Source organism: Solanum dulcamara, chromosome 12 (genome assembly GCF_947179165.1).
Source record: "Solanum dulcamara chromosome 12, daSolDulc1.2, whole genome shotgun sequence".
In the NCBI taxonomy this organism is placed as follows: Eukaryota; Viridiplantae; Streptophyta; class Magnoliopsida; order Solanales; family Solanaceae; genus Solanum; species Solanum dulcamara.
In genome coordinates, this window is record NC_077248.1 from 18,678,258 (window position 1) to 18,822,436 (window position 144,179).

Below are 144,179 nucleotides of genomic sequence, written 5' to 3' on the forward strand. Positions count from 1 at the left end.
CATATCTAGGGCTCAATTTCCCTTTCTTACCAAATCGAACCACACCTTTCATGGGTGAAACCTTCAGATACACCCAATCATCCACATTAAACTCAAGATCCCTTCTTCTAGTGTCAGAATAGGACTTTTGACGACTTTGAGCCGTCTTCAACCTTTCTCTAATGATCTTCACCTTCTCTAAAGCATCAAGTATCAAATCGAGGCCCAATAAGGTCATCTCACCTACTTCGAACCAACCAATCGGTGATCTACATCGTCTCCCATACAAAGCCTCAAACGGTGCCATCTCAATACTTGAGTGGTAACTATTATTATAGGCAAACTCAATGAAAGGTAGATGATCATCCCAATTCCCTTTAAACTCCAACACACAAGCCCTTAACATATCCTCTAGTGTTTGAATCGTCCTTTCGGCTTGCCCATCCGTTTGAGGATGGAATGTTGTGCTCAACTTTACCTTAGTACCAAGGCCTTTTTGAAATGATCTCCAGAAGTGAGAAGTGAATTGGGTACCACGATCCGAAATAATGGATAATGGCACACCATGCAACCTCACCAACTCCCGAATATACAACTTGGCATAGTCTTCGGCACTATAGAAAGTTTTAACCGGTAAGAAGTGAGCTGACTTAGTCATTCTATCAATAATTACCCAAATCGAGTCATGACGTTTCCGGGTATGAGGCAAACCCACTACAAAATCCATATTCACATTTTCCCATTTCCAAGTTGGGATTTCAATGTCTTGGGCTAGGCCACCCGGTCTTTGATGTTCGGCCTTCACTTGTTGACAATTTGTACATTCGGACACAAACCTTGCTATGTCCTTCTTCATGTCACCCCACCAATACAACTCCTTTAAGTCTCGGTACATTTTTGTTGAACCGGAATGAATGGAGTATCCAGAATTATGAGCCTCCATCAAGATCAAACTCCTTAGGCCATCAACATCTGGAACACATATCCGACCTTGGTAGTATAGAACCCCATCTCCCCCTTGGGAAAAGACTTCTATCTTCTTTTCCTTTACCAACTTCTTTAACTCGATAAACTTTGGGTCAAGATCTTGCTTTGATTTAACATCCACCACCAAAGAGGATTCAAAACTATTTTGAACAACCATACCCCCATCATTAGTACTACCCAACTTCACCCCTAATCTAGCCAATCGGTGAACATCTTTCACCAACTCCCTCTTCCTTTCATCCACATGGGCCACACTCCCTCTTCCTTTCATCCACATCTAAGCGAAATTCAAAAATCTTACTTGAAACTCTTGAACCCCAACTCTTCTCCTTCTCTCCAATTCTTGCTCTTAAAAGATTCCAAGTGTTAATGAGAGAAAAGTCACGTTGGGTACTGATAAGGGGCTAATTTTAGTCCCAAAATATATTGGATTTTATTTAGGAATGGTGGAAAAAGACTAGAATTTACACACTTAAAAACTTGTCTCAGGCTACTACATGCACTTCTATGGACTAAAATAAGTGGCTCGTAGAACTTAGGTACCAAATTCAGAGCTCACTGTTTCAAGGCTTGGTGGGACTAAGACCAAGCTACTATGGGATGTAGACTTATTGATGGGTCGTAGAGACCAACTGTAGAAGTTGACTGGGATTTGGGCTTGGGTTTATGGACCCCTTTCCACGGCTCGTAGGATGTTTGATGGGTCGTGGGCCTGGGTGTTAAGACATAAGTGCACATTTCAGTAGCTATTGGAATGCGTCACAGAAGTTATGAGTTGACCCTACGGTTCATAACTCCTCCTATGGGTCATAACCTTGGCTAGCTCATACGACTGACCCTTAGGATTTAGAATTTGGCTAAGTGTTGGGGTGACCTACGAATGGCCACCTACCACTTGTAGGTACTCCTACATATTGTAGGTGCCACTCGTTTTCACTGGACAATCTACTCTTCTCAATTTCTCTTGGCTTCTGAGGATTTTTCTAAGTTAAAATAGCACGAGGTGTTATAGTGCCTCTCACGGAGATTTAGGTTGCGACAATTTTAATTACATGTCCAATCACGTGATTAAAGTGTCAACAATAAGGAATTGATGTCACATGATGTAGGTGATGTATGTTGCGACATGATAATGAATGGTTAGAATTTGTTTTGGAAGTGTACTGAAATGACAAAATAGGAATAAAACGTTAAGTGAAGGTTGAAAATTCAAAGGAATGAAGTAGGGTTTCTCATGATGAGCATGTATTTTCATTTGAATAAGGAATTAAAAGGTCTAGGAAAATATAATACAACAAAAAAATGTGTGAGAATCATGAATAATCCAACCTTACCAATTAAAAAAGGCTCATTATTTGAGCCTATTGTGAAAAGAAAAAAGCGTAGGGAAGAGAGAAGGGCAGGAGAAAGCACATTATGGCAAAAATATCGTGAAAAACTCACTTAGGCAGGTAAATGGGCCTCTCAATCATAAGCCCATCACAAGAAGACCAACTTGGTTTGGCCTGATTTTGGGCTTGTGTCAAGAGAGAAACACAAAAGTTTCCTAACTATAAATAAGAGAGCCTACTCGAAACCCTAACATTTGTCGCAGGGTAAACCATCGCCTCTCAAGTTCCATGGCTAATTCTACCATAGAGGACAACGATAGACAATAAATCTCAGCCCACCAGAACGTCTTCTCTTCTGTTGATATAATAGAGATAGAAACAAACAGAAGATATGGAGTTGGAACGTAAGATTTTCAACTTGAAAGAGGATTGAACCAAGAAGGAAAGAAACAAGCTTACTAATTGAGGTTTGTTATTTATGATAATCTGGAGGATTTACAATTCATTTCTGCTAGATCTAACTGTAAAATATTCACTCAACTTTGTTATTTAGAGTTACTATACCCTTAATATAAAATGGTGCATATATAGCCCGTCGTCTAACAAATGGTACTTATTTACCATGTTCGTTAACAAACCTATTTTACTAAATTAAAAATAATAATCCTTAAATTAGATTTTTAATTCCATAAATATCAAGTGACTTTACTATATTACCTCACCAATTTTTATACCCTTCCAGACCTAACCCAAATGACAAAAAACAATCCCTCTGCTACTCGGTCATAAAGTAGGTTTGAGTTGGGTCTAAATATATGAGAGGCTAAGTGTTTTTAGTTAAGTCACGTCTGGGCTGAGTCTGGAGGGGTAAACAAAATGTTTCAGGTAATTTTTTAAGCCACGTGATATTCTTAGAAATAAAAAATTAATTTTAGAATTTATTGTAATGTTGTCTGTTAACAAAAATTAAAATAACCCCACACCTCATCTTCATAACACCTAGAAACCCTCATCTCTATAACCACACACCGACCATCCCACACACACCTATCATATTATTTATCTAGATTATATTCAAATGCTTTTAGGATAATATTTTTACTTACATACCAAACACAAGAAAATAAATAAGAAACTCACTTATTTTCTAGATTTGTTTTTCATGAAACACATTTTCCTTCTTTAACGAACACACCCTACATTGTAATTCGTGTGTCATTTTTGGTTTTACCAATGTAATGACACATATATTTATATTTTAAAATAAAAATTAATTTTTAAAAAATATTACGTTAATGTGTGACAAACTTATATGTATATAAAAATTACTAAAATTATAATATTGTTTTAATTTATTTGTCTTAGTTACATATATTGCAAGTACCAAAATCAAAATGTATCAATAAATTAAATATCAAAACTTTTGGTGACATTAGTATTTCACATTATTCTTTTACATGTTACTTTCTTCGTTTTTAAATACTTTTCGTCCTTACTAAAAATGTTTGTCATTTTGAAAGTCTAAAACAAACTTAATTTTTTTTTGTGTGTGCATTAGGTTGTGCAATTTGACTAAGGTGCATATTTATGGATTCAGGGGATGTCTCTAGGGGATGTCTCTGTTTCAAGAAGGTTGTGTCCACATGGAATGACCTTTATTTGTGGATCTTCAATTGGGGAGTTCTGTTGAGGGTGAAAAACACAACAAAGAGCTGATTCTTCTATGTGATGACGAGGATTCTGAAGAGAACAATAAGGTTGATGGGAAGAATATTCTTGAAGATGTTAGATGTGAAAAATAAAGAGTGTTTTGGGAATCAGTTACGACGTGTTCAAGATTCTCACAGGAGAAGATGGAGACGGTTATGCCAATGGGATATGAGAAATCCTTCTAAAATTAGCTGGTCTTCTAAACCTTATAGAAGGGCAAACTTCTCGGAATAGGCAAAGCCTTCTATGGAAGCACCGAAAAAGGTTGAAACAGAGAAGGGGATACTTTTGGCTGGAACTCCATTCCAGAATAACATAATAGAATTTTACAACACACTCAGCATAGTTAGTCCAAAGTTTGCTGCAGATTCGGAGCAGAAATAGACTTCTCTTAGCAGTTCCATTGATAAGAATGCCCGAGCATTGAAAGAGCTTAAGGATATTATTTAACCACTTGTCCATACGTGTAGTGAAGATATAAAGAAGATAAACCGTCTGTGTATAAAAAATACAGTACTACACTTGGAAGCCCATAGATTTGCGGAAGGAGTTGAATAAAAGAATTCCACAGAATCTAGGCTCCTTTGACGAAGAAAATATGGTGTCTCTGATCTCTGTTCATCCATCATTAGTGGAAAATAGGAGTTAGAAAGTCATCCTATAAAGATGATGTCGGTTAGATCCAGATATAGGAGTAAAAATGAAATTTGTCGTTCAACTGATTAGACTCTGCGATGGGCCGAAGGAGAGGGTTATGATATTTAGCCAATTGCTTGATTCTCTAAACCTGATCAAAGATCAACTCAATTCTCTTTTCAGCTGGACTTTCGGCCGAGAGATTCTCTATAGTAATGGGAAACTTGACGTAAAACAGCGACAGATATCAATAGATAGTCTTAATGACCCAAAGATTTATGTAAAAGTGCTTCTTGCATCATTAAAAGTCTGTTTAGAAGGAATAAGTCTAATAGGTGTCTCAAGAGTGGTTTTTCTTGATGCTCACTGATGGCTTGTCTTTTATTGAGGGATTCTAAAGAACGTCAAGCAAAACCACTATCGAGGCCCCTGTAAGATTTATCCCTTCTGAACAAGCCTTCATCGATGCAAGAAGCACTTTGACATCACTTTTAGGGTCATTAAGAGAATTTATTGATATCTGTCGCTGCTTTATATCAAGTTTCCCATCCATATAGAGAATAGCTCTACCTAAAGTCCAAGCAAAGAGAGAATTGAGTTGTTTTGAATCAAGTAACTGGCTAAATATTATAACCCTCTCCTTCTTCCCACCACAGAGTCTGATCAGTTCAACAACAAATTTCATTTTTACTCCTATATCTGGATCCAACCGACATTTTCTTTCTTTGGGATGACTTTCTAACTCAGAGATCTCCTTCCTATTTGCCACTAATGAAGGATGAGCAGAGATCAGAGACCAGATTTTTTTCATAAAAGGAGCCTGGATTCTCTGGAATTCTTTTAAGCAACTCCTTCTGCAAGTCTGTGGGTTTCAAGTGTATTATAGTATTCCGTATACCTAGAAGGCTTACCTTCTTTACATTTTCACTACATTTATGGACAAGTGGTGAAATAATATCGCTAATCTCTTCCAATGCTCGGGCATTCTTGTCAATGGGACTGCTAAGAGAAGCCCATTTCTTCTTTGAATCTACAGCAAACTTAAGACTAACTACACAGAGAGTATTGTACAACTATTTGATGTTATTTTAGACTAGAGTACCAAATAAAAGTATGTGTTTCTTTATTTTAACCTTTTTTAAAGCTTTCCACACAAGGTTGTGCTCATTTCGAGCAGTGTACCCTTCTTCAACGGCCAGAAGACCAGGAAATTTTAAAATTATTTCTCTAGTTTCTTTGGCATAACCGTCTCCATCTTCTCCTGTGAGAAGCTTGAACAAGTCATAGCCGATTCCCAAAACACTCTTACTTTTTTCCTGGATTTCAGCTTCACCTAGTGTAGAAGGTGTGGATTTGTTTTCATGTCACATGATAAACAGTGAAAGACACCAATAGTACCTTCATCTTCCTTAAAAGAGAAGTCTTTCTTGTTGAAGTTGTGGGAGGGAATGTCCACCGCCCATTTCTGGAACTCGGCTTCCCAATTAAGAAGCAAATTTGATGGACCTATAACTACAGGCCAGCAATATGGAAACAACTTCAAAAATGACTGAAGAAATACTATGATGAGTCAGGATTTTCCGGTGCCAGGTGGGTGTGAGGTAATGCATACTCCCTTACTGTTACATAGGGGCTCTCTCAGCCTCTCAAGAGTTATATCTCCAGCAATGTTGTTCTACATGAACTCAAATCCTCCATGATAATGAGGATACATTGTCGTTGTGGCACTTTGGGGAACTAAATCCCACATGGTTCCTTTTCCATAACAATGAGAATCCTCGACTGTAGAAGAATCAGAAACTCTGAAGCTGTAAACATCCAAGAGTGATGGCGATTCTCCAAAATATTTTCTTTCATACCTCCCTTGAGTTCTCTGAGCCTGCAAATGACAGAAGTTCAATAATATTTGATAAAAGACGAGATCTATTAAAGTAATAACAACATATCTTGTGAATTGAGTTCCAAATTAAAAAGAAAAGTGCTTGATAGGACAAAACTTGTATACTTACAAAAGGAGGCAAGATGTACTTGCTCTCCAAATGGACATATGAAAAACTGAACAAATGAGTTCAATTTGTTCATCTAGAACAACATTGTATTCCCTTTCTGATAGTCACTTGTTTGTCCACTTTGTATCGACGAAATAGATGGTTTTATAAATCCAACATTTGATTCTTCGATACACATGTCCATTTCAACAAAAAGAAGGATAATTTGATTTCCCATTCTTGTTTCTCTGGGGGAAGAAGCTCCACGTCTTCAAAACTGAATATTAAAGGAAGTGTTTCTTTGACAGGAACCTGTTCCCTATTGTCAAGAGGAGTGAATTTACTATTATCATCAACATTTTTTATAAAATCAGCAATAAACTTGAGAAATTCAGTCTCTTCAAGAATCTTCCTCCGAGTCGCAGTCCTCTTCAGACGAGGATTTAGACTCCTCGTCCTCACTAGGAAGAATAGGGCTAATACAATTTCCATTCTTCTTTTGGACATGGAAAGTGAACATGGTTGAAGAAGATATGCTCGACCTTTGTTGTGCCTTTTACCCTCAACAACAAGCTTGGTCGGTTTTAAAGGTGTGAATGAAAAATAAAAAGTTGTGACCTTTACGAAAAGTATGCCTGTTTTAAAGGGTTATAATTTTTCTGAAAGGTTGCGCCTTTTCCAAATGTTTGTGACCTTTCTGAAAGATTGTGACTTTTGCGAAGGGTTGTGACTTTTTCAAAAAGTTGTGACTTTTTTGAAGAGTACGACTTTTCTGAAAGGTTGTGAGTTTTGCGAAGTGTTGTGACTTTTCGAAAGGGTTGTGACCTTGTTGAAAAGGCACAATAAGCACCTAGTCACACTGGCCTTTGTTGTGTATAAAAAGAGGATTCTTCTCGTATTATTAAACATCAAATTTTCTCCTTCTTCTACATACATTTCTTACAAAGAAAGTAGAGCTTTTATGTGATTTCGTTGCTGACTTTTGAGTTATGTGAAATTATTGAAGTTTGAGGTGCCACTAGTTCTTTAATAGGTATATTCATTTTATCCTGCGAGTAAATAATCAACTACCTCCGATACAGTGAGGGATTAAATTTCTTAAGAACACATAACGAATTCTGTGTCTCGGATATTTATTTATTATATTTAATTTTTTTATTATTATGCTTGTTGAACACAGTACCCGTAAAGCTTAAGGAATTTAATTATTATTTTCTTTGTTAATCTATTTTCTGAATTTGGAGACTAAAGACATTCTGATTTTTCTACTCTGATTTAATATTCAATTCGAAGAATATAAAAACTTTATCAAATAGTAAAGTTATTTCAAAAAAGAAGAAGTAAAAGAAAAGTTCAATACTTGATTCGAAAAATATAAAAACTTCATCGAATGTTAAATTTGTATTAGAAAGGAAAGAATATTTGATTTGAAGAATATAAAAACTTCATTAAATAAATTCAGTCATTTGTATTCGATTTGAAGAATATAACAACTTCACCGATTTACTAAAGATTGATTTTGTTCTCTAATACGAAAAGGAAAAATGACTTCTGATACAAAGCAACAAAATATTTCTATTGTGAACGGTGTTTTCATAGCTACAACAAACATTGCTTCGTCAAGTCAAACAACAGTTGCTACAGTAATGGCTATTGCCGAAAAATAGAGAAAGTTCACCGATATTGACTTCAAACAGTGGCAACAGAAGATGTTCTTCTATATGACTACCCTCAGTCTACAATGTTTTATCAATGAAGTTTTTCCCGTGTTAGGGGAAGGAACTCTTGAAAATGAAAAGTTTATTATGACTAAGGCATTAAAACACTACGATTTTCTTTGCTAGAACTAGATACTCAATTAATTGGAAGATGGCTTATATAACTTTAGTATTTGTAAAACATATAGAGAACTATGGTATGCTCTTGACAAAAATTACAAAATTGAAGATGCAGGCTTAAAGAAGTTTGTGGCTGTAAAATTTTCGGACTTTAAGATGGTTGACCGCAAGATTGTCATATATCAAGTCCAAGAACTACAAGTCATTATTTATGATCTTCTAGAAAAAGGTATGATCAAATTCAATAGTTTTATTGTTAATATTGTTGAATGGTTATTGAATTTAAATTATTCATTATAGCTATGATCATAAATGATATATTCTAAGTAGCAACATTTATCGAGAAACTTCCTCCTTTATGGAAAGACATCAAAAATTATTTAAAGCACAATTGAAAGGAGATGACTCTTGATGATTTGATTCTTTGTCTAAGGATTGAGGAAGATAACGAGGCTGCTGAGAAGATGGCTAAAGTAAACTGGAAGACCCCAGAAGTTGGAAGGCCAAACAAAGAAATATTATTGTAGAAAAAGTTGCATAAATTTGCTGGTTCAAACTTGTTTGAGCTGTAGGAAGGCAGTTGTAGAAGGTCCAGTACTTAGTAAAATCTTGAAGTATTAGATGAGTCACCTTAACGATCAATAGAAAGATTGATGAGCCATATGACACGCTTGTAAGAAGGGCTCTCACAAATGAAAAATTTACTAAGTATGGACTCATCCTACAAGGGGTTTTACAGACCATAGTAGTTCCTACCATCCTTAGGAATGACCTATAGGTGAGGTTCAGAAAATGAGTATTTTAGGTTTTGAAAAAGTGAGAAGCACGAGATGTTCCTATGACTCATAAAACTATTGACGGACCATAGGCTCCATTGGTAAGATGGCTCCTAAGATTTTGAAATTTGGCTAAGTGTTGGGGTAGTTGATAACTTGGATCTACGACTCCTAAGGTGTTAGATGACCCATAGAAATTGTTCGTAGGTCTCCTTGTGCAATTCCAGTAGCTCAACTATTGAAGCATTAATCCTACGTCCCCTTCCCTATGACCCATCTCCTAACCTACGACCCATAGGGTCCCCTCATAGGTCAGTCCAATAGATTTTAATGAAGGGTGTTTTAGACTTTTCCTATCTCTCCTACACCTATACTATGTCATTTTTAGGTATCCTACAAACCTTATAAGTATCTAAATCCTTCAAATTCTCATTATTCTCTATCATTCTCTCAAATTCACCTAAAGAGTTTCAGGTTTTCTATCAAGTCTTCTTCTCCAAGAAAGAGTTAGGTTTTCAACATCAAGTCAAGTCTCTATTTTTAGAGCTTTTTTTTTGGCTTTGAATATTAAGATATGTTGGGAATTCATCCATGAATCTTTTCCATCATTGGAGTCCCAAAGTTTTCTCTCTTGCCCATCAATTTCAATTCTACAAATTCTAGGGGTTTTGATGAAATTACATTGGATCGATTTAATTATGTTTCTAATTAATTTTAATAGTCTATTCATGCATGATTTGAGTTAAATTGCATGTTTTTAATAAGTTTTGCAAGGACGCATACATCATGCTATAAATTTCAAGCATTAAATTATAAATTTATGTATGATTTATGAAAGATATGTACTATAATTAAAGCATGTTTCCAAGTACCAAATCATTAATTGTGAAAGATTTTCTCACAATATGCAAGATATGATGGTTTAAATGCTTAGAAAGGTAAGTATCCACAAGTTCAGGTAATGAATCATGATTTTCAAAGAGTTATTCTTATGATGTATTTTCATGATGTCGTATCGGCTGATTTACCTTTCTAATGACTATGTTTTATGTATTTCGTTGGGATTAACTCAACACCAAGTGAACTTTGTGGTGGTCATCTACAAGATACCCTAGTAGCAACCCTTAGTTCCAAAACTATGAGCCACTATAAGTTTTCCTTTACGGCTTAGCTAGTGGATCCATATATAACTCATGCTTTATTTATGATACGGAGTCTACCTTTCTTAAGAAGCCTCTCTCTCTCTTTGGTGAGGGAGTTACATTGGACTCCATGTTGTAGCTCACATGTATTACATGTCGGTTAAGGTTAATATACCACATATGTATATGATATATCTATAAGATTATGATGAATTGACCACATGATTATGATTTTCAGATATTTTCAAGTTTTACTTTTAGTTTCAAGATATTGGTCATGCATCACATATTAATATTGACTATGTTCGATTATCATTGTTAGGCATTCATCTCACATAGTTAGTGCATTCCATGTACTAATGCATACTCTTTACCTATATTGTATCATAATGTAGGGTCCGACGATCATCACACACATCCTGCTTGTGGCTAAAGATTGAGTTGCTACTTTTTATTGTTGGTGAATCGTCATGATTTGAGGAAGTGATATTTATGCTTTATTTATATTCCCTATTACTTTCATTCTTATGTTGGTGCTCTAGAAACTTGTCTTAAGCCCCATCCATAGTAGTAGAGGCATGTTAGATTGTCATGGAGTTTATGTTTTCCAGGTCTTTCAGAGATATTTAGCTTGCTCTTCTTTTATGTTTAAATTTCCTATTTGAGACTTCTATTCCGCATTATGTTTTAGCTTTTTCTTCTTATTTACTTTATGTATGCTCACGTATGATATGCTAAGAGGATTGATTAGGGTCTTTCGGGATTCAAATTTTCGCATCATGCCTATGGCCTATCTTGGGTCATGACAAACTTGGTATCAAATCATAAGGTTTTAAGGTGTCCTAGGGAGTCTAATATACCACATCAAGTAGAGTTTTTTATGGGGGTGAAGCGCGCCACATCTATGAATTGGAGCCTATGAGGCATTTAGCAAACTTAAATTCTTTCATCATTGTTATGCCTTATGATAGAGTTGAACTCTAAGGTTTTTTCCCTCTAATGCTTTCTCTTTGTGATTACAGAATTATGCCTCCAAGAAGAGCTCCCGTGAGAAAGAATGTTAAAGCGGAGCAACAAGATCCAAATGACCCTTTGAATGAGCAAGTCTCCCATGTATAGTTTTGGACCGCATTTCAAGAGCTTGCACAAGTCTTAGTCACTCAACATAACAGGGAGGTTATGGATCCTGTGAAACCAAATATGGGTACGGAGCTACAAGAGTTTGTGACTTCACTCAAATGAACCCTCTCTAGTTTTATGTCTCTAAGATGGATAAGGATCCACATGAATTTATCAAGTGTATTAGAAAAATTATTGATATTATGGGCATTAGTCCAGTGGAGAAGGAGGACTTGGCAGTTTATCAACTTAAGGGAGTCTCACAAGTTTGGTTTGATCAATGGAAAAGTGAGAGGGCTAGTGATATGGGTCCCGTGGAGTGAAAAAAGTTCAAGAGTTTGGTTTGATTAATGGAAAAGTGAGAGGGGTAGTGATATAGGTCCCGTAGAGTTGAGAAAAGTTAAGGTGAAAGAATTCATCAACTTGAGGCAAGGTAATATGAGTGTAAGGGGGTATTCCTTAAAGTTCACTAAATTGTCAAAATATGCTCATTCCATGGTTGCCGATTCAAGAAGTTTAATGAGCAAGTTTTTTCTAGTGTGTCAGATTTAGTGATCAGAAATGTACAACTTCTATGCTAATCAAGGAGATTCACATCTCAAGGCTCATGATGCATATCGAGAAAATCGAGGAGGAGTACTTGGAGGAAAGGTCTAAAAGGGAGTCTAAGAGGGCTTAGACCAATGGTGGAGAATTTCTCATGGAAAGTCGGGTAATGGTGGCCATTCTCAATTTTGCTCAAATATCTCTAGCTAAAATTCCTCTAACAGTCTGACTCCAAACTTCAACAAAGATAGGGTGTCTAACCCTAATCCTCCAGTAAGAACCCGAGTGGTTAACCTTTTCCCCTATGTAAAAAGTGTGGAAAAAAACATCTAGGAGAATGTCTAGTAGGTTCGGGTGCTTGCTTTGGTTATGTTAATATGGATCAAAAAGTGAAGGATTTCCCTGCGAGTACTACTAGAGATGGAGATGGTCGACCCCAGACTCAGGCTCAGTCTACTACAGGCCGACCTGCTAAACATGGTACTACTTTAGGGGATGGTCAGCACCAAAATAGATTTTATGCCTTATAGACTCATCAGGAGTTAGCAGATTTGCCTGATGTTGTAAATGGTATGTTGACTGTATTTAAGTTGGATGTTTATGCATTGCTAGATTCGGGTGTTAGGCTATCATTTGTTACTTCTTATCTTGCTATAAATTTTTTGGTCAATCCCAAGATTTTGTTAGAGCCTTTTTCGATCTGTACCCTTATTGGTGATTCAGTTGTGGAGACTCTATAGAAATTTTCTAGTCTCAGTTTTTCATAAAACACTTTAGTTGATCTTGTAGAACTTGATATTACCCAATTTTAATGTTATCCTTGGTATAGGTTGGCTTCATGCATGTTATACTTCCATATGGTATAGAATCCGTGTGGATAAGTTTCAGTTTCCTAATGAGCCAATGTTAGAATGGAAAGGTAGTAATTTTCTATTTAAGGATCAATTCATCTCGTGACTTAAAGCTCAAAAAATGATCTCCTAGGATTTCATTTATCATCTATTTTGGGTTAGGGATACAAATGCCGAAGCTCCTACTCTTGAGTTAGTTTTAGTTTTTTAATGAATTTTCAGAAGTATTTTTTGATGATCTCCCGCGTATCCCTTTTGAAAAGGAGATAGACTTCGGTATTGACCTTTTCTCAGATACCCAACCTATATCTATTCTTCCTTACCATATGGTCCCGACAGAACTTAAGGAGTTAAAGGATTTGATAGATAATGGTTTTATTAGAACGAGTATCTATCTGAGGGGTGCTCCGATTATATTTGTTAGAAAGAAGGATGGTTCTTTTTCTATGTATATTGAGTACCGATAATTGACAAGGTCATCATTAACAATAAGTATCTCATTCCAAAGATTGATGACTTGTTCTATCAATTTCAATGAGCAAGCTACGTCTCAAAGATTGATATTCGCTCGGGTTATCACCAACTTTGAATAAGGGAATGTGACATTCCAAGGATGGCTTTTAGAATTCGGTATGGTTACTTTGAAGTTTTAGTTATGTACTTTGGAATAACGAATGCTCCTACAACTTTTATGGATTTGATGAATAGGTTATTTAAGAAATATTTGGATATCTTCATTATTTTGTTCACTGATGATATTTTGATCTAATCTCGGATTAAGGATGTGCATGTTGATCATTTGAGGATTGCCTTGCAAATTCTCTAGGATTGTCAACTATTTGCTAAGTTTAGCAAGTGTGAGTTTTAGTTGAGGTCAGTTGCTTTCCATGACCATATTATCTCCAGTGAAGTTATTATGGTGGATCCCAAGAAAATCAAAGTGGTGAAGAATTGGACTTGACATTTATTTCCTTCCGTCATTAAAACTTTCTTGGTCTTAACCGGTTATTATAGACATTTGTGGAATAACTCTCTTCTACTGCATCGTCCTTTACCACTTTGACTCAAAAGAAGATGAAATTCCAATAGTCTGAGGCATGTGAGAAAAGTTTCCAAGAGTTGAAAGATCGACCTGCTTCCACTCTGGTGATGACTTTGCCAGAAGGATCTGATGGGTTTGTTATATATTTTGATGCTTCAAGGGTGGGTCTTTGTTGTGTTTTGATGCAAAATGGTAAAATGATAGACTATGACTTAGGTAACTTAAGGTGCATGAAAAGAACTATCCGACTCATGATTTGTAGTTAGTTGTGGCTGTGTTTGCTTTACATATTTAGAGACACTATTTTTGTGGTGTTCATGTTGATGTATTCACAGACCATAGGGTTTGTAATATATGTTCCACCAAAAGGACTTGAACCTTCAACAAAGAAGATGACTTGAGTTATTGAAGAATTATGATATAAGTATATTGTACCATCCAGATAAGGCAAATATGGTTGCCGATGCTCTTACTAGATTGTCCATGAATAGTTTTGCCCATATTGAATATAAAAAGAAAGAGTTAGTTCATGCTGTTCATAGACTAGCTAGTTTGGTGTTCTCTTGGTTGATTTTGAGTATAGGGGTGTAGTTGTGCGAAATGGTTTCGAATCATCTCTTATGTTGGATGTTTAGGAAAAAGAAGATAATGATCTTACTTTAGTTGAGTCAAAGAAAGCGGTTGTTGAAAAATCCATTGACGCTTTCCCCCAAGGGGGATATGTACAGCTTAGATATCAAGGTCGACTATGTGTCCCCGATATTGATGGATTGAGGGAAATAATATTGCCCGAAGCTCATAGTTTGCGATATTCTATTCATCCAGATTACACAAAGATGCATCGAGATTTGAGAAGCGTATTAGTGGAATGACATGAAAAAGGATATTGTGAAGTTTGTGTCCAAATGTCATAGTTGTCCATAAGTGAAGGTTTAGCATCAAAAATTGGGAGGTTTAACTCAAGAAATTGAAATTCCTACTTGGAAGTGGGAAGACTTGAATATGGATTATATTACGGTTTTACCTGATACTCGTAGGCAATATGATTCAATTTGAGTGATTGTTGATCGAATGACTAAGTAAGTGCATTTTCTTCCCATTAAGACTTCTTATTCAGTCAAGGATTATGCTAGACTTTATATTCATGAGTTAGTTAAGGTTCATGGTGTTCCATTATCTATCATTTCAAACCGAGGTACTTAACTACATCTCAGTTTTGGAGGTCATTCCAAAAGGGTCTTGATACTCAAGTGAAGCTTAGTACAGTTTTTCACCAGCAAATCGATGGTCAAGTTGAGCATTCTATTCATACATTGGAGGTTATTTTGAGATCTTTGTCATTGATTTTAAGGGTAATTGCGATGATCACTTACCATTGATAGAGTTTGCCTATATTAATAATTAACATTCTCGCATCCAGATGACATCATTTGAGGCTTTATATGGTAAAAGATGTAGCTATCCTATTGGTTGGTTTGGAGTTGGTGAATTTGACTTGAAAGAACCTAAGTTAGTACATGATACTATCAAAAAGGTTAGACTCATTGGAGAAAAATTGAAGACTGCCCATAGTAAACAAAAGTCCAATTTCGATGTGAGGAGAAGGGAACTTGAATTTGAGGTCAATGATTGGGTTTGCTTGAAAATCTCACCCATTAAGGGTGTGATGCATTTTGGCAAGAAGGGGAAGCTTAGTCCCCGATATGTAGGCCCATATTAAATTTTGAGACGGATTAGCAAGGCTGCATATGAGTTGGATTTACCTTCGGAGTCAGAGACGGTATATCCGGTATTTCATATTTCATTATTAAAGAAGTGTATGGGTGATCCTAGATCTATTTTGCCTTTGGACAGCGTGACGTAAATGAGAGCTTATCCTATGAGGAGATGTCAGTTGAAATTCTAGATCAACAAGTTAGAAGGTTGAGGAAAAAAGAAGTTGTATCCGATGTATTGTAGAGGAACCAAGAGGTTGAGGGTGCTACATGGGAGGTTGAGGAAAATATGATGACATGATATCTTCATCTATTTCCTTCCATTCGTAGTTGAGGTATTAAGTTCCTTCATGATTCACTCCTTCGAATTCATGTGTTTTAGTCATTCTTATGTTTTCCTTTACATGCGTGTTCACGTAAATGAGTTTTCAAAGTCATGTTTTAGCTTGGGATCCATGTTTTAGTGTATTTTGATGTGTTTTCATTCATGTTAGTTTTTATGTCACTTTCCTTACATTTTTCATGCTGACTTGAATCTTTTTGAGGATGAATGTTCCCAAGGGGGAGATATTGTAAGACCCAAAAGTTGGAAGATCAAACAAAGAAAAATTATTGCAGAAAATGTTATAGAAATGTATTGGTACAGGCTTCTATGAGGTGACCTACGGACTGTAGGAAGTCCTATGAGCCGTAGGAAGACAATCGTAAAAGGCCAGTACATAGGAAAATCTTGAAGTCTAAAACAAGTCACCTTGATGGTCCATAGAAAGGTTGATGAGCCGTAGGATAGGCTCATAGGAAGGGTTCAGAAAAATGGAAAATTTACCAAGTATGGACTTAGCCTATGAGAGTTATCTAGGAGTACCTATGATCCGTAGGAAGGTCCCGCGGGTGAGGTTCAGAAACTCAGTATTTCAATTTTTGGAAAAATTTGTAGGACGAGAAGGTCTTACGACCCGTACAACCATTGATAGACCATAAGATACATTCGTAGGATAGCTCCTAAGATTTTGAAATTTGGCTAAGTAGTGGGGTGGTTAACAGCTTGGGTCTATGACTCGCAAGTCTTAGATTCGTAGGATATCTCCTGAGATTTTGAAATTTGGCTAAGTAGTGGGGTGGTTAACGGCTTGCGTCTATGACTCGCAAGTCTTAGGTAACCCATAGAACCTATTTATAGGTTCCCTTGTGGAATTCTAGTAGTCAAAATTTAGAGCCCTTATCCTACAACCCCTTCCGTAAGACCCGTCTCCTGACCTTCGATCCATAGTTCCCCACACGTAGGTCAGTACGAAAATGTTTAATGAAGGGTGTTTTAGATTTTTTTCTATCTCTTCTACACCTATTCTATGTTATTTTGGGGTATCTTACAAACCTTCTAATTACTTAAATCCTTTAAATTCTCATTATTCTATCCTATTCTCGTAAATTCACCTAAAGAATTCAAAATTTTCTCTCAAGTCTTCTTCTACAAGAAAGAGTTAGGGTTTCATGATCAAGTTAAGTCTCCATTGCTTAGAGATTTCTCTTCGGATTTGAATATCAAGGTATGTTGGGAATTTATCTATAGATTCTTTTCATCCATGGAGTCTCAATTTTTTTGTCTTTCCTATCAATTTCAATTCTACAAATTCTAGGGTTTTTGATCAAATTACATTGGGTAAATTCAATTATGGTTCTACTTAATCCCAATAGTCTATTCATGCATGATTTGAGTTAAATTTCATGTTTTCAATAACTTTTGCAAGGACCCATGTATCATACCATGAATTTCAAACTTTAAATTATGAATTTATGATCGAGTATTTATGTATGATTTATAAAAGTTATATACTATGATTAAAGTACTTTTCAAGTATAAAACTATGAATTGTGAAAGGTTTTCTCAGAATATGCATGATATGATGATTTAGATGCTTAGAAAGGTAAGTATCTACAAGTTCAAGTTAGGAATCATGGTTTTCAAGGAGTTATTCTTATGATGTATTTCCATGAAATTGGATTTGTTGATTTACCTTTTCTAATGAATATGTTTTATGTATTCTGTTGGGATTAACTAAGCACCAATCAAACTTTATGGTGGGGATCCACAAGGGAACCCTAGTAGCAACCCTTAGTTTCAGTTTATGATACAAAGTCTACCTTGGCAAATAGTCTTTTTCTTCTCGATGTGGGAGTTACATTAGATTCAATGTTATAAATCATATGGTCTAATATATCGATAAATATTAATATCCCACATATGTATATGATATGTCTTTATGCTTATGATGATGTTTTACGATGCATTAATCATATGATTATGATTTTCAAATGCAAGTTTTACTCATGTTTTCAAGATATTCGTCATGCATCAAATGTTTATATTGACTATGTTTGGTTATCATTGTTCATGCATACTTCTCACATACTTAGTGCATTCTATGTACTAACACATACTTTTTTCATATATTGCATCATAATGTAGGATCTAACGATCATCACACATATGCCGCTAGTGTCTAGAGATTGAATTACTACTTCTTATTGTTGGTGAGTTGTCATGCTTCAAGGACGTGATATTTATGTTTTCTTTATATTTCCTATGAATTTGATTCTTATGTTGGTGATCTAGGAACTTGTACTAAGCACCATCCATAGTAGTAGAGGCATGTTAGACTGTCATAGAGTCTAAGTTGTCCCAATCTTTTGGAGATGTTTGGTTTGCTCTTCTCTTATGTTTAGATTTCCTATTAGAGTCTTCAATTATGCATTATATTTTAGCTTTTGATTCTTATTTACCTTATGTATGCTCATGTATGATATGGTAAAAGTCTTGATTAGGGTCTTTCAGGATTTTAATTTGCGTGTCACACATAGTGCTTAGTTTGGATTGTGACAGAAACTCAACAATTATAGGAGAAAATATTATTGAGACAGGTCCAACTAATTCAAAAAAGAGGAAGAAACCTTCTGAACCAAATAGATATCCTAGTAAAAAGAAGTTCAACGGAAACTGCCACAACTGTGGAAAAGCTGGACATAAGATTATGGAATGTCATGCTCCCAAGAAGGAAAAGAAGAAAGGTCAAGCCAACATGGTTGGCACAAATGAGGAAGTTGAAACCTTATATACTATGTTGACTGAATGCAACCTAGTAGGAAATCCTAGGAGTGGTGGCTTGATTTTGGATACACCTCACATGTTTGTGTTGTTAAAGAAGCCTTTGCATCATATGCTCCTGCTGCATCGGATGAGACTATTTACATGGGAAATTCTTCACTGTAAAAATTAAAGGATATGGAAAAGTATTTCTAAAGATGACCTTTGGCAAGCTGGTGACTCTAAAAAACTTTTTCCATGTTCCTTAAATGAGGAAGAACTTGATTTTTACTAGTTTCGTAATCAAGAATAGATTCAAGTGTGTTCTTATTTTTGATAAGTTGTAGTAAGTAAGAATGAGAGGTTTATAGAAAAAGTCTACCTCACTGAGGGCCTTTTAAAACTGAATGTAATTGTTATTCAAAATAATAAAGTTCAATCTTCGTCTTGCTTACTTGAGTAAAACAATTTATGGCATTTATGTTTTGGACATGTCAATTATAAAATCTTGCGCAAAATGAGCAATTTGAATTTATCGCCTTATTTTGAAAACAAAAGTCAAAATGTCAAATATGTGTTGAATCTAATCTTGTTTAAAATCCTTATAAGTCAGTTGAAAGGAATTCAAATCCCTTAGACATAATTCACATAGATATTTGTGACATGAAGTCAGTGCCATCTTGCAATGAAAAGAAATATTTCATAACTTTTGTTGACAATAGAACTCGATATTGTTATGTTTATTTACTTACTAGTAACGATGAGGCAATTTAAGCATTCAAATAATACAAAAGTGAAGTTGAAACACAATTTAACAAAAAGACCAAAATGATAAGAAGTGATAGGGGAGGCGAATATGAATCTCGTTTTGAAGAAATATGGTTGAAATACAACATTATTCATCAAATAATAGCCCCTTACTCGCCACAATCACATGGAATTGTGGAAAAGAAAAATATAACACTTAAGGAGATGAAGAATGCTTTTTAATAGTTCTTTCTTACCCAGAACTTGTGGGGGGAAGCTATCCATATGGCTAGTCGAATACTCAATCAAGTTTCCCATAGTAAAACACAATCTATTCCATATAAAAAATGGAAAGGAAGAAAGCCTATCCTTGAATACTTAAAAGTGTAGGGGTGTTTGACTAAGGTACAAGTTCCTAAACCTAAAAGAGTAAAAATAGGACTAAAAATAATTGATTCTGAGTTCATAGGATACGCTACAAATAGTAAAGCATATCGATTTTTGGTTCATAAATCAGAAAATCCTTACATTCATATTAATAAGGTAATTGAGTTAGATAATGTTGAATTATTTGAAACCATACACCCGTATTAAAGAGAATGTGAATCGTCTAATGAAGGAAATAATTGATCTCGAGAAGAAATAAAGGAAAATGATGATAACAAGGAAAATCCAAGACCCAGCAAATGTTAAAGAACCTCGACTTTCTTTGAATCAGAATTTCTAACATTCCTTTAGAAAGTGAGCCTAGAACTTTCAAATAATCCATGACTTCTACCAATGTAGGAGGGTAAAGCGTACGCAGACCTGACTCCTACCAATGTAGGATGGCTGTTTTCGAAAGACCCTCGGCTCAATAGAAAATGAGAGATGATGGAACTATTTATAAATATAAAATAAGACTTGTCGTCAAAGGATTTTATACAACGTAAGGGTCTTGATTACTTTGATACGTACTCATCGATAACTAGAATTACATCAATTTGAGTTCTAAGTGCATTACCTGCCTTGTACAGTCTAGTGATCCGTCAAATAGATGTCAAAGAAGCTTTCTTAAATGGAGATTTGGAAGAAGAAATCTATATGGAACAACTGGAAGGGTTCATAGTTCTTAGAAATGAAAGAAAGGTGTGTCGACTTGTTAAGTCTTTGTATGGACTAAAACAAGCATCCAAATAATGGCATGTAAAGTTTGATCATACAATGTTTTCAAATGGTTTCGAAATTAATAAGTGTGAAAAATGTGTTTACATTAAGAACTCCAAATAAGGTTGTCATTGTTTGTTTATATGTGGATGATATGCTAATAATAAGTAACTACATTGATAACATAAATGCTAATAAGTGTATGCTAGCTAGTAAGTTTGATATCAAAGATCTAGGATTTGTTGATTTGATATTGGGTGTTTAGATTCACAAAATTCCTTAAGGTCTAGTATTGTCTCAATCTAATTATATCTGAATGATGCTTGGAAAATTCAAGTATTTAAACATTAAAAGTGCAAAAACACCAATTGATGTGAACCTTGATCTTACTAAGAATAAAGACGAAAGTGTCATTGAAGCTCACCAAAACATCCTGAGAGTTATGCTAAAAAACTAAGGACTTTTGGCGAGATGAAGAGGAATAGAGACTCGCTGAGTTGCCTTGGTGAGCCGAGATCCTCGCCAAATAATTTAGAAATTTTATGCAGATAGAAGGACAAATTGGCCAGTTAAAGAAGGGAAGAGTGACTCACCAATTGGTTCGGTGAGCCAAGTTGTTCTTGCTAAACACTTCAGAGAAAATTTATCAAAATTAAGGGAGTTTAGGCAACCAGGGACAGAAGATCAATGACTCCACGATCAAGACGGCGAGCTCGATCAATCTCTCCCACTAGACCCCATTTTTTATTTTAAAGGTTATTTTGGTCCTTTCCCAAACTTAATCCAAGCCATTTTGGGACTAAATTAAACCCTTTGACAGTACTCAATAAATTTATTCTCTTATTAACACCTAAAACCTTTTGAGAACAAGAATTTAAAAGAAGAGGAGAAGTTAAGGTTCAAGGATTTCAAAACTAATCTTCAATTTGCACTTAACAAATATTCGCTCTAGGTATGTAAGGCTATTATAACGTTGGACTAAGTTCATCCTCATGCCCTACATCTCTATATAGTCAAGTTGAGTTTCAAGTTTGAGAATTCAATCCCAACAATGTGAATTCTCGAGTTATTTATATCAATTCCATTAAGTTCTTACACATATATTAAATTGCACATTGATGATCTTCATGACTTGAGTTTTTGTGATTATGGATTCATGTCTTCATTCACATAAACCCTAATTGAGTGGGTATTTAATATTTTATCCATTGTTTTGAGTATAGCATAATTATGTTTATCATATGATTGAGAAAGAGTTGAGCACAAGTTAAGTCAAGTTTGATAAGTCTCTTAACCACTATTTTAAGCATGAGTATTTTAGGTATAGATGATTTGACTTTTAATTTATTTTAATATTTATTTTGAGGTTGATTTGAGAAGTAAACTTCACTTTTAATGCATTGTTTGAGTTGGTTTTGATCTAAGTCCAAGAGAGACTAAATGAGTAATTGAGTAAATACACAAGCTTGACTTATGAGCATAATAAACTTTATCTTGAGAGTAGTATTGAGCACCTATTTGGGTAAGAGTATGGAATAACTCAAACCCCATAAACTACATAGCCAGTATAGAATAGGATTGTATTGTCATTCGGGCTACTCCTCATTGTCCTAAAAGAGGACTTTTATTGGATCTAGAGATGATTTTGTGTCTCTTATCCTGGCAAGGTATTGAACGGCTATGGCAACGACCACAGTTCATTGTATTATCACGTAGCTCATAACTGATGGTTATCGGTTAGAGAAACTCCCGAAGAAGTAAAATATTTTATTTTCATAGATTGAGTTGTATTTATTATTTCCTGTATTTTTTTAAAGCATTATCTTTTATTACAATGAATGCTTATTTGAGTTGAACTATTTTTAGAGTTGAGTATCCTAAGTAAGTTTCCTTTTTCCATTTTACATACTCTATATTCTATGTACTGACGTCATTTGAGCTGCATAGTCTTATGATGCAGACATGGGTGTAGATATCCTCAACAGGTACATCATTGAAGATCTAGCTTTCTACCCAGCTTTGGTGAGACCTTTTTGCATTTATATGTGCTCTTGAATCTTTACTTTTTAGTTATTAATTTTTAGTTTGAGGTAACCGTGGGTCTATCTCAGTACCTGTTTCAGAGTCTATATTCTAGAGGCTTCATAGACCTGTCATAGTTTATTTCCTTGAGTATATTTTTAAACCATTGAGTTAACTCTCATACATTATTATATATTTGAGTTTCAAGATTTATACTAAAGAGTAATAATTTCCCTGTTCATTGTACTCATCTGAGTATCTTCATGAGTTAAAAATCTTCTACTGAGTGAGTTAGCCAAGCTAAGTGGTTCGTTTGGTACAAACAATGGTTTTTGAGTGTCTCCCACATTCAGGGTGTAGGCTCAGGGTGTGACAAACTTGGTATATGAGCACAGAGTTCAAAAGTCCTAGGGTGTCATGAAGGTCTAGTAGATTCAATCTTATTGGTGTGAGGCAATGTACATCTATAATAGGGAGGCTATAGGACTTTAGGAATTATTTCACTTCCTTCTTATTCCATCTCATTCTATAAAGTTTAACTCTATGAAATCTCCTTCTAATTTATGTGTTTCACGATTTTCAAATCATGTCTTCAAAAAGAACTTTGAGCTAGAGGAACATTGCTAAGGATGAGATTCCCTAATCATCCAGTATGTAGACCCAAAATAGAGATCCATTTGCAGAGAATGAGAATGAGGTTGAGAATGGACTAAGGAAGTTCCACAAACTACTCAACCCATGATGATTCTTGAGGCTGAATTTAGGGGAGCTATCTCTATGCTAACCCAGTTGATGGCTACACAAATTAAATATCAGGATACCTCAATCTTGAGCTCCAGTTCCTAAGGTCGTCTACTACAAATAGGATTCATGAATTCTTGAGAATGAACCCACCAGTTTTCACTGAATCCAACATTGAGGAAGACCCTCAAAATTTCATTGCTAACATATGGCAGATACTTAATGCAATATCTACGACAGAGATGGAGGGAGTTGAAATTATCTCCTACCAGCTGGAAGATGTTTCCAGTGTTTGGTACAACTAGTGGGAAGAAATCAAGGGTAAGGACACTGAGCCTCCAATCTGCGATGAGTTCAATAATGTATTCTTAGATCATTTTTTTCTGCAAGAGCTGAGTAAGGCAAAGGTAGAAGAGTTTGTGAACTTGAAGCATGAGGGAATGACTGTCAAATAATATAGCCTCAAGTTCATTCAGCTATCCATGTAAGCTCCTAAAATGGTTCCCAATGTAAGAGACAAAATGAGGAAGTTTTTTACAAAATTAGGCAGACATATGAAGGAGTGCCAGGCAGCATTATTAATATTATATATGGACACCTCCAGACTCTTGGTGTATGCCCAGAAAGTTGAGCAGAATTAGAAGAAGGATAGGGAGGAGCACCAAAGAAAGGGGCCAAATTCACTATAATGAGAGTAACCATCAAAATAGTGGTAATAGTAATTGTTCATTCTTCCAGAAGAGGTCTTCTGGTTATGCACCATCTACAATAAGTGTACCTACATCTAACAATAGGAATGACCATATGTCTTAAGGTAACCAATATTTTAGAACCCAAGGGCCTCATTCCTAAGAAATTTTATTAAGAGTTTATCACATTAGCCGCCTTGTGTTAAATGTGGAAGACTCCACCTGGGAGAGTGTTGAGATCACACTAATGGTTCTTATAAGTATGGCTGGATGAGTCATTTAATAAGAGATTTTCCATTAGATAGGTAGAGTAATAGGGGGAAAGAGCCCAATCTTCTTCGGTAGCACAGTCTAACAGAGATAATTAGAGAGGGGCTACTTCAGGAACAGGCAGAGGTCTAAATTGTCTGTATGCTATGGCTAATCAACATGATCAAGAGAACTCTCTAGATATTGTTACTAGTATTCTTCGAGTTTTTTCTCGTGATGTTTATATGTTACTTGACCCAGGTGTTACTTTGTATTTTGTGGCCCCTTATGTAGCTGTTAAGTTTGGAAATCTTCCTGAATAGCTCTTGGAACCATTCAGTGTATCTACTCCTGTTAGTGAGTACATTCTAGCTAAGAGAGTCTAGCGTGATTGTATAGTCCCTTTCTATCATAAAGATACTTCTGCAGACTTAGTTGAGTTAGACATGGTTGACTTTGATGTCATTCTTGGCATGGATTGGATTTATGGTTGTTATGCCTCAATTGATTATAGAACATGCATTGTTAAGTTCTAGTTTCTGAATAAGCCAGTTATAGAGTGGAAGGGTAGTCTAGCTTTGCCTAAGGGTCAATTCATTTCATACCTTAAGGACAAAAAGTTAGTCTCCAAGGGGTGTATCTACCACATTGTCAGAGTTATAGATGATAGTGTGGAGAAACCATCCCTTCAGTCAGTCCCAGTAGTGAATGAGTTTCTTGAAGTTTTTCATGATGATTTGCCTGGAGTCCCTCCTGATAGGGAAATAGACTTTGGGATAGATGTTCTTCATGATACGTAGCCAATTATTATTCTAACATATAGAATGGCTCCCAGAGTTAAAAGAGTAGTTGAAAGATCTCTTAGATAAAAGGTTCATTAGGACGAGTGTCGCACCTTAAGGTGCTCCTATCCTATTCGTTTAAAACAAAGATAGATCTTTAAGAATGTGTATTGACTATCATCATGTGAAAAAGGTCACCATAAAGAATAAGTGTCCCCTTCCAAGAATCGATGATCTCTTCGACCGACTTTGGGGTGCCACTTATTTCTCTAAGATAGACCTCAGATCAGGCTATCATTAGTTGTAAATAAGGGAATGTGATATCCCAAACACAACCTTCAAAATTGGGTATGGTCACTATGATTTTCTAATTATGTCCTTCAGTTTGACTAGCGCTCTTAGAGCATTTATGGACCTCATGCATAAAGTGTTTAAGCAGTATTTGGACATGTTTTTATCATGTTTATCAATGACATTTTGATTTATTCAAGTAATGAGTAAGAGCATGCCAACCATCTGAGAATTGTTCTCCAAACTCTCAAGAAAAAAAAGTTATAAATTTTTCTAAGTGTTGAGTTTTGGATTGCATCTGTGGCATTCTTAGGCCATATTATTTTAGGAGATGGTATTCGAGTTGACTCATAGAAGATTGAAGTTGTTAAGAACCGGACCATACATACATCCCCGACTGACATAAGAAATATTTTGGGTTTGACTGGCTATTATAGAAGATTTTAGAAGGATTCTCATCCATATCATCACCATTGACCAATTGAATTAGAAGAAGACTAAGTTTCAATGGTTCGATGCTTGTGAGAAGAGTTTTCAAGAGGAGCAAACAAGGTTGACTACTATTCAAATTTTATCCCTACCCGAGGGAACAGATGGCTTCGTCATTTATTGTGATGCATCTAAAGTTGGTTTGGGTTGTGTTTTGATGCAGAAAGGAAAAATCATAGCTTATGCTTCCAGACAACTTAAGATTCACAAGAGGAATTATCCGACTCATGAACTAGAGTTGCCAACAGTGATATTTGCTCTCAGATTTGGCGTCATTACCTTTATGGAGTGCATGTATATTTGTTCTTCCACACCCCGAAAGGGTACCCTAGATATTGCCGGCACTTATAAATCATTACTGGCTACTAAGTGAACCGCTTGGCCAGATCACATATTCGTTCATTCATTCCATCAGTGAAAGACTTAAAATAAAAAGACAATTATTTGGACAATTCCAATCAAACAATCAAGCTTATGGAAGAAAGACTATGGGCCATCAAATAAAATACCAATCTATGTCATGAAAATAGTCTGACAAGAAAAATTCAAGGAAATAAAAATACTAAATCAATTAATCTTTATCTAATCTATGAAACCTCTATCAACTGTCTAAGTGGTGTCAATGATAGGTTCATGACTACCTTAAATCATAATGAAAAGACTAAACTCAATGCAAGAATAAGATAAGCGGTATCCTCCGAATGTAAGGGAGGACTCACCAATAAGCTGATTGTGAATAGATCCTCAATGGTGCGCCTGCTGATTATCTCTAGAACCTGTCGTTACATCATGAAATGATGTAGGCCCAAATGGGCGTTAGTACGCGAACTGTATGAGTATGTAATATGGCAAAATAAAATATGCATAAGGTAGAATAACATCAGCTAAAGTAACTAAATCACATGTAAGGAACTCAATCAGGATATCATAAGTCTAAAGCAAGAGTAAGGTTTAAACAGAGACCGATCAAATCCAATCCAATACAATACAATCATTAGAGTACTATCAAGACACCAATCTAGATCAACTCTGAAAATACTCATGTCAACTCAGAGGACTCAACTCGATAGATATGCAAATTAGAATTTAGCAATGCCTTTCAAATCGACTCAATCATCTAAAATCTCAATCAAACCAATCACATCCTGCAAAATCCACTCAATTTGGGAGTTTCTCTAACCGATAATCATCACCTATGATCCATTAATCCACAACAAAGTAGTGTTGTTGCCTCACTCATCCAATACTTTCCCAGGGAAAGGGACGAATCACTATCATTGGATCCACAATCTATTAAAGTTCATTGTTTTGGGACTTAAGAGATTTAACCCTCCATCCTACGCTAGCTACGTAGTTTATGGGATTCGAGTAGGGACTATACTCTTACCCAATTCGGTGCTCAATACTCCTCTCAAGACTCAATATGCTTATATCTATCACGTAAGATATTCAAATAATCTCATCTTACCCAATTTGGTGTTGATTCATTCTATCAAATCAATCCTTTCAACCAATCAATTTTCCAATTATTCAGACTTTCTTTTTGATGCTGCGATCACATAAAAACATAAACTTCAAATCATTTAGTTAAAAGAAGTTTTAGACAATCATTTATGACAACATCCAAGACTATCAATTCGTCAACACTATCAATACTAGCATCATGCTCATATTCCAATCACATTCATGCATTCACAGTTCAAGGCTCTAGATTAAAATTAATCATGATGCTCTTTCAAATCAATTTAATCAAATCCACTCATTTAAATTAAATACTCAACTCTTTTAAATCCCTTTAAAACTATGCAATCTCGACTCAAAATAATGCATAGAGAAATCAGTATCACAACACAATTATAATCTTAAAGACTCCTTTAAATTTAACTTAGGCTCGGCTCATGCTCAAATCATCAAGTTATTTCAGTAAAATATATATATTCAAAATAATGAATAACTTTCAAAGACTCCTTAGACTCAACTCATGTGAAAACTCAAACTCTTATAAAATATTGCTCAAAATTAAATATAATACTCAATTAGGATTCATGTGAATGAACACATGAAAATGCATCCAAATCAAATACTCAACCCATGAACAACATCAATACGTATTTAAATAAGTACAAGGAACTCAAGAGACAATAGATAACTCAAAATTTTAATTCAAGGAACTCAAAAACTCCAACACAACTTAACTCGAATTAATAAAGATGAAGGGGCATGTGGACAAACTCAGTCCAATGTTGTGTTAGCCTTGTATACCTATAACTCAAAGAAAAAATAAAAATTTTGAAGATGGGAGTAAGCGCTTGAACCCTTGATTCTTTCTCTTCTCCAATCCTTGCCCTTAAATAATCTGTGTTAAATGAGGGTATATTTGTATAGGATACTGATAAAGGACTCAAAATAGTCCCAAAACATTGAGATTTTGATCAGGAAAGGATGAAAAAAGACCAAACTATCCCTCATAAAAATTTGATCATAAGACGATACGAATCACTCTTATGACCCAATTCATCATGTCAACCCTTGGAAAAAGCTGAAAAAATAATACTCTAATCTTTGTTTACGACCAATGTTTACGACCCGTACACATTTCTATAGTTTGTAACTTGTTCCTACAGATCGTAACTCTAGGTCGTAATATTTCCTACATGTCATAGTATTTCTGATTTGGTAGTCTTTAGTAAAATGGTCATAACCTTTTACTCCGAACTCCAAATGAGAAAAACATGGAATCGTTGGAAAGAGTACACGTTGATGTTTCATTTGATAGGTAATAGACCACCTAAATCTTAATATTCCAAAACATATGGTCATTTAAAGTCAACCCTTATAAGATCTTATATAAAAACTTAATCGGTAAAGGATCTTTCAACTCGACTTAGTACTAGAGGTTCCTTATGACCATAATTCACCTATAATACACTTAAAATACTTAGGAATTGATTCTAACTTGTATATAGAATTATAATTCATTAAGTTGAATTCTATACGCATATGAAGAATGGTTCGAGTCTTGGCAAAACAATTTGGGGTGTTACATGTTCACAGATTAAAAGATCTTGCAAAATGTGTTTAGTTAGAAAGTGTTGAACCTGAGGCAGAGGACATGGCTAGAGTTACTCAAAGATTATGATATAAGTATTCTCTATCATCCAGGTAAATCTAATGTTGTTGTTGATGCTCTTAGAAAGTTATCCATAGGGAGGACCTCTCATGTTGAGGAGGGGAAGAAAGAGTTAGCCAAAGAAGTACATAGACTTGCACATTTGGGAGTTCGTCTTGTGAATTTCAATGAAGGAGGTATTGTTGTTTGGAATAGAGACGAATCTTTGTTAGTTATTGAAGTAACAATAAAAGTCATATCAAGATCCCATTCTCCTCCAATTGAAAGATGATATTCATAAGCAGAAAGTGATGGCTTTCGCCAAAAGGGTAGAAGAGTGTTGACATATCAAGACAGGTTATGTGTTCCAAGTGTCAATGGTCTTCACGATAGGATAATCGCAGAGGCCCATAGATCAAGATTCTCCATCCATCGAGGTTATACAAAGATGTATCATGACTTGAAAAAAGTATATTAGTGGAATGGTATGAAGAAAAATATAGTAGAGTTTGTATCCAAGTGCACAAATTCCAACAAGTCAAAGTTGAGCATCAAAGACTTTGTGGTGTAGCTCAGAATATAGAGCTCCAAGAATGGAAATGGGAGATGATTAATATGGATTTCATTACTGGATTACCCCCAGTATGTTTCTATTTGGGTGATTGTGGATAGAATGTCCAAATCAGCTCACTTCTTGCCCATTACGACTATAGATTTAATAGAGGATTATGCAAGGTTGTGTATTCGAGAGATAGTCAAGTTGCATGGATTTCCCTTTTCCATAATCTTAGATAGAGGTACCTAATGCATACCACAGTTTTGAATGTCTTTTTAGAAAGGATTGGGTTTAAAGGTGAATCTTAGTACCGTGTTTCATCTGCAGACAGATGGTCAGGAAGAGCACAATATTCATACCCTTGATGATATGTGGAGATCCTGCAATATTGAATTCAAAGGTAATTGGGATGATCATTTGCCACTTATCGAGTTTGCTTACATAATACCTTCCATTCGAGCATCCAAATAGATACATATGAGGCTCTTTATGGGAGAAGGTGTAGATCACTGATTGGTATATTTGAGGTTGGTGAGGTTGAGTTGATAGGGCCAAATTTGGTTCACCAAGCTATGAAGAAAGTAAAAATCATTCAAGAGAGGTGAAAACTGCATAAAGTCATCAGAAATCCTACACATATGTTAGTAGAAGAGACTTCGATTTCAAGGTAAATGATAGAGTGTATCTAAAACCAATTCATTAAGAAAGACCAAAGAGGTCGCTTCAATCAAAGTTTTATGGTAAAACCAATTCATTAAGAAAGATACATGGGAAACCGAGCAGTATATAAAATCTAAATACTTGCATCTATTCGTCCCTCCGAGTGTCGAGTTGAATGTAATATTCATATTTCTATCTTTGAGTTAGTACCTTCTTGAGTTTGAGAAATTTAGCGAGTTCTTATTATGTTAATGTTTTAAACTTTCTGCATTGTATTCGTGACTTGAGTAAATTCTTAGCTTGGTCATTATTCAAGGACGAATGATCCCAAGGGGGAGATATTATAACACCCCGCATTATTCTAGCCTAGATTAAAATTCACAAATTGAGTTGAAATGGAACCCACTCCACTGGAGCTCACCAAAATAATTGGGACTCGCCAAATAGTACTAGGTGATACGCCAAGTCTCCCTGAAGTTTGCCAAAACTCCTTTAGAGTTATGCTCAAAAACCAAGTACTTTTGGCGAGATGAAAGAGGAATGGCGACTCATCCAGCTGTCTTGGCGAGATGAGATCCTCACTAAACAATTCATAGATTATCTGCAGGGAGACGTACAAATTAGCAACTTAGAGAATGGAAGGGTAACTCACCAACAAGGTCGACGAGCCAAGTCATTCTTGCCAAAAATTTTAGAGAAAATTCATTAGAAACTCAAGGATTTTATGTGAGAAGGGCTAGGAGATTGGCAACTTGCCGATCAGGACAACGAGCTCAACCGATCTCGCTCACTGAAACCCATCTTTGGTTTTAAAGGTTATTTTGGTCATTTCCTAAATGTAACCCAAGCCATTTTGGGACTAAATTAAACACCTTGAAAGTACCCAATGAAGTTTTTCTCTCATTAACACATAAAACTTTTGAGAACAGAATTAAAGAGAAGAGGATAAGCTAGGGTTCAAGAATTTCAACCTTAATCTTCCATTTTCGCTTAACAAATCTTTGTTCTAGGTTTCACGATCCAAGCCTAGGGCCTAGACATGAAACAACGAATTAGACACCCATAGGTACCTCACCCAAGCCTATTAGAATTCATTTAGCTTTTCATAGGCAATGACATTCATTAGAAGTTAAATAAAAGGGAAAGGGACAAAGGGAGAACATTATAGAATAAGAGCCAACAACAATCTTAGATCATTATACATTTACGTTCAAACATACCTCTACTAATAGACACTGCGGGGGCTAAGACATGTCCCTAGATCACCCTCAAAATAAGTGTCAAAAGTACCTAAAAAAGGTAACCAAAAGTCTATACATATCATAAGCTAGAAAAGGTGGGGATATTGTTCCCGAAACATAGGAACTGAACAATAGTAGCCTTCAACGAATCCAACTAGGCACGTGGAAGTGAGTGTGGGGGAACATCGATCCATACATGGTGATATCATGTAGGTAAAAGAGTATGGATTAGTACTTTGAATATACTAAGTATGTTGGGATGAAATTCAATGAAAACGGTAAGGCATTATAAGATAAGATACATAAGTAGATGCATGCATGAGAAATCAACATAAATAACTTTAAAAAGTTTATTTTGTGGGAAGATGAACATAACCGGTATTTAAGACCATGTGAGATATTAAATGAAATCAAACATAACCCCCAACGTTGGCACTGGGAGGCTAATTGCCGGGTAGAGCTCCGACAAACTTTACATTCATTCTTTAACATTAACTTTAAGGACTTTTGTGGATCCACTAGACTAAGCCTACAAATGCTCCTATGTTGGCACATAGTTAATGAGACAAAGGGTTACTACTAATATTTCCTTACAGAATCCCACCTCAATGTCCAATTCGGTGGTAAGTCAAATCCCACAAAATGGTTTAATAATATAAGAGCATAATCATTTACATAGATTTAAATTATCAAAGCATCATTAGGCAAAATAGCTAATTAAAACCCTTATTAATTCAAATATGTGATAATTGTCCTTATCACGTAAAGAATACTTCATTTGACTTAGCACCGAAGACTCAAAATTGGCCTATCAAGGAACACCTCTGCATTGCTGACATGGGCGATGGTTTTTGTCCGAATTTAGTTTTTAATTAAGGGCACTTTAGACTTTTCCCTAATTGTTAGTTAATGAACCTAGATATTGTTAGGACCTAATTCATCTCTATAAATTAACCTAAACCTCTAATTCTATTCATTCTTCTACAATTTCCCTACTCAAATATTTCTTCCTCTACAAAAGACTCTCAAGGACTCCATTGAAGACTTCAAATAAATTTACTCAAGCTCTCTATCAAAACTCACAAGTTCTTCCAAATTATTTGGTTTTCTCACTTAATATATGTGGATATTGATTCATGGATTCCTTCATCCATAAATCCCAATCAATTTTCTCAAGTTTTCTATTAAATTAAAGTATAGTATTTTATGGGGTTTATGATCTCTAGTTCAATTGCATGAAATATGATTCAAATTATGATTATGAGTCTATTTTGATATAAATTGATGGTTATTGCATTGAATTGAATAGTTTTTCCATGAATTCTCCTATATTGATCTCTAGGGTGATGTAAATTATAGGTATTTTCAGTTATACTTCCTAATGATATCATCTTTATGAATTATGAATGGGCTGTAGAAAGTATATGATCATGCATGTTTTTAAGTCAATTTCATGGTTTTAAAATCAATTGATCATGCATTCATGTCTTATCCTAATTTCAATTATAAGCTATGATCATGAATTTCCAAGTATGAATTATGTCTATGTATGTATGATTTATAATGTGAAAGGACAATGCCCGCATTTCACTTTTGTTATGAAAATGAGCTACTCTATGATTTCAAACCTATCATGACTATGATATATGTAATTATGATTTTTATGATATGTATGTATTTCATAGAATTTGACTTAGCACCGAATGTGAAATTGAGTTTGGGGATTGAAATATGGGGTCCTTATATAAAGTCTTGTCACGCCCCGGGAGGGTACCCTAGACGTAACCAGCACTCAGAAACCATTTCTGGCTTCCAAGCAAACCACATAGCATGATCACACATTCGTTCATTCATTCATTCAGCGGAAAGTTTAAAAAAAATAAAGAATAATTTAGCGGGCAACTCAAATCCCCCATCCAACTCAAAGAATAAAGGCCATGGTCTAACAGATCAACTAAAATATTTGTCATTAAAAATAGTATGACAAGAATAACTCAAGATAGAAGTACTCAATCGACTCATCACTATCTAGTCTATGAAGCCTTTATCACCACTATCTAATTGGTGCCAATGACATGTTCATGGCTACCTCAAATAAAATAAAAAGGGCTAACTCGATGTAAGATTACACAAACGGTGTCCTCCGAATGTAGGGGAGGACTCACCAATACGCTGAGTGCAAATAGATCCCCAATGATGCTCCTATTGACGATCTCATAAACCTGTCTCTGCATTATAAAACGATGCAGGTCAAATGGCATTAGTACGTGGAATGTACTAGTATGTAAAATGGCAGAATGAAACATACCTCAAGGAAGAGTAACGCTGGTTCAAATATCTCAACTCAGGAAGATAAGAGGGACTCAAATAAAGCATCGTAAATCTAAAGTAAGGATACAGTTTAGACAGAGACCAATCATATACCATACAATCCAATCCAATTATATATAATACAGTTCAATCAAATTATTTACAATTTGATCCCTTTCAATCATGTACAATCCGATTTTATACACTCAACTCAACAATCAACTCAATAATCAAATCCAATCTAGTCATATACTATTCTATTCAATCCAATCACAATCCATCTACTCCAATCCGACCGTATACAATCTACTCAACATTCAACTCAACAATCAGCTCAAAGGACTCAACTCAGTAAATATGCTAATTAAATTATGCAATGTTTTACAATTCAACTCAAAGGACTCAACTCAATAAATGTGTAACAACTCAGTCAAGCGTCCTAAGTCTAACAAGAAATAGCTTAGACAGGACTAACTCATAAGCATATAGCAACTGACTTAGAGTACTATCAAGACCTAAATGGGAGTTTCTCTTAACCGACAACCATCACTTATGAGCTAGTGAAGGTACAACAAAATGACGTTGTTGCCGCGTTCGTTCATACCTTGCCAGGGTATGAATGAATCAAACACTCATGGATCCAATTCAACCAAGTCCTATAATATTAGGAAAAAACTCTCGGGGAAGCATCCGACTTTAACGGTTCAATGCCCCCTACATTTGGCAACAAAGGTATTGGGTTCGAGTATGGACTGTACTCTTGCCCAATTTGGTGCTCGATATTCCTCCCATGACTCCATGCTCATAAAACTCCCCCAATCATCTCAAACAAGCCCTCATGGCTAGTTTCATGTGGAACATTGCCACCTCATCAACTCTCTTCTCATTTCTACTCAATTAACTCATAATGACAAGTTTCATTGGACCTTCTTTCAAATCGACCCATCTCAAATCATCAAAGTCTTCTCTTTAAAAATTTATACAATCTCAACTCAATGAATGCAGAAAATATTATGTACATTAAAATATAATTTCAACTCCTCAACTCAAACTTAAAATAGACAATTTAATGTAAAAATATTCAAATCATTTAAAGGCTCCTCATACTCAACTCATACCTAAACTCCTTTCTAAATCAAAGATGAAACTAATAATTCTTTAGACTCAAAATAGTGTATAAATAGGTTATGCAAAAAGGTTTACAAATACTTTATTTAAAGCTCCTCCTCAAAAGATAATTTATTTTTAAAATATTCATAAGACTACAATTAACTCAAATTATGCACATCATATACCACAAAATCATATTAGAATCCAATCCACTTCATCACACCATATCCTCATCAACATAACCTCTTCATTTACATCATCGTTAAATATCATCATTCACGTCGTCATCAAACATCATCATCATATATCATCATTCACATCATCATCAAACATTATCATCACATCATCATCAAATATCATCATCACATCAATCGTCAAACATCCACTCCAAAATCCTTATTTTAGTCTTATGTTCATTTTATAGAAGAAAAAGGGCATTCTTAACTATCCAATTCATTCTTTTCATTCCAATCAATACATATATACACACAACTATCCATCTCAACCTCAAGACATTTATAACAAGAAATATCATCTTGGGTTCATGTGAATGAAACATGAACCTATACTCTCAACAAAACTCAACTCAAGAGAATCGTCAATACCTATAAATCTATTACAAAGATACATTTGTAGTCAATAATATGAAAATTAACTACTTAGAAACTCAAGTCATTAAAATCATCAATCAACCATTTGTATCTAAAAACACTCTATGGTTTAGGGAAAAACTTTCAAGAAAACCTTTCTAGAAGGTTCAACTCTTTCACAACTCCTAACCAACACATCTATGGGCATATGGAAGAACTCAATCCATATTTTAGGTTAGCCTTACATACCTTAGTGAATACTTGAACAAAACCTTGTGGTTGGGTCTTCAATGGAAAACTCAAACCTTGAAGCTCTTGGAACTCTTCTTGTTGGAGAAGGATTTGGAGAGGAAGAAGAAGAGAGGGAGAGAAAAGAGGTTTCTAGGGCTTTTAGAGAGAGAGTGGGGGCTGAAGAAATGATCCCAAAATAGTCTAGGGTGATACATATATAATTTGGGTCAATTCCCAAATTGCCCCTTCTCAAAATTTCTGAACATAGGCTAAAATGAGCCTGGCGCGATAGTGGCACATCGCACCCTTATAGCGCTAAGGCCAAATTTTCTGGGTTCTGGAAATTTGGCCTGAAAAACCCTGCACAACTTTTAGTGGCGTGTCACGCCAAGGACCAAACTACTGAGGCATGTTTCTAGCGCGATAGTTGTGCGTCGCTCCCTTACAGCACCAAGGTTATTTCCCCAACAGTTGCAACCCAGGCCAAGAATGAACTTTTTGCCATGGTAGTTCATCTTAGTATCGTCATATCTTTTGACTCCGAACTCCAAAATTTACGTTCTTGGTGGCGTTGGAAAGAAGACTCAAAAGACCTTTAATTTGGTAGGTCGTGGGACACCCAGAAGATATGGTCGTTTGAAGTTGACCCTTAAACTAACTCATCCAAAAACTTAATTGATTGGAGTTCTTTAGACTCGACTTGATGTTAGAGATCCCTTATGACCCCTAAACACATCTAAAACACTTCAAATACTTAGGAATTAATCCTAACTCATGTGTAAAATCACAAGTCCTCCGGTCTAAGTCTACACTCACGTGAAGAAATATTTGATTCTTTGCGAAAACATTTCCGGGGTGTCACGAGTCTCTTGTCCCATAACTATGTGCCAGCGTAGGTTGCCCTTTTTGGACTAGCTAGTGGATCCACATATAGCGTATTTATGACCCGCCTAGCAGGGTAGAGTCTAACTTGGCAAGTACATTCTCCTTTCCTCAGAAGTAGGGGTAACATTGGGATTCCATGTTATAGCTCACATGGTCTTATTGTCGGTTATGGTTCTTATCCCACATATGTATGGTCCCATATGTATTTTCATGATCTCAATTATTATTTTCAATTGTTTTGGTCTTTATGATTTTGTCATAACTTTACTTATCTCATCTTATCATGTGTTTTACTCGACCATTGCATCCCATGATTTACGTTGCATGTCATGCCCTCATACTTAGTACATTACATTATACTAATGCATACTTTTTGCCTACATTGTCTCATAATGTAGGGGTTGAGATTAAAGATCATATTCATCCGTGTGGCTAGTTAAGCTTTCCTATCCAGTGGTATTTGTGGTGAGTCCTCATTTATTGGGGACTAGTCATCAATTTGGTTATTGTTTTCAAAGACTTTTGATATGTTTTATATTGAGGGTGAGCTAGGGACATGTCTTAGCCCCTACCCATTCTCATGAGTAGAGGCATCTAATTGGATAAATGTTTTGAGTCTATGTTGTTATGTGACATTCTTCATTTTCTACTCATGTTTTAGACTTTCATATGATGTTTTCTCTTTTATTTTACCTTATATGTTCTTATGATATATAAAAGAAGCTTGGATGGGGACCTTCAGGATTTCAATCGTCGTGTTATGACTAGGCCTTAGGTCGGGTCATGACACTTATCCACAGTTATAGAGAGCTTCACAACGATGAACAAGATCCTATTTGACGTAGTATCTTAGACTTTGAGAACCATTCAAAACCTCGAGCTTTGATACCAATATTATCACCACCCAATCCTAGGTCCTAGACATGACATGACAAATGAGACCAGAGGTACCTCACCCAAGCCTGTTAGTATTCATTTAGCTTATCATACGCAATGACATTCAATACAAGTGTAAATGGGAAAGGGACTAAGGAAGAACATTATAGAATCAGAGCCAACAATAATCTTAGATCATTACACATTTACATCCAATCATACTTCTACTAATAGACTTGGTGGGAGCTAAGACATAAGTGTCAAAAGTACCAAAAACAAAAGTAACCAAAAGTCTATACATATGATAAGCTAGAAAAGGTGGGGATATTATTCTCAAAACATGGGAACTCACAACAATAGTAGCCTTCAATGAATCCAACTAACCATGTGGAGGTGAGTGTGGAGCAATGCCAGTCTCTAAATAGTGATATCATATAGGCAAAAGAGTATACGTTAGTATTTTGAATTTATGAAGTATGTAGGCATGCAATTCAAAGAAAACATTAAGGCATTATAATATAAGATATATAAGTAGATGCATGCATGCAAAATTAACATAAATAACTTTAAAACATTCTTATTGTGGAAAGATGACCATAACCGACATTAAGACCATGTGAGATTTTACATGGAATCCAACATAACCCCCTATATTGGCATGAGGAGACTACTTGTCAGGTAGAACTCCGTCAAACTTTACATTCATTCTTTAACTTTATCTTTAAGGGCTTTTGTGGATCCACTAGCCTAAGCCTATGAGGGCTCCTACATTGGCACATAGTTAATGAGAAAAGGGGTTGCTACTAGGATTTTCCTACCAAATCTCACCTCAATGCACCATTTGGTGCTAAGTCAAATCCCACAGAATAGTTTAATAACATAATAGCATAATCATTTACATAGCTTTAAATCATCACAACATCATTAGGTAGAATAGCTCATTAAAACACTTATTGATTCAAATATGTGAGAATTGTCCTTATCACATAAAGAATCCTTCATTTCATCACTTTTTCATATCATAATACTCCCTTGATCATAGACATTTGCTTTCATAAACATTTATTTTGGATTCCAAACCTTTAATTAAAACTTTATTAAAACATAATGAAACTAGGTAGGTTATCTCTAAATCATTAACATTAAACCAGGATACATGAGAGTAATGGAATGCATCAATTAAAAAATACTTGAAATAACCAACCAATTCACTTTAAAATACTTTCATTCCTTTACATAAGGACCCTTTGACAAATCAATAGTTCTATATATTTAAAAGACAATATAGGGTAAGATAGGTAGATAAACTTTAAATACTCAGTAATCTATACATTTAAAATCATAATGTGAAAGCCCATAAAATTCATCATTTGAAATTGAACAATTGAGTTTAATAAATTAATTGGGCTCTATGGGTGGAAGAATCCATAAATGAAACCCACATACCTTGCAAATAAGGCTGTAATGCAGCTTTGAGAATGGAGGTTGGAAGAACCTTGAAGTGAAACCCTAGACATGGCTTGAAACCCTTGGGAGAACTTGAGAGGAAAGATTTTTGTTTTTGAGTCTAAGTGTGAGAATGAGGGGTTGGGATAGTTTAGGGTCCTTATATAGGGCCAATTCAGTCCACTGACCACACTTCGATTTTAAAATGCAAAAAAAGACTATAATGCCCTTTTAAAAACTAGACTAACCCTAAGAGTCAACCCTATGGGTCGTAGAACTTTCGATGAGTCATTTGGTGTAGGCTATGAGGAAACCCTGATGGGGGAGCCTCTGAAGGTTTCTTACGAGTCCTATTTATGACTCATAAGAGTCATCAAATGGACTCATCATACAGGTCTGAAACCCTGCCCACTCTGAGTCTCTGAGGTTCCCTGATGAGTCATTTCTATGACTCATTGTCTCTTCTATGATTCATAACATGGAATTGTAGACTCACTCCTTCTCTTAACTAATTTGACATCCTCGACCTCAGCCTTATGAGTCACTCCTACGACTCTTAGGATCTTCTACAAATCATAAACTCATATCTTAAACTTGCCCCTTACTAGGTATAATTTCTTTCCCTCAGTACCCTCTCTATGAGTCATTTCTATCACTCGTAAAAGTACCTACGACTCATAGGTGGACTCATAGACTTAGGCAGATCAGTTTTTTAGAGATTTATCCTTTGTTTTGACTCTTAAACTTACGAGTCTTAGATATGTATGTAAGGCTATCATAACATTGGAGTAAGTTTGCCCTCATGCCCGACATCTCTATATAGTCTAGTTAAGTTTCAAGTTTGACATTTCAATCCCGATAATGCGTATTATCGAGTTAATTATATCAATTCCATTAAGTTTTTACAAATATATTAAATTAAACATTGATGATCTTCATGACTTGAGTATTTGTGATTATGGATTCATGTTTGCATTCACATGGACCCTAATTGAGTTAGTATTTAATATTTTATGCAATTGTTTGAGTAAAGCATGATTATTTTTATCTATTGACTGATAAGAGTTGAGGACAAGTTAAGTCAAGTTTGAGAAGTCTCTTAACCACTATTTTGAGCACGTGCATTTTGAGTATAGATGAGTTGAGTTTTAATTCATTTTAAACATTCATTTTGAGGTTGAATTGAGAAGTAAACTTCATCCTTAGTGTATTATTTGAGTTGGGTTTAAGCTAAGTCTAAGAGAGACTAACTGAGTAATTTAGTAAATACGCTCTCTTGAGTTATGAGCATGATAAATTATATTTTAGGAGTAGTATGTGTGCACCAATTTAGGTAAGAGTATAGAACAACTCGAACCCATAAACTATGTAGCCAGCGTAGGATAGGATCGTACCATCATTCTGGCGACTCCTTATTGTCCCAAAAGAGGACTTCTATTGGATCCAAAGATGAGTTTGTGTCTCTTACATTGGTAAGTTATTGGACGGTTGTGGCAACGAGAGCAGTTCGTTATATCAACACGTAGTTCATAAGTGATGATTATCATTTAGAGAAACTCCCCTAGAAGTAAAGCATTTTATGTTCATATACTGAGTTGTATTTATTATTTTCTATATTTTTTTAAATCATTGTCTTTTATTATAATTCATGCTTATTTGAGTTGAGCTATTTTCAGAGTTAAATTCTTGAATTGAGTATCCTCATAAGTTTCCTTTTTTTAATTTTACATACTTGTACATTCCATGTACTGACATCATTCGACCTGCATTGCTTTATGATGCACACACAAATGATAGAGATCCTCAACAGGCACATCATTGAAGATCTATGTTTCTACCCATCTTTGATGACACCTCTTTGCATTTAGAGGTGCTCTTGAATCATTACTTTTTAATTATTAATTTTTAGTTTGAGGTAGCTGTAGGCTTGTCCAGGTACCTATTTCAGAGTCAGCATTCTAGAGGCTTCATAGACTAGTCAAATATTGATCAGTTTATTTCCTTGAGTATATTATGAAAATATTGAGTTAAGTTTCATGCATTATTATATATTTGAGTTTCATTATTTATGCTAAAGAGTAATAAGTTGCATGTTTCATTGTGCTCATCTGAGTATCTTTATGAGTTAAAAATCTTCCCATGAGTGAATTAGACAGGACACGCAATTCGCTTTGGACTAGTAATGGTTTTTGAGTGCCATCCACACCCAAGGTATAGGCTTGGGGAGTGACAGATATAGATATGCAAATTGGATTACTTAGTCAACTGAAAATAAGTCCACAAGTGGATATGTTTTCAACATTGGTGGAGTAGAAATATGTTGGAAATCATACAAACAAACATGTATAGCTCTCTCTACATCATAGTGTGAGGTCATAGCCTTAGACAAGGCCGGTGCAGAATTTGAATAGCTCCAAAATTTAATAGAAGATATCCATTTTGGTCTAAACCAATGGCTACTATATACATACATTATGATAATCAAGCTGCAATAGAAAGAGTTGGTAGTATTATGTATAATGATAAGTCCCATCACATACGACGAAGACATAATACCATTAGAAAATTAATCTCAAGAGGAATTATCATAATTGACTATATCAAGTCAAAGGATAATGTGCTGGATCCACTACAAAAGGCCTAAATAGAGAAGGAGTTGAAAGATCATCAACAGGAATGGGACTATGAGTGAGGACAAATCATTATGGTGGTAACTCTACCTAGAAGACTAGAGATTCGAAGATCTATGTTAAAAGATATCAAACAAAGTCAGTGATGACGGTTCAACATTGCAAAAATATTTTATATATTTTTTTGGTCCATTCTCATGATGAGACAATGTTCAATAACAAGGATAAGGCATTATGAAATTTTAATGATTTCTAAGAATGATGCAGGGTATATCAATTGATTTGTCTACGAGATAACACATTTAGAAAATACTTATGTAAGTGTGAAGTGTAAGCCACTTCAAGGAGAATCTGGTAAGGCCAATTCTTTACGCACTTATGAACCGAGAAGTGTTCATGGCAAAAACGAACAAACAATGATAACAAAAAATAATTAAATGGTTAATTTTATGACTTATGTTGACTAGGTATACACCAAAGTCAATGGTTCAAAGATATAAAATCTACCGATTGACCGAGTATATTTGATATAGGCTCACTATGAAAAGTTGAAAGGAAAACTTACTTATCCAGATACAATTAATCCTTATTTATGAATCACACAATATTTTTCATGCATATGTTTAAACAATAGCCATTCTTCATTCATGTGGGGGATGTTGGGTTTTAAATGTGCCAATGGAAAATAAAGGGTGGTGACCATTACGAAAAATTGTCTTTTCTAAACGATTGTGACCGTTCTGAAAGATTGTACTTTTTTCAAAGGGTTGTGACCTTTCTAAAAGGTTTTGACTTTTCCAATAACATATGATGTTTTGAAGAGTTGCGACTTTTCTAAAAGGTTGTGACTTTTGCAAAGGGTTGTGACTTTTCTAAAGAGTTGTGAACTTTCCGATAAGGCACAGTAAGCACATGCTCACATTACCTTTATTGTCTATAAATAGAGAATTTTTCTCTAGTTTTTAAACATCTTATTTTCTCCTTCATCTGCATATATTTCTTACGAACAAAGTAGAGTCTTTCTGTTATTTCATTGCTAAATTATGAGTTCGCTGAAGTTATTGAAGTTTGAGATGTCGTTGCTTCCTTAACAGGTATATCAATTTTATCATGGGAGCAAACAATCTACAACCTTGGGTACAGTGAGGGGATTAAATTCCTTAGGGACATACAGTGAATTATGTAGTATCGAATATTTTCTTATTATATTCAATTTTTTGGTTTATTTTTGTTGGTCTTATATGCTTGTAGAACACAGTACCCATTAAGATTAAGCAGTTTATTTTTTATTTTCTATGTTCATCCATTTTCTAAATTTAGAGACTAAAACTCTTCTATTTTTCAACTCTAGTTTAATATTTCATTTGAAGAATATAAAAACTTCATGGAATAGTACATCTATTTTAGAAAAAAAGAAGAAGAAGAAAAAGTTTAATATTCAATTCGATGAATATAAAAACTTCATCAAATATTAAATTTATTCCAGAAATGGAAAAATTATTTGGTTTGAAGAACATAAAAACTTCATCAAATAATTTTAGTAATTTGTATTCAGTTTGAAGAATATAAAAATATCACAGGTTTATTAAAGATTGTTAATGTTCTTTAACAAGAAAAAACTGACTATTGATACAGAACAATAAAATATTTCTGCAATGAACAAAATTGCCACAGATGTAACAAATGCCTGTTCGTCAAGTTGAACACCAATTGCTACACCAATGGCTACTACAAAAAAATTAGAAAAATTCATCGGTATTGACTTTAAACGGTGGCAGCAGAAGATGTTCTTCTGTCTTACTACCCTCAGTCTACAATGTTTTATCAATGAATATGTTCTTGTGTTAATGGAACAACTCCTTGGAATGAAAAATTTATTGTAACTGGGGCATGCAAACACTCTGATTTTCCTTGCAAGAACGAAAAAATCAAAGGATTAAAAGATGGCTTAAATAACATTTTCAGTGTTCGTAAAACCTCTAGAGAACTACGGTATGCTATTGAGAGAAAATACAAAACAAAAGATGCAGGCTTAAAGAAGTTTGTGGCTGCAAAAAATTTAAACTTTAAGATGGTTGACAGCAAGATTGTCATGTCTCAAGTCCAAGAACTACAACTTATTATTCATCATCTCTGGGCAGAAGATATGATCATAAATGAGACATTTTAAGTAACATTATTTATCGCGAAATAGCCTCCGTTATGGAAAGACTTCAAAAATTATTTGAATCACAAGTTAAAGGAGATGAGTCTTGAAGATTTGATTGTCCTTCTAAGGATCAAAGATGACAATAAGGCTGCCGAGAAGAAGGCTAAAGGAAGCTCAACAATTATGGGAGAAAATATTATTGAGGACGATCCAACTAATTCAAAAAAAGAGGAAGAAACCTTCTAGACTGAAGAACTATCCTAGTAAAAAGAAGTTCAAGGAGACTTCCACAACTGTGGAAAAGTTGGACATGAGGCTGTGGAATGTCGTACTCCCAAGAAGAAAAATAAGAAAGGTCATGCCCACATGGTTGACATAAATGAGGAAGTTAAAAACGTGTGTGCTATGTTAACTGAATGCAACCTCGTAGAAATTTTCAAGAAGTGGTGGCTTGATTCTAGAGTCACCTCACATGTTTGTGCTATTAGAGAAGCCTTTGCAATATATGCTCGTTCTGCATCGGATGAGACTATTTACCTGGAAAATTCTGCAATAGCAAAAATTGAAGGATATGAAAAAGTATTTCTAAAGATGACCTCTAGCAAGATGGTGACTCTAAATAACATTTTCCATGTTCCTGAAATGAAAAAGAACTTGATTTCTCCTGATCTTCTAATTAAGAACATATTCAATTGTGTTCTTATTTCGGATAAAATTGTAGTTAGTAAAAATGAGATGTATGTAGTAAAAGGCTACCTCACTGAGGGCCTTTTCAAACTGAATGTAATGGTTGTTCAGAATAATAAATTTCAAGCTTTTTCTTACTTGAGTCAAATAATTTATGGCATTCACATTTAGGACATTTCAATTATAAAACCTTGCGTAAAATAAGCAATTTGAATTTATTATCTAAGTTTGAAAACGTACTGTCAAAGTGACAAATATATGTTGAATCTAAGTATGTTAAACATCAAAATATGTCAATTGAAACGAACACTAATCCCTTAGACTTAATTCACATAGATATTTATAACTTGAAGACAATGACATCTCGTAGTGCAAAGAAGTATTTCATAAATTTTATGGACAATAGTACTCAATACTGTCATGTTTATTTACTTAGTAGTAAAAATGAGGCAATTGAAGCATTCAAACAATAAAAAAGTGAAGTTGAAACACAATTTAACAAAAGATCAAAAAGATAAGGAGTGATAGGTGAATATGAATCTCCTTTTGAAGAAATGTTTTTGAAATAGGACATTATTCATCAAACAAAAACCCCTTACTCGCCACAATCAAATAAAATTGCGAAAAGAAAAAATAGAACACTTAAGGATATGATGAATGCCCTGTTGATAAGTTTTGTTCTACCCCAAAACTTGGGGGGGGCGCTATCCTTACGGCTATTCTAATACTCAATCAAGTATCCATAGTAAATCACAATCTATTTCATATGAAAACTGGAAAGGAAGAAATCCTAACCTTGAATACTTCAAAGTGTGGGGTGTTTGGCTAAGGTGGAAATTCATATACCTAAAAGGGTAAAAAATGGATAAAAATGATTGATTGTGTGTTCATAGGATATGCTACGAATAGTAAAGCATATCAATTTTTGATTCATAAATCTAAAAATCCCAACATTCATACTAATATGGTAATTGAATCACATAATGATGAACTCTTCGAAACCATATATCCGCATAAAAGAGAATGTAAATCGTCTAATGAAGGAAATATACTATCTCGGGAAGAAACAAAGGAAAATGATCATAACAAGGAAAATCCAAGACGCATCAAATATCAAACGACCCCGACTTTCTTTGGACCAGAGTTTCTAATATTTTTATTAGAAAATGGGCCTCGAGTCGTGACTTCTTCAGAAGCACAATATTGGAAAGAGGTCGTCAATAGTGAGAATGAATCCATAATGAATAATCATTCATGGGAATTAGTTGATCTTCCTCTTGGAAATAAACCCTTAGGTTCCAAATAGATTTTCAAAAGGAAAATGAAAGATGATGGTGCTATTGATAAATATAAAGCAAGTCTTGCCATTAAAGAATTTAGACAACATGAGGGTCTTGATTAATTTGATACGTACTCACCGATAACTAGACTTACATTAATTTGAGTGCTAACAGCATTAGTTACTATGTACGGTCTAGAGATCTATCAAATGCTATTAGCACTCAAATTGATGTAATTCTAGCTACCGGTGAGTAATGTACAATAGTAATCAAGACCGTCACGTTGTCTAAATCCTTTTACGACAGGCCTTACTTTATATTTATCAATAGTGCCATCATCTTTCATTTTCCTTTTGAAAATCTATTTGGAACCTAAGGGTTTATTTTTAGGAGGAAGATCAACCAATTTCCACGTATGATAATTCATTATGGATTAAATCTCACTATTGACGGCCTCTTTCTAATATTGTGCTTCCGAAGAAGTCACGACTTCTTTGAAAATTCGAGGCCCATTTTCTAATAAAAATATTAGAAACTCTGGTCCAAAGAAAGTCGAGGTCCTTTGATATTTGATGCGTCTTGGATTTTCCTTGTTATGATCATTTTCCTTTGTTTCTTCCCGAGATACTTTATTTCTTCATTAGACAATTTACATTCTCTTTTATACGGATATATGGTTTTGAAGAGTTCAGCATTATGTTATTCAATTACCGTATTAATTGAATGTTGGGATTTTGTGATAAATGATCCAGAAATTGATATGCTTTACTATTCATAGAAAATCCTCTGAACACACAATCAAATATTTTTTATCCTATTTTTACCCTTTTAGGTATAGGAACTTGCACCTTAGCCAAACACCCCCATACTTTCAAGTGTTCAAGGTTAAGCTTTCTTTCTTTCCTTTTTTCATATAGAATAGATTGTGTTTTACTATAGGAAGTTGTCACGACCTGGACTCGGGCCTAGCCGTAACACAGCAATCGGGAACTCAAAGGATCCCGATCACAACCCGATTCCTTAGGTCATGATAGAGCCTACTATGACCCACCAATAAGCAAGCCAAACCATATCCCAAAACTGTAAGTTATGGGATGTTAGGGTAGAATACCAACAATTCAATCTAAAATGATAAAGTAGTAGGAGGAGAATACATGAACGGGCAGAAGCAACTAAATATGCACAACCAAAAAGGAACCCTCCCATAAACTAGAAGTCACATATACAGAGATGCTAATAAAAGAGTACAAGTCCCAAAAGTGGACCATGGAAAAAGAGTTGTCTCAAAAGGCAAAAGATGGGCAAAATATATGTACAGAAGGAGATGGGTAAATCCAGAACACAGTGTGCTCACCCTCGCCTTTGATCATGACCGCAGCTAGCTCGAATCAACACCGGTAGCTAGTACTCAAACTTGCATCATGAAAACAGATGCAGAGTGTAGTATGAGTACCAAAACAACAGGTACCTAATAGGCATCATACGCCGACTAAGCAAGATAAGCAAAAGTAAACTGAAAAGTGAGTAAAAGATCACAACCAAAGATAGAGCAAGAAGTAAATATAGGTATGTACACAAGCGTATTAGCAAAAATAAGAGTAACCACCTGCATGGATTACCATAAGCTTGACAGATGCAGGAATAGCTGAAAGAAAATGAACGGAAATAAAAGGACATTAATAATTTCACCATTTCCCAAACTTGAACCGAATTATTTCCAAACTCTAACACCTCAACCCATAGTTAAGAGTAGATGAAGACTTAAATCGAATATTCATCAAGGAATCATGAATTTAACCATGTACAAGCTGGACCACAGACTGTAACCGGGTAACTATACCTAATGAGTCGACATTAGTAAGTTAGACCACAGACTTTAACTAGGTAATTGTAGCCAAAGATCGAGCACAGGTAAGCTGTACCGCGAAGTTTAACAGGGTATCAATAGCTAGGAAGCCTAAACACAGGTAAGATGGACCACGGACTTTGATCGGGTATCTCTAGCTTAAGAAGATGAACACAAGTAAGTTAGATGATGGACTTTGATCGGGTATCAATAGTTAAGGAATCAGACCAAATTAGAATCAGCGACAAAATATGCATCACAAAGAGTACCCCTTAATCGAGTGTCATCAATGCACCGCTCCAGCCCGAACCAAATATAACCCGAATCACCGAGAAAACCTCCAAAATCAAGAACCGAGCAATATAGGACCGATAAGAGAAAACGGCATTATAGAGGTAAGGTCACAAGTAGAGTTACCGCCTAGCTAAGGCTTGGTCTATCAAACTCCAGTTTGCTATATTAGTCTACAAGGAGATAACTGTCCGTAACAACGTCGGAGAAGTTCTAAGGCCCAATGACACCAAACTAGTGCAAGTCTAGGGCAATCACTAGTCTAAGCCTTGACTAAGGCCCATGCTTCCAAACATAACCATAGGCATAATATTCATCACAGGATAGTAACAACCAATAACCACAGGAATTATGCATAAAAACAGTCCAACAATTTCTCGAAAATAGCACCTACAGCATGGGATCTAGGAATTTAGCATGCTCGACACCCAAACCCTTCCAAACTCATACAATTCAATATACAAATGCCTAACAATGCTCAGTATAATGAGGGGACAACTATAGCGTACCTTTAAGTAGACCACGCGCTCTCATACTCACGAAGCCGGAGTTTCTCCCTTTTGAACGGCCTCTGAATGTTGTCGCGCTATCAATAATAGAATCATAATGTTAATACGATTGTTATGACACTAAAATTATCAAATTCAGAGATGGACCAATTTTGGAGTCTAAAATGGGAAATGTGGGAACTGCATCCGAAATTCTAGAATTGACCCCAAAAATAGGCTCTAAACATCACCCCAAGCTCACAAATTAATTTGATAAACAGTATGGGGTTGGGAAACTATACAAAATGAGCATGCAACAAAAATTCTCATAATTCTGGCTAAGAAGATGAAAATGGCACAAACTTTACAAAGTTATTTCTCACAAAGTACACCCCCACGACCCAAACCAAACTTACCACGATGTCACTTACGAAATACCCCATAATCTAGCCTCAAGAATCACTAAAAATAGAGTTAAATTGGCCAAGTTACAATTCTCCAAAGTTCAACAAAACATCACTCTAAAAATAACTAAGTCAATAGCTAATTATGTAAATTTACCTTACACTAAGCTTCTTTTCGAGATTCTAAGCTCACCACCAGATTCCCCCATGAAGTTCTCTTTAATTTGGTCCTTTGAATCACCTAAATTGAGCTTGAAATAAAGGAAATATCGAGGTTGGAAATTGGTAGTTATGGTTGAGTTCATTTTCCTGGTCTTAATTAAAAGACCAAGTAGTTGCTTTTCGTGATTGTAGGGACACATGTCATGATCGCGATTAGCTCCCAAACAGATTATCGTGAGCGCGAGGGTAAGGTCTCATAATTGCGAAGGCTAACTAGGTCAAACCCTAGTCAACTCTTCATCGCGATCGAGATGGCTCCTTCGCGAACATGATGAGCAAAGCCACCTGCACCAGATATCAGCTAAAAAGCTGAGATTTCTCAAGTTCAAATATTATGACAAGGTGCTCAAAATTCGTTTGGAATCTCATGTGCGTAAATAAGATATGCTACTCCATCAAATTTGATATTTCAGAATCAATGGCACAGTCAAAATTTCCATACATAGTCGTTAGGATTGAAACTAAGTCTCACACCCATGAGCCAAATTCCAAAATAGGCCTCGAGATTAGACTAGAAGCCTCGGAAAGCAAACGAAGGGTCATTCCAAACCAAACTCTATATTTCAGAGCTAACCACTCTGTCAGAATTTTAATATGAGCGCATTTTCCAAGAATGTTTACCAAAGTCAACTATAGGTCAAATTTCAAAGGAAAAAATGTCAAATAGTCTTAAACTCATATTGATTGCCTCGGTATTTGTACCAGCCATGCTACTAGCCTAATTTGGTCATACCAAAGCTGATAGAACTGTCAGAATTCCATTCTGAGGTCATTTTCTTAAAGTTATGAACGAAGTCAACTTATTAAGTTATAAAGGCTCCAAAATAGGAAAATGGACCTAAAACCCAAACAAATGACTAGGAGATCGAACTGTTAGTGATAGCAACTCAAATAACTTGTGGTCGCTACAGGAATGCTCTAAATAATGGAATGAATGCTTAAATTCAAAAATGATTTGGAGGGTCATTACAACATCCACAACTAATAGAACTTTCATCCCTGAAAGTAAGAGTTAAGCAGTACTTGAAGGTTTAAATAAGCCAGGGATCTATGCTCGGTCTCCCAAGTAAGCAATACCTGAAGGTTCAAATAAGCCGGGGATTTATGCCCGTATCTCATGCTCGGTCTCCCAAGTAACCTCCTTGACTAGACGATGCCTCCAATGGATCTTAACCACATGAATGGCTCTAGAATATAACTGTTTGACAACTCTGGCCAAAATAGCAATTGCTTCTCAATATAGCTCGAATGATCATCCAATTCAAATTTGTCATGCTAAATCATATGGGACTCATTTGAAAAATACTGGTACAACATCAAAATATGAAAAACTGGATGAATAGCTAAAGAGGACGGGGGCAAAGTAAACTCATATGCAACCTCGCCAACTATCCTCAATATCTCAAAACAATATACCTGGGGCTAAGCTTGACCCGCCTCCCAAATGTCATCATGCCCTTCATGGGAGATACACGGAGGAATACTCTATCTGTAACAGTTCTCAAAATGCTAACAACTGCCTTAAGAATGTCTTGGGAATAGGCAAGCTTATTTAATGCATTATCCTTAATCTTTTTAGCAAATTCGAGTTTGAAATATTGATCAAAGGTTCAAAACCTTCAAAAAAATAATCTCGGTGGATTTTTAGAACCCATATATCAAAAGATAGATTTTTCAAAGAAACTGCGCAAAATAGTGAAGTTCGCGCCAAGTCCGCATTGCAGACCTGGCGATGGTTTTTGGTCGAATTTAGTTTCTTTAAGTAAGGGCACTCTATACTTTTCCCTAATTATTAGTTAATTAACCTAGATGTTTTTTGGACCTAATTTAGCTCTATAAATTAACTTAAACCTCTAATTCTATTCATTCTTCTAAAATTCACCTACTCAAACATTTCTCTCTCTACAAAAGACTTTTAAGGACTCCATTGAAGGCTTCAAGTAAATTCACTCAATCTCTCCATCAAAACTCTCAAGTTCTTCCAAATTATTTGGTTTTCTCACTTAAGGTATGTGGGTATTAATTCATGGATTCTTTCATCCATAAAGACCAATCAATTTCTCAAGTTTTCTATCAAATTAAAGTATGGTATTTTATGGGTCTTATGATCTCTATTCCAATTTCATGAATTATAATTTAAATTATGATTATGAGTCTATTTTGATATAAATCGATGGTTATTGCATTGAATTGAAGAGTTTTTTCATTAATTCTCCTATATTGATCTCTAGGGTTCAAGATATTAGTTATGGATATTTTAAATTATACTTCCCAATGTTATTATCTTTATGAATTATGTATGGGATGAAAGAAAGTTTATGATCATTCATGTTTTCAAGTCAATTAGATGATTTTCAAGTCAATTGGTTATAAAATTGAGTTCTACTCTAAGTTCAAGGTATGCATTTCATGGAAGTTATGAAAAAATATGACTTAGGACCCTATGTGGTGATCTAAGGCCTAATGACTTGAATTTTGCAAGTATGATTTATAATGTGGAAGGACAATACCCGCATTACTCTTATGTTATGAAATAAACTACTCTATGAGTTACAAACCTATGATCATGTCTATGATATGTTAACTATGATTACTATGCTATGTATATATTTTGTGGGATTTAACTTCGCACCGAGTGGACTTGAGGTGCGGGCCCTACCAAAAGCCTTAGTAGCAGCCTCATGTCCCATAAACTATGTGCCACCATAGGTTGCCTTCATAGCCTAGCTAGTGGATCCACATATAGCATATGTATGACCCGCCTAGCGGGGTAGAGTCTACCTTGGAAAATAAATTCCCCTTTTTCTTCGTTGTATGGGGAGACAACGGGATTCCATATTACAGATTGCATGGTCTTATTATTGGTTATGGTTAATATCCCACATATGTATGATCTCTTATGTATTCCATGATTTAAATTATTCTTTTTAAAAAAATGATTTAGTCAATTTGATTTTCTCATGACTTTACTTATCTCATCTTATCATGTGTTTCACTTGACCGTTACATCCCATGATTTACGTTGCATGTCATGCCCTCATACTTAGTACATTCCAACGTACTAATGCATACTTTTTTGCCTACATTATCTCATAATGTAGGGGTTGAGGTTGAAGATCATACTCATCTACGTGGCTCCGGCGGTGTGTGTGGTGAGTCCTTATTTATTGGGGTCTAGTCATCGAGTTGGTTATTATTTTTAAAGACTTTTGTTATATTTTGTATTGAGCGTGATCTAGGGACATGTCTTAGACACCGCCCATGCTTATGAGTAGAGGCATATAGTTAGATAAATGTTTTGAGTCTATGTTGCCATGTGACATTCTTCAATTTCTATTCATGGTTTAGACTCTCTTATGATGTTTCCACTTTTACTTTACCTTATGTATGCTTATGATATGTACAAGAGGTTGGTTGGAGACCTTTGAGGTTTTGATCTCTGTGTTACAACTAGGCCCTAATTCGAGTTGTGACACTATCACCAACGGCAAACCTCAATGGTCGATGTCTATGATACGCAAGCTCCGGTGTCTACTATGAGCCATCCTAAGCCTATCCTTAACCACCCTAACATGATCTAAGGCCTCTTGTATCAATTTTGTACCGCGCAGCCTAGGATCCATAGACTCAAACCAACCAACTGGAGAGTGACAATGCCTACCATATAAGGCTTCAAACAGGGCCATTTGAATCTAAGAAAGCCAGACCGACATCACCTCCCAAAACTCCACCTCGTAGTGCACCTAACTTCTCATTCTGAAACTGATGGATGTGAATCCAGTCCAACAAAGATGAATGAGCTCCCACATAAGCTAACGCAAATCGAGAATCTAAAATATCAAGTCGAATCATCTGGTTAGCTAAGGACTAGATGTCCAAATCTAATAGTCGCTACAAACTAGAAAGAAAGGCTAGACTAGACATACTCATCATCGTCCGACTCAAGGCATCTGCTACTACATTCTCCTTGCCTGGATGGTAGAGAATAGAGAGGAAATAGTCCTTCAAGAGCTTAATCCAGCGGCGCTACCTTGAATTAAGATCCCTCTGGCTCATATTGTACTAAAGGCTAATGTGATTAGTGTAAATCTCAGATCGAACTCTATACAGGTAGTGCCTCTAGATCTTAATCGCAAAAACTATCGGTGCCAAATCAAAGACATGAGTGGGGTAGTTGCACTCATGCAGCTTAAGCTTTCTCAATGAATAAGCAATAACTCCGCCCTGCTGCATCACTATACAACCCAAACCAACGCTATATATGTCACTATAGATGGTTAATCTCTCTCCCTCAACTGGAAGAGTCAATATAGAAGAGATAGTAAGCAACTCCTTGAGCCTCAAAAAGCTCCTCTAACACTTCTCTGAATAAACAAATGGGACATCTTTTAAAGTTAACCGAGTCATAGGTACCGTTATAGTAGAAAACCCCTCAACAACGCACCTGTAGTACCCTGCCAATCCAATAAAGCTAGGAATCTCAGTCACAAAAGTGGGTCTGGCCCAATCGCGAATAGCCTCAATCTTCACCAGATCTACCATAATACTATCCTTAGACACCACATGCCTCAATAATGCTATGGACTCAATGCAAACCTCGCACTTTGAGAACTTGGTGTAAATCCACTGATCTCTCAAAGTATGGAGCACTACTCTCAAATATTGCTCATGCTCCTCCCCGCTCCATGAGTATACTAAAATGTCATCGATGAAGACTATGATAAATGAGTCTAAGTACAGCCTAAACACTTGGGTCATCAGATCTATGAATGCGGCAGGGGCGTTATTCAACCAAAACGATATCACCAGGAACTCATAGTGACTATAATGAGTCCTAAATGCAGTCTCAAGGACGTTTGCTACCCTAATCCTCAACTAGTGGTAGCCGGATCTCAAATCAATCTTATAAAATACCATGGAACCCTGAAGTTGGTCGAATAGGTCATCAATCCTAGGCATGGGGTAACAGTTCTTTATCATCACCTTGTTCAATTGCCTATTATCGATGCACATCCGCATAGTACCATCCTTCTTCTTAACTAACAGGACTGGGGCACCCAAGGCGATACACTAGGCCGAATGAATCCCTTATCCAAGAGATTCTGAAGCTGAACACTGAGCTTCTTGAGCTTTGTGGGGTCCATACGATATAGTGGGCTAGAAATAGGATGATACTCAGCTCTACATTAATAGCAAAGTTAATATGGTGGTCAGGAAGGAGGCCATGTAGATCGGTAGGAAACACATCTACAAACTCTCGGATTATAAGTACTGAATCAACTGTAGGGCCCTCCGTACTCACATCTCTAACATAAGCCAAGTATGCCAAACACCTACTAGCCACTACTCTCTAAGCCTAAACAAAATGATCACCTCAACCAGCGTGCGACTGCAAGACCCCTGCCATACCACTAATGGAATACCAGGCATGGCTAAGGTAACGGTCTTGGCATAGCAATCTAAGACCGCACATAAAGGGGATAACCAATCCATGTCTAGAATAAAATCAAAATCCACCATATCAAGCAAAATGAGATCAACTTTAGTGTTACTACTAAAGATCTCAAGACCTAATCCACTACTAAAAAATCACCTACCGGGGTCATAACACGCAATGGCTCAACTAATGGCTCTGGCTCATACTCAGTCGAGGGACACAATAAATAGATATATAATAATATGTAGAGCTTGGATCAAATAAAGTGGATGCATGCTGATGGCATGAGAAAACTGTACCTGTGATCACATCATCCAAGCCCTGAGGCTCTGCTCTAGTTGAAGTTTTATAGAAGTGGGACTGGGCTCCTCTACCTTGTTTATCAACTTTGCCTCCTAACCTTCCTCCACGAGGAACTCCTCGTACACCCTGATGACCACCCCTGTGGTCCTATCTTTGGCCTTCACCTCTAACTAGAGGTACTGGTGCTGGCGTGGCTCTACCTGCCTATAGATATGGTAAGGCTAGCCTACGCTGAGGGGAATCGCGGGACCAATGATGTAGCTCCCTACACTTATAGCATCGCTGGGACTATTGGCTAAAAGCTGGAGATCGGCCCCCTTAGCCTAAAGAACCCATTTGGGAACCACCTCGCCCTTGACTCGGAATGGCACAAGAGCCAACCTAATAGTGCTAATCACCCTCTGAAGTCTGAACAGAGGCCTGAAAGGGGTGGCTGGAATGACCCGACTAATATCTCTAGCGAGATCTATCATAAGACTCTGGGGTCTAAAGCGGCGCCCATCATGGCTATCCTTTTATCTAGCATTATTGTCGTTGCACCTTAGACCTTGCGATGGAGCTGCTCAAGCGTACGGGCATGTGCTACAACCTCTAGAAATGAGTAGCTCACTGAGACTAAAGATTGAGTCTTAATCCACAACTGGAGCCTCAATCCTCTGATGAAGCATCAAACTCTCTCCTCCTCTGTGGGTAAGATCATCGTGGCAAAAAGAGAATTTTTACCTTTTTGAGAGCAACAATTAACTGACATAAACCATGTGATCTATAATATGGAATCTCAATGTTTACCTGTATATCAGAGGAAAGGGGGAGAATACCTGCCAAGGTAGACTCCTATATGTCTAAGGGATCCACTAAGCTACATGAAGGATCAAGACTCTACTATGGGTGACCCTTAAAGGAATCGAGCCTCTACTATGGGTGATCCTTTATCCTATGGTGTCACATAGTTATGGGACGATGGGATCTTACTACAGGTACCATGCCTCGACTACAAGAGAGAGTCTTTATCCATGGTCCGCTCACTGCTAAGTAAACTCTCAATGGAATAGTTTTAGTTGTAAACTAATCAGTCAACATCATGTGAGAAGGGCAATATCTATTACCCATCTACTCTTTATAAAAGCATGGTCATATAATAGATCCTTAATCATTAACTTGGTGGAGGATTCATTAACTTGGTGAGATATCCTCCACCATCATTCATACTTAACTCAAATTTCATCATAAAAACTCAATTCATACTTTTATATAAATTGCTTGAAAGCCTTGTCAACTCATACTCATAATATATAGCTTATCATTGGAAATCATAACATAATTCATCAGACTTATATGGAATCATGTTAAAATCATGTAATTAAATGGAGGTCATGCTTAATCATATAGGACAATATAAATTGAATCATAATCGAGAGGACCCATTAAGTAATTTATGAACCCTAAATAGCTTTATAGAGAAATTACTTGTAACTCATCAAAACTCATGTAATTTAATAGTAATTAATAATTAATTGAGTAACTAAATAATAATTAAATCTTAATTCATGCAATTGAAAAAGACCCATAACGAGATCATGAACCCTAGATAGCATGTAAGAAAATTTTTTGGAAAATCATTGAAATCATGCAATATTTGACAACTCATGCATATTTGAGTAGATTATCATGTAATAAAACATAATTCATGAAATTTGAAGAAATAACATGGAACCCATAAAATCTCATACTTAAATTAAATAGAAAAACTTTAAGAATTGATTGGACATCATGGATGAAAGGATCCATGAATCAATACCCACATACCTTGATGAATTTTAGCATTGAACTTGAAGAAAAAGGGGACTTGATCTTGAAGAAACCCTAGTAAATTTCTTGATGATGAAGAAAACCTTTGAGAGGAGCCATTGGGAGAGAAGACTTATGATTTTTGAGGGTTAATAAGAGAATGAGAGATTAGGAATACTTAAGGTAGTCAATAGTTGAGAACCTAATCCCAAAAACATACACATACATTAAGGAACTTATAGGGAAAATACCAATCAACCCCTAATCGGAAGACCCTACGAATCACTCTTTACGAGTCATCAAAAGGTTTATGGGTCGTAAACCCAATTCGTCCTAGTAACCCCTGAAAATGCTGGAAAAAAGAGCCTCTGATCTTCATTTATGACTCATATTTATGAATCGTAATTATTTCTATGATTCGTAGCTTTTTCCTACGAGTTGTAACTCAAGATCCTAAAATTTTTGATCTGACAGTCTATAGTAAAATAGTCATAACATTTTATTCCTAACTCTAAAAGAGGTAACTTGGTGGCGTTAGAAAGAGGACGCAAAAAAAAATAATTTAATAGGTGATAGGCTTCCTAACTCTTTATATTCTAGGAGATATGATCATTTTAATTTGACTTAAATAAATTTTTTTGTCGAAACTCAATCGGTAAGGAAGCTTTCAACTCGACTTTGTGCTAGAGGATTCTTGTGACCTTAAAATATCTCCAAATATATTCCCACACTGAATAATTGACCTTAAAACTTATGTAAAATTAAGAATCACCCTTTACAACCCTATGGATGGCTTTTACAACTCGTCATTTAATCTACGGTTCATCAATATGAGTCGTCAAAGTAGTGCACCAAAATCTTAGGCTACTGGAATGAAACTTGGTCCCTATGAATTATGTCTACGAGTCGTCAACACTTACATGAGTCATACAAATGACTCATCAAACTTTCCCACACTTAGCCAAAGTTCATAATTCAGGACTCCCTTCTACGACTCCAAATGATGACTCGTCAACCATTCTACGACTCGTCCTGTTGAGTCATTCCAAAAGTACTGAGGCTCATTATTTTACAAAAATCAGACATTTATTCTATGACTCACTCCTATGAATTATAACATTTTTTGTGAGTCGTAACCTGACTCATAAACTCCCCTCCAGACTTGACGAATTTTCCAACCTCAAATCTGATTCCTACGAGCCACTCCTACGACCCATAGAATTCCATAAAACTCATAGGCCAAGTCATAAACTCTAGAACAGTCCTTTTTTCTTGTAATCTTCTTTCGTTTCTACTTGTCTACTTTCAGTATCTTACCAATTGAGTATTCGACTAGCCGTAAGGATAGATTCTCCCCCTAAGTTCGGGGGTAAACCAGAACTTATCAACAAGGCATTCATCATCTCCTTAAGTGTTCTATTGTTTCTTTCTACAATTTCATTTTATTGTGGCGAGTAAGGGGCTGTTGTTTGATGAATAATGTCATATTTCAAACATATTTCTTCAAAAGGAGATTCATATTTGACTCCCCTATCACTTCTTATTATTTTGATCTTTTTATTAAGTTGTGTTTCAACTTTACCTTTGTATTGTTTGAATGCTTTAATTGCCTCATCCTTACTACTAAGTAATTATATATAACAGTATCGAGTACTATCGTCATAACTACGAGATGGTATTGACTTCATGTCATAAATATCTGTGTGAATTAAGTCTAAGGGATTTGAATTCCTTCCAACTAACTTATTAGGAAGTTTAACATACTTAGATTCAACACATACTTGATATTGTGATTGTTTGTTTTCAAACTTAAGCAATAAATTCAAATTGTTTAGTTTGAGAAAGGTTTTATAATTGACATGTCCTAAACGTGAATGCCATAAATTATTTGACTCAAGTAAGTAAGAAGATCCTTGAACTTTATTATTCTGAACAACTATTTCATTTAGTTTGAAAAGGCCCTCAGTGAGGTAGTCTTTTCCTACATACATCTCATTCTTACTAACTATAAATTTATCAGAAAAAAGAACACACTTGAATCAGTTCTTGAATCAGTTCTTGATTTTGTGCCAACCATGTTGGCTTGACCTTTCTTCTTTTTCTTCTTGGGAGTGAGATATTCCACAACCTTATGTCTAGATTTTCCACAATTGTGACAATTTTCCTTAAACTTATTTTTACTAGGATAGTTCTTCATCCCAGAAGGTTTCTTCCTCTTTTTTGAAGTAGTCAGATCAGCCTCAATAATATTTTCTCCCAAAGTTTTTGAGTTTCCTTTAGCCTTCTTCTTGGAAGCCTAGTTGTCTTCATCGATCCTTAGATGAACAATCAAATCTTTGAGAGTCAACTCCTTTCATTTGTGCTTCAAATAATTTTTGAAGTCTTTCCATAAAGGAGGCAAATTTTCGATAAATGTTGCTACTTGGAATTTCTTGTTTGTGATCATACCTTCTGCCAAGAGATCATGAATAATGACTTGAAGTTCTTGGACTTCAGACATGATAGTCTTTTTTTCAACCATCTTAAAGTCCAAAAAATTTACAGCTACAAACTTCTTTAAGCTTGAATCTTCAGTTTTATATTTTTTTTCTCAAGAGCATACCCTAGTTCTCTAGAGGTTTTACAAACACTGAAGACATTGTATAAGTCATCTTCCAATCCATTAAGTATGTAGTTCTTTCAAAGAAATAATCTTTAGTAAACCGGTGATGTTTTTATATTGTTCAAACCGAATACAAGTGACTGAATGTATTTGGTGAAGTTTTTATGTAATTAAAACCAAATAACTTGTCCTTTTTTAGAACAATTTTAATATTCGATGAAGTTTTGTATTCTTCGAATCGAATATTAAACTTTTCTTTTCTTCTTCCTTTCTAAAACAGATTTACTATTCAATGAAGTTTTATATATTCTTCGAACCAAATATTAAAGTGGAGTGGAAAACCAGAATATTTTTAGTCTCCAAATATAGAAAATTGATGAACACAGAAAATAATAAATAAATTTCTTAAGCTTAATGGGTACTATTTTCTACAAGCATATAAGACGAACAAAATTAAACATAAAATTTAAATATAATAAATAAATATCCGAGATCCCAAAATTCACTGTGTATCCTTAAAAAATTTAATCCACTCACTATACCCAAGGTTGTGGATTATTTCCTTCCAGCATAACACGGATATACCTTTAAAAGAAGTAGCGGCACCTCAAACTTCAATAACTTTAGATAAATCAAAAGTCAACAATGAAATCACACAAAGACACTACTTTATTTGTAAGAAATGTATGCAGAAGAATGGAATAATTCGATGTAGAAAAATGAGAGCAAAATTCTCTATTGATAGACAACAAAGGATAATGTGAACAAGTGCTTATTGTGTCTTATCAGAAAGGTCACAATCCTTTGCAAAAGTCACAACCCTTTGCAAAAGTCACAACCTTTCAAAAAAGGCTTAACTCTTCAAAAAAGGCACAACTCTTCATAAATGTCACAACTCTCCATTCTCACCTTTTAAAACCCAACTAAAATAAGGCATAAATATTACTGCTTTATTTAGTTATTACTATGTATATGTATTTTTAGTAGTTACTTAGTAGTTACATAGAAGTTAAGATGATTATTAAGGGAAAACATGTTGTTTATTCTATAGAATTTGGGTCTGTAATTAAATTGGAGGATAAGGTTGCCATGACCCGACCTCTCAAGTCATGATGAAATCTACTATAACCCCCAGTAGGTAAGCCAACATGTATTCTAGAACTGCGAGTAATGGTATTAAGGTTAGAAACTAAATAATACCAACATAATAACAGGAGCAACAGGGATAGCGAAGCACATGAATAACTATATAAAACAAAAATATAGGATTCCTCCCAAAACCTAGAAGTCACAACTACATAGCTACCACATAATACAGATACAAGTCCCAAAAGTGGACTACGAAAATAAAAGTTGTCTCAAAAAAGTAAAAGACAATCCAATATATATACAGATGGAGATACAAATATCCCAAAATGTCAAGTGCTCACCCTCGTCTCTGGTACAGACTGTAACTTCCCCGAATCAGCACTGGTAACTGGTTCTCAGGCCTGCATCACAAAAACATATGCACATTTTAAGAGAAGTACCAAAACAATAGGTACTCAGTAGGTATCATAGGCCGACTGAGCTTGAAAAGTAAAAGCAATAGGAAAAGATAGAATCTAATATAACTAATAGAGTGAGATAGAAATAAGGAGATGCACACGACTGTAAGTGACTAAAGTAACTAAGTAAAGATAAATACACCTAACTGGGCCCCAACAAGCCTAGAATGTACACTCGTGTGCAAGTTTAAATAAGAACCCAAGCGTACCCCAATAAGCCCGACGAGTACACAAAATTGCTAAAACTACTAAGAATAAGAAGCGGTAAGTCTAGAGCCAGAAAAACATAGCCCAGACCTAGAACCGCGGTTAGCTTCCAAGAAACCAATAGTATCCAATAGTAAGAGCCCAACTATGAAGTCCAGCACCCAAACCTCAAACTGCGAATGAGTCTCAAAGGGGCAAATCAGATGAAATGTCCAAGTAATCAATAGGGAAAACTCAGCTAAAAATTCTAATGCTCGAACCTCAAACCACAGATCAGACTCGAAAGGGAAAATCAGAAGGAATATCCAAGTAATCAATATGGAAAGACCAGCTAAAAAGTCTAGCGCTCAAACCTCGAACCGCGGATAAGTCTCAAAGGGACAAAAGTCTGTGATCAGATAAGGTATCTCCCTAGAAGATAAGCAGTTAGCATGACCAGACCTTGAATCTGCGATGATAACAGATACCAAATGATATCATGTCATCTCATCATAGTGAAGTCACCATGGAACTACTTCCACACTTAGATAATCCACTTAATATTTCCAAGCTCGATCTATACCCGATCCTGAATTACTGAATGAGGCCTCGAAGCTCAAATCGCCTATGAACAAATAGTAAAGGGAGGGAGAGAGGGTAGAGGGTCATCAAACTGAGGTAACGCCTAACCTAAGGCTTTACTACCAGACCCAAGTTTGTTATTCCATTCTACAGGGAGCTAAGTCATCTGAATTGACGTTGAAGTAAAAGCAAGGCTTAACGGCTCCAACTAGCATAAGTCTATGGCAAAACTAGTCTAAGACTAGACTAAGGCCAACATGCTCATAATCAATAGAAAATAGTCAAAAATAAGGCTATCAAGGATGGATGATCAACGTAAAGCTAAAGACATGCTCGCAAGAACCCAAAATGCCCCGTAACAAACCTAGGGCATGATTTCTAAACACCTATGCATGGTTCAATAGATACCCACCCCAATTTCCAACTAATCCAGAGGCAATCACATAGTCAAGCTTAATCTAGGGAAATAGAAATCTTAGCCTACCTATAAGTCGATCAAGAGTGCTCCAAATCACAGGATCGGAGGCTTTCTCTTCCTAATGTCCTTCGAACGCTGTCACGTTATCAATTATAGGTACACAACATTAAAATGGTTATTTTAACATTAAAATTACTAAATTAAGAGATGGACTAATTTTGGTGTCAAAAATGGAAATGTAGGACCTATTCTGATAATTTCAGAATTGATTCCGTGAAAAGGTCCTTAACACTACCCTAAACTTTTGTTCCAAAATAGAACACAATTCGGGCTTTAAAGCTTGACAATCAACAATGGCACAAGAAAGTCATGAAAATTTACCTCAAACAAAGGTTATTTGACACTACCCAAACCTACTCACGCGTTCTCCTAGAAATTACCAACAACCTAGACTTTGAACATCATATTTTGCCTTAAAACGAAAGAGATATGAATGTTTGAAGTTAGGAAAGTAATCTAAAAATTGGGTCTTAAAAGAACCCTCAGGGGTTGCTTAAGAGTCAACCTCAAAGAAGCGGGTTCTCTTTAACGACACCAGGTCGCTTTAGTGACAAGCCAATCGCTTAAGAGACATTGGCCCGGCAGGGCTTGGCCACTTTAGTGACACCAAATCACTTTAGAGACCAGGGGTCACTTTAGCAACAGCACCAGACTCAGCTACAACAACTGAGTTTTGGAAAAGGCAAAGTCTCAAATGGGGTGCTCAGAACCCCGTACACACAAACAAGATATGCTATCCTAACAAATTCGATATTTCAAACTTAATAGAACATTCAAAATTTCCTTACAAGGTTATTTTAATGAAAAGTAGGTCTCATACCAAAGTGCCATTTTTAGCCAATTTTCACAATGGGCCTCGAGATTACACCTGAAGCCTCAGTAAGTGAATGAAGTATCATTCTAGACCAAACTCAATATTCTGGAACAAACCACACTAACATAATTTTCATTCGAGTGCATTTTCCATGAATGTTGACCAAAGTCAACTTTTGGCCAAAGTTCAAAGGCGAAAGAGCCAAATGGCCTCAAACTCGCACCAATTGCCTCAATACTTGTGCCGACCATGTCACTAGCCTAATTTAGTCATTCCAAAGCTAATAGAACCATTAGAAGTCCATTCTGAGGTCATTTATCTGATGTTATGATCGAAGTCAGCTTTTCAAGTTATAAAAACTCCAAAAGAGGAAAACGGGCCTAAAACCCAAACAAACGACCAGGCGACCTCTACAAGAATACTCTAAATGATGAAATGAATGAATTAATTAAAAAATCACCTGAAGGGTCATTACAAAGGTTCCTCAAAATACCTTGGTTATTGGGTAAATTATCATTCATATATCTTATTGTAAACTTGTTCTATTTGTTGGTGGAAATAAAAAATAGTGTAGTGTGTTGTAATCTTTGTGTTGTGTTTGGAAATTTACAGTGTAAGGTTAGAGAGTTTCGGGATTCCTAAAACATTTGTTATTAGAGCCTTTATGGTTTCAACCAGAATCGAAGGGAGGATTGAAGGGTAAAAGAAGCCAATGAACGAAGTATAAGAGGAGAATGGTTCAGTACGTCATTACGAGACTTGATGCAAAAAAAAATGAATGTGACGTCGAAATTCTTCAACATATGAAAGGAAAATTAGTAGTTCAGGCAAATTGATCTTGGGCACATTTATGTGCCTATGTACTTTATTATGCCCATATTTAGTAATTGTTTTCACAATATTTTACAGATTAATTATTTGTTTTGGATTGAATGAAGAACAAGTGTGCACTACGGTGCGTGTTGAGTGAATGCAGGAATTTTGGAGAAAAATAAGTGCCCAGAAGTAAGAATGTACAATGGCACAAGCTAAACGGGAGCAAGAAGTGAAGTCCAAAGGAGAACATAGTAGTGCGCCACGCCAGGGCATAAACAACTAAGGGATGATCCTGGCGCACCACGCCAGGCATAAAACAGCTGACGAAAGATCCAAGCGCATTGCTTGAGTGTCACGCCAAGGGTAAGATGCTAGCGCCATCCTGGCGCACTGCGCTACTAAAGCCCGAAGTTTTCTGATTTTTTTATTTTTAGTCAGGGTCCAACTAGGAAAACAGGGTTATTTTACAAACCCTATAAATAGACCCCTAGGACTTGTGAGAAGGGGTTCACGCAAGTTTTGAAGGAACGAAGACAAAAGAACACACGCACTTTAGGTTTCCTTTTCTTCTTTTTTCTCTTAAACATTAAAGTGTATGACACTTTGTACTTGGTGATTTCATTGAACATGAGTAGTTAAGTGCCCTTGTTCTGGGGATGTAGCTACAAAGTTATGGTATAATCTGAGTTTGGTTGATGATAGGTTGTTCTTTTTAATTACTCCTGTATTTTTTATTTTTACTATTTTAATGTTTGGCCAGTATTAGAATACATGTGTTGTCTACCTTGAATTGGGAACATGACAAGGGGATATTACAAAGAATGTGGGGAACGTGTTCATGCTAGGGTAACTTAGGGTGATTTATATACAGGATGCCAGTGACACATACATGTATACTGCATTTGGTTAATAAATATGAAGATAGCTTAATGCATTTTTATTGATTCATGTTTATCCCCGCTCAACGATGTAGTTAGGTTGTCGATAAATATAGGCAATTAGAGATAGGAAGACCATGATTGTATTAGCAACCCTATAAATCAGTAATTAAATAACCCATCAGAGACTAAAAGCGGAGAATATTATGGTTGACTTCCTCTTATGCTACAGCCCTGGAATGTCTCATATTTTGATTAACCTACATAACCACTGCATTGTTTTTTAATAGTAGTAATTTTCATATATCTAAATTTAGTAATAGAATTGTCTCCATCGCTTACAACACATATAATTGGTGCAGTCGTTAAAAAGTAATAAGTAGTCTTATTAAAGTCCTTGTGGGTTCGATATCCAGCTCGAAAGAGCCACTTTAGTACTTGTGAGACCGTGTACTCTTGCGTATGCATTTGGATGCAACACAAATCCAATTATGGATATAGATGTGATGGCAGAGAACAGTAACAATCGCAGAGATGATGAATTTCGTGAAGAAGTTCAACCACAATTGTGTGATGAAATGCATCCTAAAAGACTAAAAATATTCTTATTCTCTGGTGATACTCCATATGGGTGGCTTAACAGAGCAGAGTGTTATTTTCATTTTAATGGCATTGATGACAAACATAAATTGGAGGAAACTGCAGTTTTCCTTGAAGGTAGAGCCCTAAATTGGTTCCAATGGTGGGAGAAAAGAACTCCAATTGTCACATGGGATGTGTGTTCGAGTAGCCATACTCCAACGATTTACTCAATCATAGTTAGGAAACTTATATGACGTTTTGATTGGATTGCAACAAACTTCAAGTATGGCCCAATATAGAGAATAGTTCAAATTACTTTTAGCACCTTTGAATGATGTCGATGATGAGGTTTTGATGGGAATTTTTATAAATGGCTTAAGAGAGGATCAAAGCATAATTGTATCTTAGCAAGCTAGGAACTCTAAACCAGATTATGGACCAAATCCAACGTATTGAAGAGAAGAATTGGGCTCTCAGCCAAGCTCACTTGCCAAGACATATGTGAATGTCTCTTTCAAAGGGTTCAGTACATTTTTCAATGACTGGAAATAGTCGTGCAGAAAGTGTCACCAGTCCCTGTGTACATGGAGCAACGACACCTTTTCATTCTGCCAGTACAGAAATTACAACAATACCATGACATTTTCAACAGCAAAAGCAAGGAAAAACTATGCAACTAGGACCTGAAATTTCTGTAAGGCGTGGAGGAGCATAGAAATGCTATCTGATGCAGCGTATTAGGATAAATTAAGGAAAAGATTTTGTTTTCGCTGCGATGAACAATATGTCCCTAATCACCTGTGCAATTTAAAATAATTAAATATGCTTATTGTTGCAGCAGAGGAAGACGAAGATGGAGACATTGAAGAGTATTCGGAGGAGATAATAAATGTAGGGATGGACCAATTACATGTTCAAGGACAACCGGAGTCAACAAAGTTAATGAAGTTATCTTTGTACTCTATAGCAGGATTTACCATAAAAAAGTCCTTGAAGATATGGGGAACAATACTAGAAAAGAAGGTTATTGTGTTGATTAATAGCGGTGCATCAATAAATCTTATATCTCGCACAGTGGCTGAAGAATTAAGGTTAAAGCAAACGGAAACTAAGTTGTTTGTGGTGGAAGTGGGAAATGGTCATCAAGTAAAAAGTAAGGGAAGCTGCAAAGAAGTGAAATTGTGGATTGATCAATTACGGATAACACAAGATTATCTCTTTTTTAATTTGGAAAGTGTTGATGTGGTGTTAGGATTAGAGTGGCTGAAAACCTTGGGGGATATTCAAGCTAATTTTAGAACCTTGACGTTGAAATTTGAAGTAGGAGGGAAAACACAAGTTGTTCAAGGAGACCCCTTGTTGGGTTTAATTGATAGTTTGAATGGAAAATTGAGGAAAAAAGAAGTGGGGAGAAAAATAATTTGTTCTCTCTTGTTTTATTAAATAAGTTTTGGTCCCACACAGGTGGTGAAAAAGAAAAGTTTCCTACTTAAAAGTAGAAGCACTCCTTCATGTTGCACCTTTTTCCAATAGATTTTTGAAAGGTCGCAACCTTGTCCGAAAAGTTGCAAACCTTTTTCTCAACAGTCAAACATTTCTCCAACAGGTGCCTTTTCTTAAAAGGTGCAAATAGTCTATATATATCTGTTAATTCTTAGAATGTTCCATACGAAATTTCTGAAATAATATCTTCTTCTTCTTCTTTCTGCACTTCCTAAAACTCGTGTGATATACAACCATCAAATAGTTCGCAGTCATCATAATTTGTTGTACTGCTATTCTGGTGAGTAAATTGTTCTATCCTGGGAGGAAAAATTCCAAAACCTTTTTGATACATTGAGGGGAATAATTTCCTTAAGGACACACTATGCATTCAGTGGGCTCGGTTTCTTGTTCTTACATAATTTTACCAAACACTGTTCTTATTTTCTGTTCTGGTTCTATCATTTATTTTAGAATTTATTGTTGGTGTTTCATCATTTGTTTTCAATACAGTTTACTAACAATCTTAAGGAAATTAACATTATTTTTGTTTTTTCTGATTAAACTGTATTCTGTTTTTGGAGACTAAAACCTGTGTGGTTTTCTACACCGTATGAAATAAATATTCTGACTTGAAGAGTATAAAACCTTTGTTTGAATATTAAAGTTCATACTTGTACAATGATTTGAAGAGTATAAAAACTTCATCATTTTTTTTGTAAAAGGTCTGATATTCTGAAATATTAAGACAGTTTGTCTATTTTGACAGTGAAAAGAAATGACAAGTGATACTGCTACTACTTCTGCGACTGTTGCTTCAACAAGCCGCGGTTCTATGCCACCGGCAGAAAAACCAGGAAAATTTTCTGGAGCCAACTTCAAAAGATGGCAGCAAATGGTGTTCTTTTGGCTTACCACTCTTGGTATGCAGAAGTTCACCAACGAAGACACTCTTGTGCCCACTGTTGATATGTCGGCCAATGAAAAATTTATGATTACTGAGGCATGAACACAAGCGGATTTTCTATGCAAGGGTTACATCCTAAGTGCTTTGGATGATGATCTGTACAATGTCTACAGTGTTGTGAAAACTTCTAAAGAATTGTGGGATGCACTTGAGAAGAAGTACAAGACTGAAGACGCATGCTTGAAAAAAATTGTGGTTGCTAAGTTCCTAGACTATAAAATGATAGGTAGCAGAACTGTTGGAATCCAAGTTCAAGAACTACAACTTATTTTTCATGACCTTATTGCTGAAGGTATGGTAGTTAATGAAGCATTTCAAGTGGCTGCTATGATAGAAAAGTTACCTCCTTCGTGGAGAGATTTCAAAAATTATCTAAAGCACAAGCACAAGGAAATGAAGTTGGAAGATCTTGTGATTCGTCTCAAGATTGAGGAAGATAACAAAACAATAGAAAAGAAGTCGCGTGGAAATTCAACGATTATGGGAGCGAACATCATTGAAGATGCTGCTCCAAATAATAAGAAAATAAAGCAACATTTAGGAAAGAATCAGGAGCGGAACAAGAAAAAGTTCAAGGGAAATTGTTATAATTGTGGGAAAGTTGGCCACAAAGCTCCAGATTGTCGTCTTCCGAAAAAGGATAAGAGAAAGGGACAAGCCAATATGGTGGAAAATAAAGAAGGTATCGATGATCTGTGTGCAATGCTATCAGAATGCAACCTAGTAGGTAATCCCAAAGAATGATGGCTTGATTCGGGAGCTACTTCGTATGTGTGTGCAGTCCGAGAAGCCTTCTCTACTTATTCCCCTGCAGCACCTGATACGACAATCTATATGGAAAATTCTGCAACTGCTAAGATTGAAGGATATGGGAGAGTATTTTTGAAAATGACATCCGGCAAGATGGTGACGCTGAACAAAGTTTATCATGTTCCAGAAATGCGAAAGAATTTGGTGTCTGCCGACCTTCTTATCAAGAATGGATTCAAGTGTGTTCTAGTTTCAAACAAAGTAGTTGTCAGTAAGAATGAAATATATCTAGGAAAAGGCTACCTCACTGAAGGTCGTTTCAAACTAAATGTAATAGTTGTTGATGATAATAAAGTTCAAGTTTCTTCTTACTTACTTGAGTGAAATAATTTATGGCATTCACGTTTAGGACATATTGCCTAACTTTGATTGCAATAAATCAAAATATCAAGTATGTGTTGAATCTAAGTATGCTAAGCATTCTTATAAATCTATTGAAAGGAATTCTAGTCTCTTAGAATTGATTCACACAGACATTTGTGATATGAAGTCTACACCAACTCGTGGTGGGAAGAAGTATTTTATAACTTTTATTGACGATTGAACTCGATATTGTTATGTGTATTTGGTTAATAGTAAGGATGAAGCAATTGATGCATTTAAACAATACAAGAATGAAGTGGAAAATTAATTGAATAAAAAGATAAAAATGATTAGAAGTGATAGGGGTGGAGAATACGAATCTCTTTTCGAAAAGATATGTTTAGAATATGAAATTATTCATCAAACTACTGCCCCCTACACACCACAATCAAATGGAATTGTGGAAAAAAAAACCAAACATTAAAAAAAATAATGAATGCTTTATTAATAAGTTCCAATTTAGCGCAGAACTTGTGGGGGGAAGCTATCCTTACAGCTAATCGAATACTCAACAGAGTACCCCACAGCAAAACACAAACTATTCCATATGAACTATGGAAAGAAAGAAAACCCAACTTGAAATATTTCAAAGTGTGGGGGTGTTTAGCAAAGGTCCAAGTTCCTTTGCCCAAAAGGGTAAAAATCGGACCAAAGACCGTGTATTATATTTTTATTGGCTATGCTACAAACAGCAAAGCTTGTCGATTTTTGGTTCACAAATCGGACAATCCTGAAATTAATGTTAATACGGTAATTGAATCATATAATGCTGAATTTTTTGAAAATATTTATCCGTATAAAACTAAATATGAGTCCTTAAGTGAAAGATCTAAACGACCACGAGAAGAACCAAAGGAAAGTAAACCAAACGAAGAGGTTCCAAGGCGTAGCAAACGTCAAAGGATATCTACTTCCTTTGGACCAGATTTTGTGACATTCTTGCTTGAAAATGAGCCTCAAACATTTAAAACTGCAATGTCTTCTTCTGATTCAGCATTTTGGAAAGAGGCAATCAATAGTGAGATTCAATCAATTTTGAATAACCATACATGGAAATTGGTTGATCTTCCTCCTAGAAATAAACCTTTAGGATCAAAATGGATATTTAAAAGAAAAATGAAAGTTGATGGCACTATTGATAAATATAAGGCAAGACTTGTGGTCAAAGGTTATAGATAAAAAGAAGGCCTTGATTACTTTGACACATACTCGCCGATAATAAGGATAACATCTATTCGGGTGTTAGTGGCACTTGCAGCTATATATGGTCTTGAAATCCATCAAATGGATGTTAAGACGGCTTTCTTAAATGAAGAATTGGAGGAAGAAATTTACATGAAACAACCTGAGGGTTTCGTAGTTCCAGGTAAAGAAAGGAAAGTGAGTAAACTTGTTAAGTCAATTTATAGACTTAAGCAAGCACCTAAATAATGGCATGCGAAATTTGACCAAACAATGTTGGCAAATGGATTCAAGATTAATGAGTGTGATAAATGTGTTTACATTAAAAATACTCCAAATCATGAAGTCATTGTTCGTTCATATGTTGATGACATGTTGATAATGAGTAAAGACATTGTCGATGTAAATGCTATGAAGCGTATGCTTGCTAGAAAATTTGACATGAAAGACTTAGGGGTTGCTGACTTGATCTTAGGAATTATGATCCATAAAACTCCACAAGGTCTAGTATTATCACAGTCACATTATATTGAAAACATACTTGATAAGTTCAAGTATTTAAATTTCAATGTTGCAAAAACTCCAATTGATGTAAGTTTTGCACTACAAAAGAATAAAGGTAAAAATGACTCACAATTGGACTATGCATGAGTTTTGGGAAGTTTGATGTATATTATGAATTGTACACGACCAGATATAGCATGTGCTATTAGAAAGTTGAGTCGATTCATGAATAATCCTAATCAAACTCATTGAATGGAAATGAAACAAGTCTTGGGGTATTTAAAACACACCCAAAACTATGCTTTGCATTATAATAAATATCCCGCAGTTTTGAGGGATATAGTGATGCAAACTAGATCACCGGATCATCTGAAGTTAAATCCACAAGTTGATATGTTTTCACCATTGGTGGAGGAGCAGTGTCTTGAAAATCATCAAAACAGACATGCATCGCCCGCTCTACAATGTTGTCTGAATTTATAGCCTTAGACAAGGCTGGTGAAGAAACTGAATGGCTTCGAAATTTTTTGGAAGATATTTCATTTTGGCCCAAACCTTTGGCACCCATATGTATACATTGTGATAGCCAAGCGGCAATAGGGAGGGCAGGAAATGTTATGTATAACTGAAAATCGCATCACATTCGACGGCGACACAATACTGTTAGACAACTACTCTCTAGTGGTGTTATCACTATTGACTACGTAAAGTCAAGAGATAACGTATCTGATCCACTAACAAAAGGCCTATCTATAGAGGCTATTGAAAGATCATCAAGGGGAATGGGGTTAAGGCCTAGGACAAGTCAACATGGCGGTAACTCTACCTAGTAGACTGGATATCCCAAGAACTAGGTTCAAAGAGATCAAACAAAGTTATGATTGGCGGTTCAACATTGTCAAATAACTCAACCCATTCTCGTGATGATGACAATGTTCAGAAACAAAGGATAAAACCTTAAGGCTTTTTAATGAGTTAATAAAGCTTTAAAGGTTTTTTAATGATTATCTAAGTCTAACGGAAAATGACTAGATAGTGTATCTATAGGGCTACACGTTTACAAATCACCTATGTGAATGTGAATTATAAGCCGTTTCAAGGGGAATGACGGTAAAGGTCCATTCTCTATGCATTCACGAAACCAGGCAGTGTTCATGGCTGAAACGAACACAACCGTGAGAACCATAGATGGTTGATGATTAATTATGTAACATATGTTGTCTAGTTATACAACAAAGTTCAACGGTTCAAAGATATCGCATCTACCGATTGATCGAGTATTTCCTATATAAGTTCACTATGGAAAGTTCAAAGGGAAGCCTACTTATCCAGATGCAATTAATCTTCGCTTGTATATCACACATTTATCCGTGCATTCTTTTATCTTGTAGACATTTCCCATTCATGTGGAGGATTGTTGGGTTTAATTGATAGTTTGAATGAGAAATTGAGGAAAAAAGAAGTGGAGAGAAAAATGATCTATTCTCTCTTGCTTTATTAAATAAGCTTTGGTCCCACGTAGGTGGTGGAAAGGAAAAGTCTCCTACTTAAAAGTAGAAGCACTCCTTCATGTTGCTAAAGGGTCAAGAAGAGGGTCTTCCCTCACGCCGTCATCGTCGTCGCTCGCTCAGCTCAGCTCGGCTTCGGCTTCGGCTACGGCTACGACTTCGGCTTCGGCTTCGGATTTGGATTTGGATTTGGATTTGGATTTGGATTTGGATTTGGTCAATTGATATGATTGATTATAATCTTTTTGTACCAAATTTCCTTTAAATTTTAATTAATTAATATTATTTAGTTAGTTAGTTAATTAAGTGAAAAAATCCTGACCCGCGACCTGTTTCTTTTCCGAATTAATTTAAAAATATTTCCCTCCGCTTTTCCAATGGATTTTTGAAAGGTTGCAACCTTGTCCGAAAAGTTGCAAACATTTTTCTCAACAGTCAAACATTTTCCCAATAGGTGCCTTTTCTTAAAAGATGCAAATAGTCTATATATATCTGTTAATCCTCAGAATGTTTCATACGAAATTTCTGAAATAACATCTTCTTCTTCTTCTTTCTGCACTTCCTAAAACTCGTGTGATATACAACCATCAAGTAGTTCGCAGCCGATATTCTGGTGAGTAAATTGTTTTATCCTGGGAGGAAAAATTCCAAAACCTTTTGGTACATTGAGGGGAATAATTTCCTTAAGGACACACTGTGCATTCAGTGGGCTCGGTTTCTTGTTCTTACATAATTTTACCAAACATTGTTCTTATTTTCTGTTCTGGTTCTATCTTTTATTTCAGAATTTATTGTTGGTGTTTCATCATTTGTTTTCAATACAGTTTACTAACACCCCTCACTGCCCAAATTAGTGGCTTCACTCAAAACTTTTTCTAAGGCCTTGCAAGGAGATGGAGAAGGGTATTATGTTGATATGAATGAGTTAACTGCTACAGAAGAACAATAGTATATGGATTTACAGCAACTACTAGAAGAATTTGGAACTTTATTTGAGGAACTCAAAGGGATACCACCAGTAGGAGACAAGACCATGCTATACAACTTCAAAAGAGATCTGATCCACCCAATATTTTTCCATATCATTATCCTCATTACCAAAAAATGAGATTGAACAAATAGTATGGTAAATGCTAGTAGTTGGTATCATCCAACCAAGTACTAGTCCTTTCTCTAGTTCAGTGTTGCTAGTTCACAAAAAAGATGATAGTTGGCGATTTTATGTGGATTATCGGCCCTTAATAAGATAACGGTTCCTAATAAATTTCCAATTCCAATAATCGATGAGTTACTAGATAAGCTTGAGGGTGACACTATATTTTCAAAATTGGATCTAAGATCAGGATACCATCAAATCTGTGTTTGCAAGGAGGATATAGCAAAAATATTTTTTCGTACACATGATGTCCACTATGAATTTTTGGTAATGCTCCATCTACTTTTCAAGCCTTGATGAATGAGATATTTTGGCCTTTCTTACATAAGTTTGTATTGGTCTTTTTTGACGACATATTAGGATATAGTATAGATTTTCCTACTCACATGGATCATTTGCGGGAGGTGCTACAAATTTTAAAACTTTATAATTTGGTTTTCAATCGAAATAAATATCATTTTGGACAACAACAACTAGAGTATTTGTATCATATTATTTCTACAAGTGGAGTCGCGGGTGATCCTTCCAAAATAACAAGCATGGTTAATTGGCCAAGTCCAAAAGATGTTAAAGGCTTGCGGAGATTTTTGGGACTCGCCGGTTAATATAGGAAGTTTGTTCGTGAATATGGAAAAATAGCCAAGCCACTCACACAACTGCTCAAGAAAGATGCATTTCACCGGAATAAAGAAGCTCAGTTAGCTTTTGATTCTCTTAAGAAAGTCTTGGTAACTTTGCCTATTTTGGCACTACAAGATTTTAACAAGGTGTTCTTGGTTGAGATAGATGCTTCGGGGTTAGGGTTGGAGCTGTCCTAATGCAATAAGGACATCCTATTGCTTTTCTTAGCCAGGGACTTTCAATTCGAGCTCAATCTAAATCGGTATATGAGAGGGAGTTAATGGCAAGTGGTGTCATTACTTGATGGGTCGACTTTTCATTATTTGAATAGATCAAAGAAGTCTCCAATTTCTCATGGACCAGCATGTCATGGCAGAAGAGCAAAAAAAATGGATCACCAAGTTGATGGGATTTGAATTTGAGATTCAATATCGCCCAAGTTATGAAAATAAGGCCTCTGATGCCTTGTCCCACCAATTTTATTTCATAGCTTTTTCTGTTTTACGTAGTAGTACCTTAGATGAATTTCCACATAAATTCATCAAGACAAACAACTCTGTCAGTTGACACAAGATTTTCTCCAAGATCCAACTTCACAATCGAATTATTCCCTAAAAATGGTTGCTTATTTTGCCAAAATCGGTTGGTGATTCCTCGGTCGTCATTACACATTCCTATGCTCCTTAGGGAATTTCAATCCTTACCTACTGGAGGTCACTCGAAGTTTTTTCTTATATACAAATGCATTTCATAAGTGTTGTATTATAATGGGATCAAAAGGGATATACAAAACTTTTGTGAAGTTTGTAAGAAGAATAAGCATGAAGCCTTTAATCCTATTAGCTTGCTGCAACCATTACCTATTCCTACTCAAGTTTGGGATGATATTGCTATGGATTTCATCAGCGGGTTGCCAAAAGCAATGGTACACGATACTATACTTGTTGTGGTGGACCGTTTTACAAATATAGCCCTTTTCTTCTCTTATCTCACCCATATACAGCAAAGAGTGTAGCTGAATTATTTGTTCGTGAAATTGTACATTTGCATGGGTTTCCCAAATCTATTATTTTTGACCAAGATCGGGTTTTTGTCAGCCAATTTTGGCAAGAATTATTCATGTTTTCTAGTACCAGCCTCAAATTGAGCTCGAAATATCATCCTCAAACAAATGGTCAAACTGAGGTTGTCAACCGCTCCTTGGAGATTTATTTGCTTTGTTTTGCAGGAGCACATCCAAAACAATGGCCAAGGTGGATCTCTTAGGCTAAATTTTGGTTCAATACCACTTACCATGGTTCCACTAAGATGACTCTTTTTAAAGCTTTATATGGACGAGATCCTCCTTCCCTGTTATGGTTCATTGAAGAAAATTCTGTTGTTGAAAAGGTTAACCAGTAGCTTGTTGCTTGTAACACAATTTTAGATGAACTCAAAGCTAACTTGACCCATGCTCAAGCTCAAATGAAAGTTTATGCTGATGCTAAGCGTCATGAAGTTGTGTTCCAGCATGGTGATTTGGTATATCCTCACTTGAATCCTTTCTAGCTTCGTTCACTTGCTGAAAAGGTTAATGATAAGTTAACCCCTCGTTACTATGGGCCATATACTGTCTTGAGAAAAATTGATAAAGTCGCTTATCTCCTTGATTTACCCTCTCATTCACGGGTGCACCTCATATTCCATGTTTCTTGGCTAAAGCGTGATATGAAGGATTCAATTCTAGTTCAACAACTCCCTCCTTTCTTATCTGAAGATCTTCAAATGCTAGTGCAACCTAAAAGTGTGATAGATTATCGGACACTTTTGAATGGCTTCCAAGAGGTTTTGATTAAGCGGAAGGATTTTCCTGACTTTGAGAACACTTGGCAACCCTATGAAGTTATTGTTATGACGGAAGGACGCAAACCCAAAAACAGAGAAAATAAATAACACTAAATTTAACGTGGAAAAACCTTTCAAATTGAAGGTAACAAGCACGGGATCTTTAAAATCTGAATTGTTCCACTATAACAATAAGAGTGTTACAAATATTCTCTTAAATGGCTACACAACAATTGCCAAGTAAGGAGAAGCAATAGCTATACCAACAAAAGTAATAGGAAGAAAATCACATAAAATAGAGCTACTGTTCGGGACCTAAAATGGGATGTTGCTGACCTCCAAATCCGATCTTCACCGTTCAAATCAACCACTAAGATGTTAGGAACACTCAGTAAAACTTTCAGCCCGATCCAACGGTTAATGAATCAGCAAACACAGTTTGAAGGTTGCTGATCGGAGAGGCAAAACTCTTGCGGAAAACACTCTTTTCTTCTCTCTTCTCCCTTGTTGAAAGCTCTCTCAAAAACCTCTCTTATGTGCCTAATGTCTCTCAAAGACACTACCAATGAGCAGTTACATAATTCTCTCAAATCATCCTATTTATAGAGTGGTACTTTTTCCTAAAGTCAAAACCAACTCCAATTAGGATTATAATTTCAATTCTTTTCCAAATAGAATTGGAAACCAAATTAGGAGAATTATTTCAATCATTTTCCAAATAGAATTGAAAACCAAATTAGGAGAATTATTCAAATCCTTTTACAAATAGGATTAGGCCATGGGCCTTTGGCTGGAACATGGGTCATAGCCCAACAAACTCCCCCTCCAGCCAAGGGGCCAAATGGGCTTCAAGTAGAGGAACTCTTGACAGGCTTCATGCCTGTCGCTGTTCTACAAAACTCTTGTTTTTCTGCGATTACCACTTTAGTAAGCATATCTGAAGAATTTTCATGAGTGTGTATCTTCTCAACCTCAAATAATTTCTCTTCCACGGCCATTCTAATCTAATGATACTTTCTACTAGTATGCTTGGACTTACAATGAAAGGTGGAATGCTTGGTGAGATAAATAGCACTCTGATTATCACAGAATAAGACGAACCTTGACTGTTCAAAGTCAAGATCTTTCATAAATTCCTTTATCCAAAGTAATTCTTTGGCACCTTCAGTGATAGCAATGTATTCGGCTTCTGTGGTGGATAGAGCTATGCACTTTTGTAGTCTAGATTTCCAGGAAATAGCTCCCCCTGCAAAAGTGATCAAATAACCATAAGTGGATTTTGAATTGTCAATATTGCCTCCCAAATCAGAGTCTGTGTAACATACAAGTTCAAGCTTGCCACTATCAAAGCACAACTCCATATTTGAAGTGCCCTTCAAATATCTTAGTATCCATTTCACTGAATTCCAGTGTTCTTTTCCAGGATTAGAAAGAAATCTGCTAACAGTACCAACAGCATGTGCAATATCTGGTCTAGTGCAAACCATAACATACATCAGACTACCAACATCAGAAGAGTATGGAATACATGACATCTCCTTCTTCTCTTCATTAGTAGATGGACTCTGGATCGTACTCAACTTAAAATGTTTAGCAAGAGGAGTACTAACCACTTTTGCTTCTGTTATATTGAATCTCTTGAGTACCTTCTCAATGTACTGCTTTTGGGATAATGGTAACTCCTTCTTCTTTCTGTCTCGATGAATTTGTATGCCTAAAATTTTCTTTGCTGGCCCCAAGTCCTTCATTGCAAATGATTTGCTCAACTCCTTCTTAAGGAATACAATTCTAGATTTATTTTTGCCAACAATCAACATATCATCCACATAAAGTAGTAAGATAATAAAATCATCATCAGAGAACTTTTGAAAGAATACACAATGATCTGAAGAAGTTTTCTTGTATCCTTGATTTTCGATGACAGATTCAAACTTTAAGTACCACTGCCTTGGAGCTTGTTTTAAGCCGTACAAGCTCTTTCTTAATTTGCAGACATAGTTTTCTTTTCATTTAACCACGAAACCTTCAGGCTGCTCCATGTAAATTTCTTCTAAATCACCATGAAGAAAAGCAGTCTTGATATCCATCTGCTCAACCTCTAAATCTAGACTTGCAGCTAAGCCTAGAACCATGCGAATAGAAGACATTTTCACAACAGGAGAGAAAATTTCATCAAAGTCAACACCCTTTCTCTGGCCAAAACCTTTGACAACTAACCTCGCTTTATATCTAGGTACAGATGTATGTTGCTCTTGCTTTACTCTGAAGATCCATTTATTTGTCAAAGCTTTCTTACCTCTCGGTAACTCCACTAACTCATATGTGCCATTCTCATGAAGTGACTTCATCTCATCTTCCATGGCTTCTATCCACTTATCTCTATGAGTATCTAGCATGACTTCATCATAATCTTCAGGTTCTCCCATGTCAGTTAAAAGTATATACTCATTAGGAGAATAACGTGTTGACTTTAGCTTCTCCCTAGTAGATCTTCTACAAGAGGTTTCTGGAGCATCTGGAGTAGTCATTTGAACATGAGTTAGTGGATGATCAATCATAACATCATTACTAGGAGCATCTTCAAGTTCTACACTCTAATGATCATTCTGATCTTGATCCCCATCGATATTTGTATCTTGGATTCCTTCATGTGCAAAAGATGTGTCAGTACTAGGAACTAGATCAACATCAACGAAGCTTTCATCAATTTGAGAATCTGTTTTCTCAGTCTTGTTAATATCTTCAATTGTTTGGTCTTCAAAGAATACAGCATCACGACTTCTGATAAGCTTCTTATCAATCGTATCATAAAAACGATATCCAAACTCATCTTGACCATAACCAATGAAGATGCACTGTTTCATTTTAACGTCCAGTTTTGATCTCTCATCTTTTGGAACATGCACACAAGCTATACACCCAAAGACTTTTAAGTGATCATAGGAGACATCCTTTGCAAACCAAATTTTGTTTGGAACATCACCATCCAAAGCAACAGTGGGAGACAAATTGATAACATAAGCAACAGTGTTAAGCGCTTCCGCCCAAAAGGAATTTGGAAGTTTATCCTCCGAAAGCACACATCTAACTCTCTCAACAAGAGTTCTATTCATCCTTTCTGCCAAGCCATTCAATTGAGGCGTCTTGGGAGGAGTATTCTGATGACGAATTCCTTGAGCTTTGCAGTAGTTATCAAAGGGACCAATATACTCACCACCATTGTCAGTGCGAATATATTTTAATTTCTTTCCTGTTTGTCTCTCAGATAAGGCTTGAAACTCCTTAAACACATCAAGTACTTGATCTTTGGATTTTAAAGGATATACCCACAACTTGCGAGAATGATCATCAATAAAAGTTGCAAAGTAAAGTGCACCACCTTTTGATTTTACTTTAAAAGGACCACACAGGTCAGAGTGTACTAGCTCCAGTAGTTCAGACTTTCTTGAAAGAGGATGACTATGAAAAGAAACTCTTTTCTGTTTCCCAGCTAAGCAATGAACACATCTTTTCACCTTTGCTTGTTTCACACCAGCAAGCAAATTCTTCTTAGCCAAACATGTGATCCCCCTCTCGCTCATATGACTGAGTCTCTTGTGCCATAATTCTGACAAAGTCTCACTTTCTACCAAATTTATAGAGTCCCCAAGAATTGATCCTTGTGTCACGTATAAATTTGAATGCTTTCTTCCGCGAGCTACAATCAATGAGCCTTTGTAAACTTATTTATTTGTTGGTAGAAATAAATAACAGTGCAGTGTGTTGTTATCTTTGTGTTGTGTTTGGAAATTTACAGCGTAAGATTGGAGAGTTTCTAGGTTCCTAATAATATAAAAGAATGCAAATCGAGCCCACTGAATATACAATGTATTTTTAAGGAAATTATTCCCTTGAAACCCTCGACGTAATGTTAGGATAAAATGATTTACTTGCAAAAGAAGTGGTACCTCAAATTTTGTAGAACTTCGAACTCACTCAACAACTACAAATCACACTTGAGCTTTTTATGAAAAGAAGAGTAAATATATCAAATTTCTCCAGAACTTAGCAGCAAAACTTCCTTGAACACTTTAACTATACATGTGTTTAAATACCCCTTTTAACATATTTGAAGTGATTTTTTTAACCCTCCCATCACCAGCAGTTCAGTTGAATGTTGAGTTTTGTTGAGCTACGCGCGTTTTCATTCGTCCATGCATTAATTTCTAATTAATTACTGAAATCTCCATAACAATTGGTTTTTTCCAACATTAATTGTCTTCCCCCAAAGTTTGTCACCTCCTCACCAATAGCTTTGTCATTTTCTTATATTCATGGTGAAATTGAACAATCTATGTTAAAGACAAAGTTATAGTGAAATTAATTTTTTCTCACTTTTCTTCTTACATGATCTAATAATTTTCTCTCTTTATGTAAAATTAATATTCTCCAAAAAAAAATTGTAATGAAAATTGGTTTCAATATTTCATTTGCGGACCTCAATTTCCACATTGAACCAACAACTCCTACACCCACCATGATTTTCTCCAAAACAAATTAAGTCAGAAATTAAACCCATTGATGAATTTACCCCTCAATCTACAAACCTTGATTCAAATTGCAATTGCAATTTCAGTTTAGATTTAGCTACACTGCACCACTTTCCTCAAAAATCAAAAAAAAAATTATTTGTATAAAAATATTAATTTCTTAATGAATTAACGAAATCTCCATAATCTATTTTTTGCCAGCAATATCTCTGAATTTTTTATTAGAAGTCGACTTCTTTTCTGATAACTTTTTGAACTGATGATCTAATAATCTTCTATTATGTCAAAAATAATATCGGTGAATTAAACACCAAATCTTTCATTAAAAAAAATAAAAAAAAAACAAGAAAAGGAAAAAAGAAGAAAGTTTGTGGAAGAAGTTGCAGTTGGGAGTAATGTTCACATGGAACTGAATGGAAAAATAAGAAACTGAAAAAAAAAAAAAAAGAAGAAGATGAAGATGCAGAAAAGAACCCATAGAGAGAGAGAAAAGTGAATTGAAAAGAAAATATTTTAAAATTAGTAAAATAAGTAATTAAGTATGTCATCCAATAAAAAGATGACATGTGTAAAGTTTAAATCAGTTTTTTGTGTTTTTTTCATCGCGCACTTATAGAAAGTTTATGATACAAATTTTGTCACGTTACTCTTGAAGGGGTAATTAAATTATAGAGTGTAAAAAAACGTCCTTAAAGTTACATTGCTAAACTAAGTTGTGCGAACAAGTTTGGGGATATTTTATGTCTTTTCTCGATTCTTGAATCAGTTAATTATAGCCATCGAAAATTGCTTCAGAAAAGAAGCAAGTATGGAACCTGTGAGAGTATTTGCGTTTTGCAGTTGAAGAAGAGCAACACTCACTTCTATTGCAGTCACAAACCATAGTACTGAAGAGGAACTACAAGAGCAATTGTGTTTCGCACATGAGGAAATGTGTCACACAATTCTAACTGCACTCGCAAACCAATGCACTAAAGAGATGCGTCTCGATGGATCATTTTTCAAAGTCGAGCGAGCGACGATGACAGCACGAGGCTTATTTTATTCTCAATTCTTTAACAACAGGAATAAGTGCTTATATATTTAAGCACTTAAAAGTTCCTTTCTCCCATTAATATGGAAGAAATACTCTTTTAAAAAGTGAAGTTACTTTTTCCACTTTCCCGCCTTTTTTTTCCCTCTTCCCTTCATTTTTCATTCCATTCAAGTTTTTCATTCAATTCCAACATAGAATCCAAACATTTTTGGGACTGAAACCATTAAGTATACATTCAACTTTTTGAGAAAATTACAAGTGTTTGAAAGTGAAAACTCAAGTCGTTGGGTAAAATATTTTAGAGCAAAATTTTAACAAAAATAGAAGCAGATGTCAAGTATGAGGTATAACATAAATAGAACCAGATGTCTTAATCCATTGAATTAGTGGACCAGGAAAATAAATTTAGGAACTGCACACCTAGATTTAGTCATTTATTTTTCTGTGTTAAGAGTGTCAATTGTAAGCACAATTTTGACAGCATCACTGTTTCAATAACGTAAAAACATCCTCTTAATATTCAATGTAGAAATTATAATCAACGAATATATATTGTTTCAAAAAAACCAAACGGTACATTTTTATTATTTCATATCAAACCAAGATGCCTTGATATGCAAAAAAAAAACACTAATCATTAAGCTCCATAGACTATTCATTGTAATTCTTGAATCAAATTATAATGATTGAATTAAAAAAAAGAAGAGAAAAACCAACAAATGTGTCAAGTTCTCCTCTGGAGATTTCTGCGCATCTTTCGGTTGCAACCCTGATGTCCGCATGAAATTTTTCACCTCTTAGCTTGCAATTTCCACGATGACTAGATTCTTAACCTTTTTGGCCTCCCCGGTCTAATCTTCCCCCCAGGTGGTAGAACCACCTCTTCTAAGATCTCTCTAGGAATGTCCCAAGTGCTTTCATCAGGAACTGGATAAGTAGATATGTCATACGTTTTCAGCAAGTGATCCTTGTTGTAGTAGACAGAGCAGTATTGATATGCATCCACGCTTTTGAACGTTATAACTGCCAAAGCGTGTGGGCACGGCATTTCATCCATTTGAAACCTTATGCAAGTGCAAGTTCTCTCTCTCAGGTTCACCACAAATTGTTTTTCATCTTCAATGACAGTGTATAAGTAATCAGAGGAAGGCTTCACCTACATTTTGGAAAAAGATGCTCAGTAATTTACTACATATATACATTGTATATTAAACGTACATTCTATTGATATACAGTACATATAGACTATATACCATTTTTATTTATTAAGTATTCCCATTTCATTTTCTAGTATGAAAGAAACATGGTAATGACATCTTACCGTCATCCTCTGAGATGTAAAGTAATTTTCCTTCATGATATCTTCATATTTTTTTCCCAGCTCCGTAGATGTCTCTACTGCATTTAACTTGTTCGCATAATGCCAATCTTGAACCAACTTCGTCATGTATTCCAGCAAATGCAATATTGGTAATTCTCTTGCATGATTGTTCACTGCATTCATCGACTTCACAATGTTTAAAGTCGTAATCGTGGTCCCGTTGACTTTGGAATGCACTCTTGACCATCTATGATATCCAACATCTAACAAGTATTCTCCGACCCTCCTATCGATATTATTTATCTCAACCATATGGCGCTCAAATTCTTCAATCGTGTATGCTCTGGCCGATGCGAAGAATAGTTCCTTGATAGGTATGTGAATTTTCGTGTACCTCTTCTTTATGTTGTTCCACAAATGGAACATACATACACAGTGAAGCACTTCTGGATACACAGTCGAAATCGCTTTTAAGATGCTTTCATGTATGTCAGATACTATGCACATCCCTTCCCTAGCACCATAAGCGTCCCTGAACCTTTCAAAGAACCACTTCCAAGATGCATCATTCTCCGAATCAACCACGCTGTATGCGAGCAAAAATATTCTACCTGTTTAATTCAATCAAAATGCTTGTATAAGCATATATTAAATCAACAGTATCAAATACAAAACAGGTGTAATATTGCAATAATGATGTTAAATAGCAGGCATACAAGCCATTTTTTGAATTAAAGTATTTTTATTACTTATGCACAATTTAGGATACATATGATATATACTGCATATGTATTGATCGTATAACACACAAACACCCTAGGTATTTTTCAAATATACCAAATGTGCAACTTCAATGATTTGTAAATACTCATTTGTTATTTTAACTCACCCGCTGCATCTTGTGTGTAAGCCATGATTAAGGTCCCCCTGTGTGCTGATTCTAGAAAGCTCGCATTAACTACCACAAGAGGCTTGCAATATTTCCATCCCTTAATTGATGCATCCAAGGATACAAAAACATACAAAAAGGAGCCACCTTCTGATTTATGTAGTCTCACTACGGATCCAGGATTTGTATGCATCAACATGTACAGGTAGCTCGGCAGCTTCCCATATGATTCGATTTTTTTCCCTCTCAATATTTTAAGCGCATTCTGCTTCGATCTCCAAGCCATCATATAGGTCAAGTCCACACCATAATCTTTTTTCATGTCACGTATTATGTCTGCTGGAGTATATTCAGATTCCGAGTCAGCATACTTGTTCCTGATCATACCTCCAATGATCCCCGCAGAAGCGAGATGTGTATGTAATCTATCCTCTTCCGAGCACGTGTGAACATCATTGAACTTTCTTATTTTGAAAATCTTTGACTGGTGCAGGCTTGAAGACTTAAAACACCAGGAACAATTGTCATCCGAGCATAAAAGACAATAACTGTTGGTAACATATATATATATAATCAATATTCAGTTTGAAATCATCAAATATACTGGAAATGAAATATATACAATATATATATATATATATATATATATAAATATATCATTCAATACCTGGTGCTACTCGACCTTTCAACTCTAAACTTAAAGGTTTTTCGGACGGCATAATGCTTCATAACATTGACGATGGTCTCTTTCTCTTGGTACAATTGACCCTCTTCAACATCTTGATGCCGTGGGTTGTTTATTAATACTATACCTCGAATATCATCTTGTATACCATTAGAATCGTCCCAATGAACAGAACTTATCGGCTCAATGATATCTATGTCATTTATAATACCTTCCTCATCAGCTTGTACGCCATTAGAATCCTCCCCATGAACAGAATTTATCAGCTCAACTTGGTTGTTTATTATACTTTTGTCATCAACTTCCTTTCCACGCACAGGACTTATCATCTCAACGGCATCAGGCTGGTATATTTCAGGTTTATTTTCGCTTTGTATACCATCCGATGAAAGAGTTGCAGGGTTCACATTTGTGCAACTTCCAGCAGTACACTTATCCTTAAAGGTTACGCAAAGTGGGTACATTGTGAATTCTGAATTCATCCTTTTCAGTTCAATATACACTCGAACACTCATATCACTGTGTACCGTCATTGGCGGATATCCATCCTTCACTATGTACTTAATATCTATCAAGTTGGTATCCAAATCCTTCTCCAGCTGCTTCGCTATCACGGAAACTAATTCTTCAAAGTTGCATCCAGAAGTGATCAAAACACCATTAACAGAAAAATTCATAAAACTGTGGTCACTCCCCCAAACTCCATTGTGCTTTATAAAAATAGGTACGTTTTCCATGGTTTCTGAAATAAAACAAAACAGACATTATAATCACAATCGAACATTGGAACAAATGCAATACAATATTGGCGAGAATTTATAGATCAGATTTATTTAGACTCCAGAGTAGCGGAAACCGAATGAAAAATAAAAAAAGAGAATATTGTAGATAAAGTCGATGTCGACATAAAGGAAGAATATCAATACGTACATTTTACCAACATCATCAACAACAACAATAACATATCCGTGAAATTCCACTAAGTGAATTCTAGGGAGGGTAGAGTGTAAAAAACGTTGTGGTGAGACAATTTCCGAAGGAAACTCGACAATACTATACATTTTTACCCAATTTTTTAAATCCCCAATTTAAAACCCTAAGTAAAAATCTTTTCCATCACATCAAAATTGCTAAATTATTTATGGTTTAAGGCCTGAATTACCTGGAGATGATTAATAGAATCCCCAAAATTCTAACTTAGAGAGATTTTCCTGCAGTAGAGAAGGCAATGTTTAACGGAAACTCAATTTGACTGCAGAAAATTAGAGATTAGGGATCATTTTAAGAGAATTGGATCGATGTTACATTCTCTTTGGCCGCACTATGATGAATGTCGAGAAAGGCAGTTTTTGAGGGTGAAAAAATGTTTTTTAGTGAGATTCCGGAATAATTGTGGGATTCTGTTGGATTTTGTATATTTGGTGGATCACGTGTGCAGATCCCTCTTCCATTTTCTTATTCTTTTGGCATTTTTTCTTGTGCTTTTTGTCTTTTCTTTTACTTCAAGTACAAATAGAACAAAATTGTTAGAAAATTGTTAGTGTTAAAAGACTAATTGACATGTGGATTGTCCACTTAAATTTTTTTTATATTTAAGTGTGTCCTACTGTCCATTGCTATAAATAAATCACTATTTACCATATAAGTGATACACAGATAAAAATTTTAAGAGACGGAAGATTTCTCTTTCTCTCTTGTGTTCGCGTTATTCGGCTAAATTTAGTTAATTTTCATAACATGTTATCAGCACAAAGTTTTAATTTTTCCCAGATAAATTAACTTCTGTATCAGGTATATCTACTGAAGAAATTTTATTTTAGTTGTCTTTTCTATTTCTAAAATTAATTTATATCTCAATTTTATCATGTCAAATTTATCAAAACTTGAGTTTGTGGCACTTGACATTTCTGGAAAAAATTACTTATCATGGATCCTTGATGCTAAAATTCACCTTGACGCTAAAGGTCTTGATGATACTATTAAACAAAATAATAACACATCAAGTCAAGATAAAGTGAAGGCCATGATTTTTCTCCGTCATCATATTCATGAAGGATTAAAAACTGAATATTTAACTGTGAAAGACCCTCTTGAATTATAGACTAATTTGAAGGATCGGTATCACCACCTAAAATTTACGGTGTTACCAAAAGCCCGATATGACTGGATTCACCTTGCTTTCAAGATTTTAAAACTATGACAGAGTATAATTCTGCTATCCACAAGGTAAGTTCCATGTTAAAATTATGTGGAAATTCCATCATTGATGATGACTTACTTGAGAAAATTCTTTCCATTTTTCACGCTTCAAATGTGTTGCTACAACAACAATATCGTGAAAAGGGATTTAAGAAATATTCTGAATTAATTACATACTTACTTGTGGCTGAGCAAAATAATACTTTGCTGATGAAAAATCATGAAGCCCGTCTCACTGAGTCTGCTCCATTCCCTGAAGCGAATGTTATAACAGCGCATAATCAGTCTGAATCAAGATAAAATAATTATCACGGCCGCGATCGTGGCCGTGGTCGTGGACATGGTATAGGACGAAGCAATTATCGTCATCATGTTGGAAATAGATATGAGAACAGTAAAGTTCCTCAAAATAATTCTTTCAGGGGTAAATCCAATATTTGTCACCGGTGTGGTATGAAGAATCATTAGGCACGTGAATGTGGTACGCCCGATCATTTTGTGAAACTCTATCAAGCCTCTCTCAAATGAAGAGATAATAATGTGGAGGCACACTTGAATTTTCAAAATGATAATGATGAAGCAACCCCATCAAATAAACATGAAAATATCGAGGCAAATATTGCTTATAAAGATGATAATTTCGGAGATCTACCAAATATTACTCATTTGAAAGTTGAAGACTTTATGAGTATTAATTAAGAAACTGATCATCTAACTGGGGATAAATTTTGTAAAATAGTTACTGTTTTCTTAATTATTTGATATTACGTTGTACTTCATAAAAATATTTCTTAAGACAGTGTAATTTCTTAAAGTTTTTATGTTGTTAGTTTTTCACGTTCTTATAATGTATCTTTTTATTTATGAAGAATATGGAAATTCCCTAGTCATCAGTTGGATCCAAAATCAATTATGATGGTATGTGTCTTATTGGTAATGCCATAACACACACTATTTTAAGAGGTTAAAAATATTTCTCTTATTTGATTATGAAAGAAGCTAATATTAATACAATATCCGATAGTACAAGGTTAATTGAAGGATCCGGAAAAGCTAAAGTTGTACTTGTTGGAGAACAAATTTAACAATTAATGAAGTATTATATTGAAGTAAGTCTCAAAGAAACTTATTAAGTTTCAAAGATATTCGTCAAAATGGTTATCATATTGAGACTACAAATGATGAAAAGAATGAATATCTTTACATTACTACAATGATGTCGGGCAAAAAGTTTATAATTGAAAAATTACCTGCTCTTTCATCCGACTTATACTTCACGAGTATTAGCATGGTTGAAACACATGCCATAGTAAACCAGAAGTTTACTAACCCAAATGATTTTATTATTTGGCATGATCGGTTGGGCCATCCCGATTCTAATATGATGCACAAAATAATTGAGAGTTCACATGGACACTCTTTGAAGAACCAAAAGATTCTTCAGTTTAAAGAATTCTCTTATGATGCATGTTCTCAAGGATAATTGATTACTAGACCATCAGTAATCAAAGTGGGCATTGAATCTCCAACATTTTTGGAACGAATACAGGGTGATATATGTGGGCCCATTCACCCATCATGTGGACCATTCAAATATTATATGGTTTTAATAGATGCATCTACAATATGATCACATGTGTGCTTACTATCAACTCGTAATATGACATTTGCGAGATTACTTGCTCAAATAATCAAGTTAAGAGCACAATTTCCAAATTATGCAATAAAGGCAATTCGTCTTGATAATGCTGGTGAGTTCACATCTCAGGCATTTAATGATTATTGTTTGTCCACTGGAATAACAATTGAGCATCCGGTTGCTCATGTTCATATTCAAAATGGTCTAGCAGAATCATTGATTAAACGTCTCCAATTAATTGCTAGACTAATGCTTATGAGAACAAAACTTCTCATTTCATTATGGGGTCATGCTATTTTGCATGCCGCAAGTCTTGTGCGGATCAGACTCATAAGTTATCATAAAATCTTCCCATTACAATTGGGTTTTGGTCAGGAGCCAAACATTTCCCATCTTAGAATATTTGGGTGTGCAGTATATTTTTCAATTGCTCCACTACAACACATAAAGATGGGACCTCAAAGAAGATTGAGGATATATATTGGGTATGAATCTCCTTCTATCATAAAATATTTGGAACCTATGACTGAAGATTTATTCACCACAAGGTTTGCTGATTGTCATTTTGATGAATCAGTATACCCAGCATTAGAGGGAGAAAATAAGCAGCTGAAAAGGGAAATAGATTGGAATGAATTATCACTATCTCATTTAGGTCCTCGTACAAATAAATGTGAACTAAAAGTTCAAAAGATAATTTATTTGCAAGATATTGCAAATCAACTGCCATATGCATTCACTGACCTATCAAGAGTTACTAAATTTCATATACTAGCTGCTAATACTCCAATTTGAGTTGATGTCCCAATAGGACAATTAAATAATACAAATGAGTCTAAACCACATTTAAAATATGGTAGACCGACCGGTTCCAAAGATAAAAATCTTCAAAAAAGAAAAGGAGCAAATAATCAAGATGGTCATTATATGACAGAACCTGCTTAAGAAGAGCGGGAGACATAACAATTGATAAAATCTTGGAAGAGATTAAGGCGCCCGAAAATGATAAAAAAATTTTAATAAATTATGTCTCATCAGGAAAAATATAGAACCAAAATAATATAATTATCGACAATAATTTTTCTTATAATGTTGCTATGAAAATAATGCAACAAAATGAGGATTTTGAATCAAAATCTATCGATGAATGTAGACAGAGGAATGATTGGCCAAAATGAAAAGGTGTAATTCAAGTTGAATTAGCTTCGCTTGAAAAATGCAAAGTTTTCGGATTAATAGTCCGAACACTTGAAGGTATAAAATCAGTGGGGTACAAATGTGTCTTTGTGCAAAAAAGAAATGAGAAAAATGAAGTCGTAAGATATAAAGCATGACTTGTGGCACAAGGATTTTCGCAAATACCCGACATTGATTATATGAAAACATATTCTCCTGTGGTGGATGCAATCACTTTCAGGTATCTTATAAATCTGGCAGTTCATGGAAAATATGGCATGCATCTGATGGATGTCGTTACAGCCTATTTATATGATTCTCTGGATAACGATATCTTTATGAAAATTCTTGAAGGATTTAAATTGCCTGAAATATATAAAAATTTCTGGGAAACTTGTTCAATAAAACTTCAAAAATCTTTATATGGGCTGAAATAATCAGGGCGAATGTGGTACAATCGCCTTAGCGAATACTTGCTAAAAGAAGGATATAAAAATGATCCAATTTGCCTCTATGTCTTTATGAAAAGGTCTGGATCTGAATTTGTCATAATAGCAATATATGTTGATGATCTGAATATTCTCGGAACTCTTGAAGAACTTTCAAAGCCAGTAAAATGTCTGAAAAAGGAGTTTAAAATAAAAGACCTCGAAAAGATAAAATTTTGTCTTGATCTACAAATAGAATATTTTGCAAATAGAATATTTGTCCAGCAATCAACATATACCAAAAATATTTTAAGGAGATTTTACATGGATAAAGCACACCCACTGAGTACCCCAATGGTTGTGAGATTTCTTGATATTAATAAAGATTCATTTCAACCGCATGAAAATGATAAAGAAATTATTGGTGCTAAAGTACCATATCTTAATGCGATTGGTGCATTAATATATCTTGCCAATAATTCTAGACCAGATATAGCTTACACAGTAAACTTGTTAGCAAGATTTAGTTCTTCCCCAACACAAAGACACTGGAATAGAATTAAGTATATATTCAGATACCTCCGAGGGACCATTGATATGGGATTGTTTTACTCGAATGAATTCCCGTCACAATTGATTGGTTATGCAGATGCGAGATATTTTTCTGATCCCCATAAAGATCAATCGCAGACAGGCTATTTATTTACTTGTGGTGGAACATCTATATCATAGCGTTCAACAAAGCAAACTATGGTTGCTACTTCTCCATCTCATGCAGAGATAATAGCCATTCATGAAGCAAGTCAAGAATGTGTTTGGTTAAGATCAATAACTCAACACATTCTAGAAACATGTGGCCTTTATTTGAAAAAATATGTTCCAACAATATTGTATGAAGATAATGCTGCATGTATAGCTCAATTAAAGAGATGACACATCAAAGGAGATGGAACAAAACATATTCCACCAAAATTCTTCTTTACCCATGATCTTCAAAAGAAAGGTGAAATAGATGCTCACCAAATCCGTTCAACTAATAATTTAGCAGATATGTTTACCAAGGCATTGCCAACTTTAACCTTTGAGAAATTGAGATATAAGATTGGAATGCATCATCTTCGAGATATTAAATGATGTCTTCATCAGGGGGAGTATAATATGCGCTGTACTTTTTTTTTCTTAGTTTAGGTTTTGTCCTACTGGATTTTTCTAACAAGGTTTTTAATGAGGCAGCGCTCAAAGCATATTACAAGAAGTGTGTACTCTTTTTTCTTCACTAGGCTTTTTTCCACTAGATTTTTTTAGTAAGAATTTTTTAACGAGGCACAACATCTATGGGAGTTGAGAATTAATATGTATATTATTTGTTTGTAGTAAAGTTTTTTTTTCACATTGACATCCAAGGGGGAGTGTTAAAATATAAATTGTGATTTATGACTTACGGAAATGAGCGACAGAGTTTGTTGAAGTACAATAATGTTTTGATCTACATTCAAGATAGTTTGAAGTTTTGATGATTGACAAATTTTGTACAAGTGTCAATCCATATGTTAAATATTGAAAAAAAAATCAAGAGCCAAAATGTCCTAATTCTCCAAAAAGAAGAGAGTATACAATCAACATTGTTAAAGGAGCTCATCAGAGAACCTGTTCCTCTAAGCAGAGAAGGAGTCTGTCAAAGATAGAAGAGTGAGATTGTTTACATGTGTACCAGGATTCCTTAAAGAATTGCAATGGAAATATTGATCAATCTATTTGGAAAGAAAATCCTGGTGAGAGCTTTTGATCATACCTTGTCGGGCATGCTTTACACGGATGTTCTTGCCGTTTTCCCCCACGCCAGCTTGCTCTCTCATCCTTCCCACCCTTGCCTATACCCTAGGATTCTCATTTAGTTCGGTTTTTCATAGATCTACATAGGAATTTTTGTCAGATCGATCATGCAGTCAGGGCCAATCAAGCAGAAATCGATTGACCTGCCAGAGAGCTGACATTAGAAGACTGATACCCATAGTACCAAGAAAGCTGGATGACGTAGGATCAAAAGTTCAAGATAATGTGATCCAAGTCAATGATGAGGCAAAGTATATGAGAAAATTCAATTCAACAAGAAATTGAAAATCTACACACAAAAAAAAGTTACCATAAACTTGTACATAAAATAAGTTTCAAATAAGGAAAAAAAGAAGCCCATGCACATCAACAAGAAGAAGCCCAAGCCAAATTAAGATTAGATTTTTAGAAAGACATAAACCAAATCTAACTTAGATTGGAGCGGTAAAAGGACGACTTACTCTTATATAAACAACACGACATCAAACCTTTAGAGTTTGACCACTCCCAAAGACAAATCCCTTAGAATGTTTCCAGTTCTACACGAAGAGTCTTGAAGAAGAAGTTGACGATACAACAAAAAAAACTTGTTCCTATCAAGTTTTATCATATATAGTTTTTTAATTTGTAGTAGTTAATTTCTTCGAGTGGTTCCAAGACATGATTTTGATTTCTTCATAGATTATAGCAGGTATTGTCTTGTTTATTGTTACGGACTTCATTGAACATTGTAAGGTCAGTAAAATTTAAGAGGGTAGATGCAGAACTGTTGAAAATAGTACTTTAGGTGTTATAAGGGGCTTGTAAACAAATTTGGAATTTGAGCTCGTGTTTAGTGGAAGAGATTGAGAAATTCCTGCACAAGACAAATCATAGTTTTTAACTTTTTCAAGAAGTGAGTTTTTCACGTAAAATTCTTGTGTTAATTTATTTTTGGTAATTTACTTTCTTAAGTGCTTTAGACATAGTCAAACTAACAAGTGGTATCAGAGTCGGATTTTTTAATAAAAACTAACACCTTGAAAAATTGTAATGATTGCACCTCCCAAAATTAAGTAGATGAATCAACAACAAACATCATAATTTCCCAAAAAATAATGTCAATAGTAGAGGCTAAAAACATAGAAAGTCATGATGGAGAATAAAATCAAGAAACTCCTTTCTTTTTAGCAACATAGAAGAAGAAAATGATTGTATATCAGTTGATTTGAGAAGACCATCATGCAATGAAGGGATTGTGAAGAACTATAGAAGTTCAAGGAAGTAAAGCTACATACTACTGGAAAGAGATGGGCTTTCTCCTTTCTATTTCTTGGCGGTAAGGCGGTTGGCTTGAGTTGCTCAACTGCCCCTTATCCCGGTGCTCATGACGTGCTACGGAACCTCCACCGTGCCGAGGGACTAAGATGCTAACACAGGGGCTGCTATTTCTACAGGAGCTTATTGGTGGAGAAAGAAAAGCGGAGATTGAGATATAGGCTAGCTAAATTCCCTCAAACTCATGTATGAAACCGTAATGGTATCGTACCATTAAAGAGGGAAATCCTGCCCCTTGATCATGCGGGACAAAGGGTCGCGATTCCACGAAGGTGAGCTAACCCCCAAAACCCGTCCTCAATTCGGATTTATGATTGCAACTCGCCTGCATAAAGCTTCTCGAACCGGTGTATAGCTCAGTTGGTAGAGCATTGGGACATCAGTGAGAAGTTCTTCTCAAAAGTTAGGGAAGAAATTCACACTTACTTTAGAAGAAAACTAGAAAGTGTGACAAAAAAATACTTAACATGATTAAGAGTATCTATGTAGGAAGGATATAATTAAGTCAAGAATATATCATGCTTTAAATAAATTACTCAAGTATAGAATAAACCAAAAAACATATGGAAAGAGAAGTCAAGGATCTTAAGAACTAGGTTCTTACATTAAATAACAAAAAAGTGGAGATTCAAAGGATTCTAGCCACATCTTCTAAAAGGAAGGCTCAAGCCAAGAAAATCCTGAAAGAACTAAAAGGAAATATAGTTGATTTCAAAGATGGCATGTATGAAAATGACATATCCCCAAGTATGACAACCCACTCGTATTAAGCTTAAAGTAGTAACAAACCAAGTTTGAAGAACAAAGAGGTGAAAAGGAGAAAAAAAGGTTGATTTATTCAACACCCAACAATATTACTACAAAGACTATAGACATATGCAGAAGGATTGTACGGTTACATGGTGTTCAATGCAGAAAAAATCATCAACTTGAGGAATGTAGAATAAGGGGAAAAGTTGATTCCTCATATAAGTCAGAACAAATTCAAATACACCCTTATTCTCACCTAAGGAAACCCAAGTCAATCTAATTTTCTAATACTCACCACTGAGACGATAGGAGAGGTCTAAGATAGGATATAACAAGAACACGTATAGAGGTCTTAACATATGAAACATATAAAGAAAAACTCCTACTACTAAAAGCCCTTGAAGAGAGAGCGTGGGATAAAATTGAAGAAGCCCTTGAAAGATAATAGAGACCATGTTAGAAGAAGAAATTAGAACTTGTCTATTACAGCAAAAGAAAAATCTTCTATTTCAAGAAAATGTACTAGAACCTAGTTCTTAAGAGAAAAGGGCAGGAGAAGGCTGACAGACATAGATTTGTCTCTCTAAAGGAGCTCATAGAAGGATCTAGGAAGCTCTAAACCTCATTTTGCAATTCCCTCCTTAGAAGATCGAAAACAAGGATGACAACAAAAAATATCATGAAGAAGAAAAACCTTTCAAACCAGAGAGAGGTTTAGAGAGAATATATAATGTTGACACAAGGGAGGGGGGGAGATCAACATCAGATGAAGAGTTACACTAAAGTAGTAGGCTCTCAGCTACAACATAATTAAAGAACTTTTTCTCTAATGGTCTGATACAAACAAGAAGATAAAGAAGAAGGAAGCCAAGCATGACGTCTTTTGTTACCAACAAAGAATAATTGAAGTTGTGGATCAATTCATGAAATCACAAGGGGATAACACAATTAAAAACTCGAGATTTATTGAAAACAAGAAAGGGTGATGATATTTAAAAATACAAGATAATGGAAGAAAGAAAGAATTGGTAGAAAACATGGAGGGGTTGTAAATCTTTAAATTTTTATTGAACACATGCACAATATATGAGTGACAAACTCCATCATTTCCACACAACAACATGCAATTCACTTTATGGAGAAAGGTTGAGATTTTCGTACCTGAGTTTGGGGTTCTTTATGTTCAAATTGAAAGGGATAGAGGCTTGATATCATTCTGATTTGTGAATATGTGTCCGCTAGAGGGATGAGTGATTTGGTGTATAGTGTGAGTGAGAGTAAGATTAGTGGGGGATTTTGGGAGTTCATTTGTGAGGGAAAAAGTGAGAAAACTTTGAAAGTGAGAGTGAGGTAGGTATACTCTTCCCTCTTTTACAGTCACATATACAACCATAGGTTGGAGTTTATAGCCCCACCAATGGTCCATAAATGGATGAATTATGGGCCTTGTTGAGTTGGGAAGTACGTCCATTAATGGTACCGTGGAATTTATTTATGGTCCATACTTTGCTTACCTGGGTCATAAATGACTAAATGGATGTATGACCATAAATTGAACCGTGAATTTAATATACGATCCATATATCGGGGCATACATGCACTTTTTATCTTTTATAAATGGGTGAATTATAGTTTGGTGTGATTTTGTTTGGATTGAAGCATATAGCGACCTTGATTTTGTTCATTTTTGTGCATTGTGTCCATGAGAGAGATGAGTTATTTAGGTGTACGGCGTGAGTGAGATAAGTAAGGGATTTTCAGAGTTCGCCTGTGAGGGAAAAAGAGGAAAGAGAAAAAATTTGAAAGCGAAAGTAAGGATTGAGAGTTGGGTGAGTATATCCTTTCCTCTTTTATGGCCATAGGTTGGGGTTTATGGTCCCATCTACGACTCGTAAATGGGTGAGTAATGGTCCTTGGTGAGTTGGAAAGTATATTTATTAATGGTATCATAGTATTCATTTATGGTCCATATTTTGCTTACCTGGATCAAGGATGATTAAATGAATGTACGATCATAAATTGGACGCGAATTCATTATACAAACTCGTACGTTGGGGCGTACATGCACTTTTTAGACTGTATCAATTACCTTTGCTTTCCACCTATGAAGCCACATATGCTCTGTACTTTTTAGGTAGAGTCCATATGTAGATTGTAAGTGGATGGCTTTAATTTTACGGGGAAAAAGGGTTTAAAATGTCTTTGAACTATTGTAAATTATATAAAAATGTCCCTCATCCATCTATTAGGCCTAAAATGCCCTTGACATCCACCTTTAGGTTCAAAAAATAACTTTTTCTTTAATGAAAAAGGAAATGAGCGGCATTTTTGTACCATTTTCAATAGTTTGAGGACATTTTAGATCCTTTTCCGTAATTAAAATTCTGTTAAATAAATTTTGATTTATAATTAATTTTAAATAATTTGAATAATTTTTTTAAACACATGGAGGCATCTATTGGTTATAATTTAATTATTTAAAATTAATTATAAATTAAAATTTCTTTAGCATAATTTTAAATTAAATAATTTGAATAATTTTTTAAAACACATGGAAGTCATCTATTGGTTACAATTTAATTATTTAAAATTAATTATAAATCAAAATATTTTTAACTTAATTTTAATTAAATAATTTGATTAATTTTGTTAAACACGTGGTAGCCATCTATTGGTTATAATTTCATTATTTAAAATTAATTATAAATTAAAATTTATTTAACAGAATTTTAATTAAATAATTCAAATAATTTTTTTAAATACGTGGCGGTCATCTATTGGTTTTAGTTTAATTATTTAAAATTAATTATAAATCAAAATTTATTTAACAGAATTTTCATTATGGAAAAGGGCCTAAAATGCCATCGAACTATTAAAAATAGTACAAAAATGCCCCTCATGCCTTTTTCCATTAAAGAAAGATCATTTTTGGACCTAAAGGTGGAAGTTAAGGGCATTTTATGCCCAATAAATGAATGAGGATATTTTTTACCATTTTCCGTTAATTTTACCCTTTATCTAGAAGCTTATTTCTTACGCTCCTCAACTATAGACCAACATATAGTCTATAAGTCCATTTTACAATTCGTAAATAGACGTTATATTTTTTAAATTTTTAGAAGTGTTTGGCAAAGATACAAAGTGTTTTTAGACTTAAAAAGTACACAAAGAAAAGTTTTTAGACTTACCTACTTTTGACTTTTGACTTCAAAGTTACTTTAAAAAAAGTTTATCCAAACACTCTCTAAATTCTCCGTCCAATAAGTTTTCTTTTTTTTTAAAAAAAAGGAAGATAGAATGATGTAATTCCTGAAATTGTAGTTTAAACAATCCATAAAACTAAGCATATATCTACCACACTCGTATCACACCTTTTTAAAAAATTAAAGAATCTTCAATTGGCATCGCCCCGCATCGCAACCACATATATATATAAACTCGCTCTGCTTCACACATGCCTAAATCCGTCCTCCCTTTTGCCATCCCTATATACATATACACTATGATACATTATATATACTATATATAATGTATAAATAATGTATCTATTTTGTATAATCATGTATAAATAATATATGATGAAAAAATAATTTATCCATACTATTATACACAAAATCAAAGGTGAATCGGGTCATCTTCTTCATCAAATGTTTAGGTGCTCGAATTGACTCGAATAAGTTCCAACTACCACGAATATATTTCTCAAAGTAGATTTGCATATCTTGAATAATTCAAAACTTTGATACCTAGCAATGGTGACCTTCAAATTTATGAATTTTCACTCATGACATTCCAATCTCGTGAAATAAACTCGTTGGATTATACTGCTTGGGTTACTCTTGAATTAACTAAAGACACGAGGAAAGCAATATTGCATTGCTAAAGATATTTCTAAGAGAGAAGCATTAAAAATACCCCTCAATTTTCATTTATTAGTTAAGTTTGTTTTTCGTTATATATAGGACTATTTATATCCCCACCGTTAAGAAACTTATCACATATACCCTCATTTAAATAGTTTTCCACTATGTCATTTTAAATCCTATATGGCTTGGCCTTTTAATGAGGTAGATGCTTTGACACCCAATTTTGACCCTCCACAACGCAAATTAGCTATCGAGTTTCTTTAAATTTTGAACATTTTTTAAATAATTAGCTTTTATAAAAACAAAGATATTTTCATGTTATTATTAACTATTTTTATCTTTTTATAAATTGTAGTATAATATACTTATTTCTGTATAATTATATCTTTGATCACTATTTATGTGGTTATTCGAAAAACATCTCAAAAAGATTTTATTTTTAACTAAATACAATGTTAGTTAGGTTAGTTTAATTATAGTTTGCATTTTTGAAATTTTTAGTTTTTCTATAAAAAAAATCTCATTCTCCCACATTGAAAATTCATGAAGAATTTGAGATTTTTGAAGCTTATATAAAGGCTCATATTCTCATTAAGAAGAAGGGGAGAAGTGAAGGTTTTTAACCATCCCAAAGTTAGAAATTTTCTTTACTTGACTAGTATTTTGGACTCTTGTACCCAACCTAAAAGTTATAAAAATTTCTAGCTTTTAATTTATATTTTTCTTTGAGTAAAATAAGAGATTGAAGTCAAAATTTAGGTTAAGAATATAATTCTTATAACGTCGAACCCACGAAGGTTCGAGTCTAAATTTTTAATTTTTCTTTTTGTGGATTGGAGTTCCGTCAAGTTCTTAGGTGGTGGTGAAATCGTCTTCCGCTCGTCGTCTTCAGTCTCGCTGCCCAGAAAGAGGTAAACAAAATTCTCAACTTTATTTTATTTAATTATTTCATGTTCTATATTTAGCTGATTCGTAATCTTGTTTTTTTAAGTTAGCATGTATTAAAAATAATTAGATTAATAATAAAAATTTCTTATAATTAGCATGTATTAGGATTAATTAGGTAGCATGTGTTAGGATTATTTCATGAAAGCACTTAGGTTTGTTCATTATTTTTCCAAGTAATTTTCTTTTACAATATAGATTTTCATGTTTTCAATTTCTTCTTTTAACATGATTTAGATAACAAAAATATGCTTAAGTTATTATTTAGTTAGAACCTTCATGGCATAAATGATTTAATTATTTCTTTAAAATTTGAGTTAGTATAACGTATATATTAATTTCGTGTCCTTTAGTTACTTGAATATATTTCTTCTTTCTTTTTCTTTGTCTATATATATATATATATATATATATTGTTTGTCACCTCTAGAATGCCCATCAATTTGATACCTCAAAATATCATGACATATTCATTAGTTTAACTTAAAATGAGTAGATGCTTATGCAATTTTATTTTGGTGCATGTTATATCAATTCGAGTACATCTCTGGACTCCATCCTTGCATATTGTTGATTTTTTAGTCTCCCATCATCTTACTCAAATTGCTGAAAAGTTGATGCACGGAAAGGAAGTTAATATTCATGATTTGAATATCGATATTGGGTTGTATACATGGAATACAGGTGGAAAATAGTATTGTATATACTGATATACAGTATATATATACGGTCAAATGTGCAAGAAAATAATGTTATATACACTTTATATTAGTGTATATACAATCTGATATACAACAAATACAGGGAACAAACATGTGGTATACAGTGTGTATATAATTTAATATACAACAACAATTTTGTATACACTATATATAGTACATATACAGTCCGATATACAGTGTATATACAACTGCGATGTACATTGGAATTGGGATTAGGGCTCAAAATGCAGATGACCCAACAACTTAGTCTAGGCATAAGAAACTAAGTGTCGGGTCATATTTTTATGTGTTATTTATTGTTTATTTATATTCATTTGGATGTAATAATTTATTTTACTTATGTTATTTATGCTTGCTTAGATATTAATTTTAATTTATTTTAACTTAATTAGATTCACCTAACGATAAATCAATTCATGTTAATTTACTCTTCAAATGATTTTCCACCTTATTTAGTCATTTGATAAACTTTTACTTTTTTTATATACATGTATATTATTTTCAATGTTTAAGTTTGATCATTTTTAAATTTTTTTTTTTGAAGTCTTCATTTCCTTTTAAATTAACATTTTCAAAAGTTAGTCAAATAATTTTTTAAATCATCACATAACTGCGTGTTAGTGAATATTTTGAATGCTAGTATCTTCTCAAACTGGAAATAAGAACTTCTTACCCATCTTCTCTAATTTTAAGACTTATATCTGTTAGGGTCTTTAAAATTAAGGTTTCTTGATTTTCCTTAAAAATTAAGTGACGACTCTCTTTTCTAAAATTACTTTTTTCTTTAAAAGTTAAAATTAATTTTAAACTGCCTTTTCTGACATAACAGAAATGGCGACTCTGCTGGAGATTTAGGTTTTAACCATTAATTTATTTGACTAACTATTTGGGAATGTAATAATTAGTAATTTATTTTTTCTTTATTTGCATTTTATGTATTTAAATTCTGAATATTAAATTGTCATTGCATGCATAACATGTTTTCCGCCACTTGGCCTTTTATTTTCTTACTTAAATGACGGTTATGCGGGTCACAGTCGTTGAATCCAAAATGTTCCTAGGAGGTACCCAGCGAAATGAGTTGGCCATTGGATGGTCAACGGTCGCTAACTTTCCCCAGCCTGAGTTATCTGTTTGAATCACCGGTACACTTTAAAATATAGCCACTCTTAGTCAACCTAGTGTAGAGCAAAGTCAAATCCCTGATTTAGCGCATTGGCCTAAGACGACCCAATATCCAAGGCGTATTAGGCCCATTAGAAAGACCACCTTGAGTCCAAAATGGCCCTCAGCCTAAATGGACGATCATACTTATGTGTTTAAATTTGAAGGTTGTATATGCCGTTTGCCAAACCATTGTCCCTCGGGGTTGAGAGTTTATTTTAGTAACTTAGTCTAATTATAGAAGGATCTTCACAAGCTGCTATTTCATCCAAAAGATGTTGGCATTCAGAGATATTAAGAAGTCAAGAATGAAAGATTTTCCACGAATCCTTAGTTTAGGATTATACCCGTGCGTGGGATCGATTATTTGTATCCCATTTTTCTATTATGTCTCATGTTCAGTTTATTCATAAAGCTTGTATAAATATGGTTTTTTGGGGCAATGAAATATTTCAAATGACATTATACATGCTTCAAATTGTTAGGTCTACCCTTGACACAAAAGGGTCACATACATGTTTAGGATGCGCAATAATTGTTTATGTGTTATATACTATTATTGTTTGTGTAAATATGTTGCTTTGTTTGGAGACATTTTATCCCACCCCTTTTTCAAAATATTTTTTTTAGAATCCTCTAAACATACAAATATCAAGTCACTATCAAAGTCCGTTCAAACAATCTTTGAGTCTTGAATTTTTCAACAAAATTTGAATTCTATTCTCAAAATTCTAAAATCTCTCTCTTTCATCTAAGAAGATGTTGATATTTCCTTTTTTTTTTGGAAAGTGATTCAAGCTAGTCGAATTACGTAGAATTTAAATTCTCCTTTGTGATATACGTAAGCAACCTTTCAAGGCCCGATCTCTGTCTTTGAAGTTTTTAGTGTTTTCTCATTCTTACCAAGAAATTGAAAGTTTCGTTTGCATGAAGCACAAGAAATATTTGATTCAACGCAAGTCAACCTTTCTCACACATGAATCCCAAAATTAAGTGGGCCAATTTTTATCTGTTTAGTCATTCTTCACCCATTGATTAGTTTGTCTTCAAACCAAACAACATTTATATGTTTAGTTCTTTGTGTGATATTTTGCATTAATTATTACAAACACGAACTAATACTTTGGCTTTTGAGTTATTCTTCTTTTTCAAGGAGAGACTGATTTGTGTCGAAAATCAAACTTGCTTGTTTCTTAAAAATCGAGGGTTCAACCAAAATTGATTCTTTTTTCCTTTGCAAAGGCTATTATCAAAGGACATCATGCGATAAATAATTGGATCTCAATTTTGAGAGGTCAACACCCCCTCCCTATATAAGAAGTTTTCTTTGTATGCATGAGAGACAACATTTTTTAAGAGAGAGAATCACGGCAATCCTAAATCGAGTGCAACATTCAATCACAAACTTTAACCCTAATCTCTTTCAATTATTTAATCTAAGAGAAATCATAACTCTTTCTCTTATTGATCTTGAAGGGACCAAGGGTTCATGGGAAATAACTATGACCTTGAATTTCACAAGACACCAATATAATTTTTTCTGAAAGATAAATCGAGAGAGTCTTTGACTATGAAGTCTTACTCCTATATTTTTTACTTATTTTTTATAATGGCCCCACTTTCACATTTTTCTCATATCTTTGTAGGAAAACCATCCCCAATAATAGTCGGAGATGGTCATAACAATGTATGGTTCTCGTAAATATTTGGAAGAACTCAAGTCATAAGAGACAATCCCCAAGAAGAACACAACAACAAGTGATTCCTGCAGGAAATTGGAAGACCACACCGATGCATAATCTCTGAAGAATATCGGAAAAGTAATACAACGATAGGTGTCCTCACCGATAATTGATAGGACACGAAAGGTGCAAATAGTCAAAAGACACTCTTCAACTAAAGATGTCAACGAGCACTAGACTTAGGAGATGTCACTCCGAGTTTGTTCAAATCTTTAAATTATTTTATATATCATATTTGGAATAACTATGTACACCTAATTCTCATCTCGGTGAGATACGTAGGCAGCCTTTCTTGGGTTTGGTATTTTTTTTAAAAAAATAAAAATAATAAAATAATAAATTTTGTACATATTTTAAGAGTCATAACTTCTTGATTGGGACGAATACAGTTAGGAACATGCAAAATATTCGGTATGATGAAAAGGATTGGCCTTGTCGTAAACCATAACTTCTGTTGGTATCTTTCATTTGTACTTTTATGATGCTTGAAAATTCTCTTGCAGGCATTCAAGGTAAGAGTAAAACCAACCTCATGGCTTCATATGCATTCTGTGATAAGATTTAAATTAAAATTCAATTGCACTGCACTGTTGATCTAGAACTTGGCCTGAATGTTTGTTGAGGCAAAATACTGAGTAATGTTTGGTGTGAGAAATGATTGTAGGCCTTTTTTGACCCGACTGTTTCTTTCAAAGCCTACCAAATAACATTAATCCTTAGTTTTCCCCACTTTGAGACTAAAACCTTTTCTTTGGACAACCACATCTTAGCCCTTTCCCTTCTAAGCGCTTACATGCACTATCATTCTCTTGGTCTAACTTTCTTGAGCGCACCAAAGACGTGTAAATTATAGAAGAAGATTCAACTTTTAAATTGCTGAAGGCAAAAGATGTAAAGTCTCCAAAGTCAAGAAAAAAAAAGGCAACTTCCAAAAAAAGGGGTGAGGAGTTGAAAGAAATTACAATAACAACAATCTAGTAAAATTCCACAACATGGGGTTTGGGAGTTGAAAGAAATTAAAAAAAATATTCCTATATGGTTGATGTAAGAAAAAAAGGAAAATACTCCAACAAAAGAGGAGAAACCTCAAAAGAAAGGGTGAAAAGAGAAAAAACTCCAAAAATAAAGACTCAAAAGGAAGTCAAAATCAAAGAAGGGAATAACAAAGAGGATCAGGCGCCAAAAGGCCTGTCAATCATTAAAAGCACAAATTCAGTGTGACGCTCAATGAGAGATTAAGTCACTTTTACCCCAAATAAATATCATACCCATCCTTAAGCCTACATTACAAGCCAATAACAAGACCTACATGATCTCATTCCAAATATTCTCACATTAGTGGAGACTTACACGCAGGCCAAGCATATGGTATTACAGTTATGCGTTGAACATTCTTGAGAGTGTGAGTGCACTTTGCAAAATTTCCTCAAATCAAACACTTCAGATATGTGTGAAATAGGACTTTCTTTATTATGAGAGTACTTGAAACATGAGAATTGGTATAATTCGAAAGCTTTGTTTGAAGGAAGACGAATAAATCTTGTCGATACCTAAGTATGTTTGAGGTACCACATGAAGCTATAGGAATTACATCGAAGTCAATCTCAGTCATAAGAAAGGAAATGAGAAAATTTTCTATGCAATCCTAATTGGCGTACCAATTATAGTCAAGATTTGACTATCTCCTTAAATTAAAAAAAAAAACAAGCACCAATGTTTTTTAATACATTCTAAAGCAACTTTGGGATCATTTTCTTTTAAAATTACACTTTTACTTTGAAATTGGATGGTTTTCACTAAATAATGTGACATTAAGCTAATTCCATCGGTATGAGATGCCTATTTTACTTCATTGGATTGTCCATATCAAAATGGTGGCATATCTCATATTTTTAAGCTAAAAATATGGAAAGGAATACATTTTTCCATTTCATTATGCTCATATTACACAGGTATCTACTGATAGTCTTGTCTCAGATTTTGCAGTATTCATAATCCACAGGACATTTGACCTGATCTCTGCACCAACTTGATATGTAAGAGCCACAATGGTTCAGTCATGTGCCCCGTAAGATTTTTGTTTCTCCCTTACAATGAAAATTGGAGAGAATTTTTGAGAAGATCTCAAAAATTCACAAGAAGATACTATCTCCAGCAAGTCAAGATTGGAGATCATGTTAGTATATGTAAATGGGACAGAATTTTGAGAAAATCTCAAAAATTCCACAAGAATGTCAAAATTCTTTTTTCAGTAGCTTAAGATTTTTCAAGAGATCTAACTGGGACAGAATTTTTGAGGAAGATCTCAAAATTTTTGTCAAGAATTGTTAGAAGTTCGAAGTCAACTTCAAATGATCTCTAACATTGCTAGAATGGAGAAAACACAAATTCAAGATGCAAGCCACTGATGCTTCGTATAAACTTCCATAAAAAACATGAGTCCCAACGAACACAAATTGTTCAAGAAAAAAAATGAAGGAACATGTGAAAGTATCGAGAGGATGACACTTTCACAATCATCAAGCCATCCACCTTGTTAAAGTGGACAAATATTGAGCCATCTACCTTATTACAGTGGATAATTATTCAAACCATCCAAGAGGATGAAATTTGCATATTCATTGCCGAGAGGGCTATTTTATTTTCATTGCATTACCAAGAGGGTCATGCATCATTCAAATCATCCAAGAGAATGACATTGAATATTCATTACCGAGAGGGTCATTTCATTTTTATTGTATTACCAAGAGGGTCATGCATCATTCAAATCATCCAAGAGGATGACATTGCATATTATTGCCAAGAGGGTCATTCATATTATATTACCGAAAGTGGTAACATTATTGCCAAGAGGGCCATCCATATTATATTACCAAAAGTGGTAATATTATTGCCAAGAGGGTCATTATCATATCATTGTCGAGAGGGCCATCATTATATCATTTTTTAGAGGGTCATTATCATTATCATTATCATATCATTGCCAAAAGGGCCATTTTATTATCGAGATGGCCATTTCATTACATTGCATTACCAAGAGGGTCATGCATCATTCAAATCATCGAGAGGATGAAATTGCATATTCATTGCCAAGGAGGACATCATCATTATCATAATCATACAAGAGAATGACATTGCATATTCATTGTCAAGAGGGTCATCATCATTATCATATCATTTCTAAGAGGGCCATTATCATATTCATTACAGAGAGAGTCATTTTATTTCTGAGAGGACCATTTTATTACATTACATTATCAAGAGGGTCATGCATCATTCAAACCATCAAGAGAATGATATTGCATATTCATTTCCAAGAGGGTTATCATCATTATCATAATCATCTAAGAGGATGACATTGCATATTCATTGCCAAGAGAGTCATCATCATTATCATAATCATCCAAGAGGATACATCTCTAACGGTCATCTCCTCCTTCTCTATCTCACACTGTTCATCTCCGGTCAGTTCTAAATGGCTTCACCGCCGCCGGTGAAGCTCCCATGGACATCAAATATAGATCAACAAACAACGCCAGCTAATGACACTCTGAATCTGCAAAAAAATACTGCAATTTCAAGTGAAGCTGGTTTGAATTGTGTCACTATCGAGGAGCTAAAATTTTTTCAAAAAATCAATTATCTTCAAAGTCAGGGATTGATTCAACTAAAAGAAATTGGAGGAAATGAATCCTCATCAGGACAACATACAGTCCAAATTTCAGAAGAAAAAATTGATATCAATGTGCACAATGAAGAGGCGCAATCTGGAAGAACAGCCGCAGCACCTTCGCCGGTGCGCCATCAAATTAGAACCAACTCCGGCGAGATTCGATACATTGCACCATCTGGGGTTTGTTCGCAAACACCTGAAGCAGCTATAGGAACAAAGTTCACCGGAGAAACCATCTCCGGGGAAGAAATAGTGGTACTCGCCGGAGCTCCGGCGTCCTAAATGGAACTAAAGCAATGCCAAGTTGTTCAGCATGATGAGGAGCACCACTCAAGCACCAAGCTTCAGTTCGAATCATTACCAGCAGTTTCGAATTTCCAGTCAACCGCTGACAACAATGGTGTCGCCGGAACTACGGTAACCCAAATTGATCAAATTGAATGCCAAAATGCTCCTTATGTCGAGGTACATCTTCCAGGACCGGAGTGCCATTTCGAATCAACACCAGGAGCTTCGAATTTACCTTCTAACCCTGACAATCATGGAGTCGCCGGAGCTCCGGCGATCCAATGGAGGCACAATCAATGTCAATAGGTAGGCAACAATGTGGAGAGGATTCCGAGTCATATTGAATGTCTCGAATTACAACCAAAAAGCTCAAATTCGAAAAGTCGTCATGACGATTGTCAAAGTGGGCTTGCCGGAGTTCTACTGAATCAATTGCAGAAACAAACAGACCAAAATGTTCATATTGGTGTTACAATTCCAACAAAGTATCCAGGTTATATTGAAACTTCCCCAAAAATCTCAAATTCGAAAAGTCGTCAAGACGACCAAAGGAGGGAAGAACACTGTGCTGCAGATGAGGAAGTGAACCTGCCTTAGGACAAGGCTCAACAGCATGGACTTGTCTCTCAAACTACAAATAATGAACATAATCAGGAACATAGGAGAAATAATTTGATTATAGGTCACAAGGCTACAGAAAGTGACCACAGCTTCCAGAATTTCAGAATGTCTGCACAAGGAGCAACAGGTAAGTCTCTTAACTTGACTACTCATAATACTCATGATATTATTCATAACAACTTTGTGCTGCAGCATATAGAATTGGATAATATTCAAGATTGTGTTGAGCTGAACATGGCTAAAATTGGTATAAATGATCAACCCCCTAGTACTCAAACAGCTGCTGCTGAGATAACTAAGTTAAAGGGCAAGGGCCAAGTTCAAGAACACCATGATACTGTTCAACAACAGTCTCATAACCAAGGTAAACATACTCCCTACATTCCCAATAACCAACCTTTGGTAGTTTCCAACAACTTTGAACCTGTGAAAACCAAGGCTGGTAGAATTGATCCCACTAGAACCCAAGTTAATAGAACCAACCTAACTGTCACTAATCCTATTAATCATGTGATACCTCAAGCCTGGGCTAACATTAGAAACAAGCGTCCTAGCCACACAAATCCTAACCTGGCCCTTCCTAACCCTGTCATCCCCCACACTTTAGCTACCAAGTTGAGAGCACAAGAGGCTATGAAAGCTGATGATATTGATATTACTCCTCCAAAAATCACAACAAAATAGGGATATCCTGCTGTGGTGTTTACAAAAGAAGACTTCATGGTGAATCTAGCCACTGACTGTAGGTATACACTAATTGGCAAATTCACCAACACCATGCCTAAGATGGAAATCATCAGAAAGGAATTCATCATTCAAACTGAACTTAGAGGAGGAGTGAAACTTACTCACTTTAACTCTAGACACATCTACATAGACTTGGACAATGAATATGACCATTCTACTGTATGGTCCAAAGGGAAAATACATATCAATGGGCAGCTGATAAGACTTCAATTATGGACTCCCACCTTCAAGCCAGAAGAAGAAACCCCTCTGGTCCCTATTTGGGCTATATTACCTGAGCTACCATGGTATTGCTATAGGCTTAAAGTAGTAACCCCTTTACTATCCCCTATTGGCAAGGTTTTGTTCTTGGACTTGGCCACATACAAAAAAACTAGGGGTAGTGTGGCCAAAGTCAAAATCCAAATTGATCTAACTAAACAAAGACCCCAGCACATTTGGATGGGCTTTGATGAAGATGAAAATGGAGATGGCAGGTGGCAATCCATTCAATATGAGGGAATGCCAGACTACTGTCCTTACTGCAAGCATCAAGGTCACACCTTACAAGTTTGTACTGTTAAAAAAAGAGATGAGGAGAATAAGAAAAAGAATGATCAAGAAGAGGAGGTCAGGAACACAGACAGGATCATCACTGATAAGAGAAAGGCTATGCAACCTGCTACTAATCAGCACAAGGAAACTCAGTACCAAGAACACCAACACATTAAGGAACAACAAAACACTAACAGGGCTGAAATTGAAAAAAGAAATCAAGAGCATACAAGGTGGCAAATCCAAAGGAGAAGAGGCAAGAAAGATGGACAACACCAACAACATCAAACACAGCAGCATAAAACACAAGTATACAGGTCAAAAGGGGAAGGTTCATTACCTCACCAACACAATGGCACCAACAGCAATGATGAAAGAAACCAGCAACAGTCAGGTATGCCTAATAACTCCAAAGTTAATAGTTGTAATGTCCAAACTTGTAATGTTGAATCTGGAGTCTAGATTCAACCCCCCCTTCTCCAAAAAATAGTATATTCCACTTCCCATAATCCCACTCAGCAGGTTGGAACTAGCAGACCTGCAGACAAGGAAAAAGATCAAAATATTGCTGCCAGAAAAGAACCAAGTTCTAGCTTGAATACTGTTGAAGGCAACAATGTCAAAAGCACAGGTATTGACTTACCAATCCCACACCCCCATGGCTCCCCCAATAATTTAAATGTGTTAAACAATTTTATTGTGCTGGCTGAAGAAGTCTGTGGGGTTGAGGAAGGGGAAAGTCAGGAGAAAATTACTAACATGCAGGAAGGGGCTACCAGGGGGAGGGAACCTCTATTGGTTGACCCTAGGAAAGACTATAAAGCCCCTGCAACCACTCATCCAAATACTAGCAGGTCCAGGGTATAAGAACATCAAATTGATACCCAACAAGAAGATGAGATCAGAAGGAACAAGCCTAATAATACAGTACAGGGTAAGGTGGCTAATATTCAGGCCAATAAGGGTCAGAGGCAACAAACTGAGGTGCAGGCTGCTGAACCAAATATGGGAAAGGATCAAACTCCTAATATTAGTATAACAAACAACAGTACACATTCTCAGACACTCAACAACAAGGCCACATTATCTCTAAGCAAGAAAAAAGGGATGCTATTAACAAGAAACTTATCCAGGAGAGACAATCAGAGCAAACAAGTGAGAACTATGTCCTGATACCAAAACAAGCAGGAATCCAGATGCAATCTGCAGAACAGAGTAAGCTTAGTCAGAAAACCATATCAGATGGTTTTGAAGAGGAGTACACAGTTACTGACCATGCCACACTTCTGCAAATTTATGATGTATCCAATGAGAGGCAGGTGCTTAGTAAAGAAGACAGTGCAGAAGACTTATCTGATGAATATAGGGTCACTCATTCTGAAGATGAGGAAGACCCTGACTAATGGGAGGATGAACAACAGGAAAACCAATTAGAGACATTCATATCCAATATGGCAGCCTTATTGCAGAAGGAAACTCAACAAGAAAAGGAGAAAAAAGAGTCACCTTCCAAAAGTAAGTAGGAAAGGAAGAGGAGTAAACAAAGCTTAATCAGCAGATCAGATAATGTTGCAGTCAAAAGCAACATCAACACAAGGTATAAATCCCACAAGTTATGATGATCAATACACTCTGTTGGAATGCAAGGAGTATTGATACTCAAGGAGCCTTAGACAGACTACAAAGGTTGAAAGACTATCACAAACTCTCTATGATTGCAGTGCTGGAACCTTTTTCCAATAAATCTCAACTCTACTTCTACAGAATTCGGTTAGGTATGGATAATGCCATGTCCAATCCCAACAAAAAAATATGGCTATTTTGGAACAAAGACTGTGTATGCAATCTTGTGGATCAGGATGAACAACAGCTTACCTGTAAGATCAGACATGCAGCTTGGCCTAAACAATATCTCATTACCTTTGTATATGCCAAATGCAAAGACTACATGAGAAGAGAATTATGGGATAAGATGCTTCAATTCTCTGATATGGAAGAACCTTGGTGCACCATTGGAGACTTCAATGTAATTACTCATGTTGAAGAGAAGATGGGGGGCCAACCTTACAACATGAAGAAGAGCCTTGATTTTATTAGTGTCATAGAAGCTTGTGGACTCATTGATCTTGGTTTTCATGGACAACAATTCACATGGTGCAACAAGAGAGATGCAGATGCCAGAATATGGAAGAGACTTGACAGGTCCCTGGTCAATGATGCTTGGTTGGAGGTCATACCTGTGAGCATTCTTAATCACCTGGCCTTTACAGATTCTGATCACTGCCCTCTCCTGCTAGAATGTACTGAAAAACAAAGTCATACTATCAAATATTTCAAGTTTTTACACTGCTGGGTTGAAAATAAAAACTTCATTGATACTGTAAGATCTTGCTGGGAAAGACCTGTGGATGGAAATTCAATGAGGACTTTCCATCAAAAACTGAAAAGAGTCTCTAATACCCTTAACCACTGGTCTAGAAATCAATATGGTGATATATTTGCTTCAGTCAAACAGTTTGAGGAATAGGTGATACAAGCTGAAGAGAATATCATCAAAGATAATTCTGAGGATAACAGAGCCAAGCTAAATCAGATAAATGCCCAGTACATCAGGTATTTGAAGATAGAGCAGTCCATTTTAAAACAGAAAACTCAATTGCACTGGTTCAAATATGGAGATGCCAATACCAATTATTTTCATGCCATCATCAGAGGGAGAAGAAGAAGGTTGTTCATCCATCAGATCAGTAATGAACAAGGAAACTCTATCCAGGGTGATGACAATATTGCAAGTGCAGCTTGTGCACACTTTGAGAAACTCTTTACTGCTGAGGAGAAACATATCAATGAAGATGTGATTAAATGCATCCCAAAGATAGTTACTGATCAGCAGAATGAACTACTACAATCCATACCTACAAAGGAGGAGCTAAAAAAGGTAGTATTTTCTATGAGTCCTACTTCAGCTGCAGGGACAGATGGCATGAGTGGCAAGTTCTTTCAATCATGTTGGGATATCATTAGTGATGATCTGCTGAAGCTAGTGCAACACTTCTTCAATGGTCACTGTATTCCCAGGTACATATCTCATGCATGCTTGGTTCTACTTCCTAAAACTGAGCACCCCAACAAACTGTCAGAGTACAGGCCCATCTCCCTTAGCAATTTCACTAGCAAGATCATATCCAAACTACTCTGTCTCAGACTTGCTCCCATTCTACCTCAGCTCATTTCAGACAATCAGTCAGGATTTGTTAAAGGTAGGAGCATATCAGAAAATATAATGCTGGCACAGGAAATTATTCACAACATTAAGAAACCCAATGTAGGGGACAATGTAGTGATTAAGTTGGATATGGCTAAGGCATATTACAGAGTCTCCTGGTACTTCACTTGTATGGTCATGAGAAGGATGGGATTTGGAGAAGTCATTATTGATATGGTGTGGAGGATCATGTCTAACAACTGGTATTCAGTCATCATCAATTGGGTAAGGCATGGATTTTTTCATTCCACAAGAGGTCTCAAGCAAGGAGACCCCTTGTCACCTATCTTATTCATTATAGGAGCAGAAGTACTATCCAGGATGCTGAATAATCTTAACCAACACTACCTATATACTGGATTCCACATGGAAAGAAGGGACCCCCAAGTGAACCACTTGAGCTTTGCAGATGATGTGATCATCTTCACTGCTACCAACAACTTGTCCATGACTCTTATTACCAAGACTTTGAAGGTTTATGAAACAACTTCAGGCCAGCTAATCAACAAGGACAAGAGCCAGTTCATGCTTCCTCTTAATACCAATCCAGATGTTATTGATAGGATAAGCAGGATCACAGCCTTCAAGTGGACACATGGTCCCATTACTTACCTGGGTTGTCCACTCTACATTGGAAGGCAGAGAATCATTTACTATACAAGTATGGTGTCTAAAGTTCTAAGCAAAATCAGAGGATGACAGACTAAAGTGTTGGGCTATGGAGGTAGAGCAACATGGTGAAATCAGTGCTGCAATCACTACCAATCCACTTGCTGTCTGCAATCAGACCTACTGCTACCATTATGAATCAGATCAGGGGCCTCATAGCTGACTTTTTCTGGGGGTGGGACAAGGAGAAGAAGAAATATCACTGGGCATCATGGGAGACCCTCAGCTATCCTGTGGAAGAAGGGGGTATTGGTATGAAGAAAATACAAGATGTGTGCTTAGCTTTGCAATACAAACAATGGTGGACCTTCAGGTCTAAGAAGATTTTATGGGGACAATTTCTGAAGGCTAAGTACTGCCAGAGGGCTCATCCTGTGATAAAAAAATGGCACACAGGTCAGTCTATTATGTGGAAGCACATGGTGGCTAATAAAATTGATATTGAGCCACATATACACTGGCACATCAACTCAGGTACAAGTAGTTTCTAGTGGGATGATTGGTTGGGTATTGGCCCCCTAGCTTATCATAACAACCATCTACCTAGACTCAACAATACTAGAGTATCTGAATATATTGAAAATGGGGAGTAGAATGTGCAAAAAATTAGAAAATATGCCCCACTTCAGCTGGTGCAGCAGATACTAGACACTGAGATAGACTATCACCCTAACACAGCTGATCAAGCCTGCTGGAAGTTGACTTCACATGGCAACTTTACTTCTAAATCAGCATAGGAACTAGTTAGAAAGAAAAGAGCCAAGACCCTGACTGATGGGTGCACTTGGCACACTAACATTCCCTTCAAAGTGTCTTTTCTACTATGGAGAGATCTAAGACAAAAACTCCCTACTAATGATAAGCTTGTCCAATTTGGAGTAGTACCAGCAGCATGTTCTTGTTGCTACAGGCCAGGATTGGACAATGTAGATCACATATTTGCTTCAGGAAATTTTGCCAAGCATATTTGGCAACACTTCTCTAGCTCATAGGGGATAATGCAAGGGACCTGCTCACTGAGAAGCATACTAATGAAGTGGTGGACTGCCAAGTCCAGTAATGAGGCTCAGAAGCTCATGTTGCAGGCCACTCCTATCTTTGTATGTTGGCATATATCGAAGAATAGATGTGCAAGTAAGTATGGAGGAAAGAAATCTAGTACTACTAGAGTTAAATTCTCCATAGTCAAGGACCTTTACATGCTGATACACACTGCTTTCCCTTACATTAAGTGGCCACAGAGCTGGAAGGAACTGGTTCCTATGATAGAACAGTGTCAACAAGACATGAGAGTGACCAAAGTTATGTGGATCAGACCTCCATCTTCCATTGTGAAATTGAATACTGATGGGAGTGCATTAGACAACCCTGGGAAAATTGGAGCAGGGGGAATACTAAGAAACCACAATGGTAACTTAATATATGCCTTTGCAACTCCATTGGGAATGGGTACTAATAACCAAGCAGAGGTGCAGGCAGCAACTATTGGCCTCACTTGGTGTATTCAACATGGACATAATAGAGTGATATTGGAAATTGACTCTGAATTATTGACTAAGTGGCTGAAACAAGACCTTAAGCCACCTTGGAGCATTCACAGATATGTTACAAAGTTACAATCCCTGGTCCAACAATTGGAATTCTTTCGGTGCAAACATATATTCAGAGAAGCAAACCATCCTATAGATACCTTATCAAAATGCAGCCACAGGTTCAATGATACACAACACTTCTACAACATCCAGCAGCTACCACATGAAACAAAAGGTTACATCAAGATGGACAAGCTAGGAATGGCAAGTTTCAGAAGGAAAACTCTGAAAAGAATCAAACTACCCTCTTGACTGATCTCATCCCCAATGTATAATAGACTACTTACCTGTAATTTGTTTTACTTCTTCTTATTCCACCTAGTTATTTCCTATTGTAAAGGGAGAGTCTCCCTTGTTTATTGCTTCAGTAGAAATAATAACACAATGCTAGAAGTAAAGAAGGGAATGCAGCAGCTACAAACATCATCCACAAGAGGAGTTACAATCACTCATAGCATCTTGGAGTTCAGAAGATACAACAATAACATTACAACTACAACATCTATATCTAAGCTTCAGCAGGGCAGCATGTGCAGGGTGAGTTGCACCATGTGGACCTGTCCAAAGGCCTCCAAACTTTTCAGGATTGCGGCAAATACTATAGGGATAAGGCCCAAGAAGTTTCATCACAAACGGACAATTGGAGACGTTAAGCGAGCGACCTTGAAAAAGTCAGCTGCCTTAAGCCTAAAGAGGGTGCCTTTTTTCCAACTTGTCCAAAAAGCCTCCAAATCTTGCAGACCTAAAAAAAGGGCTGTTTGGGGATATCTCAAGAAGTTTCAACTCAATCGGATAATTGGAGATGTTAGTCGAGCGACGTTGAAAATCCTAACAGACCCCAAAGCACTCTTGGAGGTCCTTTCCTTTTTGCTAGCTGGTGTAAGTTCTTTCTTGCCTTTGGTTGTTTGTTGTATTGTTGCAGGTTGCTGGATTGAATCATCAACATGCACTGACAACAAATACATAGAAGACATCACAAATACAACCATCAAATCAAATAGAATCTCCAAGACCCCTGCACAAGACCCAGCCTGGTTTTTCTGTCTGGTTGGCTATTTGTTTTTCTGTGATGTTTTTTGTGCAGGTACAACAACTAATGGGGAACCTTGGCAAATGAATGGAATCAACATAGAGAATACAGCCTTCCAAGATAGGACTTCAACAATACAATAGCCCTAGAATAAGGACAATTTATCTTCTGAAATACATGCAGCAACAAACATGCACCACAAGACCCCTACAGCTCTTTGCTCTTTTATTTGTTATGTGCAGGCACATATTTACTCAAAGGAGCTGATCAATTCTTCTTTGGAAGCAACAAGGAGATGCATACATCAACATCTCCACCATCCTGCAGCACACAAGGAACAACTACAAGTTACTAGTACTAGTTACAGCAGCTTGCAATTGTGTTTGGTTGTGTGGTTTGTTGGTTTTGTTTGTCTGAGCAGGTATCCCAAGGATTTGACCACCATCCAAATGAGGAATCCCCTATTGCTGTACCTAACAAGCAACAACAAGCAAAGTACCTCTTCATCTGATGGGGCATCTTGGCAAATAAAAGGCATTAACATAGAGACAACAATCTTCCAAGCTAGGACTTCATTAAAACATAAACTCTACACTCAAGCCAATCCATTCACTGCAACACCTGCAGCAAATCCATTGAATCTCACATCTCCTGGAGCTCCTTGCACTTGTTATGTGCAGGCACATAAGGCAACTTCAAAGGAGCTAATCAAGTCTCCTTTGGAGGCACCAAGAGGCTGCTTACAGAGGTGCAGCTCAACACCTACACCAGTTAATGCAGCAGCAATGCTGCACCCAAGCTGCAACTCCAATAGTACTAGGTACAATAGCTGGCAAGTTTGTTTTGCATGTTGTTCTGGTTTGGTGTGTCTGTGAAGGTGTCCCAAGGAGACAACTCTCACCACAAAGAGGGCTCACCAAAAATAGCTTGTCCATAGATGCAAACGAAGAGGAACTAAAGCATGGCAGGCTAGGACCACATCAACACCATCCAACACTCCTCACATACTGCAACAGCCATACTTCAGACAAACTCTTTGGAGACCCTTGTTGGTTTATTTGCTTGAATATAGGCACAAAAGAAGATCCTCTACTGGATGGGCTGAACAACCACAGCATCACAGGATCCCTCCTATGTGCAAGGCAGCACCAGTTCAACTCTATAACAGTTGCCACACTAAAAACTGCTGCACTTTCAAGTTGCAGCATGCAACAAATCTCTTCAAGGCCTTCCTCAACAACAACAACAACTACAAGGTTGTTGGTTCCTACAACTCAATATACTTCATCTCATTTCATCCTCCTTAGCTGATATATACTCGATCCGGAAGTGGATGCACCCTCCATTGGGACTTACTTGGTATGACAAGACTAAAAAGGGCAAAGATGAAAAGAATTTTCCCATTCCATGCGAGATAGAAGTTTCATATACTTGTTCTTATTCAATGTAGCTATGTCTGGTACGTAGCGTAGTTGAATAGGACTAGTGTAGGCTACTTTTAATTTTTCTCATGGAAGGGGAGAGTCTCCCTCATTTATGCTTTCTTAGTTGATTTGTACCGGGAGGAGTCCTCTCATAGATTTATTGCTTTCTAATTATAGTTAGTCTCTTTTTTTGTATCGGGGATGAGTTAGCCGACCTTAATAGGTTAGCCGACTTAGGAACCACCATAGGATCGGAGGTAAGGTTTGATGTCCCCCTCCATGTATTTTTACTTTGTTTATTTATGTTAAGACTTGGGGGTGATGCTCAACCCCTGACTGTGCACGAGAGGTGGGAGCCTCGTGTAGGGTCTGTTCCCCCCCAAAAAAAAAATCATCTAAGAGGATGACATTGCATATTCATTATTAATAGGGATATCATCATTATCATATCATTGCTAAGAGAGCTATTATTATATTTATTGCCAAGAGGGTTATTACCATATTTATTATCGAGAGGGATATTTTATTACATTTCATTACCGAGAGGGTCATTTCATTATATTACATTACTAAGAGGGTCATGCATCATTCGAATCATTGAGAGGATGACATTGCATATTCATTGCCAAGAGGACCATCATCATTATCATAATCATCCAAGAGGATTACATTGCATATTCATTGCCAAGAAGGTCATTATCATTATCATATCATTGCCAAGAAAGCCAATATCATATTCATTGCCAAGAGGGCCATTATCATATTCATTGCTGAGAGGGCCATTTCATTACATTTCATTGCTGAGAGGGTTATTTTATTACGTTGCAATATCAAGAGGGTTATGCATAATTCAAATCATCTAAGAGGATGACATTGCATATTTATTACTGAGAGGACCATTATCATTATCATATCATTACCGTGAGGGCCATTTCATTTTATTGCATATCAAGAAGGTCATGCATCATTCAAATCATCCAAGAGGATGACATAACATATTCATTACCGAAAGGGCCATTTTATTACATTGCATTGCCAAGAGGATCGTGCATCATTCAAATTACCCAAGAGGATGACATTTGCATATTTATTTGCCAAGAGGGTCATTTCATTACATTGCATTGCCAAAAGGGTTGTGCATCATTCAAATCATCCAAGATGATGGCATTTGCATATTTATTTATTTATTTATCGAAAGGGCCATTGTATGTTGATATCATCAAAGCGAAACATCAATATTTTCCAGCATTATAAACGCCTGAAGGGCATACGTAAGACGCATCAAATATCAGAGAAGATTTGAAGTGCAACTTACCAATGGATCACCGTCCTACCGATGGACAAACAGTTATTTTATTGAAATATCCTATTGATGTATCACCATCATTCATCCTACCAATGGATATGCATCATATTCTGCCAATGGTTCACCTTCATTCATTCTATCGATGGACATGCAACATCATCCTACCAATGGATTATCATTCATCCTATTGATTGACCAATATATCCTACCAATGGATCTTCATTCCTCCTATCGATGGACACATTTATATCCTACCAATGGATCTTCATTCGTCCTATCGATGGACAGATAATTATTTTGCCAAAATATCCTACTGATGGATCACCTTTATTCGTCATACTAATAGACATGCATTATATCATGCGGATGGATCATCTTTATTCGTCCTACCAATGGACATGCATATATCCTATTAATGGATTATCATCTTACCAATGAAGCAGCATTATCCTACAGATGAAGCATCTTTATTCATTCTACCGATGGACATGCATTTATTTTGCCAAGTATCCTATCAATAGATCACCATCCTACCGATAGAGCAACATTATCCTTACAATGGATCAATGAAGATTTTCAACATACAAAGAGCATGAAAGAAGGTGCAAACAACATCAAAGAGGATGTAGCACAACGTGGAACGTTTTCTTCATAACAAACTACAACACAGTCCGAAAAGGAATATCAAACTCATAGGACACGAGCTGAGCAATGACTTCCACTACAGTAAACCACATTCCTATCAGAAGGCATGTGGTTATTTCGGGGTCCAACCATAATTTTAAAATTCGTACCAACCCCTTTTCAGAAAAATCAAGATAGAGTCGGTCAAAATTGGATTTGTCAATTTTTTTTGTCCATGATCTCTTTTATCGACCCTATCCAAAGAAAGAACAGTTGTTGACACCCAATTTTGACCCTCCACAATGCAAATTACTATCGAGTTTTTTAAAATTTTGAATATTTTTTAAATAATTAACTTTTATAAAAGTAAAGATATTTTCATGTTATTCTTAACTATTTTTATTTTTTTATAAATTTTAATATAATATACATATTTTTATATAACTATATCTTTGATTACTATTTATGTGGTTATTCAAAAATCATCTCAAAAAGATTTCATTTTTAACTAAATACAATGTTAGTTAGGTTAATTTAATTATAGTTTGTATTTTTGAAATTCTTAGTTTTTTCTTTAAAATTTTTTTAAAAAAAATCACATTCTCCCACATCAAAAATTCATAAAGAATTTGGGTTTTTGGAGCCTATATAAAGGCTCATATTCTCATTAAGAAGAGGGGGGGAAGTGAGAGGTTTTTAGCAACCCAAAGTTAGAAATTTTCTTTATTTAGCTAGGATTTTGGACTATTGTCCCCACTCTAAAAGTTGTGAAAATTTCTAACTTTCAATTTATATTTTTCGTCAAGAAAAATAGGAGATTGAAGTCGAAATTTAGGCTAAGAACAGAGATATAACGTCGAAACCTCAAAGGTTCGAGTCTAAATTTTCAATTTTTTTTTGTGAATTGGAGTTCCGTCAAGCTCTTAGGTGGTGGTGAAGTCGTCTTCTGCTCGTCGTCTTCAGTCTCACTGCCCAGAAAGAGGTAGAAAAAATCTCAGCTTTATTTTATTTAATTATTTCATGTTCTATATTTAGCTGATTCGTAATCTTGTTTTTTTAAGTTAGCATGTATTAAAAATAATTAGATTAATGATAGAAATTTCTTATAATTAGCATGTATTAGGATTAATTAGGTAGCATGTGTTAGGATTATTTCGTGAAAGCACTTAGTTTTGTTCATTATTTTTCCAAGTAGTTTTCTTTTACAATATAGATTTTCATATTTTCAATTTCTTCTTTTAACATGATTTAGATAACAAAAATATGCATAAGTTATTATTTAGTTAGAATTTCTATGGCCTAATTGATTTAATTCTTTCTTTAAAATTTGAGTTAGTATAGCGTATATATTAATTCTGTGTCCTTTAGTTACTTGAATATATTTCTTCTTTCTTTTTCTTTGTCTACATATATATATATATATATATATACATATATATATACACACACACACACCAAAATATCATGATATATTCCTTGGTTTAGCTTAAAATGAGTAGATGCTTATGTAATTTTATTTTGGTGCATGTGATATCAATTCGAATCCATCTTTGGACTACATCTTTGCATATTATTGAGTTTTGAGTCTTCTGTCATCTTGCTCAAATTGCTAAAAAGTTGATGCACGGAAAATAAGCTAATATTTAGGTTTGAATATAGATATTGGGATGTATACATGAAATACAACTGAAAAATAATATTGTATACACTGATATACAACATATATATAGTCTGATGTGCAAGAATACAATATTATATACACTATATATTAGTGTATATACATTCTGATATACAACAGATATAGAGAACAAAAAGGTGGTATATAGTGTGTATACAGTTCAATATACAGAAACAATGTTGTATATACTATATATAGTATATATACAGTCCGATATATAGTGTATATGCAACTGCGATATATAGTGAAATTGGGCTTAAGGCCTAAAATGCAGATGGCCCAACAACTTAGTCTAGACGTACAGAAACTAAGTGTCGGACCATACTTTCATGTGTTATTTATTATTTATTTATATTCATTTGGGTTGTAATAATTTATTTACTTATGTTATTTATGCTTACTTAGATATTAATTTTAATTTCTTTTAACTTAATTAGATTCTCCCAAAGATAAACCAATTCATGTTAATTTACTCTCCAAATAATTTTCCACCTTATTTAGTCATTTGATAAATTTTTACTTTTTTTTATATACATGTATATTATTTTTAATATTTAAGTTTGATCATTTTTTAAAAAAATAATTTTGAAGTCTTCATTTCCTTTTAAATTAATATTTTCAAAAAGTTCGTCAAATAATTTTTCAAATCGTCGGATAACCGCGCGTTTGCAGCCACTTTGAATGCTAGCACCTCCTCAAAGTGGAAATAAGAACCTCTTGCCCATTTTCTCTAATTTTAAGACTTAAATATGCTAGGGTCTTTAAAATTAAGGTTCTTGATTTTCCTTAAAAATTAAATGGAGACTCTCTTTCCTAAAATTGATTCTTTCTCTAAAAGTTTAAATTAATTTTAAACCGCCTTTTTCCGACATAACAGATGTCATATGGCATGCCACCTCTGTAACTGCACCAAAGCTTCATGTCATTCATGTCCTGTCAAATGCTGCTCCAATCAAATATTTTAGAGTTCCATATGGACAAACTCCAAAAAGTAGAGTTAGCGACACACTATACCACCAATTTTCACAACAAAAAGAACTAAGCCACTTGTCATGACCCGTCACTTGATCATCTGGAAGGGGGAAGAATCTAGAGTCATTGAGGTTAATAGAAGACTCTAGAACATTATGGAAAAATGTTGAGAGCCCTTAAAATACTCTAGATATGTAGAGAATTCTAGAAGAGGAACTAAGTTATAAATATGAAAAAGACTTGTATAGTAATTATTATTTGCACTTAAGCCCCTAGTGAGAGTATAAATAGGATGGGTCATTCATTTGTACAACCATCAAGCAATCTTCCAAGCAATGCAAAAGCCTTTTTAAAAAATCTCTCTGGTGTCTTTTTGCAATTTAACGTTTCCTTAGCGATCTAATTGGAAAAGGCTTACTTGAACTTACTCATGACTCTTTCACGATCTTGTAAGCTCAAATAAGACCTTTTGAATCAGATCGCTAAGGGAATGCTAGATTGAAGAAAGACACAAGAGAGATTTTGTAAAAAGGCTTCTGTATTGCTTGAAAGATTGCTTGATGGTTGTACAAATGAATGATCCCTCCTATTTATACTACTCACTAGGGGCTTAATTATAAATAATAATTACTATACTAATCCTTTCATATTTACAAACTAGTCCCTCTTCTAGAATTCTGTACATATCTAAAGTATTCTAAGGGCTCTCAAGATTTCTCCATAATGTTCTAAAGTCTTCTATTAACCTCTCCATGACTCTAGATTCTTCCTCTAAGTTGCGGGTCATGACATTCTCTCCCACCTGATGTGGGGATGACTTAGGGGCACTATTGCTACAAGAACTCCTGGACTTTGTCTTTAAACTGCCATAAGTCTGCATATTGTTTCCACGTGGCCTACTCCGAGATTGTCCCTTCTAGTGAATGAGGAACATGACAGTGGCTTGTTGTCCCTTTTTTTGCTTGGCTTGGTATTCAATAAAGACCTCGATGTCTCGATCATGAGAGGCGGTGATTGTAGTTGGCACCCGAATTGATTTACTTAGACTAGGGTCATCCTTGTCCTCATGGTATGGCTTGAGGACGCTGACATGAAAGATGGGATGAACCTTGAGATGCGATGGTAGTTCTAACCTGTATGAGATCTTGCCTACCTTGGCAACAATCCTGAATGGGCCCTCATAATTTTGCACCAAGTTTTGGTGTACGCCTACCAATTCCTTGAACTGCATCATATTGAACTTTACCAAGATCATGTCTCCAACTTTATAGTCTGTGGGACGACGTTTGCGGTTGGCAAATTTCTTCATCTTCTTCCCTGCTCCTCAAAGCTTTTGGCCATATGATAAGCAGAACCGTCTAAACAAATTTGGGGGACTTAAGCCAAATTTCATAGAGAGGCCTTAATTTTTTAGTGACATATATAAATTGAATAATTATAACATACTTAGTATAATCATATAAATAAGGCCTGAAGAGGTAGGATATACGTGGATGTTATAAAGTAATAATGTAAATAATGTAAATTTTCAATGAAAAATATATAATATAAAGTTAGAATAATAAAATCTGACTCAAAAACTTGAAAAATTTATATAATGGTATCGAAATAGTGTTGCGTTGAATTTGATAAGTTGATATAATTATATTAAAAATAGTGTTGATTAGGTTTAGTGCTTGAAATTTGAACAAGAAACCAAAAAATAAATTTGATCTTTTTATAAACACACAATAATAGATTTTGCATAATGTAGAGAGTTTGATCGTTTGAGAGAATTTAGAATATTCAATAATGAGAGAATAAAATAATAAAGCAGAATAAAAAAAGTAAATATAAGAATAATAATGTTGGTTCATGATAATCGTCACATTATAAATGAGGCAAAAAAATAGATAGCCACATAAGAAAGGTTTCTACAATCAACTAAACACTATTCCATTTCTCAAATATTACAACGATCCCTACATTAAATGAGATAAAAAATATTATATTTTCTGCCTAAAAATTTCTTTTCAAATTTATCAATATATGAGATTTTTTCAAAAAATAATATATATACATCTTTGGGAGAAAGTGGCCCCCCAAATAAGCAATTACTTTAGTGGTCTTATGGTCGAGACGACCCTGATGATAAGCTCCCAAACTCTTATCCTCAAATGTGGTCGGTAGTGAATGTGGAGTTTGTGGTTGTTGGCCCGTGCTAACTCAAATGGTGTCCACTTGGTGGCCTCGCTTCGCTGCAAGTTATATGAGAATTGGGCTATATCCAGTAGCCTCACCCAATCTTTCTGATGAGAGCTCACGAAGAGCCTCAGGTAGCACTCCAACAAGGCATTAATTCGCTCCGTTTGGCTGTTTGGCTGTGGTTGGAAACTAGTGGAGAAGTGCACTCCATGTCAAGAATCTCGAACAACTCCCTCCAAATTTTTTCTATGAAACGTGGGTCTCTATCGCTAATGATATGCCTCGGCAGCTCCCAATACTTCACCACATTCTTGAAGAATAGCTTGGCAGCCTCCTTAATTAACAGTGCAATCTGCTATAGCGGGCATGAAACTGGCATATTTAGAGAATCTGTCCACCACGACCATAATTTTCCCATACTCATCGGACTTCGGCAAGCAAGTTATGAAGTCCATAGTCACGCTCTTCCATGGACGCTCTCTATAGGTAGTGGCTCCAAGAGTTCTCCTGGTTGACGTTGCTCCACTTTGTCTTGTTGGCACACAAGACAAGTCTGCACATAACACTCAATATCTTCCTGCATGCATAGTCAAGATCGTGAAAGAGTCGTGAGTAAGTTGTCGAGTACCGTATGAAAGTCTTAGTTGAAGTCTAAGTCCGTGACACAATACTTGTTAATTTTTTTAATTCTAGTACAGAGGAAAACTTCGTTCTTTATTTTTTTAATTCTAGTACAGAGGAAAAATTCGTTCTTTCTCCTTAAAAGCATTTTCTCTCAACTTCATAGGTGCATACACAGAAATATAGACTGGTGAGGGAAAGAAAAAGAATTGGGAAAAGGGAAAGGGGACGAAAAAACTATTGGAAAAACTACAGAATATTGATTAATATGTGATCGATCGAACACTACTTGAAAACGACTCTTTTGCTCCGAAACAGACAACAAGCATCATTATATATTTAATATAAATAGCTATAATTTATATTTTTATATTATATGGATACAATTAACTATTAAATAGCAAAGTTAATTATACACAAATAATAATTTTTTTAAATTTATATACGTAATTAAATTCAAGACAATTGATGCACTCCTAATCAATTACATAAACGAGTGCGCACAGTTCCTCATTTTTTACCATCTTCAATGCTTTCTCTTTCAATATCCCTATTTCATCATTTTTTTTTTGTTTTATTCCCCATATTCTCATCGGAAATCAAGATAATTTTGCATGATTTCAACAGTGATTTTAGCTATTCATATTCATCAGGTATCTTTCCATTCCAATTTTTTTCTCGTTTTATATAGATTATATTTGTATACATCTATATGTTTCATCTATTTTTTTTATAAGGTTTCATTTGGAGAAATATTGTCTCCATTACACTAACAGAAATCAATTCTTCGAAGAGGGTTATAAGAGGTATGTGTTTATTTGATGAATTATTGGATGAACTTTCTTCATTTGCCCAATTTTTTGGTTACTCTTTTTAAATTCTAGTCATACATGTATTTCAATAGGTAATTAGTAGTTGTTAATTTATTACTGGGAAGTTGAGAGTTCTTGAGACGTAAATAAAGGGGTGTCAGTTATAGTACCAGATTATTTATCTTATTTGCTATATTTAATTTATGGTTATATTACTGTATAAATAATAATAAAAAATTATACAAATATACAACAAAATTTGGATATAAACTATAGTGATTTTTAGTAAGTAACATACTTATAGCTATTCAAACTCAATAACCCTATAACTATAGCTATTTAAGTAAGTTGCTCAATTTATATATTTGATGCAGTTTTTCAAAACCGCGCATAGCGCATCCTAATTGATATAAGGAAGCAGGGCCAAATTTGATAAAGCAAATCGCCGGATGGTATAAGAAATAGATACCGAGTAAGATTTATTCGCACTAGTGTTTATGCTAAATTTTATTAATTTATCATAATTAAGTTATAAATTAGTAAAAGTATTTATAAATTTAATTATGACTTAGAGCCTGTTTGACATTTCTGCTAAAAAATGCTTATTTTTAGAAGTACTTTTAAAAAAGGAAAAATTACTTAATTGAGTGCTTTTTAAAAATTAATTACTGATTTTAGCGATATTTTTTTATTTATTATAATTTATAGCAATACATAACAATATTATGATAAATCTATACTTGTATTAAAAGTGAATTATGCATACAATATAAATGTATTATAAGTGTTTTAAAATATATATTATGTTTGTGTAGTAAAAAACTGACATAATGTATTATAAGTCTATTAAAGTATGTGATAAATGTATTATCTATCTATAAAACTTGTATTATATATGTTTTATAAATAGTTCTCTGCAATATGTATTAAAACTGTATTATAAATGTATTATAAGTGTTCAGTGAAAAAAAAATATTGCTATAAATGATAAATATTTTCTTAATATTGTATATTTATATAAGTTTCCCTTTAAAAATGACTTTTAAGAAAAGTGCTTTTGAAGAAAAAGCAATTTGTGTTTGCTAATTCATTTGAAAAGTGATTTTGATAAGCATATTGTGTTTGACTAATTTTTTAAAAAGGTTCTTTCGAGAGTCAAATTACGAAAAATGACAAGTATCAATGCACTTTTAATATTAAGATTATTTTATAAAAAATAAATTATTTAAACATCTATTACAAAATTTTAATTAAATTTTTATTTTCATTAAATTAAAATTTACGTATTCAATTTTTTCAATCAGTATTATTTATAGATAAATAAAAATAATAATTAAATATTGATATAGTATTAACATAATATTTAAATATAAATAAAATATATAAAAAAATAAATTTAAAAATTATCCCACAAATTAAATCATCACATATGAAAATTCACCTCAATAATAAATAAATGTAAGAGGTATAGTGGTAAATATGTATATATGGCAAGGATAGTTTGGTCTTGAAAAAAAAAAATCTGCTTCTGCTTTTGCATTTTACAAGAAGTAGAAATTTTTAGTTTCTTCCCAAAAGCATAAAAAATGTTTCTGCTTTCAATTAAAAGCAGTTTTATTGATTAGTCAAACACTTTAAATTTATTTAAAAAAATATTTTTATCTCAAAACAAGTGTTTTTGGCCTTCTAACGACAATGTGAAACAGTCTCTTAGTGATAAAATGATATAAATAAGGATTTGTATCACGTAGTGCAAATATCAGGTATGATTAAATTTTTATTAAAAGCTTAAAAGAGGCCATAAATGAAGTCTATAAAGTAGAATAAAATGATTCACAAGGCAAGTTGAATGAGTTAAACCTTGATGATAAAAGGGTTATATTGTTTTATCATTTTTTTTATATTGACAAAACATTGGTAAAAATGTTTTTCCCCAAGCAAATCTTTCAAGTTTCTTATCGAACAAACACACTAAAAGCAAAAAACATATCCTTTAAGTAATTCAAACTAAAATAATAAGAAAAAAATTACCTAATTACACTCCTTTATTTATCATATTTTTTTATTATTCTCATTTATTTCATTTTTTTTAAAATTCCTTCTTTTCATTTGGATACATTAATTCAGTAATTCAGATACATTAATTTTGATTTATAAATTATCTTTATGTTGAATGTATCATATTTTAAATATTACATGATGCTACATAAAAAATTAATTAATTTATTCGATCAATTGAATTAATGTATATGAATTAATGAATTAATATATTCAAATTACTATAGTTTAAAGGAATTTATATAAATTAAAAAATGATGATTTACATAAGTTTCCCAAATAATAATGCTTCTATTACAAGTACTGTTAAAGTTGATTTATTTCAACGATAAGAACCCAAGTTTGAACGTTGAAAGAGTCAAAGCTCTTACACATTTGAAGCTGTAACAAAGTAGTAAATATCAAAGTTTCCATCTTCACAAGATATTGTAAAGTATTGGGACCCCAATATCCAATTTCCACTCTATAAAAAAAAACCTTCCTAACACAAACACAAACACAAACACAACTACAAATTCAACAATGCTATCTTTCTCTCAATTTCCAGTCCCTCTCTTCTTTTTCCTCTCTATCCTCCTCACCCTCCAGCAGCATTGCCTTGCAGCAAACTGCCACGTGGACGATGAGACCGGGTTGTTAGGTTTCAAATCAGGCATCAAATCTGACCCGTCGGGTCTTCTATCAAGCTGGAAAGCGGGAACCGATTGTTGCAAATGGTCGGGTATATCTTGTGGGGAAAACAATCGGGTCACAAGTCTATCAATTAGTGGACAACCCGAGAAAAACCAAATCTTATCCGGTACCATCTCTTCATCTCTCTCCAAACTGAAAAAGCTAACCAGTATTTATCTTACGAATCTTAAGAACTTATCAGGTACACCGAATTTTCTCCTTGCTTTTCCTGAAATTCAAATAGTTTACGTCGAAAACAACAAGTTATCAGGTCATATACCCGCAAGCATCGGTAACTTCACCCAACTTTTTGCATTGAGTTTTTTGGGTAACCGGTTAACTGGCCCGATACCGAGTTCTATCGGCCAATTAACTCAGGTGAGTCAGCTCAAATTAGGTGATAACTTGCTCACCGGCACAATTCCCAAGGCATTTAGCAAGCTCAAAAGTTTAAGTTATTTGAGCTTAGAGAAAAATCAACTGACTGGGTCGATACCAAATTTTTTCAATTCCCTATCTGAACTTAGAATCCTGACACTATCGTACAACAAATTTACTGGCAATATTCCAACGAGTATAACTGCTCTGGCTCCACAGTTAAGATTCCTTGAGGTAGGACACAATTATTTATCCGGGAAAATCCCGGATTTTCTCGGAAAATTTCGTGCCCTAGACACGTTAGATCTTTCTTATAACAGATTCTCGGGAACTGTGCCAAAAACTTTTGCAAATCTGACCAAAATATTTAATCTTGATTTATCCCACAATCTTCTTGTGGATCCATTTCCAACATTGTTTGTAAAAGGCATAGAGTCTCTAGATCTATCGTATAATAATTTCCACTTAGGTAAAATTCCAAATTGGGTGACTACATCTCCAATTATATACTCGTTGAAGCTAGCAAAATGTGGGATCAAGATTAAATTGGATGATTGGAAGCCAAAGACAACGTATTTTTACGACTATATCGATTTATCAGATAATGAGATTAGTGGTAGTCCAATTGGGTTGTTGAACAAGACTGATTTCTTGGTAGGATTTTATGCTTCTGGGAATAAATTGAAGTTTGATTTGGAGAAATTGAGAATTGTTAATACATTGAAGGATTTGGATTTGTCTAGGAATATGGTTTATGGGAAAGTTCCAAAGGCAATTTCTGGACTAAACAAGTTGAATTTGAGTAGTAATCATTTGTGTGGTCAGCTTCCACCAACAAAGTTTGGGGCTAATTCTTTTGCTGGAAATGATTGTCTTTGTGGTTCACCATTGCCCACCTGCAAACCTTAGTGTTTCCATTGTATTGTTTTAACTTATAATTAATTATTATGTACTACTAGTAATAATAATTTGGTGTTTTACAATCCCTTGCACTTCGTTTTTGTTCAATAAATATGTTTGACAAGTGGGCTTTCCAAATTAAGTAGTGGAATCTTTACACGTAGCATGATAGATTTTTTTAGTCTATGTACGGAGATTATATACTCATAATATATATTATAGATATCATTTGACTTGATACGATAATTATGAATTAAAATAATTTTTAAATATTTATGTGGTTATAAATTATTTAATTAAAAATAAATGAGTAATTTTAAAGTTAAATTATTTCTACTTATAATAAAATGATATTCTTTTATAACAAACTACAAAGAAAAAATTGTTACATAAATTGAAACAAAAAAAATATATTTATTATCTATTTTTAATTTAAATTAATTAAATAAATAATTATTTAGATTAATTCTTTTTGAATTAAATAAGGACTTATAATCAAAGAGGATGAAATAAAAATCAAGTGGTGTCATTTTCCAAGAGATCAGTGCTGGTGTAATGAGTCATCACTTTCACATCAAAAGGAATGACCCTCTAGACAGCGAAATAGTACTCCTAATAATTGTGTAAGAGTATTTGGATCAAAATTTTTAAAGTGTTTTAAAATTAAATATTCTTAAAATATTTTTATAATGTTTGAGTAAATAAAAAAATAATTATTTTAAATTAAAATAATAAAAAAAGTCAAAATAATAAGTTAAAAATTCTAACTTATGATATTTAATTGATAAGCTAAAAGTTAAAAGTCAATTTAAACAAACTCTAAATTAATGCAAAATATCATAGTCGATGAAGAGACACCAACAAGTGAACAATGACAGATACTATTTACTATTTTGTATTGTGATTCAGTGTTTATCATTCATGTTAATTTGAGATAGTATAAAATTTAGGGATGGAGAATGGTTATGGAGAAAATCTACATTAATCGGCAAAAGATTTTAGTCCATGTCGCTTTGTACATCATAATTTGTTATTTTCAATTCTTTCCGCTTTGTATAAGTCCGTGCCGCTTGGATTTTCTTAAAAAAAAAATTCAATGAATTTGATAGTAAAATTTGATATTTTTAAAAGGAAAAACGATACAAGTATCCTCTTGAATTATATTTGAAATTTCATCGAAATATCTAAATTTAATTAGAGTTTTATTATTCTTCTAAACTATTCTAAAACAGAATAAATACACTATAAATGTTGATGTAATATAGAGAGTGCACACTCTTTTGAATATAAGTGATGAGTAAAAAAATTGAACACATATCCTTTTTTTAATTAGTTATTTTAATTAGTTAGTATTCATAATTATTGATATTAAAATTTATATATGTGTATTTAATTATTTTTATTTCTTTCTTCATGAAATATTTATTTCTCTCCTCATTTTAAACATTTATTTTCCTCTTTCATTAATTTCTTATATTTTCACTTTTAATTATTTTTAAAAATTACGTGTATTTTATTAAAAATATAAGAATAAAAATTTTAAAAGTGTCCTTTAATTTAACGTTTTATTTTTTATGCTATATTTAATTTTTAAAAATTATTTTGATATCCGTCCAAAATTAACTTATTTTAAATACAAGATATTTGAAATAAAAAAAGGAAAATAAAATAAAAGGAATAAATAAAATCAATAGAAAAAAGAGAAAAAACAATTAATGAAGGTAAAAAAATGAAAAAAAATGTTTAAATGCAAGACAAATTAATTTTTTTTATGTATGTTAACTTAATTTAAATATAAGATAAAGAAACTAAAAAGATTTTTTTTAAAATAAAATAAAAATAAATTTTAAAAATAGAAATTTACACATGGCGGTGCGTGTTGTACAAACGCAGTCAACTTACCTGATTGAAGGTGTACGTCGGCACAAAAGTTTCATAAAAATATATAAAAAAGTGAGTTTGGGAGGGAGGGTAATATGACCTTAATTAAGTTAAGTTATGTCGCTGAGATTTCGATCATAATTTAGGGTGCTACTTATACCTTATCCCTTTTAATTTTTTTTACATTTTCTCCAAAGTAATAGAATTAATTAACAAAACTTTTTATTGCACATGAATTTCCTTCACATTTTTAAGGACCAAATTCTACTTGCCAGATCACTCAATTTAACCTCAAGAGGGACCTACTCAATTATAGTCACGTTTGGAGTTAAAATTATCGAGGCTTAATTTTTATTCCCTCCGTCTTACTTATATGACGAGCTCGGATGTCGAAAATCAAACAAACGAAGTTTTTATCGTGATTTATTCAAATGCCTTTTAAATATTTTATTTTGCTAATTTTGAGACTTATAATATTATTTTTAAAAATATAATTATTTTTGATAGAATCTATTAACAGACATTTAAAATTGTCACGACTTTATATATAGACACCTAAAAGTAAACTTGTACATTTTAAGCATCCCGCAATATATTCTCGTTATGTCATTTGACACTTTATGCCTACATGACATAATCAGTGTGATACGGTCATTACCAACACGTGAGAGATTTAATTAGCCAATTTTTTTTTCTCTTCTACATTTTCATTTCTTTAACCACCATTTTCCTAAGCTTAACTCATTCCACATTGAAATAAATTTGATGGTGCCACATATAAAGAAATTAATTCTTGCGGTTTCAAGTGTAAACTCTTCGAATTATATCAGATAAATTAAGATAGAAGAAATACCAACAAATAAATGCTCATATAAAATAAATTTAAAGAGTTAAGGAAAAATATGGAAATTGAGATGAAGAGGTAACTAGGTGAAAGATGATAATTGATTTCTATCTAGTCCGTTTAGATCTTATCATTCACCTGTCCTAAATATATTCGTTTGGGATAAAATTTTAAAATACAGTAATTTAATTGTAACAAAAAATAAAACGAAATAATTTTATTGAAGAATCTTATCAAATATATTTCGTTGTTTTTTTTAATATTTTTTTCCTAAGCTTCTCCATAATTTGAGGTCCTTCAATAGCATATTTTTTGAATTGCAAAATGTATTTGAGTCTATATATATATATATATATATATATGTATATATATAGATTTAGTGTACGTGCTTTGTATATGTGTATCACGGCAACAATAAAATTATACATGTGAAAAAAACAATTATTAAAACATAGTAATTGACGTTAAAATAAATATTATATCTATTTAAATGATATAAATAAATTAAATATATTAATGTCTCTTGTGTCTCACCTAATCTTCTTTTATAAATGATTTGTTGGTTATGTCCTTTTTCGTCGTTTTGGTTGTTTATCATGACCAAATAAAAAAACAATTTATCTAAAATTAAATTTAAATCGATTTGAAATTCTTAAATATTAGGATAATCAACATTGTTTGAAAGATCTAAACCCAAATTTAAAAAATTAGCAAATATATTTGTAAATAGCATCATAAATAATGAATATTAAATCGAGAGATCACAACCACTTTCCTCTCCAACTTGACAAGCAATTTCCTGCACAACTCCATGAATATTTTTATTTTTTTTCCAAGCATACTAAACATGATGGTTATGGCATCCTACAGAACACTTTATCGTGCAAAATAGCATGGCATTTAGTTGTTAACTTTAAACTATATGCCAATATCATGAACAAGGCAAAGGAGATTATAGAATCTGTACATGAACCAACTAAGTCCAGCCTTCAAATAAATTGGATCTGTAGATTGAAGCAACAACAATAGTATACCTAATCCCGAGGTCGAGAGCATCAAATTGACAGATTCAGAGCGTGCGTGATTAACTTCGAAGTAGGCTACGATTCCCCACTTTTACTGAGCTTTAGTAGATATTTCCTAGTAAATATTGCATGTGATTTAGGTCTATATTTGCCGAGTTTAAGACTTTCCCCCCATTCTATTCCATTTTCTTGTCTCTGAGTGACCCTTAGACTAGTATAGTCTCTTGAAATCCTTATTTTAGGTTTGTGGCTTTACTTACGTATTGAAGTGGTGAGATTTATGCTTCTGAGGATCGGTATTGATGGACTTAGGCTAGGTTTGGGCCTTAGATGCTTCCTCTTCTGTTTCATCACCCTTATAACTAGGCATAGCTTCCAGTAATGGTTGTTACGGTTGGTGTGCCTTTATGCTAGTGCCAGAGACCTCCGTGGCTTGTCGTAGCCATAGGTTTGGATTAAGTGTGTTTGTTGGGAGTTGGGATTTCATATTTTGGGGTAAGATGTCAATCCTAGATATAGTTTCTCCCCCTACATGATATTGGACTGTTCTAGAGTGCTTCGCTTTTGTTTAGCGGTAGACTTTTGATACCATCATATCTATTATCTATTGTTGGGCCCGAGGCTATATACGAGGAGCGATTGGATCCCAGGTTAGTTCCCTTTCCTTGATAATGTGGTATGGCATGATGTTACTATTCAAATTATGTGTGTTTTATTTGGATGCTGGTGATGGCATGCTTGTATTGATTGAGCACATTCACTCGTTTTGGTACGATCCCAAATTCTTTATGAATTTTTACTACTATTTTGAGAGGATATTCTCACACTTTTATTACTTTCAAACTGGTTTTAAATGGAGTCGTACCACTTGGGATATTTGGGCATTGGTTTTGAGATCTACGAGGCATCGAGGAAGTACTCCCTTAATACTGGCTTTTTAGAAGCATCGAGGGCGTGCTAAGTTTTTAATGATATCCGGCACAACGTCACCCTTTTTACACTTTGGCTGCATCTGGGATGCCTTTAGCCTATACTGGATTATTCGATACAGCATCTCCTTTATCTATGTCATCTTGGCCACTCACTCTCCAGTACAACTACGGGGATACGATATATCTTTGTAAGACTTGGTTCTGGCCCAGAAAGCTTATACAGAGTTCTCGCGTCCTTAATGGGGCCTTCTAGCCAGTGCACCACTGAACTGGATGATGGAGCTATATGAGTCTCACCTGGTAGGCCGAGGGCCAGGGTGATTCTATACACTTGTTGATGATCGCTGAGAGCCACCAATGATGTTACTTCTTTTTCTACAAACTTGCATTTATTAACATCTCCTATCACCAGCATACTTGTATGTTCTGGTTCCCCAGTTTTATGGGGGCTGGGGATATGTTTATCATTTTTGTACCTTTCGAGGGTATGAGTGTCCGGTCAGTTATTGTCTGATTATACCTATACTTATGTCTTGCCGTATTGGTACCTGGTTTGCAGGGTGTCTTAGTTTGAGTTTTTTTTGTTGGTATTTTCCCTGTTAGATTCAGTTGGTTAGTCCTTAGGTGGCTTTGTGATTAGCAGTGTCAGATAGTGCCCCCGTCCTTGATTAGTTGACTCATTTAGTGCCTTTTTATTGTTAAATAGGTTCTGGCTTGCATGTGCATGTGCATTCTTTGACTTTTTCTCCTTTATTTATATACCTTAGATCTTTACTCTCATTTCCTTCTTCATCTTGTAGTAGACCTTATCTGTTTACTTGTGCTATATTTACCTGATTACCTGTGATTTATACTTGCTTTATCTTTGGGGCTCAGTCGGCTTATGCCTACTGAGTACCATTCGTTTGGTACTCATACTACACTTTTGCCCCTATTAATCATAGTATGAGTTATCGCCGTTGATTTGGGTTGGTGCGGAGTAAATTTTGATTCAAAGATTTGGTGAGCTCTTAGCATTCAGAGTTGCCGATTTCCATCTATGATTGATTAGGACTAGTCTTTACTTGCTTTTGATGACTATCTGTACTTATGGTGTATCTGTAAAAGCCTTGTACTCTTATTTTAATTTAGTTTCTTGAGTACCGACTAATGTCAGGTCTTAGGGTGGTTCCTTGTATTTTATTTCAGTTATTCTTTTATTTCTCGTTTCTATTTACCTTCCACTTTACTTATTCATCTTCCGATTGATAGCTTGTTGCATCTAGTTCAGGGCTAAGGGTTTAGGGTTAGGCTTACCTACTAGTGGGTATTAGTAGATGCCATCATGACTTGAGAAATCTGATCGTGATAAGTTGATATTAGAGCTCTCGATTGATCGGCATCGTTGGTATAAGGGTAATGCCTAGTAGAGTCCTGTGGATCAGTGCAGAGACGTCCGTATCCTATCTTCGGGAGGCTATAGGGCATTTTTAGGAAATTCTGTTCTTAACTTATTATCATGTGTCCTTGCTTTGAATAGCTTCTAAAACTGATCTTTTTGGATATACTCTCTCTTAGATAGATAACACCAGGTTTCCAGTGGACCTGGTCGGAGCGTCAGCAGGTTCTATCAGAGCTTCAGCAAATGGTTCTCAGGCCAGAGATAGGTTGGTGGTTCCCCAAAAATCATCAGTACTGGAGTATTTTATGGAATTTCTTGAGTGCACTGGGCATAACCCTACATCATCCCTTATGGATTCGGATATGAGTCGGGAGTTCATCATGGAATTGTCTTTGCCACTCTGTTTGGCGTCAGAGCACTTGATAGAGGCTAGGTCTACCTTTCCTCAAGTTACTGGTCATGCGAGGGCCATGGAGCAAGCGTTCCTTGAACCTTACATAGATAGTGGTAAGAGGTCTTGCCATCAGCATAGTGGTGACAACATCCCACCTTAGGGTAACTATTAATTCGGTAAAGGTCATCTTTCTCATCGACCTATTAGGCCTACAATAGTGGCACTTCAGGTTCTAGGAGGTTTAGAGGCAGGTCATGAAGCTTACATCGGGTAGAGTTCAGGTCATACTTCTAGGGGTGGGCACATTGGACATTAAGGTGTTGGAGTTCATCCTATTCCAGCTGGGTCCATTCAGTGGGTTTTTATTGATGATGGTTGCCATGACTGTGGAGAGGAAGGCCACTTTGTTAGAGAGTTTCGCAGGACTAAGGGTGGTTCTATAGGTGTTAGAGATGAGCCACAGTTTTTTAAGGGCCGCCAAAGGAGTTTTCTACGTGCTTCACGTTAGTCTTTAGACTTTAGAGGGTGCTATGATTGTGGGAAGTTTGACCACTGGTCCCGAGAGTGCCCTAGGCGAGAGTTGATATTTCAAACACTTCAAAATCTTCCTACTTACCTGGCTACAAAAGTTGGACCTTGTCGTATCTATGGAAAGCTTGGTCATCAATCTAGAGAGTGTCCCCAATGTGGGACCTGTGCACAATTTTCTCAGCCAGGTCTAATGGTTTTATGTCTCCTCCAATTAGAGATAGTGCTCAGAGTATTATTGTTGGTGCTTCAGTTTTTCGGTGTGATGTCTGTTATACCCCATTTTAACTCGAGGTCAAATGGTGTACAACATATTGATGATTCCTAAATTATTTAATTTTAAGGAGTCGCCACCTAATTATTTTTAAGGTAAATTAGGATACCTAAATAATTAACTTATTTAATGCTAAAAATGATCTCCGATTAGTGGTCTACTTAGCTTATGAAATTCTAGATAAGGGTTCTAGTTATCCTAAAGGGAAGGGGTTAGGCATCCTTCAAAATTCGTTAAAAAACGATTACCTGGCAAACTTAGGTTAAAATAATTAAAATTATAAAAAGGTTGCTCAAAAGTTTTGAAAACAAAGCTTAATAATTACATGCGAAAAAAAATTTTGAACTTGAAATTATTAAGCGAATATTGTTTTGCACATGAAATAAGTGAGTGTTTAAATGCGATATATATTTTAGTAACTAAGACTTAAAGAAAAATATCAGTTTCTTTTATTATGATGAACCATTTTAATTAAAGGTTCACAAATCTAAATATCTATATAACGTTAGCTATTGCATTAGTGAGAACATATTCAAATTATAAAAGCAAATCTAACATGTAATGATAATAATGATAATACTAATAATAGTAGTAATAGTAATAATAGTAATAATAATATTAATGATAATAATAATAATAACAACAATCATAATAATAATGCAACAATAACAATAACAATGACAACAATAATAATAGCCATAATAATAATAACAATGATGATAATAATAAAAATTATAACGATAATAATAATAATAATAATAATAATAATAATAATAATAATAATAATAATAATAATAAAGTATAATAATAATAATATGATAAATAATAATAATAATAATATGATAAATAATAATAATAATAATAATAACAATAACAATAATAATAGAAACAATAATATTAATAATGGCACTAAATAATAATAATAATAATAATGATAGTAACACTAAATAATACTAATAACTAAAATAATAATAATAATAACAATTAAATAAAAATACTAATGATAATAATGATAACGAAATTAATACTAATAATACTAATAAAGATAACGATAATAATATTAATAATAATAATAGTAGTAAAATAAATTACTACGAATAATAATAGTAACGATAATAATAATAATAACAGTAAATGAAAATACTACTACTACTATTACTACTACTAATAATAATAATAATGATGAAGAAAATAATAATAATAATAATAATAGTAAATGAAAATACTACTAATACTAATGATAATGATAATGATAATAATAATAATGATAATTGTAATAACAATAATGACAATAATAACAGTAAACAAAATACCCTAATAATAATGATAGTAATAAAAATGAAAATAATAATACTAACAGTAAAATAAAATACAACTACAACTCATAACAATAATAATAATAATAATAATAATAATAATAATAATAACAATAAAATAAAAATACAAGTACAACTACTAATAATATTAATAACGAAAATAATAATAATAATAATAATAAGTAAATAATAATAATAATAACGGTAATAAAATATAGTAATAATATTAATAATAATAATAATAACAATAATAATAACGGTAATAAAAAAAAAATAATAATAATAACAGAGGAAATAACAATAATACTAATAATTATAACAATAAGTAGCTCGGAATGATTCTGAGTGAGGCCATCTTTTTGTTTGTTATTCAAGAAAGTCAGTGATATCCGCTCCATGTGAGGGAATGAAGATCATGTCGAGACTCCATTTTTTGCTCCCAAAGTGTTCATGCAAACAAAAAGAAAGTGACGAAATTAGCAAGATAACATTTTTAGGACAATATTTTTATTGTAATGACAACGAAAAAATAGAGGAATATGAAGTGAATATTACCTGTTGCAGGGCAGTAAACGGGGTGATTTGGTCACGAATCTACACTCGTTTTTAAAGTAAAGTTAAGTGTAAATTCAAAAATACTTTGAAAGAAATATTCAAAATCAGTGTAAGAGTTTTTTTTTGTCTGCGTTTTTTTTCTCTCTCCTCCTATCCTTGTCCGTGTAAGCCCCCTTTTCTTCTGTCCAATCCCTCTATTTATAGGGAGATGAAAATTAAATAAAAATAAAAATAAAAACGGATGATTAAAATAATGCGGAGTGGGCAAAAATATAAAATAATGCGAAACGGCGGAAAAATAATAATTAATACGAAATGGGCAAAATATTTAAATAATGCGGAATGGGCGGATTATTAAAATAATACGGAACGGCGGAAAAATAATAATTAATACGTAATGGGCGGAATATTTAAATAATGCGGAATAGGGCAGAATATTAAAATAACGCGGAATGGATATTATTATATATTTTTTTGAAATAGATTATGGCGAAAATTATTTGTTTGTTTTATTTATTTCGAACGAATATAATATATATATATATATATATATATATATATATATATATATATATTTTGAAGAATTATTTATTTTTTAATATATTTAATAAAATAAATAAATAAAGGGGGAGAAGAAAGGTTTGGCGGACGAATTTTATTTTATTATTATTTATATTATTATTATATATTATTATTATTATTTTTTTATTATTTTTTTTTAAAACAAGGGACAAAGGGGTATGGGAAGGATTGTTATTATATATATATATATATATTTTATTTATTTATTTATTTATTTTATTTTTTAAAATAATTCGGATGAAAAAAGGGGTGCACGCGTGGAAATAAATTAATATATACGTTATTTGATGAATATAAAATTAATACGGGAATATGGGTAGGGGGACAAGCATGGAATAAAAAATGGTATAGGGATATGGAAAGGGGGACAAAGCATGAATATATTAATGTATATATATTTTATTTATATTTTTTATTTTAAAAAATCAGATGAGTTATTTATTATATATATTTTTTTATTATTATTTTTATTTTAAAAATTCGGATGAGTGTTTATATATGAAAAAATAAAAATAAAAATAAATAAATATAATTGTAAAGTCCATAAATTGAGAAATTATATTATTATAACAATGTGTAAATTAATTTATGTGCAATATATAGATAGAATGAGATGTAAACTTGGGGGGATGATATATATATTATTTGCATGATGTAGTGTTCAATAGAAGAATTAAAGTGTTGTTAATATAAAATTAAAACGTTGTCAAAAATAATATAATTAACCTCATTGTAACTAATTATTAATTTACGAAATATTTAATAATAATAAATAATCTTTTTATAAGTCAATTTTAAATATTACTAAAAGATAACAATTATATAACCAAAAAAATGCATATGCTATGAAGATGACAAAATTATTTACAATACAATGAAAATATGCATGGTTTATAAAAGCCAATTATTTTAATTTATTTAAAATTGAAGAAGGCTAGAATTAACTTAAAAATGTGAATCTATTAATTAAGTCGAGCTAATTAACAAAATGTTTAGTTAAAAAATAAAAAATCTTTTTGAGATAACTTTTGAATATATAATAAAAATATTAATGTTCAATAATTATTATATATATATAGAGAGAGAGAGAAATTATTTTTAAATAATAATATATATGCATAGTTTTATTATTATTAATTTTTAATTAATTTTTAAAAAATAATTACGTTGTGGATGATCAAAATTGGGTGTCAACAGCTGTCCCTCTTTGACTGAAGACGATGAAAGAGTTTTTGGACAAAGAAGTTGACATAATAGCCAATTTTGTTCCTACTATCAACGTTGAAAATGAAGTTTATGAAAATACGGAGATAAAAAAATGTAAAAAATTTGGATGAATTTTATTTTTGAGTTAACAACAAGTCTTGAGTTTGCTCAAGAATTAAACTAAATGCAGCTCTGGAGTTATGCCAGAATAATGTGGAGTGAGTTGAAAACACCGTCAATCATAAGATTGTGTTGGTATCAGTGAATGAGGAAAATGTTGACAGAGGTGGCCAAGTAAGAGAATAAGATTAAACAAATTAAGAATTATCTAAAAAATGAGGTAAATAAAAGAATAGATAGTGACAATATAAAGAGATAAAAGTGAAATTGTCACGACCCAAAATAGGTCATGAGTGGCACCCACCCTTCACCTCCTAGGTAGGAGAACCAACGATACAAACTCCAAATAATAACAATAACGCGGAACCTCAAATAAATATATTTTCCCCCAAAATCTGAAAGTCATCACATCAAGGACATATAATTCTAAAATACTAAGTCCAGAATGTCAAACACTAAAATAAAATAAGTGACATAGTTCATGTCCGAACACTAAGGACATCATGTCATGACTAAGAGAATCCATCACGAGCTAGAAGGATACCTCACCCTGAAATCTTCTGAATTGGAGACTAACTAGAGTTGAGGTCGAGTCGAAGCCGATGGAAGACTCGCTGCACTCCACAAAATAAAACAAAGAAAGATATACGTAGGGGTCAGTACAGGGCAACATGTACTGAGTAGGTATCATCGGTCGACTCAAAATAGAAATCAATATACATAAAATGATAGTGGGAAATCAACAACAACACTTAACAGGTGGCAACCAACAAACAATTACATAACCGGTCAACAATATCAAGATCACACATGAGGACTCAAACCTCCACACCACACTCTTTGAAATATGAGTTTTTGGAGATTGGGTAGCATTAAGTAATTTTAATTTATTTCCCTTTAATATTACCGTGCCGGAACGTGATACCCGATCCAAATATACTGTGTCGGAACGTGACACCCGATCCAAATATACCATATCGGAATGTGACACCCGATCCAAATATACTGTGTCGGAACGTGACACCCGATCCAAATGTAATTAATTTATCATTCCTTATGATTATATTCTCCTTCATTAACAATATTTCATCACGCCTTCTTTATTCAAGGCACCATTTTTGATAGGACAAGTTCAAGATTATGGATTTCATGGCCTCGGGATTTTAGACCAATCACAACAACATATCAACCATCTAAACCACAACAATTAAATGCGTAGTAAACTTCACACATATTACTCCATGAATATCAATCACTATTAAGAGTCTATCTATGATGTAGAATAAAAACCATAATCTACCTCAACCGAAGAACCGAAGTCAAGCAAGCTAAGTCAATGGTGATTTCCCTTTTTTCGATGCCTTAGAACGTTCCCAATCTATCAAGTATGCAATATTCATAAGTAAACGAGTACGTAGACACTCATATTATTATACATCTAGCCTAGACCCAAAAGCTCACCCAAATCTATAATCACTTTCTAAATATCAAGCGTAGGGTTAAGTCATAATTCCTCCAATATCATAACTTTAATGGTTTTTAGATAATATAATACACCTAATATTTAATTATCTATCTCAATACACCAAAACTTGAATTATAGTGCAATAATTATTTGGAAATAAAAACCGAAGCCACGTTTTACAATTGGCCGTAGTGTTACTGTACAAGAAAAACAGGTTGCAGCTTGATCCAATTACCTAACGTGCAATGTACATGGGTGCAAGATTTTCCAATTATCTTATTGGCATGAACTAATGATTTCCCAATAGCTACTTTAATTAGAATTCAACATTATGCTTCCCGTAAGTCCTTATATGTATATAATAATATATAATCTCTAGAATTCAACATTATGCTTCCTGTAAGTCCCTATATGTATATAATACTATATAATCTATGTATATAATACTATATAATCTCTGACTATTACTTTCCTAAGTTTCATTATTATCACTATTATGCATTAACTAACCCCAGTATTTTATTTGTTTTGACAATTCAATTGCAAGATAATTTCTTTACTATTCAATTAATAATATAATAATAATAAATCATGTATCTAACATACCTTCAGTGCAGAGCAGTCTTTATAGCTCTGGATCGTTGTTCTCTTTTGTTCGCCGCGCCGAGTTCCTTTTTCTTTTCCTTTTCTTTTCTAATCTGTTTTTTACTACACTTCATAAACCCTATCCTCTTATTTTAATAATTGGTATAAAGTATTAAATAAATTATCAACTTATCCCACTAATTAAATTAATTATTTAAATTTATCCCTCAACTAAATAATTATAGTTTTCGAATAGTCGAAAATACCCATTAAAAATTTATTGGATGAGTCTTTTATGAATAAAAGCCCTAGTACTCAAAACGACCTAATGAGTCGTTACAGAAATTAAAAACCTGGAATTGACAAAGGGCAAAAATATTATGAAGAACGAAGTAAAGGCTAGCAAAAAAAAATTGTCCCAGTATCGAGTTATGACGAGACTGGATTTTAAAACCTGAATCATGGACGTAGGCTGAGTAGAGTTCGAGAATAGATTCATGACCGTTGTTGGTGAGTTTAACTTTCCAACAAATATCCCCCGTTTACTGCTTAGAAACAGTTCCACGTTATGTTGCGGTTTTTGCAAAACTTAAACTTGATAAGATAATTAGTAAATATTAAATATAAAGCAATGTGCAATAAACTCATGGGAATGACACCTCTAGGGTGCGAGTACATGAAAATGCGGCCATGCAAGCCGTAATAATTTAATAAAATTAAAGTGTATGAAAAATAGAGTTTTAAGGCCGATGATTCATGATAATGGTGTCTTTCAACAATGATTAATGAAATGAGGCCTTAACCCAAATGATTTATAAAGAATGTGACTATAATGAAGATTGCAATTTCTCAAGTCAATGATTAATGAAAATGATGTCTTTGCAAATATTGCAACTTTTCCAAACGTTTTATACAATTGTATTTAAAGCATTTGTGCAAAGCAGTAGAAAGCAATTGAAAGCAATGTGGAGCGCAATAAAGCATTTGAAAAAGTATTAGTGCAATGCATTTGAATATATCGAAAAGTATTAGTGCAGTGCATTTGATAATATTTGAAAGCATTTGTGCAATGCATTTGAATATATCGAAAGCATTTGTGCAGCGCATTTGAATATATTGAAAGCATTTGTGCAGTGCATTTGATAATATTTGAAAGCATTAGTGTAGTGCATTTGATAATATTTGAAAGCATTTGTGCAGTGCATTTGCTAATATTTGAAAGCATTTGTGCAGTGCATTTGATAATAATTGAAAGCATTTGTGCGGTGCATTTGATAATAATTGAAAGCATTTGTGCAGTGCATTTGATAATAATTGAAAGCATTTGTGCGGTGCATTTGATAATAATTGAAAGCATTTGTGCGGTGCATTTGATAATAATTGAAAGCATTTATACAGTGCATTTGAATATATTAGAAAAGCATTTGGGCATGCATTTGAAGAAATTTCAAGATATTATGTACTGCAATACCCGCATTAGAAAGGTGAGCACCTATAGAATGTAATGCAATACCCGCATTAGAAAGGTGAGCGCCTATGAAATGTGCTGCAATACCCGCATTAGAAAGGTGGGTGCCTATGAAATGTGCTGTAATACCCGCATTAGAAGGTGGGTGTCTATGAAATGTGCTATAATACCCGCATTAGAAGGTGAGTGCTTATGAAATGTGCTGCAATACCCGCATTAGAAGGTGGGTGCCTATGAAATATGCTGCAATACCCGCATTAGAAGGTGGGTGCCTATGAAATGTGCTGCAATACCCGCATTAGAAGGTGGGTGCCTATGAAATGTGTTGTAATACCCGCATTAGAAGGTGGGTGTCTATGAAATGTGTTGTAATACCCGCATTAGAAAGGTGGGTGCCTATGAAATGTGTTGTAATACTCGCATTAGAAGGTAGGTGCCTATGAAATGTGCTGCAATACCCGCATTAGAAGGTGGGTGCCTATAAAATGTGCTGCAATACCCGCATTAGAAGGTGGGTGCCTATGAAATGTGCTGCAATACCCGCATTAGAAGGTGGGTGCCTATGCAATGTGCTGCAATACCCGTTGTATCCTATTAGAGGGTGGATGAACTCATATCCTATTTTAGGGTGGATGAACCCATATCCTATTATTTTGAAGAAATTTAAAGAATAACATGCAGTGCTTATATGTATAAAATTAATAACTAAAGCATTGCGAAATGTCTAATTAAAGAGAAATGAGTTTTTGAAGAAATTTAAAGAATAGCATGCATCGCTTATATGTACAAAATTAATAATTAAAGCATTGCGAAATGTCTAATTAAAGACAAATGAGCTTTTGAAGAAATTTAAACAATAGCATGAAATGCTCGTAAAAATAAATAACTAAAGCATTGCAGGATGTCTATTTAAAGACAAATGAGCTTTTGAAAAAACTAAAAGGATAGCTTCAGTGTTCACAAAATAGATAAATAACTAAAGCATTTTGGGATGTCTAATTAAAAACAAATGAGCTTTAAAATGTCTTATTAGAGGGCATACTAACTCGACCCATATGTCCCATTTTAGGATAGACTAACCCAATATATGGTGCAAACTTACAAATATAAATTTGAGTGTAATGCATTAAGACTGGTGCAATTTGTTTGAAGTGACGAACATTTATAATCTAATATAGAGAGCATGTTGCAATATCTTTGCTGTATTTAAAAATTCAAAATATAGTGCGGAGCTTAATGTACTGTCTTCATGACACCAAAATGCATAGTATAATCTTGCAAGCTTGGTCCAATGCCTTGTAATAGCAATTATCCTAGGTATAATGACTCTTGTATTAGCAAATATTAATAGTGCAATGTTGCATTAATGAAAATTTTTGGTGTGCTGCTCATAATTTAGGAACCGTTCGCCTCGGTGACATTAATTTCCAAAACATTTTTGTGTTCAAAATAGTAAATTTCATGTTTGGTTCTTGTTGACATTGCACCATTTGAACCTTGCGAATCCTGCGTTACTCAAAGAAAAATTGTTAGTATAGAATAAAATGGTTGCCTTGCATTGAACCACGAAGTTTTGGCTTCGAATCTGCATTTTTTTATTGCTATGGCTTTAAAGCAATTTGATGGCGTGAATATGACTTGTAATCATAACCTTTGTCTTTTCGAAGGATTATAGGTCCTCTGCAAAGCTGTCCCAGTATTATTTTTTGGGAAAATGATTTTTTAATTTTATCTAGACCGAACCCAACATGGGCGCCTACGTATCCCGCTACCAATGGGAATCAGGTAGGTAGAATATGAGAGAGAAGGCATAGTTAAACAAATATTTTGAGTTGAGCCGGAAGCCTTAGTGGTGGTCGGAAGAAGGCTAAAGGTATTTGTCAGATTGACTAATACATTTCTTCGAACCACATTCTTCACGTTATCATCATTTTGTGCTTGCACTAATACCATATTGTCGCAGCCAAAATACTATTCAATGCTAGACAAAAATAA

The 144,179-nt window shown here is 34.6% G+C and overlaps 2 protein-coding genes and 1 pseudogene across 2 annotated transcripts; 1 reads left to right on the forward strand and 2 right to left on the reverse strand.

Annotated features, from left to right (window-relative positions):
* Positions 1-4,983: 4,983 nt before the first annotated feature.
* On the reverse strand, positions 4,984-63,843 carry LOC129875660 (SNF2 domain-containing protein CLASSY 3-like; annotated as a pseudogene).
* Positions 63,844-81,456: 17,613 nt separating this feature from the next.
* Positions 81,457-85,158, reverse strand: LOC129876749 (uncharacterized). Its single transcript, XM_055952248.1, has 5 exons — positions 84,962-85,158; positions 83,782-84,541; positions 83,115-83,662; positions 82,226-82,836; positions 81,457-82,060 (listed from the first exon to the last, which is right to left on the reverse strand). Exons 2-5 carry the CDS (start codon positions 84,534-84,536, stop codon positions 81,725-81,727), a joined length of 2,250 nt encoding a protein of 749 aa, XP_055808223.1. The 5' UTR covers positions 84,537-84,541; positions 84,962-85,158; the 3' UTR covers positions 81,457-81,724.
* A 40,999-nt stretch (positions 85,159-126,157) lies between these two features.
* Positions 126,158-127,711, forward strand: LOC129877043 (LRR receptor-like serine/threonine-protein kinase GSO1). The gene has a single exon (XM_055952521.1). The coding sequence runs from the start codon at positions 126,201-126,203 to the stop codon at positions 127,635-127,637; it is 1,437 nt and encodes a 478-aa protein (XP_055808496.1). The 5' UTR covers positions 126,158-126,200; the 3' UTR covers positions 127,638-127,711.
* The last annotated feature ends 16,468 nt before the right edge of the window (positions 127,712-144,179 follow it).

Excerpts from the sequence above, each read along its gene's own strand:
- LOC129876749 (XM_055952248.1), bottom strand. The coding sequence starts at position 84,536 with ATGGAAAACGTACCTATTTTTATAAAGCACAATGGAGTTTGGGGGAGT. Across the intron at positions 82,837-83,114 it reads TTACACACAAGATGCAGCGG|GTAGAATATTTTTGCTCGCA; the intron begins GTGAGTTAAAAT and ends TGAATTAAACAG. Across the intron at positions 82,061-82,225 it reads TTACATCTCAGAGGATGACG|GTGAAGCCTTCCTCTGATTA; the intron begins GTAAGATGTCAT and ends TCCAAAATGTAG.
- LOC129877043 (XM_055952521.1), top strand. The coding sequence starts at position 126,201 with ATGCTATCTTTCTCTCAATTTCCAGTCCCTCTCTTCTTTTTCCTCTCT.